This window comes from Argiope bruennichi, chromosome 1 (genome assembly GCF_947563725.1).
Source record: "Argiope bruennichi chromosome 1, qqArgBrue1.1, whole genome shotgun sequence".
In the NCBI taxonomy this organism is placed as follows: domain Eukaryota; kingdom Metazoa; phylum Arthropoda; class Arachnida; order Araneae; family Araneidae; genus Argiope; species Argiope bruennichi.
The window spans coordinates 145,480,246-145,624,424 of record NC_079151.1 but is presented as its reverse complement, the minus strand read 5'-3'; the positions used below and the strand labels follow the sequence as shown (position 1 = coordinate 145,624,424).

Below are 144,179 nucleotides of genomic sequence, written 5' to 3'. Positions count from 1 at the left end.
GTCGTACCACCGATAGTGCTGCTTAAAACACCTGCCTCTACGCCATTATGAAACGTCTGCTGTCATAAACCAAACAACGCTTATTCTTGGAAATAAAGAAGAGTTGTTACTTGCGTTTCTTAATAATAGCTTTGAGGCATGTTGGAGTGAGACAGCATGACTGCCCTTCAAGAGAATTGATTTTTTATGCCACTGATGTCGATCGTTATGTGTTTCAAAATTTCCAAGAACAGCAGCGAATGTTTTGATGTAGTCTGTCAAACTGACAAAACCACCTGACCTTGGGTGGGATTTTACCTTGCCTGCTGAAGTTTAAAGGGTATCACTCATTTCTTTTCAGTAGTGGGCATTTTAAATCAATGCTAGCGATGCATTTCTATCAATGTTGGAATTTCATTTTTTAAAAAGTTTTTTAGAGCATATTTTTCAATAAAAATGTTCTCTAAAGGAATTCCAATTTCGTTCTTATTTATTTCCCAAAATTATGCCCTAAAATTTAAATCGCTTCATTTGATAATGACTGTGATTATATTGTTGCATTTTTTTTTTGTATGGAGGATTGTGAATTATTATTTTGATATAATCCTTCTGAAAATTAAATATAATTCTTGAGCGCAATTTACATTTAAGAAAGATAATTCAGAAAAAAATGTTGTAATTTTTATAGGCAAATATATATAGGGGGAATTTTGCGATTTAAAGGGATTTCACGCTTCTACAAAATATTTATTTAAAAAATAAGATTGAAATCCACGATTTGTGAATATTTTTAATGTTTCATTAGATATCAGACATATAGTCTTATATAGTGACTTAGAATCCAGTCAATTTTGGATGAAATGAAATAATTCTAATTAAATTCAAAAATTCGATCAAACAAACACAGTTCTACAAAATTTCATCTAGTTTTACAAAAAAAAAAAAAAAAAAAACCGAGTTTCAGTTTGTAACAAGTTCTATCAAACTGAAAGAAACTCCAGGTTCTTTTAATTTATCTAGGTTACATAGGTTCTTTACTTATCTACCCAGGTTCTTTTAATCTCTGGGATATCTAAGGGATTTCTTAAAGATTGCATTCGATAAAATTCATTCAATTAAATGAAAACAAGTTGATTTATAACTTCCGTTGCAAATCCGAACCTTTAATTTCTTTTCACATACTTAAAGCCAAAATGCCCTTATTTTTGTGAGTTCCTAATTATAATCTATCTCTGCCCGTTTTTCTTTATTTAAGTCTGAAGTAAAGGTGATCAGATTTTTCTGACATAGTGGCATTAATTCTTTTATTGCGAACGATATTTTCTGTCTCCCTTAACAGCAATTCCTTGCTTTCTTTCTTCATAAAAATTGAAATTAAAGTTAAATTCATTATCGTTATGCGTGAAATGCACGAAATTCTCTGAATCGTGCAGAATTTCGTACACAATAATCCATTGCTCATTGCAAAGAAAATTGAAATGCTAACACATTGAATCCTAAGTAAATGCTTATTAATAAAGCAACTTCTAAAAATGTGCAATTGGATCCAGTCCTGTTAATAAGATCTGAAAAATTTTAATATCAGATAAATCCAAATTTTCTATAGATGTACAAGTAGTGATTTTTTAACGTCTTTTACTACAAACAAAACGAACAAACGCAGTCCTGCGCAAGCGTTTGGGTTAATATGAAGATCAAATCATCGCGTTCAGTATAGTCAAGTATTAAAGTGACCTCACCACGATGCAAATCTAATCCCCAACCCCTCCACGAAAGGAGTACGCCCACTCATTGATACGAGCGGCTGTTCTGCATTACGTCATTGTTTTACCCATCAGGGAAGTAAAACCCTGCTTATTATTCATAACGTCTCAACTCTATATTTGAGATGCCCCCCTCCCTCAATGAGATTCTCTTGCTAGGAAAGGAAAATTCTCGCTTTTATTCTCATCGAAACTCTTTTTGTTTAAGTCATCTAGAGATATTTTTCATATTTTATGTACTTCGTCTGCATTTTGTAATCTTCATCACAAAATTACGTTTTCAAATACAAAACAGATAAGATTTTTTACATTATGTTAGAAAATACCAGCAATAACATTTCAGAATTTTGTTTTCAATTTCATCGTTGGATATTCCTTTCAGAACTTAAAAACTTTCACAAATTTTATCTAAAAGAAAAAAAGGCTTCCTTTCATAAAAATCACTGAAGAATACGCAGATAATCGCAATGATATTGCATTTTTAATTCCTGCCATTATTCAGCTTCAGGATGTAAGATCATATGGCTCGATCACATACTAAGGATTCGATCAACCGTAAAATAGTTGGCAATAAGCATGTGTCATCTGCTATTTTAAGCTGACGATTCAAACTTATCAAAATATTTCAAATCAATTTGTTTCGGAAAGTAATACTTCTGAAGAAGCATGATTGCTCATGGGAATCTAACTTTAAAGCAAACAACAATATTTCTCAAATGATAAATAAGACGAGAAATTTTGTTATCAAATTATAAAACTTACATGGATTAATTTAGTCAGATGATTTTTATTAAAGACTTAATTGTAATAAATGTTTTGATAGTACTGACCCATTTCCAAGGGCAGTAAAAAAATCCCCAAACTGTTCGCAGTTTCTTTTTACGATTTTTTTATGTTGGCGATTTGGCGAAAATAATTTAACTGCCGCCAACGTCCCTCGGAATATAATAGTTCTTTACAGTATCCGAGGATCATAAAAAAATTGCCAAATTGTTGGCGAATTTTTTTACGATTTTTTTTTGTTTGTTTGTTGTTGTTGATTTAACGAAAATAATTTATCTGTAGCCAGGCGCCCTCGGAAACGGAAAAGTAATTTGATTACTTTTAAATGCAATTAAAATTAATCTAATTAGGTACAATTTATCATCTAATTAGTTGGACTTTTTTCTTTAACAAATGCATAAAAGTAGATCATATTATCCTGGAAGGAAATGTCACATAAAATCAAAAAATCTCAAACATTATAAATTTTTAAAAATTAGTTTTTTTTATTTTTTATTTTCAAACTAAGATTATTTATTTCCATTATTTTACTAAAGAATTTATATAACTAGAAAATTTCTCACATGATTTCAAATTCCTCTTTAAAAAGTTCATCGCAATTTGTATCATTTTATTAGAAAGTTATGAAGATTTATAGTATTTAGATCAGTTTTGTTACGATCTGTCAATGACCCATTTTAAAGCATCATTATAGCCGTGTTGGGACAGACATAATCGTATTCAGTCACTATCGGATGACAGGAGTGACATTTGCGTGGATATCTTCTTATCCAAACTTCCACGCAGTTTGGAAATGACATTGGACCTTCGATACCAGATTTAGCATTTCAAGGTCAAATCGGATTCTGAATGCGAATCTTCCCAGCTCTGAAATCTTATCATTAAGTTGAAAAGGACACCAATCCATTTTAGAATATATATATACGAGATAAAAGAATTTGTGATAAAAGGTTTTACAATTGACATTTGTTTACAAGGGAAATTTTATGCAAATCCTTTTCTTTTGTAAACTTTCTATCGTGTCTCAGAATTAAGTATCAATTATTATTGATGAACTAGTGATTTTGTTGAATTCTGGTCTTACTTTCTTCCAGCTGATAACTTCCTCTCAATCAAATGGATTTTTAAACTTCTATACTCTTTGACTTATTCGCCGCTGAATCTGAGCAGTGTATTACTTGTATCCCTAACTCTATGTCACCTGAATTAAATTATTGACTGAAAAATGAAGCAACCTAATAAACTGTTACTTAATCTTGTAAAGTTTATAAAGTTGGCTTTTTCTTTTATATTTTTCTTTAAAATATACAAGTATGATATCAAAGGAATATTTTATGAAATTTGTAAACAAAATAGCCTTATCCTAGGGTCAGAAAGACGTGAGGAATATTACCTTTTTTTAATTCTTGAATTAAATCCAGGAAATCATTAAAATATCGAAATTTAATTTTTGATGATGGCAGTTTAGTCGTACTAAATTCCTTTGATGAAAACTTAGAATGGCGTTTTAAGAAGTTAAGTACAAAATGTTGAAAATTCTTCAACACAAATTTTATGATTTTCTAGATTGGACTGTTTAAATTTAAATTTTTATTTTATCACAGAATTAATTAATTTCAAAATTCTTTTGTTTTTGTAGAGCAATAGCATTATGCTGTTATGGCTTTAAGTAAGTAACATTTATACATAATTGTTATAGTTGCAAACACAGACAGATTAAAAAAAAAGTTTAAAATATGTTTAATTCAATTTTATTGAAAAAATTAGGATGGAATTTATATTATTTCCAGCAATTAGTAGTTATTATCCAATAAAAGCCATTATATTAACCAAAGAATCAGTATACACATTTTGTAAATAATTTTTAAATTTTTGGATCCTAAGGAGATCTAATTGTTTAAAGACTTTTGTAATGCAAACAACATATGCTATTTAAACGTTCTCGGAATTAACTTAAAGTATAGTTTGGACTAATTACCTCCATCTCTCCCAGATTCTTCATGATAAGAAAATTGTTTGGCATCTAAAACATACCAACATAATTTGTTACAGAACCCTCGTTTCATGGTAACAGTTAACATCAATCCAGGTACAAAATTTCCCCTAGCTCTCTTCAACATTGTTAGGGTAAAACCGCAATGATGGTAAATAGGTTCGTTCTTGGAAATGGAGGGTAGAACTTCTCAAGAATTGGGCCCCATTGCTTATTCTTAGAAAAAGAAACAAATAAACAGAAAACAGCTGGTGCTTTTCTCTATTTTTTTTTCTGATCTCTTTGATGGAACTTTATATTAAGGCTGGGCTGTGTTGGGCTTTGTAAGCTATGTTCCATAGTTTATCAGCAATGAAAAATGGACTATTTGGGAAGGTATAATTTGTATTTTATGTTTATCATGATTAATATTGATGAGATTAACTGAAAGGAATTTGAAAGGGGTATCTATGATTAAAAAAAAAAACTCTCTGAAAACTAGCAAAAGAATTTTATCTTTCCCGCTTCTTTTTTTTTAAAAATTGTTTAATCTGATCTTCAAATGCTGTTAATTATATGTTTTTTCCACTCACTATAAATTCTATTTCTAAGAATCTAGATGCAATTCTGTGTATAAAGTTTATTGAAATAGCAAAACAAGTTTATTTTTTATATTGTAATATCTTGATCCAGACCGATTAAATAGAGAACAAAACAATTATTTTATTTACAGCCTTATATATGTACAAAAAACAACTTGTTCTCACCTAGGTTAATATTATTTACAGAAATCATATAACAGTTGAAAGTTTAATCACAAAATAGTTCCTCGATTAAATAGGAGAATCACCAAAAAAAAAAAAAAAGTTAACAGGCTGTTAGCTCTAAACGTCTATTCCAGGGGCCTCTCTCTCCATAAATTCACTGATCTTTATCGGGTGGATCTTAATACAGAAACATGAATCACACGGAGCTTCTCAAAAAATCAGGAACAACTTCTCCGGACACCGACGTCTATCCAAATTCCAATTTGAAGTCTCTCACTGTTGTTCTTTTCTCTTCTGACTAAAAAAAATACCGCATTTTATTACCGTCAGATATCCACCTCTGATTTTCTCATTAGTGAACATGAGTTTCCCTGTCACCCAATAACTGCTCAGCATTGCTTGCTCAATGGTATCCTCTCGCTCGTGGGAGTGTCTGTTAAGGATCCATCTTTGTAGCTGACCTTTCTCGAGCACATGTTAAATATAATCGATTCACATCTAACACCGGCAGAAGTCCACCTGAGTTCGGCTTAATGACAACAGTTGCTAATGATTGATCGTTTCTTAATGATTTAGGGAGTCTCTTCATAAGGGAAAAAAGTTTAACATCTGGATGTTTTGACATTCTTCGCCCTTGAAGACATGATGTGGCTTTTTAAAACGACAAAACACACATCTGTGTCCCTCACCTGGATATAACAAATCCCCAGATACAATGAGTCTACTAGTGAAAAGATCCAAAATTGGCGGTCCGATGCACTTAACTATGTGTGGGAAAACGGGTGACGTTTCATCTGGTCGGAATGCCAATTACCATGTGAGGAAAAAGGGGAAACGTTACAATATCAAGGATACAAAAAATTATTTTTTGTAAGAACCTGTTCACAAGAACAATATTTTCAATTAGGCACAGATCTTGGCGTATGCACACAAAATAAGTGCTGTTTCATTTGCCGGTCTAAATTAATATATAAAAATAATACGAATTAAACATACAATATTAATACAAAAAAGCTTTTAAAATACTAATTTTAAGAACCTTTTGAAATATATTGCCATTGCGAGTTCACATGCAAAGAGAACTCGCTGAAATGATGCATCTTATCATCGGTGATGTAGGTCATTTGGCATCGATAATATAATAATTGTTACACTAAAGGGAGTTAAGTATCCACTCTGCTTTTACAAGACAGTTCCTGATTCATTCAAGTTGATTCCGAAATCAAGAGTCCTGGCATATAAATAACATACAATATATTAAAAGATGTTTAAAGGACAACATTTTCTATGAAGAAGTATTGAATCGAGATCGAAATTCTCCTGATAAAACGATAGTGTAAACAATATTGAATTCAAAATGAATTTAGCATTCATTTCTAAAAGAAATATTTTTACTTCAGGTGGAAACTGGCACGCCAGAAATGAAAATGAATTGAAGATATTATTTATATATTTTTTTTTTCTCTTCAGCAGTAGCGTTTAAAAATATTTTTAAATGAAATAAAAACTTATTATGTAATAAATAAAGAGTAAATAAACATCGACAGTTTATTTTTATATTATAAAAGATCAAATTATTTGGCCTGATTCTACAGTATTAACATTCGTTTGAATAGAAGAACATCCTACATTACGCTTGAACAGAAATTTGATCAAATGGATCATCAACTCTTTTTTTTTTTTTCAGTTTCCGACATTAACAGAACCGGTACGTAATTCAAAATTATTACATCTAAGCCTAAAATTGAATTACAACCAGTTTCTCTTTGCTCTATGTGTCATATAGGTTCCAGTTCCGTGTTGAACCAAGGTTGCCTATGCCCACTTCATTTCTCTTTGGAACAATTGAGAATAATTTAAAAGTCAATAAATTAATAATTGATAAGAACAGAAAAAGCTTCTGAAGCTTCTTTTCAATCCCTAATGGGACGACTCTAACCGCGTTTATGCAGAGTAGAATTATCTTAAATCAAATACCAGAATTTTTGTCAAATGGACCTAATTTACTAACATCCTGTTTTTAAAATGTAAGAAGAGTAGTTATAATCAAGTATATTGTAATTTAGAGCAGTAGTCACATGACAATTAAAATGGTAATGCACTATCAAAACTTAATCACCACAGTGAAAACTTAGAAGACAGTTTAAACATGTAATGTGAAAAATACGCGACAGACATTTAATAAAATGACGAAATTTGGCCACGAAGACAGTGGGTGCTTCTTCGATGCTATGGTGATGAAAGATGACCGAGTGGCTTACTACGGTTTCAATTTTTTTTTTTTTTATGTGCATGAATAAATGAAGTTTCAAACAATTTTATTGTATTTCACTAAATATCATAAATTATCAATATTTAAAAAAACAACCAAAAACTTACTTTTATGGATCTTTACACATTTAAATATAATTATATAATAAAATTCTTTCTAAATAAAGTGCTTTTTTTTCCTTTTAGATTAAAACTTTTATATATTAGTTTTTGCTTATTTGTTTATTTTTCATATTTTTGATTACTTTTCAAATTTCAATTTTTTTTGTTTTAATTACTATCATTTTACTAAATTTCAATTTGAATAATGTAAAAAGTCAAATAAATATCTAAAATTACTTATCGTTTCTATTTTATTAAGTTGGAGTTTCCTAAAAAATTTTTTAAATATAGTTTTATATGAAACGGTTTATATTTTAATTTTTAAAAGCTTAAATTTTTGTGATGTTATTTCATGATGGAAAAGTAAACATTTAAGAATAATGGGAATTTGGATTTGATTTAAAAATAACATATTTATTTGCACAATTTTCTATGTGCAAATAAAAAAAATTATCTTTAAAAACATCTTTTAAAACTTTAAAAACATAAGAAAGACATATGTTCAGAAAAACGTAAGATCTTTTAAAAACATAAGAAAAAAATTTACTATATGTACATAAATAAAATTTTGTCGCATTTTGTGTTTGTATATAAAAGGTTGAAACTCTCTATAAAAATGAAAAAAAAAAAAAAAAAAAAAAAAAAATGCTACTTGAAGAAGAAAATTGAAAACATTTTGTAAAAGTTTATGAAAGAATAATAATAATAATAATTAATTGGTTAGAATATAAGTGTAGATTTATATAATGCTTTCTTTTAGTGTTTGTTTTTTGAGAAAACTAAAGTTTCACTTTAAACTCTTCATGAAAGTTTTTAACAAACTTTTAGAAACTCAAATATTTACTTTTATTGAAGACTCTTTTTAAGAATGCATGTAAGCAGATATTTTAGAAATAAAAATATTGTTCCATTTTGTCAACTCTTTTATCTGATTTCAAATATTAATATTAAAATAACTCCGAACGATTTTTTTTCTAATGAAAGTTTTGAAAATTCGGGTCAAAATTTATTTGAAATTTCAGAAGCAAAAATGCTGCCTAACATGTGCTATAAATAAATGTAATTAATTTTTCAACCTATTTAGGAAGTTAAATCATTATAAATTTCAATTCAAAGAAATGATTTAAAGAAATAAGAAGAATAGTTATAGATTCCTTAAAAGAAATTTATAACTTTCAATTCTACTATTTAAATTTCTATTCTCCATTTATTTTTTGATTAACCATTACAAAAATATGATGATTTCAATCAAAAGTATGCTTTTTATAATTTAGGAATCGTTTGTAAAACACTCTTTCTTTTCAGATATAGATACTCCTTCATGTAATCTTTAGGCAACTAACCCTGTATTTTTTCTTATGTGTATAAGTATAAAAATGCTACCATTTAAAGTAATTTTGCATAAATAATTTTTAAAAATAGGCACATTTCACTACATTTTAACGTACGATATAAAAACTTCTTTTATATAATTAGAAAAAAGATATTGTAAATAAAGTGAAGCAATTATTATTATTAGTAGTAGTAATAATATAAAGATAACAATAATACCTTGCTATATCCTTAATAGTTATGCATAAAATGTAAAATTGGCATGAATTAAATTGTTAGTAACTGTAAAATTGTTTTTCTTTTTTTTTGTTCAAAAGTCTTTTTTTTCATAATTTAAAATTATTTTGGAAAAATAAGTTCATTTGTTACAAACCTGAACATAACTATAATAAAGATTTACACTCTTTTCTGCGATTTCCTTCATAATTTTTATATAATTTTTTCTCATTTTTTTTATGTAATATTAACCATATATAATTTCTGAAATCCGTAAATTTGATTTCATAATGATATATGATGGTTTCTTAACCCTTATGTTCATTTTGTATAGTATACTATACATACAACTTTATAAAAATATACTACCACTATAAAATAATTTTTAACTTAGTTTTATTAAACGATTTTTATTACACGATTTCATAAACGATTTATTTATTTATTTTTTGATGTTTTTTATAGCGTAAAGAAGTTACCTATATACATTTTTTTTTTGCTTTTCTTCAAAAAGGCAATCTTGCAACGATAAGGGTTAATAACAAAATTATTCTTAATATATTACTGAATTGAAGAGACTGGAAAAATTTCCTGATTCTGAAACATAATGATTCTTAAAACTTAAATTTTTGAATTTTTAAAATTTTTTTAATGATATTAAATAAAATTTGGCGCTTTGAAATAAATTAAGTTGTAGAGATATTTTAGATCAGGAATTATTTTAATAAATTAATCTCTCTTTTACTTCAGCTTCTTTCATTTTTCCTTTATAAATGCATTCTAAATAATGATATAAAATTCAGATAGAACTTAGACAATTAATATATTGGCAACAATTATACAATTTAGACAATTAATATATTGTCATAGTTTTATTAGACCACATATAGAACCACACATACTGTTTTTCGCTTTTGAGCTAAAATGAATGCATTCAACAATTTATATATACAAGATCACTTAAATTTATTATTTATTTTAAAGTCGTGTTATAATCCTTTATTTCATTAGACTTGTTTCAAGTTTAGAAAGAAGGAAATTTCTTTAAAAAATTTTATTGAACAAATCTTTATTTACTTCTCTATTTGAAATTTTGAACACTTGTGCATTATACATGAAAAAAATAATAATCCTAGTTATTATTAGAGTAAATTTTCATTTGATCGATCCATTTCAATCGATGTTGGCTTATACAAAGGGAACTACATCATTGCGAATTTCAGAAAAAAGTTGATCGCACTATTTTTGATCGTTAACTGAAGATTTAAAACTTCAGAGTAGAATGCAATTAAAAGAAAGATTCTACTTTTTATAGTATTCAAACAAAAATGTACTTTTAAAAATGTTTCTTACTCTAGTTCTTTTTTCATGTAAATCTATTTTAGAACTTTTCTAGTATAATATCAAGACATTTATAGTTTTCAAATGGCAACAAAATTTAAAAAGAAAGAAGAACAAAAAAAGAAACGCAATTTATGACTATCACGCATTAATTTCTAATATCATTGTTGCTAAAAGAAAGATTTTTAATATTACTACATTTAGCTGAGTTTTTTTCAGACTTTTTAACTTGGATTTTTCTTGACTTCACTACTAAATAAAAACTTTTTACGATAATTATTTAAATAAATTTATCGATTAACTGATAATAACGTTCTGGTATCAAAATAGTTTATTGCCATCAAACACCCACAAGTGTACAAGATTTGAACAGTCTATTTCTTATAAATAGATTTTAAATATTTCAATATATCCAGTAATGAAATTGCATTTTATTGCAATTTTTCCCGCGATTAAAATTCCAATAAGAAGAATCATGTGTATGTTATGATTGATGTAACTATTCAGTTAATTATACTGATCAGTTAATTACCATTGTTATTAATTATAATCGATTATTCACTTTGATTATAACACACAAATGATTGTTCTATTAAAAATATTTATTGCAATAGAAGTTATTTTATTATTATGCAATAGAAGTTATTTATTGCAATAGAAGTTATTTTATTATTATGCAATAGAAGTTATTTATTGCAATAGAAGTTATTTATTGCAATAGAAGTTATTTTATTATTATGCAATAGAAGTTATTTATTGCAATAGAAGTTCTATTATTATTATAATAATCAATATTATTATAATAAATATTTATTCTTATATTTATTATGCTTAATCTTTTAAATTTTTGAATTTTTAAATCTTCAAAATATATTCAGACTAATAACTAATAACTTGTTTTATTAAGCATAATATTAGAATTGAAATAAAATTTATTAAAAATAAGATTTTTCTGTGGTATTTTAAGACTAAAGAATGTAGTTAACATTATTTTGATCCAAGATTCGGTAATGTATCGTTTGAGAGAGAACCCCAAAAAAATATTGCGAAAAAAATTTTTTAAAGAGAAATTGATAAAAAATTTACTGGATAAAATAGTACAGGAATGAAGAAAGAACTGTTCCTAAATTATATGTGAGCTATGTCTTTGTATTCTTATAGGAGCATGGAAATACAATTTCGAGAAATTGTACAAAATGTATCCAATTTCAGAGCAATTTTTCAAAAATTAAAAATAAATTTACAGTAATGTTATCTTTATCACATTTCTCCTAGCACACATGAACATTTGAAACAACACACAAAAAAACAACCCAACCGACACAGGAAACGAGCCGTCAATATTGAAGATCTATGTTATTACTCGACATGTGGCAAGAATATCCTAACTATGGCCTCTAATCCCATTACAAAAATGGTCTAAAATGTCTCACAGTGGAAAAAAAAATCTTGTTTTATGTGCTGGACTTTCATTTATAACTACTATTAAGCTCAGCGCAACACTTCATGACTAGAAGATAACGAGATTTATTGGCAATATTTTTGAGATGTTGCCGCCTACAAGGAAGGTGCTATGAAACGAGTTTCTTAATTTTGAGAAAAGTATCAGGCTTTTTTTTTTTTTTTTTTTTTTTTCAACTGAAACTGCTTTGATACTTGCTGCTCCTCCAAAATTGTGATGCCCAAGAATCTGTCTGCAGTGAAAAAACAAAGCAAGGAATTGGAAATAGCAAGAACAATAAATTACACTTTCATCAACAATGATTACAAGAGTAAACATTGGGAAGTAACTCGCTGAAATATATCAGGTTGGATGTATATTCCTCAAGTGAATTTAGCAAATTTTCTGAATTGTCGAGGATCTCAGTTTATGGTTTGAGCCATAGCTTTTCTAGTCAATACGGTTTGACTAGAATAACTACAATGGTTTAATCTCCACTAGTAATAAAAGCGAATGGATATGTATAAAATGTCGCAGCACACAGCAGATCAATAATTATGGAACTATTAAGACTATCTGGCGCATATTTTAAAGGGTGGCAGTAACTATCCGAGAGATACGTTTTCAAAATTGTTATTAATTTAAAATTATGAGAATTTTTGATAATTTTACACCTTTATTTCCGAAAATATTATTGAATAAAATGTTTTTTCAACTATTTTAAGTTTCAAAGTTATTATTATATGTTGAGATATCAATTTAACTTTCCTCTGATTAGAATTTTTCTCTGATTTTTCATATATTTTCAAAAATATTCAATTGTGCTTTACAAGAATAATTTTTATTGTTCTAATGAAATTCAGTTTGTTTTCAATATAAATGCAAGTATTTAATCATACTTTCTCCAAAAATTTTTGAAACCTATTTATTTGTTTGCATATCTGTGGGAAATTTTTTTCCCATTTTATTTAAATAAAAGGACGTAAATTGAATAATATGTTTGAAACAAAAATCTCTGAAGATATATAAATTATAAAACAATTCACAAGATTTCGATCATTCTTCTATTTACTTTTCATGATCAAGTTCCAATTCCAAACCAGTTATTCGATGAAATCACTTCCCGTCTCAGGTAAAAGATTAAATATATATATATATAAGAGGCCAGAGAGTTAACACAGAACAACGAACAGAACAAGCAAAAAACTTCTAAAATATTTCTAGTTAAATGTCTATCAATATTTGAAACTCAATAATACTTTGCCGGATAAAACATTAAAGTAATGAGCATAAAAAATTTACGACGAGTAAAATTTAAAGTTGAATTAATTTATGGAAAGCATTTCTAAAAAATCTACACGTAGCCCTTCAGTCAATAATCTTCGTATGATTGAATTTATTATTCTTGCAAAGCCAATGGGAGAAAATGCCCAAAACACTGCAAACGAAAAACAGTAGCTACTTTTGAAAGTTTAATAATAATAATAATAATAATAAAATCCCGCATCTCTGATTGTCAGAAAAAGGTTACTCACTCAAAAATACTTTATTACAAAGAAAAGAGCAATTACTTTTAATTTAATTTTGGTAATTACTTTTAAATTAGATAAAATCTAATCCATTTTTGAGTATTCCATTTTATTCGATTTCTTTTAGGAAACTATTGCAAAACTTCATAGAAATGCCAATTGCAATGATTTTCTTTATGTGGATTTGGAAAAATTTCTGCAGATGTTTACTTTTCATGATCGCGGAACACAAAACCACATTTATTTTTTTTACAAGTTTATTGAATGGAATCTTTTGTTCGGATTCCAGAAAACTCCGTAAAGTACACTTGATATGCCAATGCAATAGATTATGCATTTTGATGCCATGTGTAATGAAATATGAAAAGAATTAAGAGCAATTCCGACAGTATAGCGTTGCCGTAAGCGAACAACTTTCCAATATTCAGCTGGAGTTTGTGGTCTTGTTGTTCCTTATGGCACTGGTCATAGAAAAGCCTGTTGGCGAAGCCAGTGATTTTAAGCCGACTTTAAGCGTCGCTTGTTTCAGTAGCTCCATCTAGGATTAGGAGTACGTTTTAACTACCTTTGCGCCACAGCCCTTTACGCTGGGGTTGTCTTCGTTCAAACATTTCATTCACAGATCGTAACTTAGCCCCGAATCAGAGATCTCTGATCCAGTACCCCTATTGATACTATCTCGATTTGGAGGACTTTGTGGCTACGACAGATTTATGCGTGCACCAGACATAATGTAGAGTCTTCGGCCGGCGGGATTCGAACTCACAAAACAAGGGATGCGAATCCAATGCCCTACGAACCAGGCTATCCTCCTCGCGTGATTCGTGATCATTGCAAAAACTCGAGATAGAAATTGACTACAACATGAAAATTGCATACTGCATGAAAGTAATTCGTCCGAGTCGAGCCAAATGTTCATTTCATTAATCTTGTATATGTTGCCCTATCGAAACTAGTCATTGTAATGTTTTTTCGAAATGTTAATCTAATTTAAGTGTGTGTCCCGTGAATGAATTACTTTCTTTTCAAGTATTGCATTTCATTTTTTTACACGACTTTGTTTCCATGATCAATAATCAAGATGAATGCAATCACGAAAAAAATGAAAATGATGTCTGGAGATATCTGGCATTATACGCAGATGCAGGTAATACACCTGAACTGGCACTACACATCTTCAAGCAGGCTTAGTTCCTTACGTAAAAATATAATCGATTTGTTTCGATTGTTTGTTATAATCGATTTGTTAATTGAAGTGCTATATTCATTTCTAAATGCCAATTCAAATGTTTCTTTAAAGTTAAGAGTTGACATTAACTCAGTTCCTAATTCGTAATTGTTATTGTTCATTTTTTAATAAAAAATTTCGGAAAATTAAAGAAGATCGGGTGAACCAAAATTTCAGATTCCTTAAACTTGGGCTACTGAATTCTAATGTATAACTGATGAAACGATAGCTAGAATTATTTTTAATTGGATTTTAATCCCATAGGGATTTGTTGCAGGCAAGATGAATATATTAATCGCGTTCGTATAAGTCATCATCAAAAGGAGTAAAATTTAAGCATTAAAAAAGAAAGAGGGAAAAAATAATGCTGCATAAATTGCAGTGATAGCTTTAAAAATAAAGTATATTTGAAATTTTTTTCAAATAGTATAAGCGATTTTTATGAATGTTTTATTCCTTTGAGATATTAGCAAAGCTGTTTTGCTTTTGTGAAATTGTGTCTGCATTTTGTACTCACACTTAAAATTTATATGAGTCTGCGTTTCAAAGAGAAGACTTATATCTTTAATAACGCTTAGAATTTATTTTTTAAAAATTAAAATTCGGACATAAGAAGAATTATATTAGTTATTTTACATATAGTTATTATTTTTGCTACTTGAGAGTATTCAAAATTGCTTCTTAATGATATGAAAGAAGAAAATTTTTTCTTTTTATTGCAATGTATAATTTTATTCAGAGATTTGTTAGAAAGTTTAAATCAGATGTTTATATATTATGAAATAGAAACGAACTTTTAAGAAGAATGAATATATTTATAATTTACTAAATCCTTCAACTTTTAAGTTCGATTTCTTCTTTAAGACACACATTGGAAGCCTTCTTAGATATTATACATTCCTGTCGGTTATTTTTGATGAAGATGAGTGCAACTGCATGACATTTTATGGATCATTAAATAATCTTTGGCATCAAAGGAAAAGCTGAAAATAAAATTTATTTCTGAAGTATAACTAAGCCTCTTATGGTTCAAAGAACCAATCATTTGCTTTCTGTTTTGTCACTGGATTGGAAAAAAAGTTCTTGCTTCTGGGTTTTATTTCAATTTTTAGAACGTTTCACACATACTTTAATACAGAATATCCATCAAAATTAAAACCATTGATGCTGAACAGTACGATGGAACGATTTTTGCTCTTTTAAAAATTATCAATGTCTTAACAGTTTTCAGAAAATAAGTCTTTAGTTTCGAGTAAGAAATAATAAAAACAGCAAAAAATGATTTGAAACATAGTACCAGTTATTATTATACAGAATTTTTTGCTCTTTATGCTGAAACATAATATTTTCTTATTGAATATTAAATTTGAGTTGCATTAATTACGGAAAACATTATATATGTAATTTTTTTGTTAATTAGTGAAAAAAGACTGCATTTCCATCAATTTTATTGAAATTAGATGATTAAAATTCTTTAAATGCAAAAAGCTTTTAATGGTGTTTAAATATTTTATTACTCAGACGAAATAATATTTTAAATAATCTCGAAAAAATCTTGAAAGTTAAAAATTTTTAAAGAAAATAAATAGTAAATGGAAGAGGAAATAGCTAAAAAATTCTTCTGACGTTAAATTTGTTCTCGGTCTCTCACGCACACAAAGATGTACACATGCCTTTTCCAATATCAACAAACGGATCGGGAAATACCCCTAAAAACGTGTAAGTAAAAGAAGAGAAAACTGAAAAAAGTCCAGACGATAGTAAATATAGGAAAAGGATCTCACTCTTGAGACCTCCCCCCCCCCCTGTCTTTTAATCTTTACCTTTCTCTCGCGATTTCTCCTCTCTTTCCTTTTTTCCAATTTCGCTGACAGTGACCTCATCCTTCGGCAAACTGCCAACCGATATGCAAGGCGAAACAAAGACGAGGGAAACCTCTTGAACTTTCAGAAAGACCAAAAGCTCTTGTCCCGTCATATACGGAGCACACAAGAACAAAATAAACACAGACTTCTTTTTTCTCTTTTGTTTAGTGAAAAGTGGAAAGAGGCTGAGAGTCGTTTCTTTTTTGATCATCTATCGAAAAATAAGGGGGTGATTTTTTTAACTTATTGGCATGCTTTAAATTATAAAATAATCATATAATGTTATTACAAAGTTATGCTGTAATTATAATTTAATTTTTCATTACAAAGTTTTTATGGATGCAAATTGCGTAAATGTTCATATTGTCTTGCATTGTTCTTTACGACAGATGCATATACTGCCACATCACATCGTCAATCAAAAATTATGCTCTGCCAGGCTGCGTCGCATAAGTTGTTATGGCATGTTATGAATCCCGTATCTTATTTGGAATTTTTAACATGTTGTGAATCATGTGTCGTATAAGTAAATGTTATTAAATGTTTTAAATAAAGTATTAAACATAGATATTGAACCTCATGGTAAATAATACAATATATTATATATTGTTAAGAAAGCAAAATGAACATTTATTATTTAATCAGTCAGCTCAAACGATCAATGATTCGTCGAGAATACTGGTTATATTTGATGTCAGATAAATTATTTAGAAATAACTTCATGAATTCATCAAATAGTCAGTCATTTCAAGACGTGTTATCTTAATTGTCTTACTTAAATTCCGTTTATTATGTGTATGAAATTTCCTTATCGAGATCAATATCATGATATCATAGTACTATTAAAAAAGTAAATTCCAGTGCGTTTATCTTCTAACTTGAGAGGTATACTGTAATTTAACTTTTTTATTTGTCTTGTGAACTGAAGAGATCTAAACAGAATCCTTCTTCTTTAATTTTCAACAATGAAATAAAATCATGCAATTATATGCGAGTTTTCGTTGTAATCAAGAAAATTGTTTTAATTTCAGGGCAATAATATAGTCTATCGTTAAAAATTAATTAATTTTTTTTTAATTTTCAAAAATTAGGAATAATTTGCAAGTTTATTAAATTGGTATTATTAAAAAGACATTTTTTTAAATATTGAAATGGTATGAACAGTATAAATTTCATCTTTGTGCAATAATATTTACTAAAATTATCGCAGTATTTCTTTTAACTTTCAATTAAAATTTCGAAAAAGCCGTTTCGAGGTGCACATTCTCATATTCCAAAACATATATGTGCCAATTCTGGTTTTATTGTTTGGTTACATAGCTCTTTATTTTTACATCTCCATATTCATGTAACTGCAAAATGAAGTTATAGATTTTCTTTTTCTTTACTCAAATATCGTACGAATTGCACTTTTTAAGCGTATTAACAGGAAGGAATAAAGCATTGCTGAAAAATATTAATTTTATCTAGTCGAAGAGCTAATTTTCCTTTTCAATAATCACTCAGCAGATGAGTGTATTCTCTCTTCTACAGTATAATCCCATTTTCAACTTTTATATTTCTATCTGAAAAAGAAGGTTAGTTGGTTGATTATAATTTAATGGTGCAAGAATAGAATGTAGCCAGAGGAATGGAGTATGACTGAAGAGGAAATGACGAATGGGTTACTTCACTGGCAATTAAAAGAAAAAGTATGTTTTATCTTCCAATGATTGAGAAGATAGAGAATACATTTTTCTTTAAGTTACCATAGTTCCTGTTTCTAAAGGATATCTTGAAATGTCATCCTTCTTAATGCATTAAAAACTATCTAGATGCTTCTTTTTTTCAAGAAGATTCATAATATTACAGATCATTCCTTCTCGTTGTTCTTATTCATTATTATAATAAAACAGAATTTGGCAAAATTAAATTCAAAGGTATCGTATACCTACTACATAAATTTTGGTCAATTCTTATTTTAAGAATAAAATAATCACGTTCTGTAAATCTATAATTTTCAGTTCAAAATTTTAAATAGTGAAACCCGAGATTAAATATCGGCCATCCATTTTCTATATGTCTCTGCAAAATTTTCAAAGTAATGAAGAATAAACGTTTTCTAAAATCTGCACTGGTGTTTCAAAAGTACAAGAAGTTCCCATATCTGGACTAATGAGCGGATGGTTAAAAAAGAAAGAGTTCTCTGTATACTCATTTCCATGCTATTGAAAACACCGATTTTATAAGAAAGTCAATTCTCATTCATATTTACTTACCTATTAATATGTTCTAGTAAATTATAAATGCTTATTTTGTATTGCCCTGTATGTTTTAAAGAAAGAAATTTATTTAAGGAAAGGAATCTCAAGAATAAATATATTGTACACTTTTTAAGATAAATTTTATAATGTTTAACTTAATGATAGGAGATCTAAAACCATTTGAGATTTCCAATATCAATATTATCAATTTTAAAACAAACAAAACAATAACATTAAACGTATATATAATTCTTACGGAAATTATTTAAACTTATTTTGCTGTTTTTTGACAAATGATCGCTTTCATGTAAAAAAAAAAAAAAAAAAATTATAAACTTAACAGTTGTAATAAAATTTTTGTTGCTTGTAGCAGGCAACTGATTATCACACTTAAGAAAATTAAAGTAATTCTCATTGTCTTACTCGGAATTATTTGGTTTTCTAAACCGGAGCTGCTATTCTATTGCACATTACAATTGAATACATTTCACTTTTGGAGCAATGTTCATGTTGCCCATTTCATAGTACTGCTTTCAACAAACTCTCTGCTTTCACCTGTACTGAATATTATAAAATATTGTACATTAATATGCCCAATAAAATAATTTGTCAATATATTCAATATATATATATATATATATATATATATATATATATATATATATATATATATATATATATATATATATATATATATATATATATATATATATATATATAACGTACGGAGCGTGGAAGCATGATAATTTCTTATTGTCGAATGCGAACAGTTAAAAGCAAATAAACCATCATACAAGTTTCAGACCTCTTCATTGAACGTTTATAAATCCGCATTGAATTCTCTGCTTCACTTACCTAATTAATGAGGTGCTTTGTCTTCTCACCATAAAGTATATTCAGTCAAAAAAAAAAAAAAAAAAAAAAAAACAAGATACGGAAGAAATAAAGAAGAAAATGAAGAAAGGAAAGAAGAAATAAAATAAATATATAATATAAAAGAAATAGAATATATAGAATATAAAAGAAATCAAGAAATGGATTTCAAACATAAAATTTAATCTAGCTGAAAAATTGGTTTAATCGTCTCCAAAAAAGTAATCATTCTGACTTGCCTACGGAAATTGATGTTCAAAACAACTATCTTCCAAAAATAATATATATATTTGTTTAAGGTTCAAAAAATTACCATTTTAATTCTAATAATTTTATTTCGTTCAATGTTTTCTTTAATTTTAAAAATATTTTTAACTCATTAGTAATAATAATAATATTTTTAACTCAAATTATGCGTAACGCTTCTAAATGCTATGATGAAATCCGAACTCAACCAACAAAACATTCAAGCATCTACTTTTACCATTCATTAACTCCATAAAAGGATTTTCACTTCCGTTTTTATTTCGTAATGTATACACTTTTTAAACAGCAGTAAATTGATCCAATTGAATTCACGTTTTTCATTTGTATCAAACAACAAGGTCACACATTTTAAACTGTAAATGTTTACATTTATCACATAATACTAAAGAAAAGATTTCACTATACAAGTTTGTTAATTCAATTGAATTGGTGTTTTTCAGTCGTATCAAGTAACAAGATGAAATTGTTGTTTTTTAATGCACTCCATATTAATAATTTAACAACCTAAAAATACCTGTTATCTTGGCGAATGAACTGGTCGTAAAAGATAGCTGTTATATTGATTAAGTGAAGACTTTTTATTTCAAGATTGCAATAAACTGGCTACAGAAATTCGCAATAATATTTTTAGATGTAAACAGCATTTTAGTTATCCAATTGGATAATAATTTAGGTATTATTCTGATATCCTTAGTTTTGAGAGCATTCTTATAGTTTGTTTGTTTACCTATAATAAAGATGAATGTATGCGTGTGTTTTTGTATATTGTTGCTTAATAGAGCTATACTTTTTTATACATATCTACCAAATTTACCATATATTGACTTTGCAAGATCGGAATATGAGCTTCGGAACGATTTCTTTGAAACTTTACCTGAGATTGAAATTATTTAGCATAAAGTTAAAATGTGGAGTTTTCTGCGAAATCTCCTCAAAATACTATAGTACAAAATCTATTTATGCGTTTTCTTAAAATTAAAATATATATCTCTTTTCAATAAGAATTATTATTTTGCCATATTTCTTTCACAATTTTGAATCCATTTTTTTTTTTAAAAAAATATTACAGGCATATTTAGAACAAAATATTTCACCCAAAATGAAAACAAAATTAAATTTATGCAAGTGCATTATGTTTAGAAGGGGAAAAAATCAAACTTTTATCAGCTTGGAGCCATCATGCTGAAAAATGTTCAGATGATGATGATGTTGTATCCGCGTTACCACGGAAAGAGGGTGCAGTAGCTTATGAGGGTAAAGACTCCTGAGCAACCAGGGCAGAAGTCTGACTTCTAGCTCATATGAAGATGAAACACACACATTCGCTTACACAACCCCCTTTTTACAGGGGGTCACATTCACACACCTCACAGATAGCACACAGATGAAGAACAACCATGCGCAAACCGGTATTCGACCCAGGACGCCCAGATTACCAAATGTTCAGGTGAAAAGATCAAGTTAACTTTCATTGCTAAGTAAACCTAGAAAAGTGTAATTCTTCCTAAGTATCTGTAAAAAAATAAAATGACTATGAAAAATGAGTGCAAAAAACGGGTTCTGATATTTTACAAATATCGGTAATTCATATTCTGTTTTGTTGAAGGAAAACATGGTCTATTATTGCACAGGATATTGGGGCTATATCTAATTGCGGCCTAACAATTAATTTCTAAACCACTAGTAATAGGCATACACAATTAATAAGAAGAGGGCTCTGAAGCAACTAATTATATTACATGTTGTTTAAATTTGTAACTGTTCTGAGGGATTAATTATTACACAGACCCTTAGTCCTATGAGTCTACTTAAAAATTTTCTTCGGGCTAACAAAAAAAAGTTTCACTCTTGTGCAACAAAAACTGATTTGTGGTGAAAATCATTTTATAATGAACCGCAGAAATTTTTATCGAATAATATTTAAAATTTAATAATAATTTTATAATCTTTAAAAAGTATAAAAAATACTCCACAATTCTCAGACTTCAATGATGAACGATTTCTTTTCTTCCGTTCTTATATTTTTAAAAAAACATGCTTGGTTTAAGCAAAAAAAGTTTTTGCATTAATTTAAGTTTAAACATTTCTGTTTCAAATTGTTTTAAATTTTAGAGGAGATGACAGAAAATTATGGGAATGCATAGCACAATTAACAGAACGGTGTAAAGCTTCTATTAATGTATGAATTATGTGAAATTCAAAATTTGGGAAATTCAGACTTTTTTGTTTAAAAAATATCAAGACAAAATTAAATTAAGTATTGAATTGAAAATTTTAGCAATCATTAATCCCGTTGAACCGGCTGGTCTCTAAAAGGAGCTAGTTATAAATATATTTCTTTATCGTCATTTAATGAGTCTTCAGATTCAAGTATATAAAACTATCTGAAGTTGATAAGCTAGAGGTACAGGAGGACGGATGAGCATCGTTTACTTTCATTATAAAACCTGCACAGAAAATAAGAGTTGAGCATTTCTATTTCCACTGAAAATATTAGGAATTTTTCACTCTTGCATCACATAGCTTTTTTTTTCTTCTACAGTTGAATTGTTTTCGCACCATTAAACATGTTTTCACAAATTATTGACAATGTGTTCAATTATATGTTTCATGAACTAACGCTTTTAAGTGAATTCAGATGTGTTTACCGAGTTTAAATACATAAACAAATAAATAATTAAAACTTCTTTTCCTTCAGGTGACATTTTTCTTTTCTCTGATTGCGACTCATTAAAATTAAGTTATTCTTAAGTCATCATGTTCTTTTATTAGGTGCTTGCATGTATTTTAATTAGAGACATCTATTGGTAAACATGCGAAGTATCTACATAAACGATGACGGTTTTGGGTTTTACCAATTCACTATTACTTTATTGTTACCATTTTGAAAGTTTTCCATTTAGTATTACTGAATTATTCGGTGCATAAAGACCACAATCATGAAATGCTCCAAACTGCATTTTCGACCATTCATTGCTTTTTTTTTTGTTTGATTTGAAGAAATATGCTGCCGAAGCTTATCGGACACTTTTAGAAACTTATGGTGATGCTGTTCCGTCATATCCCGATTGTCGGTTTTGGTTTCAACGATTTAAGAGAGGCGATTTCGATGTCAATGACAAAGAACAGCCTGGAGGACCAAAAAAAAAATTCGAAGACAATCATTTGCAAGATTTATTACACGAAAATGAGAAAAAATTGTAGGAAATGATGGAAAATATTTTGATTGATAGATATTGTTCCAATTTTTCTCAATAAATGCCTTTTTAAAGTGCAAAAAATGATCAAAATGCATGCAAGCACCTAATATATCTCGAGCATTACATCTTAGAATAGAAACAGTACAATTTGAGTAATATTTTAATTTCAAAATGCAACATATATTTACAAAGAATAATGAAATAATATACTGAAAAAATTAATGAATGAATGAAATATGAATATGGCAATTGAGAAATTAAGATTTATTTATTCCCTTAGCAACTGAAAATGTATAGAACTTTTATAAAAATGTGCTCTAAAATAGCATATTAATTATGAAACTTTTGAATGCTTAAGTTACGTGTTTTTGCAAGTATGTTATCTGGTCTGTTGTGTATATAGCTCATTGATTAAAAAAAAAAAATCTATGTTTATGAGAAATTTATATTGCAATAATTAGTTGTATGACCCTGATGTTTTCATCGCCCAAAGATTATATTCTAATCTAATACCTTAATAATATTTTTCAGAAAACACTTTTTTGGTTGCTTTGTAAATCTCTCTGTGACAGCGTAACACTATATCCTCCCAAGCATCACTAAATAGTTGAACGGTCACTTTGACCCACCAATCACGTTTCATTATTGTTGTTTTTATCCAAATACGTCGTCAGTCACGCTATTCGAGGAGACGTTCATATCTTTCAGCGATAAGGTTTCATTTAGCCTTAACAATCCTCACGTTCACTTGAGGAGTGTTAAGCCATTCCGACGCAGCTTCTAGCACGCTTATCTGGCTCGTGCATGTCTGTACGCTGCTAAGCTAATGACACGAATTGTAATCCGAATACAATTGTGAATGTTGCCGGGTTTGGGGCACAGTAGGTGAACAAACCATCAGTTTTTTTTTGCTGAGCACGCCCAAGCACTCGCATAATAAATGATCCTATCACGATGTTTGGCTACTTGATATTCATGATCCAGTCTTCTGATGAATCTCAGATGTCGGGCCGACTAACGGTTGAAGCCGGTACTTAATATTTCAAACGAGAATTTGTCTAAAAAGGAAAAAATAAATGCATTATTTCTTAGAATTGAACTCAAGGTTAAAGTTAAAAAGAGTAGTTAGGATTTGAAATTTCTCAGTTTTTTTTAATAGTAAAAGCAACTAACTGAGCTAAGTAAAAGTTTAACAGTGAACATAAACTAATTTATCATGATTTCAGTGTCAGAAAATTCTAAGGTGAAGGAATCATAATGTTGACTATTAGGTTATTATGTATGCAATTTTTCATCTAACGGTCATTAGTTGAAAAATTGCATATCCTTATTTTTTTCCAGACATTTTTATAAAGTTTTTATTTTCTTACTTTCATATCTATATAAACCAATTTACCTATTTTAGATAGAAACTGAGCTTCATTGCAAGAAAACATTGCATCAGGATTTAAATATCAAACTGGGCCAGAATCATGTCTACAAAGTTAAATCACGAGGAAAGCACGTCATATCTAACACGATAAATTTAAGTTAATCAAGAAGGAAAATATTTAGTTGAACTACCTCACTAAACTAGATAAAAAAAATTTTTTTAATTAGTGATCTGAAATCGTCATGCAGTAAACTACTCGAAAACTTCACAGATCCCATTTAGTTTCTTCAACATTTATACGAACTCTTCAATATTTATACAATAACTATGTGAAATAACTATGTTTATTAAAACCTGAGAATTATTTTTGTAGGCAAATTACTTATGAACAAAAGAGTTTCAACAAAATATCGAATAATTTTTTTATATAATTTGATTTTTAGGTACAATAAAATTGTGTTATTTATTTTTATTTGTAAATCGAATCTTTTTATATGGATATTTGGTCGAAACTTGGGTGGTGAAGCTTCTGCTGTTGTAAAAGAAAAATATGAAAGGCCCTAACATTGATTAATTAAAAAAAAAATATTTGCACTAAGATTAACCGGGATCAGAAAAAATTTCATAGTGCTTTTATTTATATTTATTGTAAAATATTTAGTAATAAATATTAATTCGATTTGAAGCATTTCATAAAAATATGCTGAAAAATTATTTCATGTTGTATTTCTCATTTTATCAGTGTATAAACTTTCCGGATTTATTTATTTATTTATTATTATTAGTTTTTGGGTTAACAACAAAATGTGGACAAATGATTTAGAAATTCTTTTCGGTGAAAAAAAAAAAACGAACAAAAATGTGGGAAATATAGAGGTTCAAATGAAAAGTTAAGAATTTATTATTTATACTTGAAAACTATTAACGATGCTGTTGACATTGCATTTGTAATCACTGACAAATTTTATGCGATTGCTGAAGTCTCCAGTTGCTTAAATAATTTAGTAGAATAATTAAAATAAAAGAAACTTTCTTTTACGACGGTGAATGAAAGACACACAGCTGTTATGTAAAAATACGTAATAGACATTGGAGGTTGTCCTGGAAAGAATGTTTCGATATAACGAAATAATTATCTTCTCGCTGAATTACAATTTTTTTCTTTTGCTTTCTTTTAATTGCCATATATAAGATAATAATAAATAAATAAAAACGTGTGGATAGAACACGTGACATTAGATACAGGTACCGCTTTGTGTCTTTCAATCAAAATTCGTACGAAATCGGGATCTTGATTAATAATGTTTTTTAATGAAAAAAAAAACGTATTTTTTTCTAAGTTTGTGATCTTTTGAGAAAGTAGCATAATTTTATACTTGGCTGAGCATCACGCGCGGGAGAAAGAAATAGCGCACAGCGAAAAAGCTTTGTTTTGTCTCTGCCGAAACCAAACAGTGAAAAATGATTTTACTATCAAAAACTTTCGAAAATATTAAATGCTTACTAAAAAAGAATTCGATATTTCCCTGAATTCATTTCTGTGTATTTTAGTTAGTTCCACTGACCTATCTATAAGCAACAGAATGGCATAATTAAACTTGTTTTTATTGTGAATGAAAATCAGAATTTTGTTATGGTTAGAATTGCGTATGGTTAAATCAAGTTAAAATAAAGCATATAGATGTTTAAATTCTAAGTTCACTTGAAAAAGTTTGTACTTTATATACTATTTTATATTCACATGAAAGTGTAGAATACGCATGACAAATGAAAATTTTTCGAGATCAAATATTCTGAAAATCGGCGATCTAATACTAATCAGAAAGCATAAAATATTTTTCTTCTCTTTGCATTCAAAAATAATTAATTCTGTTTAGAATTTAGATATATCATTTAATCCAATTAAATTCATTTGTAAAATATAAGCCTTCTCCTTCTGCAATATTTAATAAAACGCCAACTCAAATTATTAAGTTTTTTTATGTAATTTTACATTGATATTTTGATTAATGTATTTACATAAATGAACTGAAATTGAACTCCAATATTTTTCTGAACTGCAAAACTTTTCCTTTATTTTATGAGAAAATCACCATGAAACATTTCTGTACTCTCACGTTCTGATTTCCATAGCATTATGTACAATACACGTTTAGATACAATACTAAAAGGGTATTTTCTTAAATGGCATTTCATTTCAATTTTCATGCGAGATATTTTGGTCATAAATGGCAGGTTCCGTAATTTTTTTCATGAAAAAATACCAAAAAAAAAAAAACCTTTTGACTAAAACTTTTTTAAATGTTATTCTCTTCTGTCTCCAATTTTTGAAACTTTTTCTTGATTACACACACACACACACACACACACACACACACACACACACACACACACACACACACACACAAAAAAAAAAAAAAAAAAAAAAAAAGCTTATGAAGAATTAAATAAAATATTTTTAGCAACTAAAAGTTTTTAAAAATACAAAAATGAATTTTCATTTTGTTTATTCTCAAAGAGCACTTTTATTCATATGAAAATTTTGGCAATATTTTTAACATTGTATGCCTGATTGACAGATTTTTTCTCTCCTGAAAATACCTTCTAAATACTCTTCCATAAAACCTTTTCTAGCACCTTCTCATTTATCAATACCAATCTATCCATCATAAAATTACGTAATATAACACAACCGTTCAAAGTTTCTTGCATTTTAAATTTTCTTTTGCAAGTTCTAAGAAACGATTGCTAATTTTAATGGATCTGCTGAAATTGGGAGTTGATACAAATCTTATCCTAACTCTTAGAATGATGGCCGGTGTAGGTTTATTCTTTGTAGCTGAAACTAATTGCAATTATTTAAAGAATATTATTTCATATCTTTTTCAAGTCACATCATTTTACCTGACCACATTTTAGTAAGACTTTTTTGAAACTTTTCAACAGAAATATAATTTTCAATATCATCCTACAATTTCAATATCATTTTGAAATATTATTTTTATTCTATATCGCAGCTCACTTCGCGAGAGCACTAATGAAGTTGCAGAACTGTGTTTCACTATATTCAGGTTTATATGAAAGATATTTTTGTTTTCATAGTAAACGATGCCTAAATAGAGAGAGAGAGAGAGAAAAGAGAACTGTTATTGAAGCCGCAGCACTAAACAACATATGCTAATCACTGGGAATATCAGAAATTAGCACTTTTCGAATTACTTCCTTTCTTTTTCATTATTTTTTTCTCAGATAAAAGAAAGAACTTTAATATTGAAGAATTCTTTTATTGACATAGTATTTAAACATTATTTTTTGTTGTAAGTCAATTTTTATTCAGTGAAATGCGAAGAGAACATAATATTAGAGTTTTTTTTTTTCTATCAGGGCATTTGCGCTAAATAAAAATAGATTCAGCAGGTATTAAAATCCATTTATTTAATTTTGCTATAATACATAAAATTTCATTATATAAATTTAAATACAGAGATTTTATGCAATTAGTAATAAAATGCAACTTTTTAAAATAACCTTTACTGCAGTGTTTGCAACTGAATTGAGGTTCCATTACTGCTATTGATCTTGGAATTAATAACAAAGAAGTAATCTCAAAAATATTCAATAAAATAACATCTCGTATTATTTACTTAATTAAACACAAACAAATTTAAGACAAATGACCTTTTTCAATTAGCAAAGACGTTACGGGCAAATGCTCCTCAGTCTCAACAGTTTTCTTCCATTTCCTCAAAAAAAATTGCTGAGACCGACTCGGCATGCTGTCCAACCCGGAGGATCACCCTATCGTGTCACGTGACCATCCTACCCCATCCACTTAGCGCACGAGGAAAAGAAGGAACTTCAGAAAGTGAAAGCGAACTTTCTTGAAGCGCTTTCAATCCCGAGCCGTCGTCGGTGGAGGACCCTAGCCGCCCTGTCTTCTTCCTTTCGTTACCTTGGAAACGGACATGCCGGGAGCTTGACGTCAGGTGAGGGATTCTCTTCAGTAAAAGTTTCCAAATCATAAATAAAATATACAACCTTGCTTTATGAGAATTCTGCTTTTAATGTCTGCGCAAAATCGTATTTGTTGAGACATGAAACACAATGAAGAAATTGTTTTTGCGGTGTTTAAGAATCTTGTGTTGAAAAATATTTCGTCGTTAAGGCTCTCAAAGTATTAAAATTATGAAAACATAAAAAAATGTACTTAAAATTTGGATAAGGAATGATTTAATATCGTTATTATTTGCAAATAAAAAGAAATTGGAGGAAATTTCTCAAGGTTTTTAAAAGGAAAACATGCCTGTGCTAGATAGTGTAACCTTTATGTAATTAAGATAAGTTTGTTTTCTCTCCTTGCAATTGATGGTTTAAAAATTTGCCTTTCGAAGTAAAATTTATTCCACTCAAGCATTTGAAAGGTGCATTAATAGAATCATTTCTATATTTATTTGTATATAAAACCCTTTCTCTCTTAATAAAATAATATTTCATGTTTGTACATAACATTTTAATTATATCTTTATTTGCTAATATTTATATATATATATATATATATATATATATATATATATATATATATATATATATATATATATATATATATATATATATATATATATATATATATATATATATATATATATTCTCTGTCTGATGAGTGATTTTTTTCAAAAACCTGCATGCCATTTTTACGGTACAAGTTGCTACTAAATTTTCTTTTTGCTTCTATGCTAATACTGTTGTTCCTGTCTAATCGTGTAAACCATTCTTAATTATTTAAAAATGCGTGCTGCATGTTTTAATTTTAAATATGAATAATCGACCAAAATTTACAGCATTAGCGTGTTGGTGGTTTAATCTTTTATGGCAGAACATTTATAGATCATTTTTTGGAGTATCCACTAAAGTTATCAAAAAAGGAATATTATTGAAATATATATATACACAAGGAATTTCTTCTAGTTCTATGCTCAATTCTTACCGTAAAGCGATCGTTTGACTTGAAAAAGCAGCTATTATATCTAATTTGAAATAGCAAAAATAGAGAATTTAAATGAATGTTATCAACTGAAAAAAATAATTTGATAATAGTTATTGTAGTTGATATTATAATTATCTGTAATGTCTCATATGCAATGATTTGTATATATATTTTATGCAATCTTTTTTATCAACGCTGTAAATTTTAATCATAAATATTTCCATAACATTTCATTATAAATCAGGTATTTTCAGAAATATTGTTGCATTTAGTTAATTGTTATCTTCTGATTCATAGCTGTATATGCACTCAAATTCGATTTAAAAAAATCGAGCTCTTGAGTCTGAAAAAATATCGTCATTGCAATGGAGCCTTGATTGACGATATAAATTATTTGTGTCATCATTAATTATGAAATTGACTTTAATACTAATTGATAAAAAGCAAACTTCCTATATTTCTGAAAATAAGTTTTTGGAAATTCGAATTTTTAATAACTCTCTCTTACACTTCCTTTTATAGTAGATAATGTGAATTTTGTTTCGAAAAATGCACCATCTCAACTTCTGAACAACGCATAATTGAAGAAGATTAAACATTGCTTTAAGCGCATTGCCGATTCATAGACTTACAGTCAATTTAAATATGAATCGTTTTGTGTTAGCGAAAAGGCTTAGAGAATTTTTCGAATATTTAAACAAAGTTTTCTTCCTCTTTTCCTTTGATTGAAGTTTATAATATTTTAAGACAGAAATTATTTTTGTCTTCAAATTAAATTAGTGTAAATAAATTTGGGAAACTATACTAGTAAATATTTTGAGAATTTGAAAATAAAATTTATTCATTCATGTACAAAATATTCTGTTATTTAAATGGACATGCACTTTGTCTTTTAATTGTTAGATTTTTTATTATTAAATAATTTAATTTGCTTAGATGTAATATTCAAAATAAGTTTGGAGATTTAATAATAAAGGAACTTATGATGAAAATTTCTAAAATTTCTAATTATGTTTTCTTTTAGATAACACATTACAATTTTTAGAGTTTTTAAATTTCTAATCTGATAAAAAATAAAATCAAATTAATTCCGGAGCAAGATAAGGCACAAACAGAAGAATCACGAGCACTTCAATTTCCATTAAAAGAAATATGTGCAAAAAATTAATTTACAGCAGAAAATGCCGATTTGCATACTAATTTATGTTCGGTGATATTTGGATAATTAACGCTTTCTTATGTGAAAACATTTATTCTGTTTTTTTTTTTTTTTTGAATTCAGCAAGTGAAGAATAATAAAATTGCATATGTTTATTAATTTATTTTATATTATAGATTATTGCATATAGGAAATTAAGGGATTATGCATCGTTTATAGATATATAACCCATTTATTTCCTACATGCAGTAAAATATTAGTTTGAAAACAATAAAATATTAATTACTTAAATTCGGACTTTCATTTTACTTTTATCCTCTTAATAACAATCTGCTGCAAGTTTTAGATCATTTTAATTTCTGGTTAACCAATGTCAAACATGTCTATATATAGATAGAAAAGGAAGAAACACTGTTCTTTTCTCCTACATTTCTCACCTTCTACTTTTCTAACCATTAGAACGCGAATGCGGCAAGAGTTATTCATTTTTTTTTATATCTTTCTTATCTCTATACATTGAAATCCTTTAGAACACTAATTTAAGAAGCACACACTCTACATTAGAGCTGTCACCATCGAGAATAATGAATCATTTAAACGCTGACTCCTTCGATAATGAAAGCAAAGCGTAGGTAGACAAGCTAATCCAGCACTGCATCAATTGAAAACCGAAATAAAAAATGTACAAATGTTTGTTCAGTGAGGCTGTTATTACTAAATCTGAACCCATGTTAAATATAGATAGGGGATGGGTTACCTCAGAAACGTGGATGAGATGCTTCGGGCATGGTAGTTGATTTTCGTGGCTCTTATGGGTGCAGAAATGGTGTGAGGTAAGCTACCACCTCACTAAGTACTCAACCGTAGTTACCACCAATGCTATTGCAGTATTCCGATCATTTATATAAATGCGAATGCTTTAGCTTTTGTGTTTATACTCAGCACTTACATGGAATTTTTGTGCGCTCCATAAAAGTACTGTCTCTCAGAAAAAGCAAGTATGGCCTCCTGTGGATCCATTGGGCATGCATAGTAACAAGTTCGTTTGATCTTTAATCACCCTTCAGTTGTCTGTTCATGTTATTTCTCTTTTATAAAAGGATAATTTTTTTATTTATATTATATATAGCGCTTTCTGAGCGGAAACTCGGAAAGTACAGGGAGTCATGGAATAACCCACCCCTTATCTATATTTAACATGGGTTCATCTAATAATTAATTAGAGAATGATGTAATATGGAAAAAATCTACAGAAAATAAAAAAAATCCTACGAAAAAGTAAATAAAAAATTTTTGTGTGGAAATTTGTTTCAAAATTTATTATTTTTCGATTTATTGTTTATTTATATACTTTTTTATATTTTGTCTAACTAACTAGGGACTAATTCCTCTATTTTATCCTTTAATAAATGCGAATTAAAAGATAAATTCGTTGTTACATTTACTGCCAAGCCATTGCCAAACTTCTATTATTTTGCCTACATTATAAATCAGAGAATAGAAGGCTAATTTAAATTGCTTTATGAGAATTATGAAATTTGTCATTAATCTTGAGTCAATTGTTGAACTCATTTTTGTGAAGTACGTGATCACTGCTGTATAGTCTCTAATGCAAAGCACGATTTTTTAAAATTTTACATATTTTTTTATATTAAAGGTCATTACACTTACATCTTATTCTGAAATTGTTTGCATAAGAATACTGAAACCAAACAGAATCCATCACGTTTTTCGCTTGAAAAGATTTGCTAAAATTACATTTTCCACAAATTGTTTCGTTACCGTCGGCTTCGGTATTCCCCCCTTTGAAAAATTCAGTCTATATACCTATATTTCCCAAAATTCGTTTTAAAATGTCAGATAACTGATTTATATCTTTATATTAGATGATGGATAAAGTTTTAGAAAACGATCTTTGCAAGGATCTCGAAGATAATAAATTTTTTTTTTCAATTCTTTGAAATAAGAATTCCCGAAATTCACTTTAACTCTCTTGGTGGTTGTGAATTTTCAAATTTCTATTCCACAAATTTTATTTAAAACTTTCCTAGGAACACAATACTCATTTTTATGGAAAATAAATTATTCTTTATAAAAAAATAATTATTTTAAAGTTTTAAAAATAAAATTTTGGTAAAAAAATAACATAAAAGTTTCTGATCGTGAAACATAAATCTCACGTTTCATTTATTATATCGTTGATGTATATAAAAAGTACTTTTTTAATAATTAATTAATTTCATAATTAATAATTAATTTTTAATAAATAATTTTGATAATTTTTAATAAATTACTCAGAAATATTATAATAAAAGAATGTGATGTGAATATTTTTCATATGATAGAATGTAGTGATCTGAATATTTCTCTTTTGATATAATATACTATTGTGGCATTATAAAGTTCAAAAACTAAATTTTATTCTACCAAAAATATTTTGATGAGTTTTAATTTTTTTAAAAATTGGATCGGATTTTAATGTAAAGAAACTCTTTTTTTTTCGGAGAAATTTATCTAGTTTATGTTCTTAAACAATTATAGCATTTTTCATATTATTTCATGTGGAATTTTTTACAATTATTTTATTATGCCAAATCTAAGCCTTCTTCGGTCCTTCGATTTATGTATAAATTTTCGAGGCATTTGTATTTTCTATCAATATGCGATGATAGAATAGTGCCTTTTGTCAAAATGTAAATAATTCATATTTGTTATATGAGATGGGAAAGGCAAGAGTGTCTGTTAATTAAAAGAAATTAAAGCAATCGAAAAGAAAACACTTTGTATAATTAAAATCACATGAAAATTTCTGAAGATATACATGAAAAAAGGTATTTATAGTGCACTGAAGAATGATCTCCGAGCATGTTTCGTGTGATTAAAATCACGTTAACGACTGGTTGCGAAGTTTGCAAGAACAGCAATAAGTGAAGAATCCGACAGTGAAAGCCACACGAGTCTTCATCAGGATTCTTATCACTATCTGAGGAATCTCAGAAGGGGAAAAAAAAATGTATTAGGAAATACTTGGAGACAGGTCATCCACAGAAAAAGTGTTCCTATTCTGGTACCGGTTCGACGAGCTAACCGTCTACCACCAATCCTAATAGTTCTAAATTGACTCTTTAATAATGGGATATTTTTACATGGTTAACATAGGTGGTTGAACAGAAAGAAAAAATGAACATGCGAGAAAGGAGTCAGTAAAGAAAAATATGTAGGAAAATTCGTTTGGCATGTAATTGGCACTTGGATTCACTTTTTGAAAACCTTGGCCTTCTAAGTGGCGTTGCTTCATGCTAAGTCAAGGACAGCTACTTTGCATAATTGAGTCTTGTCGATTCTTTACTTTTATTTTACATTCTAGTTATAGCTGCCGGGATTGAATGACGAAGCATTAGACGGTGCTTGGTTTTTCTTTAAAAAAAAAGTAGTCTAATGAACTTGGTTTACTTTTTTTCATTACTCCTTTAGTTTAAGTGTATCCCCACTACTTTCTGAAAAAAGTGTTGAAAATATTTGGATTTCTTTATTTTATGATGATAATTTTTGATGAAGAATCATAGAGAGCGTGCGCATTTCATTTCCATACCTTGTAATATTTCAATAGTGAAAACTGAACGACTTTAAACTATTATTTTTCACAAAAGATTTAAGAATAGAATTTAGTTATAATATTGTCACTTTTTGAAGATACACCAGCGGTAATGATTTTTCCCAAAACGTTATCGCATACTCTCTCATAAAGGTGTTATTCCAGAGAGCACCTTGCAGGATACTGGCGTACAATAGTTACAAAATATTAACCTTTTGCGTGAAGATAACACTTTTACTGAATCTATCATGTGATCCTTGGCGATTTAACTCTGGTATGTGATTAACAGTATATGAAAATGTTTTAGACGCATTTCTCTCAACCGATTGAAACGAAAATTTGACACAAATTACATTTGTAAACACAAAATCCTATACTAAATATAATATATTTATGTCATTGTGTTTTTGAGTTATCGCCTTTACATGTTTCTGAAAATACACACTGACAGACGATCCTTTGAAGATTCCTTGTTGAATTGGCTCAAACTTTGCTAATTGTTTATACTATAGATGTTAAGTCCGTGTGTCGAATTTCAGCCATCTAGCTCTTTTTGTTTTGTAGTCTTCGTGTTAACTTATATTTGTACAGCCAGACTACATCTGAAAGGATTTTGCTTAAAAGTTAAAAGAAATCTACGAATTGGGCGCAAAGACCATATACCAAATTTCATCCGTCTAGCTCAAAGCGTTTTTGAGTTATCTTTGTCATAGGTAGGCAAATAAACAGACCCTTTTTAAAAATGTGCTTTTCGATCTCATAGATTAATGTGAAGACTCGTCAAGATCTCGAAATCGAATTTTTTGATGATTACAATACATTCTCTATATTTCATATTCGAGAAAGTAACAAGGATTTCTTTTGAATCATGGATATCAGTTATTAAGAGAGACAAATAAGACTGCAACCTTCCTTTCAAGCTTTTGGATCGTATTAATGGAGAGACATTTAACCCTTCTTTTTGGATATTGTGTGTATCAGGTTCTTTGGAATGAGGTTCCAAACTTGGAGCTCTTAGGTCCTGAAGCACGACTCGACCCTCAGACTACTGCGGTAACAATTAATATTGACCTGATATGGATATCTTTTTATCTCAACTTTGCTTATCGTTTTTATAACAATCTAATCATGATTTGAAATTGTTTGGATTTCCTTGTGTATAGAGTGAGCGTCAAAAATTGTTTGCATTAAGGCACATCCTGGAATATTTTATGGCGTGGTTATTGAACATATAGTTATTATAAAAGCAAAAATTCTAATTGAAAAATAAATGAATTGAAATAAAAACAAAAATATCCATGATGAACATATCAATATTTTTCTTTTAAGGCATTCCGAAAATTCTTTTTTTTAAAAAAAATCAAATAATTTATTTATAATACTTCCTTTTGTTTCAATGATTAAATGCAAGTCAAGATAATTATTTTAAATATTTTTATGAAAGTGAAGTCAAAGCGGAAGTTTTCCAGGATTGAAGATATTTTGTTTCTAACATGGCTGTGGCTTTTAATGGAAAGATTTTGCGTTTATTCTTTAAAAGCATCAGAAGACATGAACATATAGAGTGCTTGGTTGTCAGTGATACGAATAAAATGCTGAAGCTAACCTTTTAGTTCTTGACCTTCTTTAGAAAACTTTTACATGAGCTAAACGAAATTAAGGTGTACAAGATGTGTTATTTCGTATTTCCGGATTACTTTAGATATAGACACTTGAGAACCTCGTCACTGGCACCTTTTAGAAACTCGATTTATAAGTGATTTAATTGGGATTTTTTTGCGCAGGGGCGCTATGTATTAACAATCATAAAAACACTTATGTAAAAAAATCAATGATAAGTTTCCCTAACTGTTTTTTAGATTGTTGTTGTAAAACTGTTTTCCTTTTTATGATGATTCCTTTGATAACCAAAATTTCTGGATTTCTTAAAAAGTGAATAACTGGATACAATATTACATCCTCTAATTTCTTTAGTCTATTCTATAGATAAAATAATTAGCATTTTAAATTTTAAAAGATCAATTAACCAATGGAATTGAAGAAAAATATTAAACATCGTCACATATATTTTTCTTTGTAATCTATGTATGTAAAAAAGTATTACATTTTAATAAATTAAATGACATTAATACACAACGTTTTAAAAATTCGCTTGAAAATAGTGCTGAGTTCACTAGTGTGATGTAGATGCAGAATGATCCAAAAGTGTTTTGCGATTTCTCAATATTGTATACTTTGCAACTTACGATGTTTATTACTTTTAGTCCTAAATTCTACTTCAAACACCAACTAAAGTTATTATTTGAAGGAATTAGTTTCACTCAAATAGCTTCTTCCATTGATTAAATGTATCCATTTAACATTCTATTTTGTACAAATACAGAAATATCAAAGCAGATATGTCTGGTAAATATAGCTCAATGGATTAAATTTCTGATTTTTAGGTTCTCCTTTCTTTTTTTTAGGAATCTAACATTACTTACCTCAGAAAAGAAAACCTGCGATGAAGAATTATTATGAGATTAGTAAAATATATATATATAATTATATCTTTTTTTAAAAGGAAGAAAAATAACGAGACGTATCTCGTTCAAATCTCAGGAGTTTGAAAGATTCTGAAATCCTCTTAAAATGCAACGACAAATCTGAAAAAGAATCATATGCAAATATACTATGAAAATCAAGTAAATGCAAATGTAAACTTTATCTTATCTTAAGATTCTGTAAAACAAAACATGTAAAAAATAATTTCTGATAGTCATGAAAAATCAATAAATAGGTCAAAATTATTGCTTAAATGCAAAAAAGAATTATTCAGAATTCGAATTGAGTTTGATTTAATTTAGTAAGTTTTGCCGCCATTCACTTTTTTTATTACAATGTCAACAAAATGATAATCCCAAATATTTTCGATATTTGCTTAGGTGGCCTAGAAATTCTGAGACAGTAATAAAATTCAATAATTTTTTTCATTAATTTTACTTTTTTTCAGGTTTAAAAATTTGGAACCTGGGAAATTTTCTAAAGAATGACTAACTGTTGAATTTAAAGTTAAACTGTCGGCACTTCCATTTTTAAAAATGGGTGGTTTTATTATATTTTCAAAAATCTAGCATATTGTAAACATTTTTATACTAGCAGTGAAATTTACTTTATTAATCAAAATTCTTTTCTCACTTTATATCATATTGTTAAACTATTATTATATAACATATTGTCTTATCCGTTCTTACTACGGAATCGAATGTTTAATGGGTATAATTAGTTCCTGGATTTGTGTTGTATGAAATTGTGAGAGTGAAAATAATTGCTAAAAATAATAACTGTTTTTCGCGTTTGGAGCAGAAATTCCATACAACTGAATATTAAAAAGTAGTGGACATCGAAACCAAAATTTTAAATGTTGACAAATAACAAAAACTTTTCTGTTATTCTATAGGGGCATGGATAGAATAATCTTTGTAAGTTGGTTGTTTTGAAGCTGTTTTACTTATGGTACAAATTAGGTTCTTTTTATGTTAATTACGTAAAAACTATTAGACATCTTAATGTAAAAAAATGTTTTCTTTTGTAATGCAAAAAGTGTTCTTTTGTTGCACTTGTATCATTTGTCATGTTTAGTTACCTCTTTTAGTTTAACAGTCAGTCTCTCTGTATAGGAACTATTCAAAATCATTAGCTGTTTTTTAATTAAAAAAATAAGGAAATGGAGCTAACCAACCATTGTAAAACTTGTTAATTTTCAAAATCACCAAAAAATACATTGAAAGACTAGTATACAGTATTATATTGCACATTAGTTTGTGAAAGATGTAAATCGGTATAGAATTATTGCTTAATGGAAAATCATGCGCACTATATAAAAGCATGTTCTCTCTTTTTCCACCGAATCTGCCCTGTAGTAACGACAACGACCTCCGTACAGGTTAGGCAAAAATTTGTTCATGAATTAATAAATTTTACAACTTCCTTATGTGTTCAATTTCGTTTATTACCAGACTTAATAACGAATTAAAAAGATAAACTTTTACGAATGGTCAACTAGATCCGAGACGTAAATTAATAAAGAACTATATTCTTGTTGACGTGCGTTAATTTTATCTTTCTTCTAATGCTCTTTTACTGCTGAGATTATTTCTAACAACTGAACTCATTCAACTCTGCTCTTGTACACATCGGGTCATGCTTCCAGCGAGGTCACTTTTCAACATGCGTTTTGAGAAATTTATTGTTTTTGCTATTTAAATTTTTTTCGTAATCTCTTTGGCTGCTGCTGTTATAAAAATCTCCACTTTTTATTTAAACTATATCATCTCACCCCCACACCCTTTTGTGTAATGGAACGTCTCAGAGAAAGCAAAACAGCAGACGACAAGCCCACATTTTCTTCCTATCTTGTTGGTGTATTACGTAAACTATTTTTATTTCGTTATGTTCTTTATTCCTTTTTCTGAGCAGGCATTTTTAATGTTTAGGAGCCTTGTCTTTTATACACAGAATTTTTATAGCCTTTTACGCTCTAGAGGGTAGGTTCAGTTGTTCTTGAGGAGGTGATTGTTTTATTACAAATCCATTTCGGTTATAGCTAGCGTAAAATGTCGAATTTTATTTTATACTCAAATGGGGTTGTTGTTCTGGAGATAGGTCGTTTTGTTTTGATATAGAGAATGGAAGTTGGGGAAAAAGTAAACTGCACAGTTTGTGAACTTTTACTTCGAAGTGTGAATGATCTTTCGCTAGATAAGAATTCTTTTAGATGGAAAATAGAATAGTGAGTTTTGAAATCTAAATAAATATTCACATTTTCAACTCATACTACGCCACGCAGGCAGTGTGTCCTTTTTAATTTAATTTATTATCATTGGGTAAAGTTTATTTAAACAATAATTTCTTTTAAAAGTATATATTTATATAAAAATCTCTTCCATGTTGTCTTTTCATTGAAATCTTATTTATTTATCGAAAACCTTGCAATTTATGATAAGTAATAAGAATTTGCAGTTAATATAGTTATTGAAATCATTTTGCAGAAGAAAATTTCAAAGTTCATGTTATCTGAAATTCCCATGTCGATCAAAAAGCAAAGGAAACACAGGGATGTTTTAGAAGAATTTGTAAAGTCAGGGGTATTTTGTCTTTTTCTCAAAGAGCGTGTGAAATGTCGGCGTTTAGCCGATTCTGCAATTTTATAAAGCTGCCCTTGAATTAATTCAGTAGAGAAAGTATAATTGGATCAGGAAATAAGAGAATATTTTAAAATGAAGTTACTATGGGCTAAATTAAGATAAAGCTTTGGAAATTAATTAAATTGAAATTAGAGTTTAAAATATCATTATATATATATATATATATATATATATATATATATATATATATATATATATATATATATATATATATATATATATATATATATATATATATATATATATATGGACATTGCGTTTTGTAGATTTCTAACAAATGTTACCAAAATCCCCTCTGAGGGATTCAGTCTGTCTGCCCAGCTTTCTGAGTACATGTCAACATAATAAGTGCAAAACAAACAGAGCTAGATAAATAAAACTTGGTGCATAGATTTAACATTTGAAATAAGTTTTAAACCAAATCCATTCAAGAACTGACCTCTGTTGTTCTGTACTTTTGCATGCATGAAAACCCCATAAGCCCATATATATATAACGAAGCACATGAATCTCATTTGCAAAAGTCTGAAATTAGATATCCGAGTACTCGAGACATTCACCGTTTTGCCTAGGTTCACAGTTTTATGCCGAGGGAAGGGGAGTTTGCGAGAAAGTTTCGAAAACACAACTCCTGTTGGCTTTTAACTTCATGTTGGCTTCAATATTACCAATTTTTCTAATAGAAAATATTCTATTTAATGATCGATTTACAAATAAAATCAGTTAATTAAGCGGGTGTTATGCACCACTCCAATGAATATAGGTTGTTAATGATTACTTTTTAGAAATCGTTAAAAGTGAATTAAATTATGCATTGCTTAATCCATGTGAGAAGCTACTTGTTTTGAAGCTAGAAGTCATAACAAATTGAAATAATATTTTTACTTGAAATCGTCCTTGTCAGGAAGAGAAGGGTTCAAGTTCATCTGCTTTTAGCAGATTGGCAAGCCTCTTACTCTGAACTGGAATTTTCTCCTTTGATTTTGCTGTTTCCAGAAAACATTGTTCATAAACGTCAGAAATCACTGAAACTTTCCTTCAGAAAACCTTTTTTTACTTTTGGAAACTGTCTCTGGACAGATGAGCTTGCGCAGTCAACTTGACAGAACTTTCCGCTTTCTCTTCTTGATATTGTTTAACTTTTCACAATCCTTTTCTTTATTTCTTTTGGAAACTTCTCGTTTCCGTTTTCACTTTGAAATTTCTCTAAAATATAAATATGCTCTCTTCAAAAGTAATTTGCTATATATTTACGGGGTTAACATAAATGAATGACTGGATATTAAACATATGTGTTTTCAAAGCTATTACACTTAATGTCATCAGGGATATATGGAAATAAAGAAAATCATGTTGTTAGTTGCAAATGTTCCATGTGCAAACGTTACGTCGTATGCCGCATTTCTAATGTTAAGTCATTTATTTCCAAAAGCATTTTGAGTTTTTACGCTATCATTTGCTAAATGCAGCATTAATGAATATTTTTAAGTTCATTGACTTAAAAATATTCATTACTGGCATTCATCGGCAGTAGAAAATTCTGAAAATGAATTTTGATGTAATACTATTAAAAGGAATCGTAATATGAGGGATGTTGGAAACTATGTGATAAAAGATAAATCAGTGTTACCTGCTCGTCTAATCCAGTGTTGTGGCAGCATCTCATTTGCAAATATCCAAACTCCAACGGGTTGTGGCCCATCGTCTTGAAAGATAAAATCTGTATTATCTTCACGAAGTTCGGAGAATAATCATATTTCCAACTGATTCAGGTAATTGCCTCCTGTTTTGAGATGTTGAAAACAAAAATTTTGAAATTTTTCCTTTCTTTCATGTTTTTATAATTATATTATGTGTAAGAGTTTTAGAAATATAAAATTTCAAAATCCGGCCAATCTTTTACTTGTACTGTAGGTTCAAACCCAATGATGAATTTTTTTCACATTTCATTAAATAGGCATATTGGAATATTTTTCTATATTGCATGCATGCTTTTCGTTTTAAAGATACTGTAAAGTTAGTGGCTACTGTGAAATTACTGTAGAATTTTCAATTTGATTTTGATTAATACATGGTTTTAACTCAGTCAGGTGTCCTCACGTTTGAGTAAACCTAAATTTTATAGAGTAGGGGCACATTTTTATATGGCATTTAATTCATATAGCCATGGAGCAGTATGTCGTATTTTATTCATAATAGCCTTACTAGGTTCGTTCAAAATAGTGCGTTATTTAGACCAATTAGGTTAAATAATTTTCATATGATATTATAGCAATTTATTATATCATAATTGCTTATATTTTATCTACACTGGTTTCAATGAAGCTATAATTGTTGTTTGTTGTTTTAAATAATGGTTATTTAAATAATAGTCTTAGTAAATCATTGTCATTAGGTATTCTTTTAAATAATAGTTGTTATTAAGTATTCTTTGATTGTGTATCAAAAATTCTCTGCATGTCAAATATTATATAAAAATCCTAATGATTATTATTTAAGCAATAGTTTCGTTTTGTAAAAAAAGTTATTCGCATATAAGTATTCATCTAAATAAGTTTCACTGATATTTATAATTTTTGCAGTCTCACAGCCTATCTTGAAAGTCTATCTTGAAAGCGAAATATGCTACAATTTTCCTGTCTGACTAGATGTTTTCGCTTTATTTATGCGTTCGAAGGAAATTTTAATATTTAAGATGGAGGATTTCTGATCTTTTAATACGATGGATTTCCGCCTTTAAGAAATCTTCTGAACTACTGCATTTGATCTTGCATCTTTGTCTATTTGCTAGCATTGTACAAGGTGAGGCATAAAATCTCGGACAAAGTTATTGTACCATAGAATAGTAATTGACTAATTTCTTTTTAATTTGTGTATTCATTTCTTTTTGTCTATCGCTTTACTCATAAAATATTTTGATATATCTCTTAATTTACGCGTTTTTTGGATTTTTTTTTACAATGTCAAGTAAAAGATCTGCTATATTAGAGTAGTTTAAGTATGGAAAACGATAATATGAAATCGTTCCTTTGCCTAATGTGCCTCCAACAAATAGTGTTTGATGCAATCTGCCTTTCAAATATCTTGGCAATGATGGCCGATGTCCAAGAAGTTGACAAAAACGTCAGTGAGCATTTAAAACAATCGAAAACCATCGAAAAGTGAGTTCTGAGAGTTTCCATAAGAATAACCGCTCATGAAATGGGAATAAATGACGGATGAGTGTGGCTAATGGGAAAAACATAACTTGGATAGAAGCCTTACAAGTTCCATAAAGTTTGACTTCTCACTGAAGGAAACAAACGTGCGTCTTCAAAGATGCGGAAAACATTTGAGACCGGCCTCGAGTCAGAGCTAGGGGGAAGTTCCTTTTCACTGATGAGAAGATCTTTAAAGTCGAACAAACTCATAGCTCACAGAACAATAAGATCTGGTCTGTAGACGCTTCAAGCACCTCAGCAATTGTCGAACATCGCCAACATCTGGGGGAGGGGGATTTGATTAAGCGGCAAAACAACTCTGGTGTTTTTGGATGAGGACGTTAAAATTCAAAAAGTGTATCAGCAGGACATTCTAGAAGCTGTTGTACTTCTGTGGATCAGAAAGCACTTCACAATGTAAACTGGAAGCTTTAACAAGACTCTGCTCCAGCTCACAAGGCCAAAAAGACACAAGAATGGCGCAAGGTGCATCTTTCGGAAGTGATACTATCTGGAGAATGGCCCCCTACCCATCAGATATTCATCTCATGGATTACAGTGTACTGTCCATTTTGGAGTCTAAGGCTTTCACTAAACCACACAAAAATTTGAACTCCCTAGAACAATAATTTCGATGGGGATGGGATAGATTAAAAGTAGAAGATATGCGGCCCGTTGCTGAAAATTTCAATAAGCGTTTGAGCCTCCGCACCGAGGTAAAAGGCGGTCACTCTGAAACCAATTAAATTTGTTTATTAGTAAAAGCTACTTTTAATGATATTTGCAGTATCTTGTTAATTTATTTATTTTTACTAAAGTTTTATTTTTTTAAAATGTTTGTCCGGGTTTTTTTTTGCCGCACCCTGTAAAAGGGGAGAGGATTTCTTGCTAGAATATATAGAAAAAGGAGTAAGCATCTTCAGAAAAGTGTTGAAAACAAATGAGTTTTATTTATAAACAATGAAATAATTAGCCTTCGTAAGCAGACGAATGACCTGGGGAGGTCTTTCGAGCTTTTCTCATGTCTACAGAATAAAAAAAAATCGATTTACTTTTGCGCGTGGAAAGTTTATTACTTTGCATCGCCCTCTGCATTCAAATATAACTCTCTACTGGAGATGCGATTTGGGGTTTTGATAACACAGTGTTATCTTCTCGTGGCCCGTCCCCTTTGAGAGTGAGAAAAGAAAGGTTCTTTTATGCGCAGAGAAAGCATCTATTATCTGTGAAATATTAAAGGGTCTCCTTGCATTATGCGAGGCATTTACGGAAGTTAACATTTTTTTCAAGAGTAAACGCGAAAGGGTTTTGCTTCTGCTGAATACTTTTTTCATACTGAGTTATTCACGAAAGTGTGAATACTGTTTTCGTTGCTAGTTCTGCAGCGAGTCGCTTCTTACCTTTTCCCGAGTTCATTCAAACAAGATCTTTATGCTTCCTTAGGAAATGCTTTATGCATGGTTCGTATGAAAGGAATGCCAAGTTCAAAACAATCAGCCAAGTTAACCGCTTTTAATTTCTTTGCGATTCTTTGGCAGTTGAAATAAAAATGAATAAAAAATAAAAGTAGTTGGGTTTAAATAACATTTAATAAAAGTGTGCTTTCAATTTTAACGATCTAACATGATATTAAATAAATAGTTATAAGCAATAAGTCCAATGAGTTTTTATTATTTATCTGGAGTTCGTATAAGAACCTTTGCTCTTTCAAAATTCTTAAAATAAGAAAGAAAAATATATTGAACATAATTTGATTGAATTTATATTTTGACGTTACTATCATACATTTTAAATCTTCGGGGTATTGCACTGGAGAATTCGAACAAGTTATAACAAATTTAAATTATTCAAGTGATTTCAATTGTTGAGAAAAATAAATTTTCATTCCGAATAATGTAAGCATCATTTTATATAAATTATGACTGTTGTTTGCCGTTTTCAACTTAAAAAAAAAATAACAGGCCAGTGTGCAGTAAAAGGCAGAAATTTCTCAAGTGTTATTTTCATATAAACTTTAAATATGTTTTTTTATACGGCATGCTTACAATATATTATAGATATAAGCAACAACCACTAGAGCTAATAAAATACATTTTAAGCAGTTTCTCTTTTCGAGTAATGCATAAAAAAATCTACCATTAATAATATAAAATTATATTTCTGAATAAACTAATCAAAAATTATATAAAAAGCTAAATTTTTTCAAAATACATTTTATCCATTGTTAAAGAAAATTCTGAAATGAAACAATACCTTTTACTCACTAAAAGAAAAAAATTATTTATTTTTTGGTGCTAAATAAAAGTATATAACAAGCTTTAATTTTTAAAATACATTTTATCCATTAGGTAAAAAAATGAAACAAACAAAAACCAAAATGAAACAAAACGCTTTTACTCTCTCTCACACACACACACATAAAAAAAGATTTGTTTTTGTGCACTGATAAGTCGGTTCTTTGTGCATATTAAGGATTTTTCTGAAATTTATTATCGATGCTCGAGTTCTTGTCACGCCACACCAAACTTAATTTCTCTACGTGAGTTACTCAACATGTCTTTGTTGTGAGTAATCTCTTTTGCAACTAATTTTGTGGTTTCGTGGCACATAACCCGAGGAAGATTCCTTTGAATGTTCAATCAACCATTTTGTTTTCCTCCAGGCCAGAAGCCTAGTTCTTCTTTTCTGATCTGTGATCTTCACTCATGTAAATGAGTCGGTTCCTCTTGTGACGTCACTCAGGGGAGGCTTCCCGTCGAGTACAATTTTGCGATCCAAGCTTTATTGCTTTAATCAAGCCAAAAAAGAAAAAAAAAAAAAAAGAAAAAAAAAAAGAAAGAAAGAAAGAGCGAATGGGCACAGTTCGTGTCTCCTTTTCCAATTTTGTATCTCTTTTGAAAGCGTTTATAATGAATGAGCCGAATAGAAGAAGGTATTTTAATCTAAATATTTCATATCGATGCACTTTTTTTTTTCTTAGAAAAGAAAGTTATTGAAATGTTAAAAAATTTGACCTCGAGATTTTGATGAATTGGATTCTATATCTCTCTTACACTGAGATTCAATTTTAGGACTAAGCCTGTCTTTTTGATGAATACGGGAAATCAAAAATTAAAAGAGCCAAATGATGCAAAATTGGCTTACGATCGTGAATCGAAAATTGCATATTTCTGGCGATTTTCGAAAGAAAAGTTTCAAATGGAATTTGTCTATTTTCTTATGTCCTTACTGGTATATTTACTCTCTTAATGTAAAAAAGTTAACGTACATTTAATGTATTTTATACATTTTTAATATTTCACAATTTAATATATCATGTTTATTTCTATTCTTTTTTTCTGTACCAATATGCATTTTCTCTAGAGGGCTCGATGTTGTTTTCAAGTGTCCAGTGTCATCAAATGTCGTCTCTTCCTTCGATCTAGATGGGCTTGCTCTTCAGCAGCCCCAAGTTTCCCGCAAGGCCTTTGGCTAGGTCGGGGTATTGCTTGCATTATTATGTCCTTACTGGCGTGATAGATAATAAAAATCAAAAATACCTGAATGAATGGAATTTTTTACGCCGTTTATGGTTAGAATTGAAGATCTCTAAGAAATTTTGGACCAAATGCACATTTTGGTTAACTATTTGTCGGTCTGCTTATTCCTATATGAATGACTTAAAGAGCAAATTGATAAATAAATAAATTAAATAATATAAAACAGTTGGTAATAATAGTAATAATAATAAATCATCTTGGTATATAGAAAACTCCATTTACGCCATTTTCTCGACATTACCATAAGATCTTGTAATCTTTAGGTTCATTTCTTATCCAATTGTATTGAAATTCATACAGTTAAAAAGGTTGAAATTCTTGACTCTCATAATTTGAACAGTAGTAAGCAGACATTAAAATAAAATTATATTGTACATACATTAATTTATTTCTTGAAAGTAAATGATATGAAATTAAATTTTTTATGTTTGTAAATCCCATTCAAATACCTTGTGACTGATGACAGTTTTCTAAAATCCGCAGATAATGAATTTATATGTTGATTTAATTAGGAATCGCAAATATGTAGCGTATGATTATACTTAAGAAAAACAGTTTTTCTTCCTTCAATTGGAATTATAAAAAAAATAAAGGATGGCGTCCATTTTAAAAGTACAGAATCACTATCGAATTAACAATCTGATGAAAATAAAAGAAAAAAATATCCAGTATTTATTTAAGGCCTTATTCTCTGTCTTCAGGCAAAAATGTATCCTACGTTGAAATTTCATAATAGCACAAGGGGTTTTATTTCTTAAGCGTTTAAATGAATCATCTTAAGTTAAATGAAAGCCCTTTTTTAAAATTTTAAGACTAACTCTTGTTCAAATCAAATATCCTAGTGTTGCGAGTTGTGTTTCATTTGAAAAATGAACGGATGATTGCAGATACTACAATATTCAGTCATATACCCAATTTAAGAGTCAATCGAAATTTATGTTTAATGAGAACATTGGGTTCATTGTTGCCTATATCAGCTTATTGCTAGCTATTATTTTTGAAGTTATGATTTTAAAATCGCTGCATCTGGTGAATATGAGAATAATTTGTGAAATTCATTCGGTCGTCAATAATGTTGTCTCTCACAAAAAAGCATTTGCATGGGATGGAATACAAATTGCAGGAATCTGACGATGGAAATTCCCTGTTTGTCGCTTATCACTTCCACGCCATTTCCTGCTCAAATCAGCGTCAAAAAGACGATCGAAGTGGATCACGAATAGTTACAGACGACGTAATGAGGTCAAGTTGTGAACATTTTCTCTTTCTGTTGGAGGCCGTGAAGAGTTTCTTGGAAAAAACAAGGTGAAAATGATCATTACCGAAGAGCTGTTAGAGGTCACTAGCAATAACAAAGAAAGATAGATGAGAAATTATGCCGCCGAAATTTACCAAATTATTGAACCGTTACTCTGCTCCTCCTTTGAACAAAATTTGATTCTTTCGTAGGTCTTTGGAATCTTTCTTTTTCTTTCTCTTTTCTTTCTTTCCTTTTTCGTCGACGGCCTGGGTGTCGGAAAACCAAAGAAAAATGGTAGTTTCGTGCGAACACTTTGTGCTTATGCTTTGACACCTTGCAATTAGGTAGCGGTTACTGTTAAATCGTCTTTTATAATCGGTCGCTCTTACAGATTTCGGGTGCCTTTTGTTCTATGATGGGAAGCTGTGCTGGTGGGCTCCTGCCTTACTTTATCTTGCTTATTCTTTTTATTTTGCTTCGTGCGTAAATTGCTGAGGGGTTACGGAAAAATAACAGTGATTTTAAATAAGGAAATTGATTTACTTTTGTGTTTTGACGAATTGGAAAACAAAGGGGATGATCGCATTGTGACTTTAATTTAGTTTCTTTGGTTTGTAAATTAAGGTGTTTGTCTTTATTTTCTGATATTAGTTTGTTGAATTCATGTGAATCTGTATAATTATTAAATGAGAGAATCTTTGGCCAATGCTGCAATACTACAGTTTTGTTAGAAAGAGGAATACGATATTGCTTTTCATATTTGTATTGGCATTCGTTGGTAGAATTGTCCATGAATATTCAACCAAAGCATGGGAAAACATATTAAATTAGTTTTATTTCTTTATTCTGCTGAGTAAGCTGCACTTGTGTAGTTAAGGAGATTTTTACCCGCGTTATTTACTTTTTTTATTTACAAGTGAAGGCAATTTGCTTTTAAATCAGAAGAAGAATTGTATAATTCTGTATTGTTGCTATTTGCTATAACAACATCATGAAAATTATAAACATTTTTTTTATCAAACCATTTACAGTACACTCCCGAGTATCCGGCCTAATGTGGCGGAAGGACAGGCCGAATGACAAAAAAGCCGGAATTCTATGAACTCATTTATTTGCCCACCAATACCAGAAGACAAAGTTTTTATACCAAAACTCTCACTGTTATAATGCGCATTTTCTCACTTTTTATTGAGTACTAACCCTCCATTTATCTGAAGCCATAGAATGAGAACGCGTCAGCGGCCAAGTGAAACCCAGAAGTATTTACCGGTAACATGTCGAGTTAAAACAGAAAGCTTTCTAATGTTAGTTTATATATGTTTATATACTGCACTGCACAAGTAAAAGTAAAGAAAAAGTAAATTAAATGGTATAAATCCCCAGAAAAATTTACGAATCCTTTACGTACTGAGCAATTTAATCAGGAACAGCGGCACAGTTGAGTCCGTTCCACATTGACGAAGCTATGAGCAACGAGCAGAACGCGGCTCTTTTCCTTTTACAACTTGTATTTTGCAATGACACGTAGGAGGATTGTAGCAGACGTCCGCTTCCAGTGACTTGGCTCTATTGTCAATGCAATGACTTGCCTTCCTCATTTAATTACGATAAAGTAAACTAGGTCGAATAGTACGGAAGCCGGATAGTAGCGAACCGGATACCGGATTCTACAACTTACGCTTGTATTGTACATATAAAATATGTTGCAGTTTGCAGGTCCTTTAAACGATGTTTTGTGGAAGTTTTGAAAAGAAATTGCAGTTTAAAGTGTACTATTTCCTCTTCGTCATTTAATAAAAACGATGTGGTTAGTTTCAAACTAGCTGTTATGTTACTTCAAAGCTATAAGATAACCTAAACGAAGGAGTTCATTAGTTATCAACGCCGTTTGCAATCATGATTCCACATAAACTTCTTAAAATGATGGTTCGAATTAAGATGCAACTTTTTGTCATGATATAAAGTTGCTGAAGAGATAATGCGCAAAATACCTTTGATTACCATTAAGTATCCTCCAAATTATCAGAAAATATGAGATACTAGTCCTTTTGGCATGAAAATACAAGTAAATAAACTAGCAAAGTAAAAAAAAAATAATAGTAGTGAATAAAATGCCTCCTATTGATTTAATACAAAAAAAAATGCAATCAGTGCTAGTTCAAAGATTCAAAATAGAACGAATTTTCAGTTATCGAGTTTTAAACATGCATTAAAACTAATAAATCTTGTACCACATTTATTCCAAGAGTGCAATTATCTGCAATTTGCTTGCATTTGTTCTATTGAAAACGTCAATGCTTGAAAATGAAGAATCGCAGACTATCTCGGTTACTCCTGATGCATGTAATTGGAAAAGTAATTTCAGCGTATTACTGCTATCTCTGGGAGTAATCTACATTGAATATACTTTGAATAAAGTCGTCGCGTGTGAGACAAATTATTTCTGCATTTATTACTGCACACATGTCTGCAATTTAATTGAACTTCTAAAGCTGTGTAGAATGTATTAAAACTATTGATGAACATATATTATACAAAAATAAGTTTAAAATTTCTAATGAATTTATCACCATATATATGATATTTAAAAATTCTTTCAATAATCAATAATCGGATGTTATGAAGTTGATTAATAGTCACAATTATTATCTGAGATTTTAATAAATTGTTTTGTACGAAGGTAAATTAAAGGAAAAAAAATATAAAAAGACAAAATGTGATGCAAAAATATTCAAGCAGATAAAATTAAATTACATTTTTAGATTTTTTTAAAAAAGTTTTTCGAAATGACTCTTAAGCATATTAATATAATGTGTATTATGAATGAAAATCTTGAGTAAAAACCTTAAAGACAAAACTTTAAAGTGTTGAGCTATAATTTTTAATAAAAATATTATTCTTCTGTTCGGTTTATTTAGTGAAATGTGTCCGATTATCAACTTATTCATATGTGCATTATTTTGAATTCTTTATATGAGTATCAAAAGTAAATAAATAAAGAGTTTGTGAAAGTTTAAAAAAATAATTTAGCAATCCCTAAAATTTATTTTCAAAGATCTCTTCTGTTTTCTTTTTATATGAATAATTATTTGTTTAATAAACTTCACAAACCCATCGTTATTTCAATGCATCAAACAAAAGATTTCCTTTCTATCAGTCAATTTGTTTGTATTCAATGCGGAATAATGTTTGGGTTGAGAATTGTGCTTAAGAGCGTGAATACAAATGATGCTTGCGGTTTGTTTTACAAGTTCATAAAAGTAAACAAAATGCTAAGCAATTGCTTCCCGAAAAGATAATTATAATTAATTAAGATTTGTGACCTGAAAGTCGTTTTTAGTAAATATTTGTTCTGAGAAATGACTGACTAAATGACTATTTTTCCATCTTTCTGTATAGCTATCATTTCTAAATATGCAAAAGATTTGGAAAAAATATTGAAATAATTGAGAAGGAATCTTATTTCCTGTATTATTATTAGAAATTCAAACCAGAAAAACTATTACTACCCTCAAAATGAAAAAAAAAAATATTGCCCCTGGTCAAAATATAGTTTTCCCAAAATAATTTACTTTACTCTTTTTACTTTCTCGTATACTAAGTATCTATAAAGAAAGCATTATAATCATCAAAAAAATTCGAAATCAAGATTTTGACGATCTCCGTATTTCATTCATCTCTGAAATGATGTCCGTCTTTCGCCTTTTTTCTGTGAACACGGTAAGCAGATGCTAGACGTAAATCAAATGTTGTAGAAACTGCATTCAAAGAGAGTCTGTCTGTTCAGCTGTTCGAATATATGTGACCACGAAAACTGCAAAACTTAAGGATAAATAACAACTGGTAGACAGGTTGAGCATCCAAAATGTATCTGCATATAAAATTTTGAAACAAATCTAATGGGAGAAGGGGGGGGGGGGGTCTGGCCAACTGTCTGTCTGTTCTTTCTACCTGCAAGTAAAGAAATAATTCAAGAACGCAACAGCTAAATGAAATCTGGTTCAAAATTTAAGCAGCTAAATACTTGTACATAAGGCATCTTTAATTCCCATTTCTATCTCATTGTCTTAATGCTACTTGCAAAAATGTCACTGTATACCTATTGACGTAATGAGTGTTAGTAGAGGGAAGGGTACCAATGTCTGACGGCCAGTCTTGGGAAGAACTATCTATCATTTTGCGCGTGTGTTTTACATTTTTAAAGCTAGAAATTGACGAATAAAATCGAGCAGTCAGGAACGAAAAATTGATTTTATGCCTTTATGCCATTTACCTTTGTTTCCCATTATTAAAACGGTTAAATGTAGTAATCGTTACAGTAACGTATGGATTCTTAGTATTTTATACATGTTACATTTTCATATCGTTGATGTGCAGACGAAATTGGCTTATCTAAAAGAAAGGAAACATGAATTATTAGACTCTTATTGTTTCAAAATGTCTTGTATGTAATAGGGAAAAATCACGCATATAACGTGGGTTGTGCATAAATTGATATACACAGTTCTTATCTATTGCAAATATGTCTTTTTAAAAGAATAAGAGGAATCAGATCATTTTTCCTTTTCTTTTATTTGATTTCTGTGTGCTACATACAGATGATATACTGATATGCATGTAGTTTCAAAAGATAATTTTTTTTTTTTTTTTTTTTAAATTTCGAAATCCAGTTTTCCAGCTCTGGTGCAGTCAGAGAAATTGTCATTATAATAAAATTTTTTGACTAAATAGCGTTATATAATAACGTTTCTGTAAATAGATGTGGCTTTACGATTTTCATTTTAAATATAATTAAGGGCATTATGTTAAAATTGTATTAATTGAAATCATTCGCGTTTTACTCTAAGCCTTGCTTTTAAACTGTGGGGTATTTGTAGAACGATCTTATATAATAATTTTAGGGTTCCAACCATTTTAACTGCATTTTCTTCCAGATTCTTCAGCATTATTCAATATTTTTATGTAAATATTGTTAAAAAATATAGATTATAGAACTAAATTATCATAATTAGTTAAAATGATAATTACTATTTTAAAATATAGCGATTTAAAAACCAGTTTAAAATATGTTTAATTTGTTAATCTTCGTTAACATTTAACTGTAAATTTTCCTTATATATTCAAATTTTCTTCAACGTAAAAAGTTTTATAGGGATATGAGTATTGAAAAACAAATGGTTCTTAGCATCAGTCTTGGGAAGGGGTGAGGGAAATTTTTAGTGCATTGTTATCTAAAACCAAATGCCATGAGACGGCGAAAAATATACCCTGCTACTCTATTTGTTTTAGTGATATAGTATGTAATAAAACTAAATGACATCCAACCTACTTCATAATGTTGTCATCCTAATTCACAACTAAAGCTTACAAGAAAGAAATAGCATTTGGTGCATGTATTTTTCCTTTCCTTCATGAGAATGGGTCGTAAAAAATGACATAAACGCACTAAGGTCCCATCAAATATTGGCACCATCTAAACTTTGGTTACCCTTCGCTATTTCATTGGCGGTTTGTGTCAGTAATTGAGTTCATCCCTTCATCTACAACATAAGGGCATTCCTTCGAAAATCCTCAAATTCTTCTCTTTCCGAGTCTGTTTCCTACTCCAAGGTCAACAAACGTCACATCACCATGGCCAAGGCGAGATGAGCCAAGGTAAAGAAGAGCTTTTGCAACGGCAAGTGCATAAAGGCGTCCATAAAAAGCAATAACGCCTCATTGCGAGGCGTCCATGCGCAAATAATTATGTATATTTCGGGGTGCGAAACCTGTGATCTGCTCCCAAAAGTGTGGAAGGAAGAAAAGGGAAGCGGCAATTTGAAGAGATGAATTGTGGCTTCGCGGAAAACTAATGACTTCGGGTTACTGCGTAATAGTGGACACAACGGGCAGGAAGTTGGATTACTTTCGCGCTTTGGAGAAGGGGAGCTTTGTGGAGAAGTATTGGTTGAGTTTCGTTAATATAAAGAAAAGATAGTCTGCAGGTGTCTGGAAAAAGGAAATTTAGAAGGTGATAATTGAATTTTGCGAGAAAGGTTCAATATATTCTGGCTTCAGGACGTTTGGGGAGTTACCGTCTTCCTTGAGAAATCAGAAATTAAAGTGTCTGGTTAATTTTCAGGCTAACTGAATCTTTTTGCTTAATTAATCGTTACATAAATTTAATTAATATTTTTTATTCGAAATTTACCTCTAATTTTGCAATAAGTATTATCTGTCTATTTTGTTTATTTATTCAGTAGTGAGAATAGTATGTATTTTATGATTATTTATGAAAGTTGTTTTTATAAGGGGAAAATACAATAAAATAAGGGATTTCTTTTTTTCGCTGACAGATGCACTGTGCTAGCTAAAGTTTTATTCCTTAGGATAACTGACGTCACGGTTATGACTAACATTCATGATGGTTAGCAAGTAGATTGCACGTATGTACAAAATGCTGCTTTGAAACATTCTCACCTTATCTGGTACATTATAGCCCAAGAATGTTTCGAAATGTATGTTTTGTGGTAAAATGTTTGTAGGATTAAATTTTGTTCATTTATGATATTATCCTCGGGCAAAGCAACCGAAAGCAACACATAATTTAAATGTATTTACAATTTTTTTAATAATCAAGATTCAAAATTGTTTTCGCTGTGGTTAATTATATCCTAAATTTTTAAGTGAATTTATCTCAAGTGCTCTGAAAACATTTGTTGCTTTCTTCCGAGACAAATTTTTGAAAATATAAATAAATGCTTTAATAAAATTAGGAATAATAATTTCTTTAAAAAAAAATGCAGAGAATTTCGTGCATTAGCTTTATCATGAAAGAGTAATATGATCATTTTTTTCTATGCCGTAGATCAATGAAAATCGTGGTGAAAGCTGCCTTCTATTTTTTTCCCCCACTTTCTGTTTAGATGTAGGCTTATAGCTGAATGCAAATAATTCATTCAATTCTCTCTTGAGCATTTTAACTACTCTTTCTTAAAACTGAATTGCAACATCCCGCAATAAAATTTAATTATAATTAATTCATATTCACCCAATTAGGGAGTAAACGAGTAAAAATCAATTTCAAATAAAGTTTAATTCATCGTCTAATAAGGAAGTGCGCGCATTAAATTCTCTTTCCGACTTTGACACTGTGTATTCTTTGATTTGTCGCAGCGCACTTAAAATCATGTGAGCATGATATACTTCATTATCTATACTTTAAAAATTAATATTATTAGTTTCATTAAAGATACTTTTAACATTTGTCTCTGAAATCCTCAGTCTATGAGATGGAAGAAAATACGGTGAAATTAACTGTTTTAATTTTAATTAAAGACATTTTTTTGGGTCATTCCTTTTGTAAAATATTGTTTTTTGAAGCCTTTAAAATAATCTGAGATTTTAGTAATTGCGTCATTCTTAGAAGATTATACTAAACTTCAGCAAGATCAAGTTCAATGGACTTCTCAACTCTTCCAGGAATGGTTTAAATAAATAGTTTCTAGTTTAAAATAAGCTTTTTGCGTTGCGACATCCGAAACATTGAACTTGAGACGAAAAATGATACAAAAAAGAAAAAAAAATAATAACACAAGCGACGTAAAAGGCTTTGCCAAATGATAGAAAGAACTGCAAGTGAAAAGAAATCACTTGATTTACTAAGACAGATTGAAGGACAGAACAGCTAGGGTGGGTGGGGTTTTATATTCAAGCCCAGCATGTGGTGACGGTTGGAAAGTCGTTACAAAATAACCAGATTGAATAGTAGATTTGGAAATGCTGTCGTGGAGGAGGTCTTACTATCCGAGGAAAAAGCTGCAAAATAAATGGATAAAATTTTCTTCAGACAAAGCAAACAAAGCTAGAAAGATAAACATCCGAGGAAAATTCACTCTTTTCTAGAACTGCAGCCTTCCCAACACAGAAAAATGCCCTCACTCGTCATACCGGAAGGCTTTCAGTTAAAGATAAAGCAATCTAGAGAAAACAGTTTTCCTTCAAAAATTGTATACTGTTGAGCAAAGAAATGTTATGATAACACTTCCTCTAATCTTATTTCACATCGTATAATAGTGGCTTAAAAGCATTCAATTTCCTAATATTCTAGTAATGACTATGCTTTATTTTTTAAAATAAAGTTATCATTCAGTTTCTAGTCGAAAGTGAAGAAAGAAATCTCTTCTATAAATCGATAATAGAATAAACCTAAAATCTTAACATTTATCCTATTACATTATAATAGCTGAATGCGTAATATCATCATTATTTTACAATTATTAAGAATATTCAATGGTTTCTAGATTAGAAACTATATAGATTCTAGAAATGAAAGCTACCATAATACATACATCGAATAATATTGAGAAAAACTCTAACTTTGTTTGTTTCTATGCCGGGTATAACTTTATGATTTAGTTTAACCGCAAGTAAAATTGAAAATAAAACACGCAACAAACTTATTGACATAATATGGTAATTAATAAACTGTATCTCCCATAACAAATTTGTCAGAAATCGTCCGTAATTTTTTTTTTCAATATAGAAAAAAATTTGGAAATGAGGAAGTGTTTTTCTTACTAACTCAAAACGATTCCATCATTATCTTGTTTCTAATGCAATACGAACTCCTATTAATGTTTCTATATTTGAGAGATGGAGCATGGAATTTTCGAATTTGAAGTTCTTAATCTCTGAACACAACAAATGAGATGAGTATTAACATTACTTAGTAAAGAGGCATTGAGATTATTAGTAAATAGTTGTGCATTTTATGAAGCTCATTATCAGTTAACTTGATCGGTAATATAAATTATTAATAATATTTTTAGAGAGAGAGAGAGAGAAAGAACAGAAAAAGTCTTAAGTTTATATAAAAAGTTTTCAGCAAACCCAATCCAGGATCATGCCGATACGGTAAAGCAAAAATTTAGACTTCGTATGAAGGAAAGGTGATGAGTTAGTTTTCTTGGCATTCTTCGGAAGCATGAGCTCATTATCTCTAACGGCAATGGTGTCGCTTCTACCCAATTTGTCAAAGAATCTTGCTTATAAATTTTTGTGGAAGTCTTTTAATGTCGTAAGGCTGAGGCATTCGCAAATGTCATTATTTATGCCAAACCATGGCAGGTTATTCATTTGCCGAACAGAAAGATTTTGCAGTCCTTTTAGTGCTGCAATGAGGGGTTTTGTAACTTGAGCTGCATGAAAAATGAAAATTTATGCAGACTAAAAAAGTCAAGTTCATGATCCACAATGAATGTATTTATGATTTCAGCAAACATAATAGCAGTATCAAGCAACATTTTAAAATTTCTGATTATACTTGGTTTTTAGAATTCCTAATTATGCATAATAATGTGTAAAAATCCACAACATTCGACACTGAATGATTATTAGATGTTTTGCATTGATTTGAAGAAGAATTTTTTTTTGTTTTCTTCAATTATTTTCACAAATATAGAATCCATATTTTACTGCAAGCAACTGGAAGTAAAATGTCCATTGCTGCTTACGTTTAAAAATTAAATTTCTGTAAAAATGAATGGCATGAGTATTCCCAATTTAACAGGAAAAAACATTAGAATTCGGATTTTTTTTTTTTTTTTTTTACTTTTAATGCCAGATAAAAAGCATTCAAAAATCGGCATATGAAGTTATTTCCGTGCGTGTAAGAACTTCTTCAATCAATTAATTATTTTCACTTATAAAAGAAAATAAGCCTTTTTGTGGGAATTATTGATATTTATCTTTGATTATTCTTTAAAATATTTTCTGCTATCTAGACATCATCCAAATTAAGAAAACAAGCGGGGAAGAAATGTTTTATTTACATCTTGGATAGAAAAATATATACTATGAAAATGATTTATTTATCTTAATGATTAGTGTTTAGTTAATTTAAAGTTCTATTTGTGATAAAATATCCTATATGTGGTAAAATATTCTATTTGCGATTTTAAATTTTAATACTTAGTAACCAAAGTATAAAATGACGAAATTCGATCTAAAAAAAGAAAGAAAAAATCTGTTTATTCCTTAAGGAGTGGTAATTTAACTAAAAAAAGTATTTTAAACTTATTGCGCGAAGTATGACATACAGGTAGAAAAATTGATAAGCATCATAATTTATGAATCATCGCCCTCCAAAACCCCCGTCTGTTGCTTTGATGAATAAGATTTAAAAGATTCGAGACGTCTCATTGAGGAAGAGAGTAATTTATAAATACCCACAAAGAAATTGAGTCCAGTTGAATTAGCTTAAAAGACAAGAACATTAGACGTAAATTCCTTAATGAAGATTTACGTTCCCCATTCAGCGGATTCGAATGCCACACTCCAATCACGTATCTGTCCTCCGCTGCGAGCTGTTCCACGTCGTTTCATCTGAAATAACCGACCACTCATGTCATTCGAGAGCTTATTTGAACTCAAAAAAATCGGAAAGACATAAATTAAACAATAAATTAACGGAAAGTCGGATTGTGAAGCCCAGACTTGCTTTTTGCAGACTGGTTAAATGTCTGGATTGCTGCGGATTTATGCGTCTTTGTTCAAAGGAAGATCGCTTACACTTTTAATTTAAATTATGATAGCTTTTATGCATGATGTTAAATGGTTTTGTTCATGTTAAACGTTTCTCATGATATAAAAAAATAAGAATTTTTTTTAGAGTTGAAACATTGTATGCTTGTAACGCAGCCTCGTCACGTAATAGAATTCTGAGAAGTCGCTTGCGCTATAAATGTTTCTTCAAAGAGATATTGAATAAGTGGGTAACAAATTATTTTATAAAGTATTGACCTTCTTACAAATTATTTTTATCTAGTAAAGTCAGATAAGTTATTCATTAAAAATGAAAAAAAATATTTGATAATGAATCTTAATCAAAAACAAACTGTAAGAGAATTTGTAAATTTTGAACAATGCAGTTTTTCATCTTTATTTAAACGTTTTTAGCTGTGTTTTTATATTTTTTTCATAGACATTCATTATAAGTCATTGATATATATTTCTTATTTTTTTTATCCTTCAAATATATAGAATCATTTTACTATTCCAACTTTCTTGGTTAAAGTTTCTTATATTTTTAAGATATTTTCATTAGATATTATTTACTGACTTTTTCTCGTCGGGAACAAATTGAAAGAGACATATAGAATTTAGAAATATTTGAAAGAAATGTTATAAGTTAATCTATATTTTGGATTATTTTTTTTATGTTTCAAGTATTTAAAAGTATTTGTTTTCAAATTTTCTTAGTATATATTCGTTATTTAATAAAAAAAATCACAATACTTTTTTCCAGTTATTTTAAAAGCTTATATTTATTCATTTTTATACAAAAAAATATTAAAAATATACGAATATATTAAAAAAATTAATCACTTTTTTGCTGTTATTCAGTTAAATTGCTTTTTAAATTCTTCAGAGAGACGAAAACTTTTATGTGCATTGTGGCATATCCTTTATTGAAGATATAATATAGCTTATTTTGGCATTAAAAATAATATACTATTATTCTAAATAAAAGTTTTGAACTTATTATGTTATTAAATACTTCAATACAAATGAGTTCATAGATAATCATAATATTTTGCTTATGTGGTATTTCTTACAATGTAAATACCAATGGCGGTGTAATTGTGCGTTTCTTGCCATCATCCGTTCAAAGATGTAAATGAGGTTACAAATTTTAATTTTTTACATCTTCCAATGTTTTGATCATAACATTTATTCGGAACTTGAGAATCGTGGTCTTTTTAAGAAAATTCTCCGTCCGAGGAAAAAGACAGAGTGAGCGTGACCAAGAGGGTTTAGAGCTCGTTGCGGATGTGCTGGAATATCATATTTCAGCAGGTAATTTGACACCTAGACAGTCAAAAAACTGTCAACGGATCATAGTGGAGCAACTACGAAATTACCTTCTCACTCGACGGGTAGTTTTGAATTCTTGCAATTACAAATTATGGGCATGCTCTGTACGTGTTTAAACTGAACGAAACAGATACTATCTAATCAATTTCATGGTACTCTTCGCTTATTCTGCTGTAAATGGTGCAATTCATTTATATTCGGGAACTTTTCCAATTTTGTATTAAATATTATAGTAAGGAGACGAGATGCTTTTTGTAAGAAGTGCGCGCGTTAATGTCTCCTCTTGCCTTTTCGTGTTTTGTGGGAAATGTGATCATTAAGGAAATGCTCCCGAAAACATATGTCCTCCTGCTTCCACTGCACGGATCCTAATAATCTTCATTCCACCACAATGTTGGTATTTTGATGTTTAATTTTCTTTTAAAACACTGGCAATGAATATTCAGTAAGAAAAGAATTACTTTGACCATGTAGATTAGAACTGATGTTCCAGAAGCAAACTTTTAAGAATTCAACTTCTGGTACACCCATGTTTGTTCAGACTGTGGCACGCGTTTGAGGCACATCCGCCTGGGGAGAGCCCATTTGCGCAAGAACTTGACAACCTGCCCTTTGCCGTCTACATCCTCCCCGCCATTAGGAAAACGGTCTCGGAAACACTGGGTGTCCAATTTTATGGCCTTACCTGCTTAAATCATGATCGAGAAGTGTTAAGTAGACTCTACAAATTCCCTTCCCATTTTGAAAACAGTCCGGAACACCCGCGTAGAGTCTGCGTGCTTTGGGATATCCTGCAAAGCTACTGATGTAATATTTTGGTTTGCTGTAGAAATATATTGGATTCCCCCATATATTCCCACATTCCGTATATTGCTGAATCACCGGCTTATAGTATATTTGACGACCCTTTCAGTACATTTGACGTTTTAGAAAGTCACGCATTTTATTTAGTATTTAAGTCTCAATTATTTTGTAATGTCAGTTGCATTGAATTATCATATTTTTATGTAGCAATATATAGCATGAATAATATCAAATAAATTAATTGTTGTATAAAATTTACTGCTTTTACACGCCCAAAAATCTAAATAATTTTCAAGTGAAATTTAAAAAAAAATAAATATGTACCCAAAGGGTTAATTCAAAATTATTTATTATACAAAATTATTTTCTACATAGAATAATTCTAATAAAAAGTTTGAATGAATGATTTTTTTTCAAATAAATAAATAATTCTAAAACACTTTTAAAATCAAAAACAAATCACATCCTGTCAATACATTTTTGAAAATAATAAAAACTTATACATAAATATAGTACTTATATTCCATTAATACGAGATTAACATAAATACAATAAAAATTTGAATAATTCAAAATTTCGAATAAAGGAAAATTGCATTTATAAATGACTCTTGTAACAGAAACCAATAGTTTTTGAGCAACAAAGCAAGAAGGATTTATTTTCATTAGTTAATAGTTTTCATTCTGGGTTGGATTGGACTTTCTATGGAAGACTTAACATCCGATCCCCTTATTATTACAGTGTTTTTGGCAGTCATCAACATACTGGGGCTGATATGACATATGTCAGATATGTTGAGAATAAGCAGCAACAACAACAGTTAATAGTTTTAATAAGAAATATAATCTAGTAAATAAACATTATGCGATTATAATAAATTATATATAACAAAATTTCAAAATAAATACCATAATTCATTTTTAATGGGTTGAAAGGTCTTTTTTTAATGGAAAAGGTTTTTATCCCTAATATCTACTGAATAATTTGTTCGCGATTAAAATCTAGAAATGAACAGAGTGCTTAGCTTTGAAAAATTATTTTACATGTATTATTATTTACGGGCCATTTTTTTCACCACTGGTCATTTTCCGTTTCTCCATTTGAGCCAAGGAATCACCTGTAGTTATTTTTTTTATATCTGCTGTTTTTAACACTGTGGGCTCACGTGGCATATTTTACATGTAATTTGTATATGCCAGTCGATTATTTGGTCACAAGACGCATCGTAATTTGATTCATATCGGCAGACAAATTGTTTTCTAGGCTTAAATGTTTATGCAAAATTTAGAGAGAAAATAATTGTTTTACTGCCTTTACTTATTTTATTTATTGAGCAAAAAACAGAAGCAAGTGTGAAATAAATAAAAAGTCATTTTGATCTGTTCTTATTGATTTTATTATAATGAAGGTAAGAATGAATTTTGCACTTGGTTTCACAGAAATAAAATATAGCTACAGTTTAAACTAACTCGTCACTTGAATTTATTATTTTATGTTTTATACAATTAATAAAGTTTATATTCATAGCAAAACATTATTTTATATTGCTTTGTAACATAAAATAATACTAAAATACATAAATTAATATGAGCTAACTAGTACAAACATGAAATGAATATTAGTATCTTACATATCTAATGAAATGTGTTAATTTTTACCGCAATTTTCGAGCAAATGCAACTTTTTGAAGCTGTCTATAGAGGAATGAAGGATAAAGTGCTTCGCTCACCAACCACAGGTTCCAATTTTCTGCGATTTATAAAATTGATCAGATGGCATTTTGGACATTAAATTAATCGGATTCTAATGAAGTTGTACCATCGGCTTCGTCTTTCGAGTTTAAATTCGAAAATATCAATACTGGGCAAAACGTCTCTATCTTCCAGAGTCATTTGCCGGAATAGTCGGGAAAGAGTCAGTTTGACCATCATTTCCCGGAATAGTCTGGTTGGTAGGGCGTTGGATTCGCATCCCTTGGGCTTCGAACCCCGCCGGCGAAGACCCCCCCCCTTGTACATGGTGGCTGCTGCACTTATAAATCTATAGTAGCCACAAAGTTGTCCAAGTCGAGACAGTAAAACTGGGGGTACTGGATCAGAGGTGATCGTTCTCTAATTCAGGTCAAATTATAATCTGGGGATGAGTGAATGAAATGCATGAATGAAGTTCGCCCCGTGAAAAGGACTTTGACGCACTCCTGGCCCTAGATGATGCTACTAAAACAAGAGACTCTAAAATCATGCTTTAAATCGCTGACCTCGTCAGATGGCTTGTCTATTGCAAGTGCCATAAGCAACAATAATAATCAAAGGGCCATTTAAAAATGTTCTTTTCTCTTTAATACCAGAAAGAGAACGGGTACCATTAGTAAAATACCCTTTAGCCATTATATTTCACAATCTGTAAATAAAGAAAAAATTAAAATTTGCCAACAGATGACCATTTTGTCCTAAACTAAAAGAATACTTGATAAATCCACTTGATCATTAATGGTGGAAAAATCCAGACATAAAGTAAAATTCAAGTGCCTAAATCAATGAGACGATAATCATAAAACTCTATTTGAAAAGATTTCGGGAAAAAAACAAAACTTTGTCTCACAAGTTATAATTATGCAATTAGTTCAAAGCAGCACTTGTCGTGATAATTAAAAAAAATAATTGAGAAAAGTCATTTTTTAAAGATTTTTTTTTTGTTTTGGCTTCAAAATGATCAAAATAAATCCGAATTTTAAACTGTTTTTTAACATTATAGATATTTACTTCGAAGAAATATCCGAATTAAATACAGACATATTAATTCGAATTTTAGGTGAAGAAGCGTTCTTAAAAGCAAATTTAAAACATTTGAATTAGTCTTTGACAGTATTCGGACTGTGTTTTGGTTTTAATTATTTCAAATAGAGATTCAAATTGAATAAAATTGTTGTGATGAAATGATGGGATATAACATAGTGTGAAATTGAGACCTTTGGTATTGATTCCGCGTTATAAATGGTCAAAGGAGTATTGGCATTTTAAATACAACTTCTATTCTTAACTATCTCCTTGACTAAACTCAAAAGTGGTTTATTCAGTTCCAAAGATTGAACACAAAATATTAGTTTATTATTTGCCATTTATTAACTTATATTTTTCGAAATAAATTCCGAATCTTATTTTGTTTTCTTAAGGGATTCCTAAAAGTTAGAGATATCTATAAACTCAAGTAATGCTTTTTTAAGATTCAGTTTTATTGTGATATGGAATATAAGCAAAAAGTGTAACCCAACAACCACGGCATGATTGATTTACTTTCTTCCATTAACCATGAAAACTGTTTTAAAAATTCCATCAAGGTAATATTTTACTATCTCTTCGACAAAGCCATTGTGTTTTGACGCAAAGCTATCGAGGAATGCAATACATCAATTTAATAACTCTATATATTTCGCACATCAGATGCGAATCATAAATATATTTATCAAATTCACTAAGTTGATTTTTGAGAAAATAAAACCAGAATTTACTATTACAAGTTCTGATAAACATTTGAATTGTTTGTTCTTCCTGTTTGTCATTGAATTCCTTGAGATATTTTATAAAAATTTTCTGATTTCGTACTTTTTGGCAAAAAGATTAATATTTAATATTTCCTTCATAATTTTTTGTTATTATTTTCAAAATATATAAGCCACAAAAAAATACTGATGTTTTTCAAAGTAATATAAAGAAGGAAAAAAAATCTTCGTCTTTTTTAAAACTTAAATGAAAACTATTGTTTTACATTCATTTTCTATTGTCACTGTGGGTTTAACTGAAGTCGAAAGATAATAAAAGAAATCAAACAATTTCCGTTATTTTTTTGCAGCAAAAAGAAAATTTACCCTTATAGTGAGAATCAATTCAAAACCATTTTGTGCTCAGGATGTTTAGAAATTGAATATCTATATTATACTATTAATTTATGTGCTAAATTTCGGCTAGAGAAACAGTTGATAATTTTTCTGTGTCTACAATTTGGTGCATAGCAGATTAATTTAATATACAAATATTTTTAAAAAGATAAATTAAATTTTTTCCCTGAAATATTACAAAAAAATTACTAGTGAAAACTGGTAGTCTGGTTTCTAGTTGTTTTGCGTAGTACTTTGATGTCTCGTCGCCAGTAATATGTGCAATAGATAACAAAACTGGTGCGGCGAAATTGCTATATATCACATGTCAGCATGAAATCACTTCATAAAATTTCAAGCTATGAAAATTGTGATGAGTGTTCATTGCAAAATACTGTAATGGAAAATCAATCATGCCTTTGCATCCATTTATATGTACAAAAGTACAACAAACGTACGTGGAACAGGATTCTCTCTTATTATTATTGTCGAATAGGATTTATACAAAAACCGACTTTTTTGAAAAACCGGTTGTGGAATTCCATATTTCTAAAAAACCGGTTTTAGCCGGTTTTCGAATGTTTGTCAAAAACAAAAATAGAATATGGAAAAATATTTAATTTATATAAAATAACGAAAAACGAAATCAATGTCAAAGTCAAAACATATATATATATATATATATATATATATATATATATATATATATATATATATATATATATATATATATATATATATATATATATATAAATTAAGAATTACATATACATATTATTTACACAAAATAACGAAAACTCAAACAAAATTTCAAATAATATTTATATTATTTTCCCTAATTTTCAATTTTCCTAAGAAAATAGGATCTTAAAAAACATAAAATATCTACTGAACGGTGGCTAAGTCTTGTTCTTATTTTCGACACATCATATAAAATTGAAAATACTCTTTCACTAGCTACTTAGTTTGGTTTTATAGTTTTCATGGTATCAAATAACAAATCGAAGTTTTTTGTTCTTTTATTCGTTGACTCAAATAATAAAAAACCAGCTTTCAGCGTCTTTGGATTTTCTCCAGGTTTTCAAGTTTTTCTTCAGGGTCTTCACGAAACTTTTGAAAAAAAAAAAAGCATCACTCTGATGAGTAGTTTCCTCGATTTGCTCTTCATCAGAATTGATTTCCACATAAGAATTCGGAAATATTCTAAACAGTATCTTTCCAGATAACTCAATAATTTCGGTTTTTGAAGCTAAAAAAAGTACACTGGATTTCTCCGCTGAACTAGAAATGTACAAATACAGCAAAAGAGTTGTTAATTCTACTTTTTTCTTGAATTCGTTTGCCTAAAGCATATACTTATTTCAGTGTTTAAATTTTTTCGTTCATTTAACTGAAATTTAGATACACCTTTTCTTGTTAATAAATTGGATCTCGTAACCTTCAGCTGCTAGACGAATCGGTCTCAACCGATTAAATTCAAAATATTTGTTTGTTTATTTATTTATTTGAAGAAGAGAAATATCCAGGCTTTCAGGAAAACCGTTTTTTTTTTTTTTTTTTTTTTTTTTTTTAATTTATAAACCGGTTTTCAAATGTGACAAATATACTTTTAAAAACTGTTTTTTTTAAACCGGGTTTGAAAAAACGTCAAACCCTATTGTCGAAGGACAACAGTAAAATATATACATAGCACCTACGACTGCATCTTTGAACATCTTTACAGCTGCAATGAATTCAGCAATTCGCTTAGCTATTTAATGAAGCTGTAGATGAAAGATGAACTAGAAATGCTCTGAGTATGTTCGCCGTGTCACCAAAATGTGCATTCAGTCAGAGAAAAAGTGATGTAAAAGAAATCAAGAAATAAGTCAGAAAGGTTAATCGAATACGGAGATAGGTTTAACCTTCGCTTCATCTCTATGACTTGATTACGGAAAGGAATTTTCATATTTTCCAGAGCAATTATCTTACAAAAATTGACTTTGTATTATTTTAAAATTCAAAAAAAAATTCTTAATGATATCAATTTCATTTCCGCATAATTTCTAATTAAGTTTTAATGATACTTTTTTATTTAAATTTTATACGCAATTAATTTGATACAATGGATTTAAATATTATAATAAAATATTGTTGACTATACATCTAAAAAGTCAATTGCGTGCTTTTCCCAATTAATAATGAATTACTAATCCCGTTAGAAAATTAGTCTTTTTACAATTTAATAAGAAGACGTATTTTATTTCGGAATGGATTTCTTAAACATACATAGTTTTCTATGTAATTCATAGAAGGCTATGTGTTTATGAAATCCATAATTTTTTTATAAGATTATAACGAACCATAAATGATTTCATTTTGGATTAAAAGTTAAAAATTACTATAATTCGTTTAACAATTAAAATAATCAACCACATTAAGAAATTCAAAATGTTCTATTTTAATAAAACACTATCTAAAATTTCTATTTTTTTATTATAATTGCTGATAATAAATAATCAAAATTTACAAAAGAAAGGAAATTTTCGATAACAGTAATAAAGTTTTTTAATCATGCATAATGCTAGTAACTGATAATTTTTAACGATTTAAGTGACATCAAATTTAAAAATCTTGAATACGTAACACCGGTTCTATTTTGCTTTTTTTAAAAAGAAGCGTGACTCTGCTCTCGGATTCTTGAACTTCTGTATTTCCCTACCTCAGCATGAGGTGGTATTCAATCTGTCTGTCTTTCCAAGACAAATAAATCCTGCATGAGATTCTTGAATCAATGACCCCGATTGACGCACCTTAGGTTTAAAAAAAAGCTGTTTAAATTCTTTCGTGTCTACAGTTTTTTTGGATTTGGATGCATTTGGACCTTAATTTTAAATTTAAATTAATTAATTTTAAATTCAATTAATTAAGTAATTTTAAAGTTGCTTAAATAATTAGTTGTAAATTTAATTAATTAATTTTAAATATAAGAAAAATTTAGGAAATTAAAAATATTTATTTATAACTTTTTTATCACTTATTCGAAAATCTCTAAAAAGTTGAGTTAAAAAAATGGGATATGTATGATTTTCAATTATGTGTTATTTATTTGTAACTGGTTTATATGAATTTCATCATTAATATGTTTATTTTCAACATATATTTTTCTGGAAGGCCTTGAGAATAATGTAATTATTCAAGTTTGCAATGGGTAAATTTTATTCAAAAATACCTTATTATTATATTACTCATATTTTAATTAATTTTATTTAAACTATCTGCGTTTGGTGCAAATGGTGAGGTTAAAACTTTAATCATCTTCAATTGTAATTGATGTTAAAATTAAAAATTCTAATTAAATGATACAACCTTTCTTATTCTCAAAACAATATAATTTTCATAATTTTTTACTGTAAATCAATGTAACGTTTCATGAATAACGAAGAATTGCATTACAAAAATGATAAGCTCTATAACAAAACTCTTGATAATGTCTTGTTCACCATTCAGCATTTTACTTATACATGACTCACGGTATCTGAAGATAAAGCTTTTTTATTTATTTCTGTAACTATTAGAAGGTAATTCAGCCTGGAGTATTTTTATAATTATTTTTCTTTTGTTGAATTGAATATTTAATTCTTCAGAACGCAATTACAAGGGGTGTTCAAATGAAAAAGTACGAAACGATATTGTGGGTGTAAATGAAGTCTGCATTCAAAGTATAAATCATGGGTCTGAGCACACTGATCTCATTGATTAACCAGCGCAAGGATTGCTTAATACCAGAATTCATATGGCCGTGACGAGACCCAGTCCTTCACAGTGTCCTTGAGTTCGCCGTCAAAGTTGAAGCGCTTCCGTTTCAGATGTTTTTTCAGGGACCAAACACATGAAAATCGCAGGGCGACATGTCTGGGCTAAAGGGTGGATGGTCGAGCTGCTCCCACTTGAACTTGGTCAGTTCCACGTGTGGAACTGGCCAAGGTAACTGGCGCCATGCGCATTATCATGGAGCAGAACCACACCCTCCATGATTAGCCCCGGTATTTTGTTCTTGATGAACCCGCTTAGTCTTCGGAGTGCCTCACAGTACATCGGAGTTAATGGTTCTTTTATGTTCGAAGAATTCAACAAGTAGTGGACATTGGACGTCGAAAAAGACGGCAAGCAACATCTTATCTGCTGACGCCACGGCTTTGCACTTTTTAGGGGGAGGTAACGACGTATGCTTCCATTGCATGCTATCTCGCTTTGTCTCTGATTCGTTGTGATGGCACCTGCTGTCATCACCTGTGACGATCTGCTCCAGGAAAGCGGGATCTTCATGATACCGAAATAGATGTTGAAGTGCTGGCCTCATACGCTGTTCTTTGTGCTGACCGGTCAACTACTCCGGAACCCACTGCGCGCACACCTTCCGATAACGCAACCTGTCATGAACAATTATCCATAAAGTTCAACGCTGACATCCACTTTCACAGCCAACATTCGCAATGTGACACGCCGATCACTTCTAAATAGGTCATTTATCTTGTAGATGAGATTAGCCGTGTTTCCTGCCCTGGTCTCGGATCCTCAACCAAACTCTCACGGCTTTCACGGAAACGGGAACTCCATTTTCTCACTGACTTGTCTGACACACAGTCTTCCCCGTACACAGTGACCATCCGGCGATGAATAGCAGCCGGTGTAACACCTTCCGCTTTCAGAAATCGGATAACGTCATGCTGCTCCTCAATCGTCGAATTTTGCAATATGAACGCCATTTTGTCTTCACATGCACTTCCACGTCAAATGGACGGCGCTCTTTATAAGAGTCTCCGCTCTCTCCTGCTCATGCGGGCGCCCTCGATCTACGCCGGTAAAGCCGGTTTATAAGAGCCTCTAATCTACGCCGGAGACTCCAATCGCATTCGTAGATATCTCGCTACGATCTCTCATAGCGGCATAGGCAAATATGTTAAGAGTTATGTCGTTACAACGTTTCGTACCTTTTCATTTGAAACCTCTTGATGCATAAGTATTTTTTTATTTTAAATAAGTAAGTGACATATTAAACTGTAATGATAAGAATGTATTATATTTTGATTAAAATACGACATATTGTTTGCTGCATTTTGATTTGAATGTGGCTATACTTGACTATTTAGAAAAAAATATGTTGTTTCAAAGAAATAAATATAGTATATATTAAACTATCAAAAGTAAAACAAAAAAATTCTACTTTTAATTTAATAATTTTTGTTTGTTATAGTGATGGACAGCGAAATAATGTTCTTAATCAGAAATTGAAATATTTTCAAATTTAATCATACATCTGACTTTCATTGCAGATGTATTGCTGATCTATCAAAGCTGATTCTCTCTTAAAGATCATTAAAGGAAGTTATTAGTGTTAAATATTTTCAAACTTAACCCCCAATTAGGCTGGTGATATTATTCAGTGAATCTAGAGGATTGCGTAGGAATTTCGCGAGCATGGTGTTTGCCCATCAAACAAAATTTACGGCGAAACGAAAAAATGCATTGACAAATGTCGCCTCTCGTAATAAAACTGTTTAGCAATACCATTTAACTTTGTCTGTATATTAATAGCAAATTATTGATGCTTAAAATGTAAATTAATGAATAAAGTTTTTTTCTTTTCTTTTTTTTTCTTTTTTGTGCATTTTGTGAAAAAAAACCCACCAAATATTTATGCAAAATTTGTATTTATATTGCGGTGTGACTTTGCACGCACCTGTAATAGCCGTATCATTTTTTCATTTTTTTAAGGAAAGCCCTTGTGATATTCTGTCTAAATTTTTATCTGCAATTCCTTGTATTCTTTTCACATAGCTAGTTAATAGCTAGCTAGTTAGTCACATAGCTAGTTAACATTCCAATAGCTAGTTAAATAATAATAGACTGATATCTACGCTGTTATCAAAAATAAAAGAAAATGTATTATTTAATTATTAGCAGATATTTTAAAGTGTTTCGGAGTTTCAAAAATTCCTTTATGTCGTTGAATATGGAATTTAGCAAAGTAGAATACAAACAGTACAATATAAGCACATTCATGGATTGAGAAACAATTCCTTGAAAGGAATATTCTATCTAACTTCCAGGACATATTTTGACGAATGTCTAAATTTCAGATTTTTCCAAGAAAATAATGATTTTATCGAAGAGAATAATGATAAGACCAATAATGATAGATAACCAAGAGAATAATAATTTCAAAGAATTCGAAAAACGAATCGATATTGATCCGGCATATTCCAGCATATCAGAAACAAGTGTTCGCAACGTATTTCACCTCGAGGCCCATTCCGAAGTGAAGTGACCTCGAAACACATAGACCGGCTATGAAACTGAAAAATCCATCCAAGTGTTTTGTTCTTTCTTATTCCACTTTTCATGTGCGGGAAAAAAATTGGTTTGTTTCTAAATGCAAAGAATTACGGTTAATGTTTATACAAGTATCAAGTTGCTTGAATGAAAGGAGAAGTATCCTGCAGCGAGCTGTAATCTTGGGAAGAAAACTCTTTGAAAATATTTGAAAGAATAATAGATTCGTGCTTTCTTTGTTTTCTTTATCTGATATGACTTTCGTTTCTACATACACGTAATGGTTTTTCCCGGCGATTTTATTGCTCTTCTTCCCTTTTCTTCTTCTTCTTCTTTTAACATTTATGCACGCACCTGCAAACATGCAGTGTTGGATATAAATATAACGCCCACGTTCTGTCAGAAGCTTTGTGAATTAAAGTGTATCACAATAATATTTAATGAAATATTTTTGTGTAATCTAATACTATAACAGTGTAATACTTTTGACAGTAAAATTATGTATTTTTAGGTCACAAGAGAGAATATTTTTATCATTTCGAAGACTAACAAAATACCCTTAATCTTTCATTTACTTTCTTGTATGCATAAAAATGTATTGTAATGAGTAAAAAAAACTCGACCTCTAAAAAACGAGACAGATTTATTTTTCTGAATCTTAGAAAGCAATTTTGAAAATTACATTTTTGTATGCATCTCTGTGATTGTTATTTTATAAAATCGCGATTATCTATAAGGATTAAATTTGACATGGGGCCTTTACAATAAAATCACAGATTGGTTGCAAATTTGGTTCAAATCAGTTACCGGAAAGAATATTATTTTTTAAAAATTCCTTCACGACGTTTTGAAACCAAAGCGAGCCTTATTTACGAAATTTTAAATGCGCACTGGCACTAACGTTCAATAAAAGTACTATTTTTTACTTTTAATGATTATATCTAACGGTTTGTTTCCTTTCAAGCCCAAAGAAAATATTATTTGCATTTTTTTGTTGTCTTTATTATTACGCTTGATGCCATTTCGGCTAATGGAAACATTAAGCTATTTTTTTTGTGTGTGTGTACACGTATTGTGGTTAAAATTTAAAATAAGTTTTTAAAACTGTTTTAGCATACAAACTGAAAGACTAAGTGAAAAGTATATCCTAGACTCTCTCTCTGTTTATATATAAATTTATTCAATGAATATACACACATGCATATATAAATATAAATATACAAAAGTTATTTCCTGAAAAAAAATATAGTTAAAGAATGCAAAATCTAAGTAGTAAATTGGAAGTGGACGATAATATATATATATATATATATATATATATATATTATCGTCCACTTCCAATTTACTACTTAGATTTTGCATTCTTTACTTTTAATATATATATATATATATATATATATATATATATATGCGTGCGTGTGTGTGTGTGTGTGTAACGATATCTCTTGACTTAATGAAAATCGTAATTAATTTCCTAGTTTATTTTTCTAAAATTAGCCCATACTACTTTATTATAGATTTTTTTATTTCCTGATTCAAATCCCAACGTAATCTTATGTCTAAAGATATGTTGCTGAGGGATACATGAAATTTAAATTATGCATAAGAGATTTAATTAAAATTAAACACAATTAATTGCATTCCCAGAAATCAGTTGGTAGCCAAAGGTAGTTAATTTATAAATATAAGGTGCATATTTCAAAGTCTATAAGTCGCTTTAGAATATATAACATAATTGACAAAAGAAATATCTTCATCTGAAAGGAGTAAGTTCAAAAAAGGAGTAAGTTGAGTAACATGTACGCAACAGATTTTCAGAAAAAAACAACAAACTTGTTACCAATTCCTTGCTGAAAAGAATTTCGACGTGGTATTTTGTCATATATCATGCAAAAAATAATTGAGGAACAATTTACCTTTACGATATTCAACTTATCATGTCATAAAAGCTCCCGCCTATCGATGCACACCCCTAAACATGAAAGAGACGAAAGTTAATGGACAAATAATAACAATGTGTCACCCCAAAGATGTTGAATCTCACCAACGAGCAACACATGAAGGATATTTCCCGAGGCTGATGGGCAAATGTCTGAAATTTCGGGCAAATCACACCACTAATGATAGGTGCACTATTCATTGGGTAATGCATATTCCTAAGGAAGTTGCTTTCTGTACATAGAGAGCCAGGACCAAACCCTAAATGAAACGAAAAACTAGTCGATGCAAGTTATGTTCGGGAAAGGACGGAAGACACTCGGAGCAAATCTACATCTGTTTGAACGTTTGAAAATTGCTATCGTTATGTCAAAATAGGGTGGACATTTGCTATCAAATTGTTCCTTCTTAAGAGACTATTTAATCATCTTTCATCACTGCGGCTTATTTATTTTTAGGAAAGAGGTATTCACCTTTCAGAGATAGTTTAGTGGAACGAGGCGTGGCGTTCATGTTCTTAGAAAAGGAATTCTCTCTTTTTCACATCAGAAATGAATATGTGAAGTGATGGTTATTATCACGTTAAAGATATATTTGAATATATTTTTAACGTGCAAAGAATAAAGAAAGTGAAGAGATGTGATATTTTTTTTTGATTCACAGAATTAGCAAAAAAAGTAAATTGAAAGAAAGTTTAAGTAATATTTTTTTTTGATTCTCAGATTATACTTTAATGCATTATATTGATACCAGAGTTTGATGTCCGTTGACTTAGAATTATAAGGTATTTAGTGTAGTTTCTAGCTATATATAGATACATTCAAATAAAATTTTATAATTCTGAACATCTATAAGCATTTTTAACTTAAATTCTGGTTTTAAATTATTTTACAGGCAACAATATTGAAATTGTTTATTTTGAAGTTACTAATGTATTGTGAAAGCTGTTTGCTAAGGGGAAAATAAAAAAAATATTAGCAATAAATGTTTTCTAGGTCAAGTTGCATAAAGCTTTAAATAAAAGCAATATATAAGCTATAAATAAGAAATTAATAAAAATATTTGCTTATCAGATCTAACTTTATATGTATAAAAGTTCTTTTGTTTTAAAATTTCTTTGGGACAATAAATAAACAAAATTTCTCATGTTCGAATTATCAAATAAAAGTTCGAATGTTAAAATTATCAAATAAACCAGTAATAAATTATAATAAACGTTAAATTTAATTTATATTTACTTATACCTTTATGCATGAACTTAAAATGAGCTTCGTTTAAAAAAAGCAGTATTCACATTTTAAATTGATTTTTATATTTAAAAAGTCAATTCACTGAAAATGTAACTAAAGTTTATGTTTAATATGCAGTTTATTATGAAAACAATCTTGAATGTGTGGAATGTTTTTCATGCTTTGGAAGAGATATAAGATTTTTTTTCTAAAATGTACTGAAAATAAGTTTCTGTTCATCTCTAAATTAATTTTATCAATCTCCATTCTCATGAACCATTCTTAAGTAAAGGGTTTCTTGGATTGACGGAAAAAACTTGGTGTATATGCTTTTAATAAGTATGGAATCATGTATTTCAAAATAACAAATTCAAGCAAACTTTGTCATGAAACTATATCAGATACAGAATTGTAGATTTTTTTTCTCTATTAAACCAGATTCTTATGCATGGTATGAATCTGTTATGAGAGTTGCAGCTTCTCTTTGTTTGATTGAAAGTGAAGTTTTCGATTTATTATTCTACCATGTGAAATATTATTTAGACTTATAAAAGTAAGGCTTAACTACAACATATGAAATCATTTTATTGCTAATAATAATTTTTTTTTTTGTATTTTTTATGATTATTTTTCAAAATTTCATGTCATGTGTTTGAGTTGAACTATGCATTTGAAGATAAACTAGAAAGCAATTAGCAAAATGGAATTTTCTACTATGTAACATCTATATCATTTGTGAGCAAGCATAAAAATGGAAAGTTTTACCAACTTAGAAAAAGAGTTGAAAGTTGATTGATCTTAGAAAGCAATTTGTCATACGAAATGTAATCTGCACATTTCAGATGGTATGCAACATGCAACATATATAATGGAATGTTGAGTAAAATTGGTGAGTCGTCCGAGTTCCATGATCTCATTACGTCGTCTTTTTATTGGATGAAAAAAGATTAGCCTAAAAAAGATAGCCTAAAGCCTGAGTGTTATGTAATAACATCTCAGCAAAACAGTACCATTTACTAACTCTAATTACAAGTTTTTGGCCGTTTCTTTTTATTCTAATATTCGCGTGCTGGTCAGTTGATGTTCTTAGGGTCAAACGCTTGTGAGTGGATATTAAACATTGCGTGTAGAGATTTTACCCTCATCCTTCTCCATGATATAACGATAGTAATTGATGAGGTGACAGAACTTGCTGTTGGACATGTTTCAGAGTATTAGGCACTTTATCATTACGCTTTTAAGGTTCCAAATATAACTCACATTTCTTTTATAAGGGCTTTGATGATCAGAAAAAGACAAATGATACTGCATATTTTTTAATAATATATAAATAAATGATTTCTGTATTTTCAATGCTTATTACTTTCCAAATAACCTAAATTTCGTACAAGAAATTGTGCATATAAGTAATGTAAATGATAGTGCAAAGAAATATAATTATTTTCGACAATAATGTTATAAGCTATTATTCATATAAAGTAAGTGACAATTCAGTACGTGAAAAGCTATGAGCTACTATACACACAATGACTGGCATGATATTTGCTTCTAAAATTCTTAACGTTATAAAATTTTAATTAAATTAGAATCACTGATAAAATTTCATTGCACTGAATATGATTTAGAAGTGCATAAAAAAAGTGCAATTTATTTACATGTAAGACTTATTAACATAATATAATGATGCATCGCTTAACTTTAATTTTAGAACCTACTTGAGCTACTGAAGATTATAATTTAAATTTACTTTGTACAGTAAAATACCTCATTGATAATGTAAAATACTATTAATAACTAGTATATTTATTCTTGATTTACCTAACCGTTCTATTAAAGTAGATATTTTAATTTAGAGTTTGTATTTTGTTGCAATTTACTACTAACTATAAGTTTATTTTTTGCTTTACAGGCATACAAAAGAAAGCGTGCTGAGTGTGAAGAAAGATACTCCTAAGGAGTACAAACGCAGTAGCAGTGTTGCTACTAGCAACACCGCCCTTGATGTCCAATGGCTAATAGGACTAACAACCCCAGCATCATCGCATCAACACCATTATGGACTCAAAATATCACCCATATCATTCCAGGAACTTCATTCGTCAACTGTTCCCTCATCACTGATGGCCTCCATCGCAGAAAAGAATCATGGGTCATACCGTTAGTTGTACTTTGCACTATAAACATCACTGCCATATTATTATTCGAAGCATACGTGCTTTATAAATCTTGTGGAAGCCGACGGCATCTGTTTCTGGGACAGATTCTACTTCTTGGACTTTTCCTTAGTTCATTACTAGGGTTTGCCTTCGTGCCCACCCCTAATTGGTTCACATGTGCTGTCATCAGAGCTGGAGTTGGCATCGCTTACGTTCTCATATTTGCTACTCTTCTTGTGAAATGTGTCTTCCTCTTAAGTTTGCACGTTGGTGTGTATCTGAGTGCTGCTTACCAAGGCCTGCTTCTTTTCTTTGCTGTCACTGTTCAGCTGGTCATTGCTGTGCAATGGCTCATCTACCGTCCAGAATCCTTGGTAATAGTGAACCAATTCACATGCACTACAATATGCGCTACTACGATACTGGACACAGTCGCTTCCTTGGCATATAATATGCTACTTATAGTTGGTGTTGCCTTGTTGGCTATTCGAGCAAGAACTGTACCGGAGAATCATCGTGAGTCCCTCTACATCGGAGTCGCTATTGGCTTAACTATACCCCTTTGGGTAGCATGGATTGTAATATCCAGTGTATCATCAACTGAGCACCATGATCCCTGCCTTGCTTTCGGTGTAGTCGTGACGGCCAGCATTGTGTTTCTGGTGATGTTCCTGCCAAAAGGTCGTCAACTGGCATCCATGGGCCGAGGAGGTCCCTACACTGACGACGGATTCTCTTCTGTGAACCAGTCCATCTACACACCATCTTTTTTGCATCTGAAGCCGCCAATCATGCCGTTTGTGAAGCAGGGTACTCTCGTCAAACCTCTTACATCCACATTTCCAACTCATCCAGGTAATTTAAAGCAAAATACATTGGAAATATTACTAAGTAATATACACTGGCAATTAAGAAATATATATTGGTAAACTTATTATACTTAAATAATTTATACTCTTACAATCGAACTGAAAAATTTAATTTAATTTAACATTTAATATTAGAAGGGAAGAAGAATAAACCATCACATGTTTTAAATTGTATCGAATAAGAAGCTAAAGTTTTTTTTTTTTTTGCAATTTTTTTTAAGTACATTAATAATTTAAATTCATTCATTCATGAATAAAATTTGTAATTCGATTCCATTCGCTTTTTAAATTTATTTTTCAATACGTATGAAAATTCTCATAAGATCTTTAATATATTTTAAATATTCTAATAAGTTGTTATGAATAGATGTTACTGAATTATATTCATAATGAAGGTAGTAAGAAAAAAATTATCTCTCTCTTATAATTTCATTAAAGTATATTATATCATTTTGAAGCTCAACTTTTTTTTAAAAAAATTCGAAATTACTTTTAAACTAATGCAATTTATTAAAACAAATATTACTGATTATATCAAAGAGAAATTTCATAACCAAGTGCTCAGTGACTTTTGAAAATTATATAAAAGTAAAATCGTAGAATAAAAGAAAAAAAACCTGTTATAATAAGACAAATAATTGTAAGTAAATTGGGAAATATTTTTTTAAAAAAGCTTTTTTAAAAAGCAAATTCTTTACATTGTTTGAATGTTTATTTGTGAAATGAAAACCACAAGTAATTAAATAAGGATTTCACAAATCAGTTTACTTCAAGTGTAAATGTATTCTTTTTTAAAAATTTTTCTTTCTACTTTATAATTCAGCATATATTTCATTACCACTAATTACCACATTATCAGTGGTAAATATAATTTTTTGCCGCTGATAGAATTCATTCCCATCTTGAAAAATCTTATTGCATGAAATTCAACTTAATAACATGCTTGTTAAATCCACGTAAAATAGATACCACGTGAATGTTGTCCTTGAACAAAATTGCGTCTGAAAGCGCATTGTTTGTTTTTCTGACCATTTCGAGACTTTGACTGAAGAATAGAAATGGTACGTACTGACCATCACAAAACCTGACATCACAGAGGGTGCATCAATCAAAATTAGAAGACCGCTCCTATCTGTTTAGCTTATTTATATCATCCATTTTGACATAATACTATCATTTGCATGGAACCATCTCGCATACTTATTTTCCCTCACCTGCTAGGGCCCAAAAAGAAGACCAGGAAATTGGATCTCTGTTTTCTCTAGTACTTTTTTTATATTTAACTGTTAGGAATGCACTGACCTCTTTCGCTCTGAGGTGAACTTGTAAAATCGAATCTTTCTGCATGAACAGTCGCCAATTGCATTAACAATTGCTCGTCTCCAATTGTTCTTTTATGCTTACTTTTTGCTTTCACTTTCTCCTTAAAGAAAGTTATCAGTTACCGAGAAATAATCAAGTTCTTAAATAATTAAAAAAAGTTCTAACTTAATTAAAAAAGGCATTAAATCAAAAGGAATCTTGAGAGATCTCAGTAAGAATCTAATAAAAAGTTCTTTCCTCAGATTTCTCCATTGAAATTTTATAAATTTTTGAGTATCAAATCAAAATGATTTTGAGCATAAGAACATTTTTCCTGATTAGGAATAACATAAAATTAAATTTAATAATTGGAATTCATTAATTATCATAGTATCAGAATCCAGAATATTACCTAAAAGATCATTCTCAACTGTGACTTTGGGCTGCGGTGACCTGGTGGTAGGTCTCGGTTTCGGAAGCGGAGAGTTTCAAGTTCGAGACCCGTTTCCTCTGAAGAACTGTCATGCAAGTAAGTCTGGTGCACGTTAAATCCGTTGCGGCCAAACGCTCTCCTCTTGGTGTGATGAGGAAGTTTGGAGAGGGGGTGCTAGATCAGATGTTGCGCTCGATCTGACTGTGGTTTAAAATTACGATATCCACCCCAAAATAGCCCCAAAGTTGCTTTAAAATGGGACATTAATATAACTCAGCTCAACTGTTATTGAAAATTTAGTCCGGATATTAAAAGAACTTTATGCACAAATATAGAATCAGAACTTATCATAAACTGATAAAAGAAATGCAAAAAAAAAAAAAAAAAAAACATAAATAAATAAAGACCTTTTGAAAATGAAGTTATCTAATCTTGTAAAGTTTTCTATATTCCTATACATACTGCCTTTATCCTACTTTTATTATTAAAAACGATCCCATTTTTATATTAATGCATTGGCTTACATGCAAGAAAAACATTGCGGCAAATGAACATAATAGAGTTACAATATACTAACACTTAAACAGTTGGAAATTTATTTTTTTTGGAAAGAGAGAGATTTATAGAATCGTTAAATATAGAATCGTTAGATATATATTATGAAAATCTTGCAAGCATAAAATGCAGCCTTACTCTCGAAGGATTTTACAAATAACTTTAATTTTAAAAATAATATCTTAAATAATTACTTCATTTACGAATGCATGGTTTAATTTATTTCTGCATAGCATTTATTTATTCTTTATTGGTTATCATCATATATTTACTTCTTTAACAAAATAAACTCTGATTACTTGTTCTTTTAATTTTATGTAGTATGAAAAGTGTTAAAAGGATTTCCATTTATTTTTATCGTCAAAAATTGGTCATTTTTTTAAAAAATGGCAAAATTGCGCTCATCCATTTTGCGCTCCCTGATTAAGAGCAATTTGAGATATTTTCCTTCTTAACTCGTAAACAGCATATATCTAATTCCAGAGTTTTGACTTCAAATATCATTGTTATTAGTAGCAATATTACTATTACTACGATGTTTTCAGATAGTTCTAACAATTGTTTAAATCATTGGGAGCCTTCATATCCACCCCTTGCCAGAGAGCTTCCTCTAATTTGCATCCAGTCTCGTAATCATTACCCTAATAGCTATCATTACATATAAGCTGGTAAAACAAAATGGACGCACATGTCATTTATAGCGTGATTTGATCTCAGGAGTAATGTTGAGATCGAGCATCTTCTGTTTATATATGTAGACTTGCTCCAGGCATCGCTGTGTAAGCGCAAGTGTATGCGTATGAGCTGCGAAGCGTTTTATGCTTTTTAGCAAAACAGACTGACATTCGAAAAATATCTCAGCTATTTGTTTGAAGCCAAGGAACGATAAGGAATGTCATAGTTTTTTTTTTCAGAATAATGATTTTACAAAACGTGAAAAGTGTAAATTTATTGAAAATTTACCTCAAGATAAAAGAACTATTTAAATATCATACCTGCTTTAATTAGTATTTGCAGTATTTACTGTCGATAATTGAAAAATATAATAAATAGTTATAAAAACAATTGTTATATACATAAATATTTATATCAAAATCTTCTCTTTTAAAAATCATTTTATATACATATCTAATGGATTTCTATTAGATATAAAAAAGAAGGTCTGAAAATTATCTATGTAGCCATATGCCCACAGATGTGAAAATTGAAACTGATTTAAGGCCATCCCCATTTATTTAAGCACATGGTAAGTGATGTTATGTTTTTAAATGCTTCGTTTGATAAAATTATGTTCTCATTTGAGTTTTATTGAAAAAATATAGATGAAATTCTAGATATAATAGTAATAATCTAAATATAGATGATAGAAAAAAAATTACATTCCAAAATTCTATTCATTTCTTAAACACGTAATATGATGCTTAAATTTGGATCTTTATATTTAGGCATTATTATTTACAGAAAATAATAAAATTGTAAACTAAATTTATCTAAATAATAGGGGGATAGAGAAGCCCATTTGATGATTACTTTTGGTATTTTTGTTGTCTGAATGCAAATTTTAACCCTAGGGTTCTGAAATCCAATCACTGAGATGAAATTTTCTTAAATATTCTGAGATGAAATATAGATCGCAAATTTTAAAATTTTTATCACTGATGCCAAAATTTATCACGCGTAAAATTCTAGTATATTTCATGTTTTAGACGGTTTCCTTTTTATACTTTTTGTTGCTTCCTTAAAAAAGAGATAATGTGAATTTGGATTAGGCTAGGGCTGAAAACAATGTTAAAATACTTTTCAATATAGAACGGGTACATACAGTACAAATATTTTGTTGTCAGAAATTTAAGAAAGTAAAGCCTTCTGCTTATAATTTAACTAAGAGTAGAAGGACTTCTGATGATATTTAGGACAAATTTCTACATTTTTTTATATACTGTAAATATATATGTATATATATACAAATGTATAAATGGTTAATTTTCAAGGAAGTGTCTGAATAGTTTAGTATTCATGGAATTGACCTTTTTAGCAAACATGCCATTGCGGTATTTTATTACTGAAGCGATTTCTCAGTCTTTAACATATTTCTATTAATTTTTAATATAAGATTTTATTATTTGATACACATTCTAATCGAAGGGGAAAAGTATCATTGTAATTCTGACATTAGACAGAAAAGAGAAACATTGTTATAATTCTGATATTAAAGGTAGTTTCAGATATCATAAAAACAATATTATTAAGGATTTACTAGGAATAATATGTTTTTAAAATATGATGGATTGGCATGATTAAATGGATAGGTTTTTTGAGTATAATCAGATGCAGTTAAAATGTATTTATGACTTTCTGAGACCATCATAAAAAATAAAACAGAACGGTAAACTATCTGCTGAAAGGTTAATTAAAAGATATTTTTAATTTATTTTCAACGAATTTTTTTCCTGAAATTATTGAGATTTTAAGTTTATTTTATTATTATTACGTTTATTATTCCTCAGCAGTTTTTTTTACCGATAGCTCTTAGGTAACTTTTGTAATCAAGTTTTCAAAATTTTCTGAAATATTAAATTTTTGGTTAACCCTTAACTGGGGACGTGCGGTCTGTGAGACCGCTAGCGATGGATTTTCTGTCACCCCTATTCTATTTTTAGTTCAATTGAATGGATTGACCCTTTAGCTTCCTGTTTTGTGACCTTCAATACACGTGCACTTTTCCAACCGATTTCGGCAGATGTTTTTAAAAATAATTCAGTTATTTCTTCGGGCGCGGTCTCTAAGACCGCATCTCCCTGTTAGTGTCCCAGTGATAAACAAGGCTTAGCAGATGGCGCTTAAGCTTGGGGCCCGAAATATCATCCAATTTACTGATCCTATAATGAAGCAGTGCTCCAGACACTTTTAAATGAAGCAGAAAGGGATTTTAGTGATAAGGATAATTGTGCAGAAGAGCTTTTCGATGAAACTTCGCTTTGAATTGATTTTGATATGTATGTTCAAACATAATCAATTTTTCTAGTGATAATGTATTTTGAAAAATTTATAAAAATACGTTAATATATCAAGAGATATATATACAGAATTTATAGGTTGATTTTTATACTAAACCTGTATGTTCAAAAAGCCCTAGAAAACCGTGCTATGAAAATCACACAAGCCGATAAAAAAAAGGGCAATTTTACCCGTTGTCATTTTTTATATTTTATATAATTGATGAATTTTACATTATATTGGCTTCTATATACCTCCATATACTGAAAAATAAACATGATTTAAAAAGTAAAAAGTAATATGCTTTTTCAAGAATATTATATATTGTAACATGTAATTTGTGAAGAAAATGTATGTTCCAACGCATTTACTTTTTTCAATGACAATGTATTTTGAAAAATTTCTAAAACCTATCTATATATCAAGAAAAATATCTGCAAAATATATTGGCAGTTTTTCATAATAATACATTCATTAGAAAATTTAATTTGAGTCTAAATGAAATGCGGTCTCGTAGACCGCACCTCCCCAGTTAAGTCCTAAAATTTCACCTCCCCAGTTAAGGGTTAATTAAATTATGTTTAGTAATAGTAATGTCTAAATTAGAATCCGTTTATTTTAGCAATCCGTAAGTTGGTTTCTAATGTCATTCCACGTCAAGGTTATTCCTTAATTATGAATCGTGCTGTAAGATTAAAGCACTAATGGGGGGGGGGAGTTATTTAATAGCAGTTATGTAATGTTTAGCATAATTATTTCCTTTGACATACGCTGTCTAATAAATGCATTCCGAATTTTATGCATTCTAAACAAATAAAACTATGAAATTTAGAAATCAATTAACAATATCATAATTAATGAAATAATTTAAAATATCACTTCAGGAAATTCCTCTCCATGTTGTTGCGACTTATGGCACTTTACAAGCCAGCTCAGTCGTTTGTCAGCGATTTAAGGCGAGTGAGCGTCTCTTTTTTTTTCAGGAGCGCCAACTAGGGCCAAGAGTACGACCTAGCTACATCATGCGTCACATTCGTTTGCACAACCCCTTTTTGCAGAGGGGCACATTCACACACCTCACAGATAAAACTTAGAAAAAGAAAAGCAACCACGTCCGAACCGAAACTCGAACCCAGAGCGCCCAGATCACGCGCTACCCCTATGTCAGGATGCCGGCATTACTCTTCATTATTATATTAATATAAATATAATCTCCATTATTCATTATATAAATTTCTTTTCCATTATTATTTGCTGCAAATCACAGAAATAGGAAAGAACCTACTTTAAGAATAAGGCTAATATAAGAGCTTTAGTGAGATCCTATTGTAAGAATAATACACGGGTTAAGTGGATCATTTTCATGGAGTGCCTACACCTCATTTATAAATTGTACAATTTGCTCAAAGGACTTCATAAATTTCCAGCAGGTGTCATTGTCCTCCAAAGGATTTTAACCTCCTCCGTGCCCAGTTCTCCCCTTTTGCTAACAAGGAAGTGATTTAAGCACACACCTTTAATTCTCACTCTCCCAATTGTTTCCAAGACTGGATTGTACAACGTAATTGGGATAGAAAAATACATTTCGGCCATCGCCGCCGCGGCGCTTGCTGAGTGCCGTCATTTAAATGGCCCCTTTTTGTCATTCCTAAGAAAAGTAGAGAGGGTTGCTGAGAAAATAGTCTGAGGTTTTTGTTTTGTAGGATGATTGCAAATAATCATAAAAGAAAATCATTCTCAAAAATTGACTTATTTCTTTTTCCCTTTATATTATGACTATTCTATGTTATAGATGTGTTACTCGTTATTCAGTTAAATTAGTGTCATTTCAACCAGAATGATTTTTTTTTTTTTTTTTTTATGCAAGTATAAGCAGAGTATGTATTTCGTTTTATAATGACAAGTGTTTTCATTCATAAGTTTTTGATCCATTGTATAAAATTTTATTTAGTAGGAAACCGAATAAACATTCTTTTTCCTTGAGTCACATGGCTTTTTATGAATCGCAAGATGAGACGATGAAACAGAAGCTTGCGTAGGACAAGAGAAAATGTAATTTCATATCTTCGTAATTACCCCTTCCAGGAGTTGATCAAGAGCAAAAGCTTTTCTAGAAAGTTCTTTATTCTGTCTAAGCAAATTAAGACTATAAAATCTTATAGAAAGTAGACTAAAAAAGTTACCGATTTAAGAGAAAATCCTACAAATATTACATTTCGATAATTTTACATCTCTATGCTCATAATCTGGACACATCTTTGCATTTTGTCTACATACGAGTAAATTTTACCAGAGGCATTCAATAAACAGATTCTTGACATAAAATAAATTTGAGTTTAAGATATATAATGGATATAAATTGATCTGACGAATATCTAATTGATTAAAAATGCACCGAACTTTTTACAAGTTGAATAAATATCGTCAAACCATTCATCAGCGTAAGAAAATTTCAAATTCATTTAAAAATTGGGCAACGAGCAATGAATTGCCATTTCTTACAAAGTGATGCTTCGCTTGTTTTTATTCACAAAAACTGATTTGTTACAAGTTTTAATCAAATTTTTAGAATTATTTTTCCCACGTGCGTCCTTTTTTTAGATCAGCTCTCACACAGTTAATTTATTTTATATCTTGTTTATAAAATCTGAAAAAATGTGATAATTTTTTTTTAAATTTTAATTTTAGAGATAGCTGTTTCGCATATAAGAATTTTATAGCTGTTTATATTCAAGAATTTACAAACAGCAAACATTTTAATGCTGGGTGTATGACAAATGAATGCTATCGAGATTTTAGTAGCTATCATGTTTTTTGAATGGTAAATTTTTTCTTGCCCTTTTTCTTAACTTTTTTCTTTTTATAATAGTTCTGTGTATTCCACTTCTTACCAAAATACAAAAATACTATAGCTTTCCTATTGACATCATTGTCATTTTTCATTTTTCAATTTCTTTCAATTGATTAAGTAAATGATTTATTAAGTAATTTATTTATAACATTTTACAACTGAATAATTTGGGCAAAGGAGTTTTTAATTGCGCAATTATGTTTTCCGTTAATTAATTTTTCCCCGTTATTTATTTTTATTTATGAATATTATTTTTCTTGGATATTTTTTGCATTTATTAATTAGTTTAAATTAATTTTTACTTATTTAAAAATATTTAATTATTATTAGTTTAATTATACTAGTTTAATTTCATTGCATTCATTCATTTTCAGTTAATTAATTTTATTTATGAATAAACTAAAAATAAAATTATTACATTATTTTTCTGGTAAATTTTTTGCATTTATTAATAAATTTTATATAACTTTTAATGAAAAATGAAATAAAAAATCGTTGTTCAAAATTTCCGAATGAATGAATAAGTTATGGTTGATATTCTATCATTTCTGAATTCAAAATTAAATTTTTTTTGTTAAATTTCTATAATATACAGCGTTCAGAATTTCATTTTCTTAACAAATAATTCAATGATTGCAGAAGTAGTTCGTAAAGTGATTTTATTTATCACACATTCGTCCAAACAAATATACGTATGCTTCGGAGTTATTAAATAAGTCGTACTGTGGTGCTCCTACCAACTTTCTCACTTTCGTTTGCAGCAGCCAGAGAAATGAATCAGCTTTCACGAGTGCGAAAAGAAGAAAGGTTAATGGGGAAACCTTTATAAATCATTATAAGACAAGTGGATGTGGCAACATCACGTTGTACTTATCTGACACAATGATCGATGGGATTGGAGCACCTAGTCGGCTGGTTACTGACCCGATAGTTGTTGCTGATGGGACCCGTAATAATCTATCCCACATCATAAATTGTGCTGCAATTCAATGTCATTCGAGTTCCACTTCGGGCGAGCTTTTCGAAAGACTTCTTATCTTCTTTCTACCAGAGAATGAAGACATTGATCTTCGTTGCAGTTAAAATTTCCTGGCAAGCTTGCGTTTTGTGTAAGTTCTCGAATCGCATCAGATGACAACAGGTGGTGATTGTTGTTCTTTCATCAGCATTTAATACTTTCAACACCTACTCGACGTCTTTCATGTCTTTGAGTAATGAGATTCATTACGTTTGTGTATCATGATGAAGCGGTTTTGATATTGTCTCTAAATTTCGTATAGTATGGTATACTCTATTCTTTTTTTCAAATAAATTTTTAATTTGTATATTTATTAAAAATTATAGATTAAATTAGGCAATTAATTCTTGGATATCCAATATGCGGACAAGAAAATCGCTCAGTATTCATTGAATGTCATAAATTTTTATGAGAGGGGGGGGGCAGGATTGGACAATGATTTTGCAATTCCTCACAGAAAGCTATTATTTTAACCATTAATTTAAAATTAAAACATTTTCAAAGCTAAGAAGCATTTCATAACGAAAAATTAAACAGCAAATTAAAACGAATAAAAGTTTGGAAGGAATAAGTATTTAAATAAAATTTTGCTTTTATCAAACATTAATTAAATTTTGCATTTCATTCGCATGTTTATATTGTATTTCATTTGCATGGGTAATTAATGAATTTCAAATGAATTATTTAATTTTTCTTATTAAAAACCAAAATAATTTAATAAAAATAATTTTGTGCTTTTTATTTATTTATTAATTTAACTTGATGCGATTTTTCATATACTGAATATTATATATTAGTATTTTTGATAACTGAATTTTAAAATGTTACAGAAATATTTTTGAATGTTGTCGACTAAAATTCTTGAAGCAAATATTAATTCTAGAGTATTCATGCTTTAAAAAAATTAAAGAAAGGTTAAACTTTCTTCAAATACAATAGTTTAGTTAAAAAATAAAATTTGAAAATAAAGGAACAAATTTTTAATTGACTGAAATCTTTTATGTAAATATATATATATATATATATATATATATATATATATATATATATATATATATATATATATATATATATATATATATATATATATACATTTAACCAAAGAGTATTTGTTTCTAATAAACATATAAACTTGAGTTATTAAAAGGCATTAAAGAGTAATAAAATTATTAAATCAGTATATAAGTAGTTAAATCAGGAGTCTGGCATCAGTTAAAATAATCTATATAGTGAAAAATACTTTTAAAAAAGTAAAAAAAAAAAAAACGTAAATTTTTTTTCAACTTAATTTGTTAAATCTAAAGATTTTATTTATTTAATTTAATAATTTTAAAATGCATGAAAACTGAAAACGATTTTTATTTAAAGCCTAATTGAAAGCAATATATTTTTTACTGATTTATTCAATTGCAAAATTCAAATTAACAACAATAACTACACACAATTGAAACAATAACTAAAACAACTACAATTGCAACAATAACTAGACACAAATCCGTCAGAATAAAACATTTTCATGCCATTTTCCCCTTCTCCTTTTTTCCAAAAAATCGCAAGTATAAGCTCAGCAAAGACTCGGAGGACCTCACATTATCACTCATATCTCTTTGCATTATTCCTCTGATCCAACTCTTCAGAGAAGTACAAATGTTGCTGAATAAACACGTTTTCGAAATCACAATCGTGCAGGAATTGATAAGCTGTTTTGCACCTTCTGAGCAGCCATAAACATTATCCTTCCTGTCTATAGGGAACGGAAGCTTATCTTCAGTTCGATAATCATCAAGAAAAAACCATTGGTAAATAATACCCCAATGACCATCTCTATCGGGAAGAAAATAAAGAGGATTACATTTTACTGAACGTGTAAAGTGAGTATTAATAGTTGTAACTGGCTCATTCTCTGTTCAAGCATCCTTTACATTGGCCTTTTTTCTTTCCTTTGCATTCATTTATAAGTTCACTCTTGGAATCATGTCACGTTGCTTCCAGTTCAGCACCATTATGCATTGAAATTAGTTTACCTGCCTTTTTTATTTTTGTGTATCCTTTAATGTCTTAAAGGGCTGTTGTCAATATTATTATACTTTATTCGGCCCTTATATGATATGCTGTCAATTGCCTTTATGTGTTTGCTGCGGGTGTGTTAAGTGCCTTGTTTTCCGGCTGGTAAGTCTTATTTATGTTTTTCTTTCGCTGAAAGCTCAAGCTTATTAGAATAGCAATGAGTTTCGTGAAACTTTCACTGTAAAGTGAGTTGTTTGTTTTTCTTGACGACTAAATATTTTTCTGGCATTGATAACAAAACCAATGTTTAACAAATGAATATTTCAATAAGTTAATAATGTCTTCTGTGTTGGCTGAAGGAAAACACAAAATAACGAAGTATTTGTTTTTTGCTCTAGCGGCATGGGTTCTAGGATTGGATTCGACACAATTTGCTTATAAGAATTGTTTTTTTTATCTTTGAAAATTGCCAGCTTTTATTACTTAGATTCTTTTGCATTTTCTTTGTTTATAAGTCTAAATGTATAATTTGGTTTACATTTAATAATTTACCATAGTTTGAACAAAAGAAATTGCTCCGAGCAAGCTAGAAGACAAAGGCCCTTGTTATCTAAGTTATTATTTTCAAATTTCTTTCTAAACAAAAAACATTATAATATGGCATATTGAAACAGCCACAGATAATTATAAAAGTTTAAAATATATTATTGGAATAGAATGGTATGTTAAGAGAACTGATGATAGATTCATGTTGCTATAACAATGATCTTTTTTAAATACAATATGCTCTTAATAATTTTCCTATTGTCTGATGTAGTTTATCAGACAAGATGATATACAGATTAACAAAAATTTCAAACCAACAAGATTCTTTTCGAAAAATGCATCTAAATAATAAAATTTACGTTTATTACACAAAATAGGCAAAATTGTACAGAAAATTTTCTATCTGTAATAAATATTATAAAATATAAATAAAAAAGAGAAAAAAAAGCCCAAGAAACTTCTGAAGTTTTGTAAAGTTTGTCATTTTATATGATGTTGCCAGTAAATATGTCTACAATTTATTTTTATTTAGTTTGTATCGAGTTATTAAACTTTAATTTATATGCATTTACACAATTCAAAGTAAGGAAAGTAAGTATGCTTAGAATTTTTATTGTAATTTTTTTTTTCAAAATTGGCAATGCAGATCATCTTAAAAGATTTACTACCTTAAATAAATCTTAAGGTAGTAACTCTTTTAAGAAAAAATGAAAATCAGAAAATCACTTTTCAGCTCTTACTTTTCAAATTATTGCAAACACCAAAACTCTTTCATACGAAATTTATATTATGTATTAAAAGTATAAGGTACATTATGTAATATTTATGTTCGCTTTAATAAGACGCTTATTTGTTTTATCTGTCTTCATTCATAAGGAAGATATGGGAAAACGAAAATTTCAAGCCCTCACCCTTTTTAAGATGCTGCCTTTGAATTCCTCTAAGATTTTTATTCTCCATACAACAAATCCCAGACTGTTTAAAATCCTATCAAAATTACCCTAGTTATTGTCTTTGTTTTGGAGGCCATGTTCGTTGAAGATATGCAGAAAATTTCTCCTTGTCAAATAAAGTCACTGCAATAGGTACTCTCCTTATAAAGAGTGTAAGGCTATTTTAATAGATAGGTTTGTGATATTTTTACAGCTATATATATATATATATATATATATATATATATATATATATATATTGAACTTTTTACATTATATAGAAAAAAATTATACTGATTTGGCTATAATAATTGTTAATATAAAACATCGAAAGAGGTTTTTTTTAGTTGAGCATGTTTTCTCGTGTTTTCATGTGAAAAAGTTAAATATTACTCAGAATTGCAGATAGCGTGAGATGTATCTTGTTATTTCGAGATACATCTACATGCATTATTAATTAGATATATACATTATTAATTCTAAATAATTTTATAATAATATTCATATACCTGAAAATAAATTAAATAGAAGGGAACTGAAAATATTAAGAATGACGTTGTCCTTATATGATAAATATAATCATCATCTGATATAAAAAGGTTAGTAATTCCGGTAGTTTTAAATTGTAATTAAATACTATTAATTGAAAAATATCATTTCACATTTTTTTTAATTATTTGCCAGTTTCTGTAATATCTATAGATAAAAAAAAATCTTTCTGAAGTATTCAGTCGCATTTCTTATGTGCAGTTTTCTGATGCGATATTGAACCTCCTGATATTTCACTAATAGTAAAAAAATATGATGAATCGTAATAGTAATTCCTTTCAAAAACCTCTAATAAACTCACATAAACTTTTAAAATATTATTAAGATAACTTTCGAGTTATGTCATTCTATAAAGGCTCGCTAGATGAATACAAGGGCTACACGAGTTTATGTAACATAGGATTAAATAACTCCATTATTTCAATAATACCATGCTTCATCGAGTGAGGACTCTAGAAAAAGACTTCAAAGAGAGGTCAGTGCAAAAAGTGTTTCATTTCGATTACTACTATGCTTGATATTCTAAAGAAACTCAAAAGTCTACAATATTTTACAATATTGTGAATACTGATCAATGTCACACAATATTGTACAGTATTTGTGTGCTACTAGGGATATAATTTCAAAAATTTTAAATAGAGGATATAGTTTGTCTTTTTTCCCTATCAAAAGTTTGTCCAGAATTGTATATTTAATGTGATGTGATTTTTTTTTCTGTAAATAGACAGTAGCTGTGGTAAGAATACAAACTTTTTGCAACTAAAAAATAATTTTATTGCAGTACCCAATAACTGTCCAAACACTTTCTAATGAAAGAGCGAAGAACTGTAATTACTCTTCAATTCTTCTTGACAACATAGCATAAATACCATTTAAGCAACTTTTTGAGGGCTGTAATTTATTCTCAATTGAAAGATGGCTTCAATTGTTTATTTTTCAATCGCTTCAAACTGGGAGTTGTGTTGAAAGTTAAGGATGGGAATTTGCGGAAATAATTTCGCTCATTTAAAACGTTTCCGAACAATTAATTAACCTCACATCGTTATTTTTCATTTTTGTTTCACAATGGCCAGACGACCTTTAATTGGGGGGTACGTAATCCACTTTGAGGCATTCCTCTGGCTTCAGCGAGAGGATAACTTGAAGAGAAAAAACTGTGTTTGCCCGGGGTTACAATACGAAATGATGTAAGTGATAAATAAATTGGTTCGTTATTCTCACCACGTGGGAAGAAAGGCAAGAGTAATAAAAAGATCATGAACTGGTTTTCATCATTAATGCACTTTATTCTTCGAGGTACTACGTTAATGCTTGTAGTAAAATTCATTCATGTATGGAGTATGGATCCAATTGTCTCTGCCTTAATTGGGAGAACATGATAACAAGGGCTTTCGAATAATTTTATTTACGGTGTTGTTGATAGCTTTAAGCTTAGGATCATCTTTCATGATACAGTTTTCAATTCGATAAGGAACAAGAGAAAATGAACAAATATCAATGAAATTCGCTGAAGAATTTTTGTAATGGAAGTTTGATTTGCAAATGCCAGATGGAAATATGCTGCACCCCCCAAAAAAGTTAATATTAATATTATGTCTTGTTTCCGAATAATAGAGCTTTAAAAATTCGACACATTGAATTAAAATAAAAGGAGAATTTATAAAAACTTTAACAATAAATCCCATATTGTTTTATCACATAATTCTAAATGTATATTTCTAAGAATCGTTAAGAAGTTCTTTACATAAAATTTAGAAAGAGAGGGCCGCAGTGGCTTAGTGGTGATGTCTCGGCTTCGGAACCGGGCGGTTTCAGGTTCGAAACTCCATTCGAGAGTAACGAGATCAATGTTAACTAGTCTAGTGCCAGTTAAATTCTGTCAGAGCTAAACGTCTTTCCGCTGGTGTGATGTGAAGAAGCTTGGAGAAGGGGGTGGCAGCTCTGATGTCATTCTCATTATTTGACAGCGGTCTGACTCAAAATAGTCCTAGTGATGCTATAAAACGTGAAATTGTACGGACGGAAATATAGAACTAAACTGAAACTACAGAGAGAAGCATTGATAGGATATTAGACTCTCAATCTTCATATTTCACATTAACAATAAGTAATAAATCCTTTGAGAAGATGTATCCTTTAAGCAGTCTTTCAAGGTAAAAAATATATTTGGATGGCTTCATATATATATATATATATATGTGTGTGTTTAGTATCATACTATTTTTTTTATATTTCAAGTTATAAGAGAAACACATTAAAGGTAAGTTTGGAAAAACGTGCAGAATGAAATGATTTTTCTCCACCAGAAAGATAGTTGAAGAATATTCTCATCCTTATGTTACAAAAAAATTTATTAGATTTGTGCTAATACCATTAGTTTTTCATGAATTCGATTTACTACTTTTCATTACTTTTATTTCGAATGCAAGACATTTCAATTTGATAATTGAAAAAAATTTCTCCTCTTTTTGTTAAGAACTGAAGAAATTATTTTTCTTATGGAGCATCTTACTTTTATAAATATAAAAAATGATTATATGAACAGATTGATACTGATATTTGTAAAAATATATATATATTTTTGACCGTAGGACATATGTAGAGCACGAAGCATAAGAAGAACTTTATTCCACATTTCTTTCAATTCCTTAGCTGCTAAGTACCCAACCACAGAATATAAGAAATAAAGAATGAAATTAAATAATTATTTCTTTTTCCCTTTCTCATTCAAAAAATGCTGCTGTTAATTCATGTCTCTTTTTTGAAATTATTTGGGTTTTAAATAACTTTCATAAAAACGGGTCCACTTGCAGCAAAACCAGTTGAATATTCATTTCGTAAAGCGATATGCTGAACATAAAGAGGATAATTGTTGGGAAAATATGGAAAATAACTTCTTTATATGACGGATATTTAATAGTAATGAATCTAATTATTGATGATTTTATATTTGAAAATTAATGCATAAGAATTTTATTTTGATACGTCCAAAATATGTTTTTATATATTTTATCAAATTATATGTAATCAGTAATATAAAATTGATGATAGAAAAACAACGCAGCATCGAATAACTTCGTGAAATCGAATTCATTTTTTACAATTATCGATATTGACAATATCGATTTCATTCATTTCACTGCATTTTCTGGATCTGATTTTTTAAAGGATGAATGAATTATTTGTGTATTTTGAGTAAATGATAAATCTCAGAGAAATAAATGCAGAAAAAGGAATGTTAAGTTTAAAATGTTTACATGATTGTTATTGTAATAATTTATCTACTTTTAAACGTTACGATTTTACTCTCTCAATTCGTAATGCAAATAACGCCTCATAATAATAGTTACATTTGTTTTATCTGATTAAAAAAATAAAATTCTTATTCCTACAATAAATTAATGTGAGCCATTTAGTATCAAACTGGCAACATTTTCTCATCATCATCCGTTGTTAATTTTATATTTATTTATTTGTGGGGGGGGGGGTGAGGTCAAACCAGAAATTTTTATCTAACACTAGACTTCAGCTTCAAACTAACAATATCAGGGAAATTATTAATATTCTAATCAACAAAATAAAATGACCACGTGATGCCTACCTATGTGAAAAATGAATAGTAGAATTTATCAAAAGATATTTTTAATTAAATCTACGAAATCATTTTTAAGGAAATTTCTTAATTTTAGAGAATGAGTAGATATCAGAGATGTAAAGTAAAGAAAAAATAGTGGAAAATTCTTCACATGTAATATCTGTCCCAATGAATCAGACGTAATATTTGTGCATCTTTAATTAGTATTTCTCCCTATGACATTAATTAAACATAAGTTAAATGCCCCAGAGAATGACCGAATACAAGCCACAGATTGCACTCTATATTTTGAAGTATGGGCAAGAATATATTATAGCAGAACCGCAAGAATGCGTTGCGCTATTGCGTCCGGTCCTTCATGGTGTCTTACACATGTATTATTGCTCCGGATTGAGGCAATAGTTGAAAAATAAAATATATATGAAGGAAGTCAGATAGACGGTCGATAAAGTTTGTCGTTTCGTAAATGCTAGTAGCACCAGGAATGAATTAAAAAAGTATTTATCTTTGTCTCCATTTTTATTTCAAAATTCCAGAAATTCGCGGCATAAATTATACATAACATATGAATTTCAAATTTAAATTTGATAAACCGCAATTGTTTGAAAAATTTAATGTTCTGTGGAAAGATTAAAAAAAAAAATATGCTGAAGTATTCGAATTATATCAGCCGATTTTGTTTTTATAAAAAAATAAAATTTTATATTTCTAAGAACTTAAAAATCAATCAATAATTGAACTAAAATAGTTCAATTAATAAAATATAATAATATTTCAAAAAACGCAAATTACAATATTTTAGATTTTTCGAAATCTGCCAGTAAAATGGATTGAATAGCATATATTTTGCATGGAATATTTTGTATGTTGTTGCATGAACTTGCAGAGCAAAGTTCCCCAACACAAAAATCCTATTTCATTAGAACAGAGATGGGAAGACTTTTTTAGGGTACTGGCTACTTCTAATGCTTTCAAGGTGTTGTGGTCCATCCCGTAGTGTAAGTGTGGTGAGCTAAAAAAAAAGGTCTACAATATTTATTATAACTTAATAATAACTATGGAATATGTACTTACCTGCATAACCACAAACATGATAATAATAGCCACGAGTATGATAATATCAAACGATCCATTTAATATCAAGCAATTCAAAGTACATTAAAATATAAATCATTTTCATCTAAAGTTTGTTCCTGTAGTTATAGTTAGTAGAAGATTTAGTCCGCCAATCTTGCATATCTTGGTTCTATGCGAAACTTGTATGTCTTTAATTGCGGAAATAATTTTATCTTTTTTCTTGAATGAATTGACTAATGAATCTATTTCTAGAAGCCATCGATTCATTATTGAAGTTCTTACTGAAAGCGGTCCCTTCAAAATGGCTTGGCGATTCCATCGGTCGATCGCGATCGACTTAATGCCCACCCCTGCATTAGAACAAGAGTGAAAAAAAAAATCAACTTCAAATTTCATTCTTTGCAAAAAGGAAACAAACCAAATTCAAGTTAAATAAAAAAAATATTTAAAAATATGTAAGAGCTCTTTTGTTTCATGTTTAGCACCTTAAATAAGGGGTTACGGCTTGACAAACTTCGTGCCAGAACTCTTGTCATACTTAATGGAGTAAGCAACAAGAAATACCACGAAAGCGGATATAATAAATCACCGGAATGCCAGGTCCACATTTTACTGGTTTATAAAAAAAAAATATTCTTTTGATCTTTCTGCAGCATTTCATCTCCAATAAAAATCAGGCAAGCATCTATCCAAGCAGAAAATATGCAAATTTTACAAGAAAATAAAAAACAAGGGCATTTTACTCCCACTTCCATTGCTTGTAGCAAAACTCTTAAAACATTTTAGCTTCATCGTAAATACTGAAGTGTGACCTCACCTAGCAGGATGAGATAATCTCGTACAATCAACCTGATACAGATCTTTTCTGAAAGGTTTCATTGTTACGAAGGAAATTCCATGTTTTGCTTAGACGAAGCTGATAATGTGGCATTTTAAAAGAATTCAACCGAATAAAATAAGACATTTTCATGTTTTGAAACGTTTTTATCTTTGCTTTGTCTGTTTTTATTCGTTAATTGCATAAATGATATAAATTGCTTTTAAATTATGGATTTCCTTTGAAGTTATTTGTGATAATCATTTATTCAAGTAATACAGTTCTAGAGATTTTTTTTCCCTTATTTATGTTTATAAAATTGAAATTGATTGAGAATGAAAGGGCAAAGCACCTTGAAATGAGTGGAAATAATAAGATACATTAATAATAAGCATATTTCTTCCTGTAAACATAATACTGTGTATTTTTTATTGATTATATTTAAAATTTATCATACTTAAAAATAATCGCATCTATTTCATTTCAGTTGTCATAAATCTTCATATATATTCTTGACATCCAATTTATATGGAAGTATTTAAATACTATAATTATAAATTTTAAAAAATAACTGTAAACAAGTGTATTAATTTTTTAAATTGAAAATGTTGCTTTTTTTCTTACATTTTTAAATGCATTGTATATGTTTTGGGGAGTAATAAAACATTTTGATTGCACGGAAATTAAAGTATGAAAAGAAGTAAATGGGAATAGTAAAAAGATTGAAATATTCTGTCTATGGGAATCTGAAAATAATTTATATTCAGTAAGAATGGGAAATAATATGAAATGTCTAAATTATATGAATTGCGGTGTTTCGGTGTTAAGCACTTGACTCTGGAAATCTCGCTATTCTCAAAGATCCATTGTACATGTAAATCAAACGTCTATTTTACTCTAGAAGGGGAAGTTTAAAGGCAATTACTAGATCAGTTCACTCCTTCGTCATCTGACCACAGTTCAAAAGTTTGAAGTTCGTACCGTCGTCCCATGGAGTGCTCCAAAATGGGCTGTTATAACAGTGAAACTTAACTTATGAAAATTTCACATTCTCAGTCAGTTATATGTTTTATATGATAGTGTCATAAATGTTAATATTACAAATGTTTCAATGGAAAGAGTTTTTTAAAATTTAATTTAATTAATTTAGTTTTTTATTAAAAAAATTTTAAATTCGTTAAGATACGGAATTTCTACTTCGAATATTTTTTTAAATTTTTCTGAAAGAAAAAAAAAAAGAAATGATTTTTTTATTTTAGTTTTTTTAAGAAAAATATAATTATATCACAATAATATCAGCTTTTATACTACTAAAAATAATAAGTAATCTCATTATTTAAGTTTGAACTCATACTGAGCAGTTAGTTTCAATATAAAATTGAGAAGTTATAAATGTATCAACATAAATTAAGCAAGGCGATTGCATTCTACCCCTTCCCTAAAAAAATCATGAATGAAATGAATTATTTTGATAATGATCACTTGGACTTTAGAAAAATAAGTTAGCTTAAGTTTTATTATATAGCTCATTCATTTCCATTACAGGCATAGCTTCAATCTTAATTTCCCATAAAGAACTAAACCTCTCTCTCTTTTTTTTTCTGTGCAGCAACGTCTGAAAAGCGAAGGGCGATTATTAAAGCATTATCTCTTTGAGTTGTAATTAAGATTTGAATTCTTTGGTGTTGGCTTAAAGGCTGAGGGTGGTACCGAATCAGGGGCGTACGAGGGATATTATTGATGATGTAGAGGTCCTTAAGGGGGCCTAAAGGATGGGGAAAGGTCAAAAGGCGGGAAACCATACAAATGACTTAATAAATCATGTTGAGAAAGAGATCGTGGGAAGCACCAGATGGCAGTTATTATGCAGAGAGCTAGTTAACGAGAGAGAAAGAAGAGTTTGGATTTCAAATAAGTATGCTTAGAGTTAAATGATTTAATTTTGAACAGATATTGCTTGTTAGATTACTGTTCTTATTAATCATATATGGATCGGGACAATTATACTTTAATTTTCAAAATAACAAAAAGGAAACACAGATCACAGAAATCAAATTATGTAAATTATGGAAAATTATTTGAATTTATAAAGCTTTAATAAAATATAATAATAATAGCTGAAATCTCTTTCTTCAATTCAGATTTATTTTGCTGTATTTGTGGCATATATCCCGTATGCTGTTATTATAATGCCAAGAAAATAATTCAGAAATCACTTTAATTTACAAAAAATGAAATAAACCATAATGCAGAAGAGAATTTGTCCCATTTGCCCTTTCACCTTGCTCAAAATTATGTCCAATTTTTTTTTTTTTTTGAAAAAAGTTGTTTATTATTTATTTCGGAATGTATAGAATGTATTATACACAAATTAAACTCGTGGGTTGTACATTGTATATTAAATATAATTATAAAAGTCAACAATTCTTAGTAGTGCCTTGGACACAAATTCGAAATTATTAAATACTGCTGAATTGGACGGGTTGTACTTTTTTGCAAATGAAGTAAGTGGTCCTGATTATTTCCATTAATTATAACCATTTCCTCTCAATTTTTCATTGTTGACACAAGTAATAAAAGTTCCTATCTGTAATGAACTTGCTGAAGAAACAATAAAAAAAAATCCTGAATAAATTGAATTGAAAATTTGGAAATTACATATACATACGTTAAAAGATGCATAATCAGCTGCCTAAACCCAATTTTTTCAAATTTGACTTCATCCCTTTTTTTAATTTGGAGGAAATGTTGAAATACGACAAATAAAGTTGGCAGGAGGAGTGTTTTTGTATCTAAACATTATTAATTTAATATTTATTTATTTATAATTTTAAATCTATATAATAAATTTTATATAATAAATATATATAATAATATTTATACAACAAATATTTTATCTAATAATAGATAAACATATATAAATAGATTTTAATAATTGATTTATAAAAACAAATTACTATTTTCCCAATAATTTTTTTTTCCATGCGGTCGGGCAACTACTAACTTGACTTCTCTGCTGAGAGTTAATTTCAAAATTTGCACTGTTTCTTATAGCGAAAGGTGAAAGACGAGTTCTTAGTCAGGGTGCCCCAAAGCGGGTGAAATTGATAATCATATGCAAGGGGATTACTTTCCTGGGGTCATTGAAATATCCACTGCAGGCCTACTCCCCGTCTTTTAGCTCATTTTTTCCCCCATTCTTATTATTTCTTCCCAAGAAAGGGCCTCAATTTAAAACACGGATCTGGAATTGAGAGAAACATTGTTTAAACTTTATTTTTTTTATTCTTTTGTTACCTTCCCATCTTCTTTTGGGTTCGTGCTTTATCTTTTGCACGTTTCAGCCGGCTCAATTTAGTAGCTGCAATCAAAAGAATTTCAGTTTCGTAAGACGTGTGCATGAGAAAAACGAATATTCTATTCCATTCCATTCTTAGGAAAAGGTGCTTTTTTCTTTCTTTCTTCTTTTTGTTGCAGCCGCTGTATCTCCTCCACACGTTGTTGGACTGGTAAAGAATAGTCGTTTGTGAAGTCTTTTGCAACAGTCTGAGATGGTTTTCATTAAATCACGGTTTATGTAATATTATGACACACGTTAAGCAATTCCAAAGCCCCAGGTAGCTGCCCCTATCGAAGCGAGCGAAGAATCTTTATGGGAAATTGATGGTTTGAATATTAGATATTCAGAGATAATGAATGCTTTAAAAATAATTCTTATAAGGTATTCGCTTAGAATGAAATAATGACTACTTCTAAAATTGCTTTTAAGCTTCGGTTTAGTATCAGATCCATGATTTATTTTACTCAAGATTTAGGTCCATAAATCTATATTTCGATATTTTCGTATAAAAAAAATGCCTGAAAGGTATTTAAATTAACTTTCTCAATTTTGTTTTTTATGAAATTGGTTGTAGCCACTGTTTTCTGAATTGACGAATAATGGCATTCTAAGCTTTTTCTATTAGTAAGAATAATAGTGAAACAAAAATTAATAGGTTTCGATTCATGCTCTAAAGCTGTTTATAAACTTTGATAAGAGTTTTGATAAATAGCTTTTTTAATATGAAGTTTTGCAAAGACTTTTAGATTAGCTGTCCAGTATTTCCCATCATCTTTATAGAATGTGTTTTGTTTTAATACAAAAATCATTACAGGAGAGTTAATTACAGTTTTTCGTTTGAAATGAAAAATGGATAACAACTAGTTAAAATAATAAGAATACAGCGGGACATTTTAAATTAGTAAGTCTTTCGTCTCTTTGCTGCTTAAAATTGAAATCTACGAAATGATATGGTTATTCAAAAAAAAAAAAAAAAACTGTAGAAATCTGCCCATTTTGAAATACAAATTTACTTTTATATGAACTTAAACTTAACTATTCGTTGTCCAAAAGCATTGAAATAATATTTTTTCTACAAAATGGGATTATTTTTAATATTAATGATATCTTCAATGTTGAAAATATTTTCTAGGAAAATCTATTGTCTTGACATGCAACAATAAATAACTTTAAAGAAGACAACGACATATTGATTATATAAAATTATAAAGATTTCAAAGTTGAAAGGGTAAAATGTTGGTTGTTTTAATTTTAGTTAATTAATATTAAATCTAAGTCATTAATTATGCTTTCTTGTATCGCCATTTTACCGTGCATTTATTTATTGCAATTTTTAAAATACATCGGGTTTTTCTGCAAATATCTGACATGTTTTCTATACTTATATTCTAAGTTTCCCTTTTTATCAATATTGTCAGTTCCATCTTTTAAAAATAACATTTTGCTCAAAAGCTTTAAAGCACTTGTGTTTCAATTTCTTTCGAATTTCTTATAATTACTTTTAGGAGTGCTAGGTTCTCATTCAATCTTTTTTAATTAAGGAAAGAATGGTCTTTACTTCAAATTGATCTGACACCAATGGGCTTTAAGCTACGGCGATCTGTGCAACCTCTTAATATAGTCAGCCTTTTGAAATATTTCTTAATCGATGTATAAACCAGTGAGAGTCATCTGCCCCAAACTTTCTAGTATACTCGTTTATAAAGCTGGACTTTTTTTTTTGCTGAGCCGATTAAAATCAAAATTTGACACAAAAATACAATTGCAGTCACAACATTACATACCAAATTTGACAAACTTAAATTATAGAGCTTATTTGGCTTTGAAAGTACGGATTGACAAATGGTCAATCCCTTGTTGCTATCTATTTAGCGAATTTTATCAATCCAACTCTCTTCCTTTTGTAGTCAGAGTATTAAATGATAGCAGACAGAGCTTCCTCATATTGAATTTTGCTTAAAAATTGGAAAGAAATCTATAAATACCATTTGCCAAATTTCATTCTTCCTGCTTAAAGCGATTTGGAATTATTTTTGACATACGAACGGACAGATACACATACAAGTAATTCCAAAAATGCATTTTTTGAACTTAGAGAAGTCTATAACATGGAGATTTATCAAAATCTTGAGTTCGAATCTTTTGACAATTACAATACTTTCTCTACACTTCGGTACGAAAAAGTTAAAAAGCTTGCATTCGAAACTAGGGAGGTTATGAATGTGCATTGGAGGTAGCGGAGAACAGTTTGGAATACTGGGCAAAAGGTACTATGTGATTATTATTTGTTTCCCTTCTTTTTTTTTATCAAGTTTCGTATTGAAACAATACTGAGAATTGCCTATAATGGGAGAAATTAAACTTTTTACTAAGTTCATAATTGAATAGAGAAATCCTTTAAAAACGTGCTTTAAATATTATTTTTCTCACGTGCACAATGGAAACATTGAACAAATATTGAATAAAAAAGTTAATTTTTAATTTTCACGTTTATTTATATGTTGCCACTTAGAGGGGAAGTATAAATGCAGGTGTTTGTCTGTACTACCACAATTCAAAATAAAGCTTTGATTACCAAAATGTCGTTATCAAAATTACAGGAATTACTTTCTTACGTTATAAGATCAAATATCAAATTAAAATTACAAATTAGCGTTAATTACCTAATATTAAATTTAAAAATAAATTAAATATCAAATTATGAATGAAAAGATATTCTGATTATTTAAGCTAATTTTTATTAATTCAATTGAAAGCATCGACGTAGCTCATATTTGTAACAAGTTTTGGCAACATTTTTATAAGACACCCTTATGCAAAGCTTATCAGAAAAATCTAGAAATTCCTTCGATTTTTAATAGCTCGATGATTTTTGTTCTTTGTCTAACATAATAAAGAAAGCAATCAAATTTCTAGAATCGTTTAATATCTTATTAACAAATGCTATGATTGAAAAATTTCATTTGCTAAGAGTTCAATATTCTTGACGCTGATTGGCACATGCGTTCCTTCCATCATATATTGCTCGAAGAGGAAGTCTCCTTTAAACCATTTTTTCTTCCGTTTGATTAATGTCAGTTCATCGACACAAAAGGTAAATTCTCCTTGTCACTTTCGCTTCCTACTCCCATTCCTTCAAATCGGCAGACACGCTCGACAGCGACTGATGTGACAGATATCCCCCGTGGGTTAATCTGGTGATATGGCATCACGAACCGAGCAGTCAGAAGTGAAGTGAACTCATCTCATCGTCTGTGGCATTTCATAACTATGACTCCTACGCTGGAGCTATTATGCGAAAGAAGAAAGTTTCCAGATTATAAAGGATTAATGAAACTTCTCCAGTTAGTTGGTGGGAAGTGTTTACAAAAAAACTCATGAGTGACATTAAGTGTAATCCGATTACATATTTTATGCATAAATGGGAGATGGTAATTTGTATGACAGCATATTTACTAATTCTTTCCCGTTTGAATAACATATTTCTCATAAATAAAGTTTAAAATTCTTTCCAGTCAAACATCCAGCCATTAAACGTCTTAAATTCTCTCAGTGAAGAGTAAAATGAAATCTCGTCATTTTATTCATCAAGTTAAAATGCCATTTTTGAATAATGACTTTCACTTTAATAATGTTTACGCATGTATTGTCGTTATAATCTTGAAAAAGAATCTCTATTTTTCTCAAGCATTTTGAAATTAATCTTCAAGTAATATAATTAAAGATTTTTTTCCCAAAATATTTTACGTAATAGATTTGAGAATTTTAAATGTGTTATTCTGTATTGGAGTGACTTTCAAGTAAATTTCATCTTCTTTTTTAAATGCCATGTTTGAATAATGGTTTTCACTTTAATAATATTTGCGCGTATATTGTCGTCACAATCTCGAAAAATAATATCTGTTTTCTCAAGCATTTTGAAATTAATCTTCAAGTAATATAATATTTTTTTTACAAAATAATTTATTTAATAGATTCGGGAATTTTAAATTTGTTATTCTTTACTTGAGTGACTTTGAATTTTTTTTTCTTTTTTTATCCCAATAGATAAATAGATAATACTCACTTATCGTATGAAATATATGCTATTTTTACCAATCAGAGATTGGGCTCAATCTTGGTTTGCATAACAAATAAGCAGGGAATTTACAAAAATTATAATTTTTTTTCTATTAAAATATGAACTTATCTGAATTCTTCTAACCTTAAGTGATGGGATTCGCAAGATATTGGCTCAACTTCAATGTCTTCATAGAAATGAGTTCTTATGAAATCATAAAAACCAATATTGATAATGATATAGAAAAATATCAAATCTCACTGAATACTGTTTTGACAAAATTATTTATAAAAAATTAATAATTTATAGAAACCTATTCAATTTTATTGTTTCGAAAGGAAAATTTACATTATTGAAATAAGAAGCAGAATAATTTGACAAAACGCTAGTTATACATTATTTGTTGAGCCTGTCATTATGTTCATTGTTATAATGCCTTGCAAAGAGTGCAGAAGGAAAAGTCTTAACATTTCTATTTTTTTTAACAAGATGCATTGTTAATCTATTAATAATAAGTTATTCAAACCTCAAAAATTGTGATGTTTTTATAGCGAAATATTGCAAAGCACATTCTATTTTATACCGAAGGGGGTTTGCGGTACTTGTGGAATTTCCTAGCCCCTCCCCCCGATGGCAGTGAATCTAATAACAAGATGATACAATCGAAGGAAATTATTATTTACAGAACAGCATGAGATCTGTGATGGAATGAATTGTCGAATGCTTTTAGGTTTCATCAGCTGCATTTGCTCGGATGGATGAAAGCATCTCCCGATTGTAAAATTTCCCTACTTGTTTGGAAATGGTTAATTTACTTAGTTTAAAAGAGCGAATCCATTGTTACACTTTACTAACTTTATCTAAACTCCCACTTACACTATCGAAATTGCCCTTGAACGTTTGGAAAACATAGATTAATCTCTTTTTTATATATATATATTTAGATAAAATTCGAACTTTCATTGAGGCCAAGTTCAGGGATGGTATCAGTGTCTCTTTCCTTTTGTTTCCTAAGAGACTTTCTTTAATATGTAAAACCATAATCTGCTTACCAGTCATAATTCAATTTATTTTCTCTCGGTTACTTCCTCATTGTATGTATCTACCGCATGCTGGCGGCTTTCTTTAAGCACCTGAATAGAAAACTTGTAAAAGGCAGTGATGCGGTTACAGTGATTCTTATCAGAAAATGTGTGTATCAGATCGGTAGTGGAAAAAGTAGCTTCTTGATGATTTCGATCGGATGGGAAGTGCTTGTATGTCAATCGAAACTCCCACGTTGTTTCCATTGACCTTCTGTTTTGTATTTTTCGTTTGGATGCATTTCAAATTCGTTAAGAAAAATAGTTAAATTTAAATTTAAAAAAAAGCCTAATGATAAGTGAAATTCCATTGTCAATATGTTATTATTTGACTATCTAAATTAGTTTCTTCATTCAAATTTTATCTTTTTTTCTAGTAGGTTAAAATACATGCAGCATGACTCTCCCAATCACTAAAATACATTATTTCGAGTAGAAATGTTTTTGAACAGTATAACGGGTTTTTCTTAATAATCATTTTAGCATAGGTTGCTCCAATTTCTTTTTCTATTTCGATATTTTCGAATTTTCAATATATATATATATATATATTTTATTGCTATCAGATCCTTTAGTTTTATTTATATTCTTTTCGGTGCCATTTTTAAAAAGTAAGTTTTTAAATATAATAAATAAAAAAAATAACCTTTCTGAAAATTTGTTGCTGATTAATTTTTTTTAAACAAATGTAAATTTTATTTATTAAATTGTTTGCAAACACCCCATATATGTAAAGAGTTATCATTTTTTATATGAATTAAATCATTCATAGACTTATCATTCGGCAAAAAAAAAATCGCTAAGTGTAATTTATAAGAGGGACTTTTAATTTTATCAAAACGATATCACATTCCCGAAAAATTCTAATTTAAGGTATACAAGATGGCTAAGTGATTGAGTTAGCATATCTGTTAATTATGAGTATTTCACAATCAGTTTTAATAAATCGATAAATGAACTAAAACAATATTAAAGATACATTATAAAAAATTTTGTAGTGAAAAGAAAAACAGGAAAAAATCCATTTAAATGATATTTTTCAAAAGTGAGGCCTCTTAGAGGTAACACAATAACTATTTCATAAAGCTCAAGTAAAACAAACAAACAAAAAACATTCTGATCAAACTATTTTGAATGTATAACTTCTTCTTTCAAAGTTTTTATACAACAGTATAGGAATTGAATCGGTTTTTCATTGTTGAAGATCACATCCGTAAAAAAATTATACATTTTCCAAGCATACATATCAATTTTTAAGAATAAAAATACCTTATGTGATTGAAAGTGTAGATGCGATATTAAACAATTTTTTTCCCGTTTCTTAGCATATGTATTTAAGATGGCATCCAATGAGCTCTGATTGTTATTTCATTAAAAGGGTTAATTAAAAATCATTCTGTTAATTTTTTTCACTTTTATGAAATGCTTTCAGTAGTCTTATTTTATATTTTAAACATTTGAGTTTTAAATCCTTTTTAAAAATTTATTTATTCTTAATCTGATATTGTTTGGATTTCCATATTTTTGTGATATTTTTAAATGAGTAAATTAAACGTAAAACGAAATTACCCATAGTTTTAATTATTGCTTTTTAATAATTTTGATTACTATTTTGCCATTGGAAGTATGTATTTCTATTCGTGAGTATGAAATCTTGACTTTAATCAAAAACGAATTTAATCAATAGTTTATTTAATTAATTTAAAAATTTATTTAATCTTAATCTGATATTGTTTGGATTTCCATATTTTTAAATCGGATTAAAGTAATTTAAATTATAATTTCAGCAAATATCGATGGAAAAACTTTAAGATTACTTAGCGAAGAAATATGAATTTATCTCTGTTTTATCCGCAAATTTTAATTCAATACTCTTATAATGTCAAAATTTTAATGTATTTAAAAGTGATAAAATGAAAATGGCCCCAAAGCATTTTCGCTTTTTATTTTTTACTCTTTATTGTTAGAAACCCGTTCCCACAACATGAGAAGAAGGTTTTTGGATGCCTTTTTTTTAAAAAAATTCATCTGATATTTTAATGTTAAAAATATTTTTATACACAATATAATAATACACTCTAATTGCTTGAAATTTTTTCTTTCATTAAAATCAGAATATCTTTTCTAATAAACAATAGACTGCACAGGTCGCAACATCTCTACAGAGAACCAGTACAATGCCTCTATTTCATGGATAATTGTATCCATTACTAATTATAACTATTAAAAAATATCCATTTAATTCATTGTTACCAAACTTTCAATAAAACCTCTTATGCTTCTTGGTATTTGTAAACAGAATTTCTAAACTGCTTAGCAGATTGGATTTTCTTAGCATAAAAATACGTTCAATTTTTCTTCACATAGATACTTCTGGTTTAACAGTTTGCTGAGAGCGTCATCCCCATTACATTATATATATATATATATATATATATATATATATATATATATATATATATATATATATATATATATATATATATATATTAAAAAGATTGGGATACAGTGCAGATTCTATTTTAATGATTTTTTTTCAAATTGTTTTATCCTAAGAATGAATTTTCTGTTTTGAAAATAAGAAAGCGATGATGCTTCATGGACACCATACTCGCTGCGTTTCCCCAGTCCACCCTAATCTGGGCTCTTTGACCCCTACCACCAACGGACGGTAGGGAAATCCGAAGGAAGGCACTTAAGTATTGTTTTAACAAGTCTTTCGAGTGCTTACTTCCGGCAATTCTTGGATGAACCTCGGACTGATGGGTTGCACGTTTGGTTGAACGACCCCTACTTCGAAATGGACGGAATATTGGATTGACAGAAAAAAGAAATCATTAGGTTTGCAACTCGCTTGACACGCGTCTGGAGAAGGTTAGTTTAAGGTTGTTATTGTTCTGTTCGTGCAATGATATAATTCGAATCGTATTACGACTGTTTTGGTGTGTTATTTCTCATTTGGATGATCATTTTCTTTGGTAATAAAAAAGTAGTGCGATTTGTTTTCTGTACGTACTGCTCGTTGGGTGGTTTTACTAATTTATGTAATAACCTTCTTTGAACCTGTGGGAGTGGTCTAACCGAAACTTTCTCGCTTACTCTCTAATAAAGACGAATCTATATTTTAGACGCATTATCTCAAAAAAAGATTGAAACCAAAATTTAACACAGAAATACAATTACAGTCACTAAATCACTTACCAAATTTGATATATTTAACTTAACCCGTTTTTGAGTTATCGCATTTATATGCTTCTGAAATTATAAGAGCGAGTCTTGCAACCCCTTATTGGATTTGACTCAAAATTTGATTGCATTAACTTATATTCGAACAGTTAGACATATATACTTTTTCAGAATGGATGTTTTTGGAAAAAAATTGACAGGCAGTTGTTTTTCAAAATAAAAAGTTTTTTTGAGGGGGGGGGGGGTGAACAAAGGAAGGTCTAAAACTTGGAAGATATAGAGTTCAAATTTTTTGACGATTATAATATGTTCTCTAAACTTTGTATATGATAAAGTAAAAAGATAAATTGTTTGAGAGAAAACTTTCAGGGGATAGATTTCCATGATTTGATTAAAAGCTGGGATATTATTTTATTTAAGAAAGTTTTAAGAAAATAAAACAAAGTTCTTTAAAATTATTTATAATTATTTTTTTCGAAATGATATATGCCATTATCCTTATATAAATTATATAATGATAATATCATTATATAATGATATATGCCTTTATCATATATGTAAATTAATTTCTTAAAATTATTTAACTGGATGGCTTTATTGCATAAATTAAAAATTCCTTTAATTATTTAAACTAAATCATACATTAGATACTAAATGTTTGGTAACAGAAAGCATGTCAATAGTTTGTATCATTCTTATTAATTTTTTAAAAATTTGGTTTATTTTTTTCTGCTCTCCAATGCTGTCAGCACTGCGGAAACACAGATGTGTTTGGTGAATGCTTATTTCAAGCATTAAATGCAACATGTTTTCAAGTATGTTTTGCTGTTAATGGATTTTTAAAAAATGTATTTTCTAGTATTCCAAACCGAAAATGAAATATGAACCGTAAAAGAACCTTAAAAAGACTGATATCCGAAAAGAAATAAACTGCCTCAGTTTATCCGGATTTTCAGAGCCAGATGTTCACTGATTAAAAATTATATCAAATTAGAGTCTTAGAAATGGATATCATGTTATAAACAATTTATTATCCTTTTGATATATAAAAATTATATTTGCTCTATTTTTATGCATATTAATTTTCATTTTAAAAACTTTGATGGTATTGTTGACACTAAAACCGCTAATTTTTTATCAGGACATAGAAATTTGAGAAAGTCATTCAAAAAAACATCGCTTGCCACTGTTTTTATTCACAATCATTAAGCATTTGTAACTTGTAAATATCTTGTTTTACTTATAGAAAAACATTTCCACCTTTGAAGAATTCGATTGCATAATCATCTTCAGAAAATACTCAATTATACTTCTAATACTCAGTTCTAAACTATTTTCTTTTAGAAGAGTTATTTGCCCAATAATCAAAAAAAAAAAAAAAAAAAATTAAGCAGTTTGAATTTTTTAAAATTAAAATTGTGTATTTAAAAAAATTGAAACAAATATGCTTTTACTGCCAAGATTTAAAAATTTAGTTTCTGATAAATTTAAATTATTGGTGTTAATGAAGTCGTTTAGACAATTGTGTATCGCATTGGAATTCAGAATCAGAGTTAAGGTATCCGATTTTTGCCTGCTGTGGATCATCTGAAATGATTGGTTGCAAAGTGGTAATCATGAGTAACATTTCTCCTCTGATTAAATAACATACGTAGAAATAAATGGTGCATGTAGGTAAATGGAATCACATTAATTATATAAAACATTTCTACTAATGGATAAAAATCCATTATTTTTGATTAATTGATGACCACTGTCATTCTTATTGACTGATGCTTTTGATCATGAATAAGATTTAAAAAAAGAATAATTGTTCTAATAGTCTATTTAAGCCCATAATAACACATGCAACGTTTTCTATACTTGAGTTTAATGGTCCTGACTACAATTTAATTGAATGTTATCGTTATTCACGTTTTTAATTTAAGTTATTGCTATGATTATTTTAGGGTGTTTCAAAACAATTTTCCAATCTTTTGCATTTAAGCTTAGAACACGGAAAGAAAAAAAATAATTTCATTCAATCTTTTTCTTATGGTTCCTTTGTAAATGGATTCTGTATATAAAATGTTTACCAAAATGAGTTTCATGTACTATCTTGCCATAATTTTGAACTATTTTCTTTTTATTACAATTATTAAACACAATGCCGACAAGAAATAAATCTATGAATTAAATTTCCCGACACTGTGAAAAAACTCAATAACAATGATGGTAAGTATATGGTATTTAATATTCAAAATTCCACTTCAAAAACTTAATTATGAAAATTACAGTCAGCTGCATGGGAAATTACTCAGGGGATGGTTATTTATACATTTTTTTATGGAAAAGTAAATCGACTGAAAATAGAACGTTGCATAACAGATTTATTCCTTTGCATATTTATATGAATTGTTTTTATGTTCATGCTAATTGAATAAAACACGATTTTCCCCCAAAAAACCTAAATTATATGAAAATGGAAAATAAACTTTGTTTTTTTTAAAAAAAGGGCTGTTAACTACATTTTTTCCAAACTACGTTTCCATTTTACTGAACTGAACATTTCCTAATTAACAATTGAGAATTCGTTTAACATGTATATTCGAAAGAAAAATATTTATGCAAACTTGTTGGAATAAAAATAAAAACGTGCTTTTTTAGAACAATATACATTATGTATAAGCAGTAAATAAATGCTAACATTTTTAATACTTTTAAATAATACTTCTTTTAAATAATACATACGTCAATACTTCTTTAAAGTAAAAATATAATAAATTGTATGTGTTCATTTAATATTTTCGAAACAAAAATGTAAAATTTGGTTATCAGCTGTTAGAACGAATGCTTATTGTATCCTGTGCTGCTTTCATTTATTTTCTGTGCTGTGTTTTCTGAGTTCATTGTTATTCTCTAGAGCGCGCAGGTTTCTCTGTCCGTCCTCCTTACAAGTTTGACTTGTGCAGTCGAACTGGGCGGGGCATTGCACTTGACCCTTATTAAGGAGGTGCAAAGGTCAGACGGTGCAGTCCACAAATTTTAAACTTTATTCGCCTGTTTATTGTTCGGTCAACAAGAAGGGCCATTCTTCAGAAGTGTGGATGCGCAGAATAAGTAAAGGCCTACAAATCTGGTGAGATTTATAATTTTGCTCGAAGAATGGAGTGAGAGTAATATCTTTCCAATGCATCCAATTCTATAATCTACATAGTATGAGAGCAAACCACGTCTGTGTGAAAATTTAGGAGAGGAAATTCGTATTTCCTAACATTGTGAGTCTTTGTGGATTTCGAATTCTGTATGCTAGATGTATTTCATGTTTCTAATCAAGAATTGTTAAAAGGCAACCAAATTCTGTAACTTGTAAATGCTTGAAACACTTGTATGCATATATGAATTTCAGAAATTATGAACACAGGACTCAAACTTAAATCTTGCAGAACAATTATTAAGATTTCGAAAATTTTGCAGAACATGCATTAGTCAAATTAGTCTTTATTTTAGATGAAAATGTTATGAAAACTCTCTAATTTTTGACAGTTTATTTACGATAAAAATTAATTAAAATACATTAATTTTTTATGTTCATAAATTGATTAAACATTATGAAAATTCTCTTATTTTTGCTGATTTATTTACGATTAAAATGAATTTAAAATTATGCTTATTTATTACATCCATGAATTAATTGAATTAAAATGATAGTAATTGAGCCATATCCCATGAATCAAGGCTTCCGGCAGACGAAAGATTCTGCAATTTAAAATAGGCACAGAAATGAGAAAAAAAGAAAAAAAAGCAGTGAAGTTCTGGTCGTTATCTAAAATGTTGTCGGCATTAATTGCAAACTGAATATCTGTTCAATGATTTCATTAAAATAATAGCTTAAAGTCACTGATTTTCTTTTCAAGTATGTAAAATATGCAGTATAGATTTTATGCAAGAACAAAAGTTTTATAAAATTTACAGGCTATGCATTTCTGAGCGTTTTAAATACAGATTTTAGACTTAGACTAAATAATTAGAATTATATGCATATTCAACATAATTGTCCGTTTAATTCTTTGTATTTGATTGAACTCTTGCATTTTTTAATAATTATGATCAACTTTTTTTTTTTTTAATTTTGGGTAAAATGTTATAAAATTCGTTCATTACAGATTCAGTTTATTCAAATACTACATCATACATTCAGATTTTTTTAATCCAATATTTTGTTATAAAATATTTGATTCTCAGTTCTGAAAAGTGCTTGCGAAACAGAAGATGTTGAGAAAAAATTGTTTATTATAAATAAATCAAAAATTGAAGATTTTAAATTTAATTATTGTTAATTTTTTTTTTCGTATTGGTAGTATCTAAAAATAATATTATAAGCCTTAGATGTTAAACAACGCATGGAGATAATACAATATACGGGGAAATTTGTCAATATATATGCTAATTTTGTCATCTTGAAAATTAATCTAATTAACAGAATAAAACTCAGCGAATAAGCAGAAATAAATTTCGTTGTAAACTAAAACTTCCGGAATATCATTCAAAATTATATGTATTTACAACATAGAATGAAAATTTTTAAATATTAAAATTCAAAATATAAAAATGTGGCAAAAATTATATAGTTAAAATAATCTGCTGGAAAAAGCATAATCTGAAGGAGGTACATAATTTATACAAAAAGGATCCGGCATATTACATTTACAAATCAGTTGAAAGATTATTTTCTTTATTTTTAGCTTTCTTATTTATCTTTATTATTTCTTATTTTAGTATAATACGAAATCTGTATTTGCACTTGCAATAATTATTAATATATATATATATATATATATATATATATATATATATATATATATATATATATATATATATATTGATTTCTTTTTTCGACGTTTTACTGCTTTTATTTCCTTTTTCCTTTTAATGTTAACGAAAAAAAAAAAAAAAAGAAAAAAGAAAGAAACTAGTGGAAGCAATTATGTTTCGGCAGATTTATTTTCCCCCTTCTAAATATATTCTGAATAGCTATTTCTAAAAGCTCGCATGTGTTTAAATGCAAGGAAATCCCTGAAACACATTACGTAATGTTACAAAGTGCAATAAATTCAAAGAGCACATCCTTGAACTGCGTAATTAATGCCGACAACAGAGCACTGTAAACACTGTTTTAGCGACAGGCGGTCTCTGTGCTTGCTTTCTCCTGCCTTGTCTTCACTTACTTACCCACCGCGATTTATTCCCCAGTAGTACTTGTTCTCTGAGAACGTTCCTTTTGGCTCTGAGGAACCAGGGCGCGATTCTCTGCTTAGTGAAAATGAGATTCGTGCAGCTGCACTGAAGAGATTTTCTTAACTTCAAACCGGAATACTTGTTGAAAGGATGGAAGCAGGATGTAAATATATGATATCCAAAATGTAAACAATAAAAAGTGATAATTCAGACTCTATACTATCATATACATAAAATCATATACATAAAAAAAGAAAACTAAGGAGAAATAAATCTGTATTTTCTGTTGAATATTATTTTTAATTTTAGGTTTCATCTTCCACATTCGCTGTATTATTCGTACGTCGCTTCGTAAAACGAAGTAAATCTTGTTGATAAGTAATTAGTGCAAAGTTACGAAGCTTGCTTTGTCATCACGGGGATTTCCCCAATTGACCTTTTCTTCCGCAAAATAAAGATTTCAAAGATAATGTTGCAGATATTACCCAAGATTCCAAAGTGTCTTTTTCTAATCTTCCACCTACTGCAAACGTGTTCCTATCGAAGTTATCGATTACAAGGACAATGTTCTTAACAATTTTCCTGTAGTGTGTTTTACTTATGGCAATAAACTCAACCACCGTGTTGGACTTGCTTTTGTTGTGTTTCAAGACGCAACCGAAATGGAACACTTTATGTTTAGAATTCCTGATGAGTGAGTGTAGTGTGTTCCAAGCAGAATTGCTGTGCCTCAGTAACTCGCTCAAATGGATCGTGAACTACTGTACTCTGTAATCCAGGTCCTTATTTGTACTGATTCTTTTTCATCCTTATTTTTGCTTAGTAATATTTTTTCCAGCAACAACATTGTAATGAATTTTCACATCACTCTTTACGAACTTAAAGCAAGAGGAGTTAGTGTCTGTTTTTCACATGTCTGAGGACATACTGGAATTTTAGGGAATGAAAGAGCCGATTGGCTTGCAAAGCAAGCTACAAAGCTAAACATCATTGATCCTTTGAGTTTCCCCAAATCTCACATTCGCAATGAGAAGCTCAAAAAGACCATTCTCTTATGAAATGAGCTGTACCAGGATTCGTCAACTGCCTCTTTAACTAAATTATTTTTTCCCACAATTTATCAAAGGTTAAATAACAAGCATTTCTTCAGCGATTTTCACATAACAAAATTTCTTACTGACTACGGTAATTTCAATTACTATCTCAAGAAATTTGGATTATCGGACACTGCTCTATGCTCTTGCAGAGTGGGTGGAGTTCAAAACGTCGAACACTTGCTTTTTGACTGCTCCAAACTTACTGAAGGGGGAATTTTATTGTGGATCTCGATGCCTGTAATATTAAGTTTCCACCTCCGCTTTATGTTTTGGTAGTCCACAAAATGGCTTTTTCTCATTCTGTAAATTTATTGCCTTTACTGCTTTAATTTTTAATTAGTCTTGTTGCTATTTTTTTCTTTTGTTTTTATCCTTATTTTTCTGTTTTTTTCTATGTATGTAGTTGTTTCTACCCACTTCTGTAAGCTTTGTTCTGTACTTTGTGGTGCACAAGTATTGACTTATTATTAATAAAAAAGAAGTAATTAGTGCAAAAAATTTACTCTACAAATGAAAAGAAAACGCATGCTTATTCCGAAAGAATTGATCTTAAAACGTTGTTAAAAAAACTTTAATCCAAAATTTAAAAAAAATGGCTTAGTTTGGCTCACGAAAAATTAATAATTGATTGATATTTTTGTAAAAAAGTAAATCAACGGACTTACAAATATGGAGCTTTTCTGCTTCTAAAATCTTAAATGTGTACGTAGACTTCCTGTAATCATAAAAGGTTGTATTGTTAACTTTGTAGTATTAAATAAGACTGAAAGATATCAAAACATCTCTTTATTCTTCTCAAAAACCAACTAATTTTAAACAGCTGTTGCCAACTGGGCAACTAAAATATTGTATGTAATCTCGTTCCCAACATCCTTCTCACCTTGGTCGAGGGGGAAGACGAGAAAGATCGGGTGGGTTACTTTTCAACTATCAATTCTCAGTTCGCAGGATCTTATCTTCCCATCGAGTTCCTGATGTAGGTCCATCATTACTACGCCACTTGGTTTCTTCATTTTCGATTTTCTTTCTCAGTTTGTGTACTAGCAAAATCATTCAGTTTCGTCGACAGTTCCGTAATGGCGTGCGAAGTGTTGTTCGTTTACGTTTAAGTAAATCAAGCTTTTCTTGACACGGTTGGCATCATAATTCGGGTTCGTGTCGAAAATTTAAATGAATAAGTTTAGTATGATTTGCCTTAGTATTTTTTCGGTACCGAAATGTTTACTTTGTAGGTATTAAATTAGACTGAAAGGTATCAAAACATCTCGTTATTGTTCTCAAGAATAAATTAATTTTAAATAAATATTGTCAACTAAAATATTATGTGTAATCTCGCTCCCAACAGGTATTCAAATAAATCTGAATGACCAGAACACCATGAGAGAGTATTGGCGGAAACTATGGTTAAGTCCTAAGGGCTATTACCGATCAGGGTACAATTCCTCCCGTAGGAAACACGTTTTGTTATTGTTAAAGAGTAGCCAACCCCACATCATTTCTGTACCCACTAGGTTAGTGAGAACCAATCACTTTGCAAAAGCTTTTTTTTTTCCAATTTGAAGTGCCACCCTAGAAAGGACTTCCTTTTGTAAAAAATATTTCAAAAGGATTTTTTTGTTGGCTAATGATTTTTTCCAGCTATATTTCGAGTAATCTGAGATTCAATACTACTCAATTCCTCATATTATTATGTCGACAATAGTCTAGTTGTATAAATTCAAAATAACTGCTTACTGTTTTTATAATTACTAATCAAGTACAATCGAAATCATAAAGCTTTTAACTGTCGCGTACTTTTCAGCAAATGTAATTCGAAGATTATGTATCTTTGAGTTAATGAATAACCTCTGCATGAATAACTTCAATAAAACTTGTGCAGAACGGCAAGTTTTTAATATTCTTTGATACTTAAAAATTAAGAAGACTTTTCAGAAAATAATTTTCAAACAAAAAAAATGTGTTGTCTTTTTTTGTTATTAATTATTTCTTTATAAGTTAAAAACGGAACAGTTCAGAGCATTTATTTCGAATTCGCAACAAATACGGGATGTTTTCATCAATCCGGAGCAAATATTTCGAAAACCAGTATATTCTCCAATATCAGATACCTGGGCAGTTGAATTTCCTTTTTTTTTAAATCTGAATTTTTACGATTGTTTGATGATAAGACGACTTTTGCATGGGCATATCATATGAGCAAAACAAAAGCACTCTTGCAATGATATTTTAAATACGAGGCTTACTTCGTATTAAATCAATTGATAATAAAATCTATATAAAAGATATGAAAAAAATTTCAACAACTGAAGTGTATGAGGACATTTGATGATATTTCTTCAGCAATTTAATTGTGATATCAATGATTAATGTTTTTAAGGCAAAACAATAAAAATATATTACTTCTACAATATCTCATGTCATGCTTAGCTATCCATGTAGTCCTGAAAATAACCGTTTGTTTTAAATGTTGTTAACCTTTTGCTTTTTCTAACATTTCATTGAATTTCAAAGCTTAATATTATATAAGCCACCTTCAGTAACCAGCTACCCCTCTCCTCATCTGTAGAAACTAAAGACACATTTCCCCAGCCACAAACAGAGCACCGACTTCGGCAAATTTTATTTCATATGAAATTAATGCTTCCAATTATCATATGAAGTTCAAATGATTTTCTTATCAAGTTAATAATGTCCTTTTTCTTTTCAGACCATTCTTCTTTTCAGTCCTTTTTGCTTTTTTCTCCTCATGTCCATTTCTGAGAAATATTCAAATGCATTGCTTTACTATATATTCTCTGTCCGCAAAAATCTAATAAATTTAAGTGCACCGATTTTGATAAATTTGATCTTAGATGCATCATCAAAGGGAGTCTGCTCCATCACAATCAAAATTATTGAATAGAAATATTATAGATTGTAGTAGTATCATCTTATACATTAGAATTATATATGTAACCAATCTAAAGCAAGAAATATTTTGAAAACGAAACTAAATGGAAACGAAACGAAATAGTTTCGGAATCGCAACTAAAAATTATTTCTAATTATTTCTAAATATTTTCAAACTAAAACCAAAAAAGGAACAGAAAAAACTTCATAGTATTTAGAGAGCGCAAATGCAGCTACTTCTAAAACACAGATGAATTGAAATAAAAGTATTAAAATCAAATTAATAGGAAAAAAATAAAAAATAAAAAGAGAATCCGGCCTGAAGACTTTTTCAAGGGTCACCCTCAGGCAGGGATTCAAAAAAAGGGATTTTTTCTGTGAGGGAATGCAGACAAGAAAGTCTAATAATAATTCCTCGTGACTCGAAAATCCCCTGAAATTAGGCCTAAGATATATACCATTTTAACAAAAAGGACAATACAAAACAACAAATTAGAAGAAAATAACCACTAATAAGTAAAAATACAATAACAAAATAACAATAAGCACTTAAAACACTTAAACCATTAAAGGAAAACAAAAAGGAAAGAAACACCAGCAGCAGGCAGGGAAATTTTAAACTATCGATTGTGATTCCCGCTTTTTAAAAACACAAAGCTAACGTATTAAAGGTAAATAATAATTGTAGTCTCCCAGAGCCATCTATTGAGTGATCTAATGTGCAAGGGAAGTTCTATTTTTATTTTAGGTAAAGGATTAATCCCAAACGATACCTTGTTTAATTAAAAAGTTACATTACTGTAATTTTTAGGAAATTCATTTTTAATTAAATTTTTAATGAGTTTATTTGATGCATCAATATAGGAACTTTTTGTTATTGCAAACCCTTTTGATCCTGTTAACTTGTGAGAAAATTAGATTTTTGAAAATTTTAGAGTTTAGATTGGAATGATAGTTACATAGTTTTGTAATTTTAAATTTGAATTCATATTTTTTATAGTAGATACCAACTATTGTCTTATCATTAGCAATTTCGATTTTTAAATCCATAAAGGTAGCCTCAAGTTGATTTTTATTTGTTTCTGTTAGAATTAAATCTTTTGGATAGCAATTAGTAACAATATTAGTATTGTCGAAGTTTATCGAAATTAGGTCATCAATATGCCTCCACCTGTTTATTAAATTATATTTAATTATTTTTTCTCGTAATAATGTAGGAAAATATTAGCTAAAGCACTTGAGAAAGCTCTTCCCTTTGGAATGCCCTTAACTTGTTTATAAAAATTAATACCATTAAAAACGTAATTTTCAGTTTTTAAAATTACATAACTCTAGCCAGTTATTTTTAGGAATGACATTTTCATTTAAATATTCGTCGTATATAAAAGTGCAGACCTTTATTAATTTTTCATGAGGTAGATTGATGCATAAATTTTCGAAATCATAAGTATCAAGTTTATTAATGTTGTTATCTTTAAGAAAATCCAGTATTTCTTTGTTACTAGAAATAATAAAGTTGTCTTCATCTTTTATTTTGTTCAGGATAATTTTTTAAGTATTTAAAGAAATGTTTACCCGTATAGTAATTATAACTGGCAGTGCTACAAGTCACGAATCTGAATTTTAATGCCGGATTCTTTTTTTATTTGGTTTTTTTGATTTTCCTATTAACTTGATTTTAATACTTTTAGAATTATATATAATATTTTTAAATATTGATATTCCAAAATAAAATTTACAGAGTGCTCTTATTTCAAACAACTGGACTGATTTCGCTAATGTTGCTTTTCAGCCTGTCAGTAGTATCTATCATTATTATGAAGTTATAATTTAAAAGGGCTCTTTTTTTTTCTTTAATTTCATGTATTTTATCAAAAATATGAAAAAAAATCAAAATTCATCGACTTGATTATATTAATGCTATTAATATGAGCGACGAAACCGATCAGTATTAATAAGATAATAATTTATACCGGTCGACTTTAATGAACGATATCACAACCAGATTTTAATAAAAGTACATTTACAATAATATAAATAAATGTTGTCCCATTAATGATGAGGATTCTTACTGCATTGTTATATTTTAACGTGGCAAAATTGTCATATTGGTGAGATTATTCCTATTGTTGAGACTGAGGGCAATGTCAAAGTTTTATTTTTCGATATCTCTTGAAATGGAAAGAAGGGGATGAATGACCTTGAAGGCTTACTGTGGAGTCATGAACATTCATATTAAGTAAATTTTTTTGAAAAAGTACAAGGGTTGTGATTGGGAATTCTGTCAAGGCCAAAGTATCTCCGTAGAAATTTTACAGCTAAGTAATGCATTTTTCCCAAAAACGATGAATGATGACTGCCAGGCGGCTGCTAATGTTGTATCTAAGAAACATGAGCTTTCGTAGTACTTTTTGAAATCTGTGCAGATGTTGGAGCTGAAGAACTCTATCGAAGGAATTTCCCCATAGAAAATGTACAGTGACGTTTTCCCCCCTCTTTATTTCGCGAAGAAATGAAGGACAGTGGAGGGCACATGACCCTTGATGGCACATATAGGGAACTCGTGACCTTTCACATGAAACGAAAATTTTGGGCATCGGTGCAGTTATTGAGGCTGGATCATGGGATCTCTACATATGTACAGTGAAATTTTAATTTTCATTTACTCTCAAAAATAGAAATTTATAGGAAGCAAGTGTTCCTTTATGATATATTTAAGAGTTATGGGTATTTATATGAAAGAAAACCTTTTGCAAATGATTCAGTGGTTCGGGTTGGTAAATTTTGTAGTTGATTTTTCCCATAGAGAATGCATTTTGATGCTATGTTTTCTGTTTATTTCTTTCTAAAATGGAAGATGAAAAAGGACAGGTGACCTTCGATGACATATCAAAAGGTGATAAGCTTTCATATGAAACTATAACAGGTTGATTGTGGCTGTGCAATAATTTACTGTAATTACTGTAATCGATCTTATCTTTTATTTTAAAAAACAACAACATAGACATTGAATAATTAACATGAAAAGTTGACCAACATCACAAATCTCACTCATATCTCTTGGTATTTCATGTTTGAAAATAAATGAAAGACTAAATAATCTAGAATGGAAATGCGCTAACCTTCACGGTATCATTTTAATATGCAATTTTAACATTATAGGGAAGTTTAAAATGTTATCACTATATTTGGGAAATAAGAGTTAACAATACCTGCAAGACATTCGCCTACAAGATTTAATTTAATTAGAAATTCTTGCTCAATGGTCATGTGCAATGTTATTATATTATTTTCTTTCTGAAAGTTTCAATAAAAATTGAAAAATCGGAGTTCTTTGTTTCTGTTGATTGAGTTAAAAATTAAGTTAAAGAATGTGGATGACCAAAATTTTTCTTTTAAAATTTGGTGTATGATCTTTTAAAGGTCATTATTATTTGAAGGTAATTCGTAAAAATATATAAATATGTAATCACAAACAAAATAAAGTCGTGGGCACAGTCGTGGCTTGCTTGAATTTCATCAATTATCTCCAACCATGAATCTTATTACGCTGCATGTTTCTAAAATTCCACCTCTTCTTTTCTTCTAGGATAAGAATCTCCTCATTTCTCTTTCCATAACTATCGAAAATGACACCAACGAAGTGTTAAAACGTCTAATTTGATTTCTGCATGGCACCTACAATTTCCCGTCTTGAGAATAAATTACAGCTCTAAACAGACGAATTTCTACGAATCACGCTGTCTTTTCTACAACTATATTTTCTAACCATGGAATATACCTATTAAGTAAACGGTTCCTTCATGCACTATTAGGGAGACACTTTGCAGTTGCTACTCCCACAAAAGATTAAGCGGTTCTTAATTTCCAAGTTTTTAAAAGCAGTATTTTAGGAGACTTTAGGAGTAGACGGATATTACGCACTGATACCCTGCACTTTTTATAACAATAACAGTAATAAAGGTAACAAACTCCTTCATGTCGGACCACAAGGTCGCATCTGCGGATGGTAAAGGTCCTCGGTAAAATTAAAGTTCCCTATAGAGCACTGCGATTCAACCAAGCCTCTTCATCTAGAACAATGGTGTGCTAACTGTTCTTGAAGGTTATCGCTAAGATGGATATATGGGTTTGGCTGTAATGGCGCCGTTAACAGCGCTTGCAAGCGTGCTTTTCTTTTCTTTCTTTTTTTTTCTTCCTTCTTTTTCTTATGACTGAAAGCTAAAGAACTGCTTCCATGTTTTTTACCAGGAAGCGAGGGTGGCTCGGAGTGATTCCTCTGCTTTTGCAGGGTCATAGTTGTTTTGGTTTTTCAGGGTGAAGTTTTGCCGGATAATCCTTCGGATCGTGACAGTACATGAAATGGAAAAACAGAAAACATCGATTCGAGCCAGACTGGAAGAATTCGTGAAAGCGGATGTTTTTTAACCCATTATTTATTCATTTTTCAAAAAAAAAAAAAAAAAAATAGCGTAGACTTAATAATTTATCAACCACACAATCTGCAAAGCACATTCCATTTGAAATAATATTTCTCAGAAAATTTCCTTTAAAGAATAATAACGCCTGTTGGTAAAAGCTAAACAACTATTTCCGGGTCTTATTTACTTTATTTATATTAAAACTCCATTTCAGTGTCTGACTCGAAAATGTTTTCCGACTATAGACCATATGCATACAGTAGGTGCTCAATAATATTGCTTCAAATTTTGAATTTTCTGCCGCTGACTCCGCAACTCTAATATTAAAATGATATGGCTTGTTCCTATTGTGAGAACTTTGATTTTCATTTCATTACAAAATAATCCAATAAAACGATTTATTTTTGTTGCTTTTAACATACTAGCGAGCTCGAATATCTGATTTCCATTCTCATTTTGATGTAGAATATGAATGGCAGAATATTCAAATTAATAAAATAATTCTATATGTTTTGTATAGAAGTATGTATGCATTTTGAAGTAATGACGGTTTGATTGAGCACTTTCCTTTTATTTTGTCAACTCCATCATTTGGTTTTAGAGCTTATTTAATATTTTATTGCACGATACTACAACACATTACGGTTTTACATCTCCATTGCAGACGCAGTAAATTTAAAAGTTAAATTGGGGAGTTTTATTTGATATGGTAATGGTCCATGAAATGATTCCATTTAACTTATAAGAAAATCAATACAAAAACAGAAGGAATTGAACTATTGGTATGAATAGAAACTACACGATTGGTCTAAGTAAATGATCCGATTCTTCATTTTTCTTTATGAAGGAAATTATATCATAGTTCTTCATCATTTCTTCCTCTAATTCTATAAGAAAGAAAAGAATATGGTAAGTCAGAAGATTATAACATTAGGAAATAAATTACATCATATTATAAATTTCAGTATTTACATTCCTAAAATTTCTCGTCTTGGCACTTTTGTATTATAAAAATATCTAGAGCCTCAAGAAATGAGCAAATCCATTGATTTCTAAGTAATGCTATGCATTTTATAATAAAATGACGACTTAATTCTTTATTTTTATATATATATATTATATATCTTTAAGAAATAGCATATTTTATTATCGAGCACGAAATCCAATAGTAACATAGTATCTAGCATAGTGAATAGCGTTGCAAACTCGTCTTTACCCTATTGAAAAAAAATGCAGAATTTTCCAACAATTTTGAATAAAATATATCATTTTTTTCATAAGAGAAAATACAAAATGCATTAAAACATTTTAGGCTTTTACTGAAATTTAGAAATTTTGCCTGAAATTAATTTTTGACAATTTTTTTCTTTCTTAGTTTGTTATACATGTAGAATATGGCCACTCTTGTTTACATTTATCATTAAAATTTTTTTCTGCACGAAGAACATTTAGGCGGTAAAAAAAACTCACAGTTAATTATCAAGATAAATTATTTTCCAATTTCTTTTTAACTCTACAGTTCTTTTTAACGAGGAAAATTCAGAGGTGGAAACATTACCTATCAGTCAGTACAAATATAATTGTTAAGGATAGATTAATCTGAAAAGAAAAAAAAACTTAAAATAATAAAGTAATTTTAAAATACAGTTAATAATTTTTTTGAGGTTTTAGTACAACATTACACTTTTTCTAAAAATCAAGAGCGTCTGATTATTATATCTAGGAAATTTATTTTTTTGATGTAAAAGAAAATAAAACTAATATTATTAAGAACAGACAAGGGTCAAAATCCTTAAAATAAATATATATACAAATAAAAACCTGTTCATTTGGAAGATTTTAAATGCATTTTCAACTGATTATTATAATAATAGTAAGCCTCAGGGCAGGTCGGAATTACCATTTAATGATTTATTTCAGATAATAGGTAATATCTAATAATTTATATCACATAATAGGTAATTTAGAATTCATTAATGAAAATGAAGAGATAAAAGAAGCACATATAAGAATATTGTTTTTCATCTTCATGCGATTGTGGAACTTAAAAGGCAAAAACAGCCCATACAAGTTGGCTAGAAATAAGGCTCAATTTTAGCGATTACGAGCAAATTTTATGTCTATTTATTTATTCTTTTTTTGAAATCCCATCTTTTGACCTCATCACTTGAAATTCTTTGACTCGGTCATCACGATGTTTAGGGACAAATAAAAAATAAGACTGAATATGAAGCAAGAAAAATTCGAAAACGCGAATTTCCCTCGTCATTTCTTTGTTTCCTTAAACGATGGGTAGATTGAGCATCAAAATAAGACCTTATTATCATTCTTTCGAATCCCCCCATGGCCGTGTGAGCCACGAATCTGAGATAAAAATTTCTGAGAAACATTTAGGCTTGTGAAAGTAGACGTGACATGATATTTGGCCTCATCTATTTTCACCCTTTCACCCAAACATCACTCCATGCTTTGATATGCAAATAATAAAACGCTTCTTTACAAAAAAAAGTTTAATAATACTTGAAAGCAATGATTTTTATATTATGTCTGTATATTAGTATGATTTGCATGTCTTCCATAATAGCCATATTCCACATTCATTTCTAACAATTGAAAAAAAAATCTAAAATTGGTTTGTTTTATTGAAAAAGTTTTGTCATTGCCAGATGGTCATACAAAATTTACATTTCAGCATTTATCCATGCAATGGGATATTCTTTCATTATATAATTATATTCCGATTTCGTTTATGATTAACGATGTGCCGATATACTTGTTTGTGTGGCTTTTTCTGAAGATGTCATCTCGCAAGATAAATTATTAAGGCATTCAAATACCGTTGATATTGAGAAATGTTTCTTGTGATTAAGTTTAGATATAATTTGAAGACCATTTAATTAGATTTTTAATAAATCTTAACTCACTTTCTAAAATTTCTAGGTGATATAAATTATTTTGTAATTATTTTAAAAAAATGGTCATTTAAAGAATTTTTTTATGATAGATTAAAGATTCAAACTAAGAGCTACTTTAAGTAGAATTGTTTTTCACCTATACAGGAAGCCGTACTATGAAAGAACTGAGAGAATACTGCATATACAGATAATATGAGAGTACTGCAAATACAGATAACCTGTGTAACTAAGCGGCGATTTTTCAATCGATTTGGTTTTTAATCAAGCTTTCTAGCTGAAGCAAAAGTAAATAGCACGAAACATAGTCATTTGCCAGTATAATTTACATCATTTCTCCTCTTATGGAATCCTAAAAGCATTACTTAATAATCAATTTATTCAGTAAAATAATCTGAAATTCTGGCGTATAGTTGAATTTATTGAATAAATAATCAATCTCATTTCATTCATGTAATTGAAATGTATAGTTTCCTTTGAAATATTTAAATTATAAATCACTTTGAACAGTTCAGTAATATGAATTTAGGAACAAAAGAACTTGAATGAATGACTCAGTTTTGAATCACACATTTTGTTTAGTGTTTTCATATATTTAAAATGTCTTTACAATATTTTCTGAATTTAAAACATGCGTCACGATACCTCAGCTTCTGAAAATATCCTGCTGTTGACAACGCTTATTTTTAGGAATAAAATAAATTTATTAAGGCAGAAAACTTTGCAAGCGTAAATTCGTGACACCACCCAGCGAGAAATCCTGTTGGAATCTCCGCTCCTACGCCTATTTTTATTTTGAAATTTAATGATCTTCCTCATTAGTGACAAGGATTATGCGTTTGCTTCCTCCTTTTTATTATATCGGTGCTTTAATCTGGTCGGCTTTATCCCGATTCCGATTGAGTTGGTTGACCTTTGATGCCACCCCGTATCTTAACGTTTCAGATCTGATTTCATTGTCATTTCTGTATGGAAAAAATTCAGAGCCTTTCTTATGTAGCAATTAAAAGACTAGATGCTTATAATTTTTATGGAAATACAAAAAAAAAAAGATTAAAAGTACATTTTTTTAAATAAATTTCAACTCCTTTTTACAAATTTCAGTAGTCATTTATATAGTTTTATTTCTTTATGCATAGATGATTCTCAGTATTTTAAAAAAATAAATGTTATTTCAAAGATCTTTTTGAATTATTTTATATAATTGTTTCGTTAAATTGGCTACACATTTTGTATTTGTTTGGAAATTTGAAAATTTTATGAATAATACAAAAATTATGTCGTTAATCATTTTTGAACTGGATTAAGATAACATAATTACGGAAATGGAATAAAAAATAATATATTATTTTTGTAATTATAACATTAAGGAATATAATTTCAAAAATTAAGAAGCCGATAATTTTGTTTAAAAGGAAAATATTTTACCAATTAAAAACAATCATCTGATCGTTTGCTTGAATTGATCAATTTAAATGTCTGATTTGGTTTGGTTTGATGGAGTTTATTGGCGCAAGAACCATTTGCGGCAAGAACCATTTCCGAAAGTGAGTGTTAATCTTAATTTAAAAGTTTATTTCGAAATTGCGTCATTTTCCAGGACCTGTCAACCTGTAAAGTCTATTAAAATTTGTAGAATGGTAAAACACAATCTAAAAGTTATTTAAGAATCATATCAAAAAATAAAAGTCAGTCATTTTTAAGAAAGTAAAAAAAATGTAGATGGGTAACTTTATGAACGTTGCCTTTTCAGTTGAGGCGGGGTTGGTTATATTAACGTCCCGTTTGAAACAACACTTGGGCTATTTTGGGACGGACCTCGTCATTTTGAACCACGGTCAGATGACGAGGACGACACCTGAGCTGGCACCCCTCTCTCCACACCAGCCGGAGGACTTTTGGTCATGACGGATTAAACGTGCAACAGACCCCCTTACACGATGGTTCTTCGGTGGAATCGGGTTACGAACCTGAAACCCTCCGGTTCCGAAGCCGAGACCTTACCACCAAGCCACCGCGGCTCAGTTGAGGTGGGAAGAATGAAAGCAGTGAATGCGTTCATTATTAAATCATGGACATTCTATTAAAATGTGAAGAACCGTCGTAGGACACTGACATACTGTACATCGGGTTGAAGATGAAGGATTAGGATTCATTTATATATATTATCCTAAACACATAGAGCTTTAGACTTGTAAAAAAGATTATTAAGAAATGAGAAGAAGAATCCGTGAAGAAAAATCCGTGTTGGTATTCAATACCGCAGTGCGAAATAAATATATCGTATTTTATAAACCTATTCACCATTGGCGGATTCTTCCATTTTTATTACTTCTTTAGTCGCGATCCATTTACACCTGAATGGTCCTACTGTTTGTTTTGGATGCAAAACTCGTCCTGTTTTTGTTTTCTTTGCAACTGTAACTTTCGCAATTAGAAAGTGAATGAGTATTTCGTTAGAAACATTCAATTGTAATTCATCAAAAAATGGCAGTAGATGTAAGTTCCTTGCTTATCAATTAGATAGCGCGTCTACACGGATGATTCTGTCTTTGAAGCGATATTTTAGCTGCAGTAGTATTCTTTCATTTCTTCTGTAATCCTTCTTTGCGTTCTCATCTCATGCCTGCCCAAGTTATGCTCAGCTCAAATTGTTGTCAAATGCGATTACTTAGAGTTAAAATCAGCAAACATTGGTTATTGTGGCTGTTAAACGGTCCTTTAATTGGATATCCGGTAAGCAACTCCAAAATTGAAAACCGATTTTATTATTATGGCGCTAATAAATAATAAAAAATATTACGAGTCTACAGGTCACACAATGTCATATCAATAAGATCCTTTCTTAAACATAGCTTATGTCAGATTTAAAACAAGTTTTTTTTATGGGATTTCCAAACGAAAAATAAAGACTGATAGCTACAAATCGAATTTTAATCTAAAAACAATCTTACTTATATATCTATAAACTTGATACGCTAAAAATATATATTGGTATTTTTTTACTATTTTGAAACTATTAAAATATTAACTAATATAGAATAAATAAATTTTCATTAAACATTTTTTTTGATGATTTGAAAAATACTTTAATTTTTAAAAACCTATTTATGTCAATAATACCTTAGAGAATATATATTATAAGGAGGTTTTTTTTTTTTGCTTTTTTTTTGCTTTTGCTTTTGACAATAGTACATGCTATTGTCTCTTACATATAACCATAATTTCTCATACTGTGATAATATTTCTAAAGGCAGAAAAGACAAAACATAACGGGGTGAAATAAAAAATTGCAATAGAAAGTTTTTTTCCTAAATTTTTAATTATTTTCGCAAGAGTTCAATGAAAGAATCTTGTGCTTTATTCCTATATTATCCATACGAGCTCCATGCAGTTCCAGACATGTGATGGTATTTGTCTTAATTTGAATCTAAATTTATAAGCCTCAGCTTCATGAAACAAGTTCAAAAGTTACACTGAAATTGTGTTACCCTGAATTGTTGACTTTCGATAAGAATAAATGCTAGATCTGAACTGAGTTAATGCAAAATTATTTCAATGCCGCTTTCATTTGTTTTCGACTTTGAACCGAAGGTATTAAAAAACGAATGACATGTAAATCAAAAACATACTTCATAAATTTTAAAATCATATGAATTAAATTTATCTAATCTTCTAGCATTAATAATAAACGCTTTTTTTGCTGATAACATAAATGGGGAACTGACAAGTTGGAGTATTAAAAAATAAAAAGATGAATCAAAGACTATATTAGGGGAAAAGGAAACTAGGGTCATCTATAGTGATTAAAACTGTAAATTCCTTTGAATTTTTGAGATAAGATTAGTTAACAACTTATCAAAAACCTATGGCTATTTTGAGAAGTATGAGATATCTAATTATTTGATACTATTGAAATTACGACCCTACCCTTAATGAAAATAATAGATATTCAAAGAAATCATGACACTATCCATCTTGATCGAAAATTTTTGACTATATTCTATGTAAAATAATTAAAGATTTATTTCAAAATCTATTTTTACTTTTAAAAAATTATGATCACATTTTTTATTGAGAAATTGATAGTATGTCTATTATTTTGTAAGCAAAGAAAAAAAATGGGAAAATTTGGTAAATTGTATTTAAAATGATTTGCAAACGAAATATTTATTTTATATACAACTCAAGACTAGAAATGTATAACTATGATATGTAGTCACTTTGACTTATGATTTTATTTTATTTCCTTATATTCATTTTTTTTTAATTTTAATTCGATAACACATCCTATATTTGGGACATTTTTTTTTCGTTATTTGAATTCATGTAAGAGCATAAAAAACATTTGAAATACTTAAACGTGATCAAAAGATTATTATATTTTTAAATCAGTTGCTGCTTTGACAGATTACAGATGTTAAATATCAAATAAATCTTGCACTAATCATCAAGAATTCTGTCATTCGATGCACGAATCAGATACGCCACTGTATTCGAAGGACTAATTGCATTGTCAAAGAATCAAATTTTTGACTGCTCCGGATTATTCATGATGTATGGGCACTTCACTCCAACATGTGGTACAAATCAGCTTTTACCATCTTTGCATTCTGATTGTTTAAAATCCATCATAAAATTAAATACGGAGGTCTCAATCAAGCGTTGAGAATGAGAACTGTCATTTTATCGACATATCTCATACTATTTACAAATAAGCTTGGTAGACATTCGATCATTGATACTACTCAACCTGTTGGAGAAAACTTTTTTTCCCGAGCCTGTTTGTTCCAATCATCCTCGCATGGATGATCACCATTACTTATCAATTTTTCTTATCATATTTCACTCCAGAATCGATCTTCCTTAATAGAAACATATCATTTGTCATTTTCGGCTACCGGGTTAGAGAGCAGATGGCAGCCCACACGTCTTGTTTATGGAAAATAACTTTACGTCAGTGGGTAATTTATTGAACCGAGCTATCTAATTGAGCATCTACAATTACACGCCATTATCGGAGCATTATCTTTCGTCATTAAGTTGCTCAGTGAAAGGAAGAACTTTGGGAGATCTCTTGCAAAGAATACCCCACGATGTTTAAATTGTATCTGGAACAAAGGATTGTGGTAGATCCAGAGTGATAGGGAGTCTTCTCTCTTTCATTAGCAGCTGCTGGAATTAAAAATCATCTACATGCACGCAAGGTTTAAATGGATTACAGAAATTTCATCTCATTTTTTTCTGTTTTCATAGAGAAATATTTTTTAGCAGTGCATATTTTGATGGATACTATTTTTTCTGTAAATGAAGGAGAAGATTAGCCAATGATCTTCGGTTTCATAGAGAAATATTGTTCAAAAATGCATATTTTGACGGATCTATTCTTTTCTATAAATGAAGGAAAACACTGACCGATGATCTTCATTTTTATAGAGATATACTATCTAATAATGCATATTTTGATGATTCATTTTTTTTATAAATGAAGAAGATTAGCCTAAATTCCTCATTTTTATTCTAAGCAGTTTAGATGAAAGCAAATTGTGTACTATTATGACTGCATAATGATCATAAATAGATAAAAAAGATATTAATGAAATAACAATTGAATGACTTCAGGAGTTATAGAATACCGATTTGATTTTTTAACCATTTTTTTATCCATTGAGTTGATTTATGCAAAGGTTGCTATTATTGTTCATTTTCTATTTTAATAGAGAAATATCATTTAATAATATATAATATGATGGATTTTTTCTTAATACATAAATGACGGAGAAGATTGGCTGATGATCTTCATTTTTATTCTACGTAATTTAGATAAAAGCAAAAAGTGTACTATTATGACTCCATAATTAATATGAATAGATAAAAGAAACTTTACCTAAATGACAGGTGATGGATTTCAAGAGTCATAAAAAACCTATTTAATTTCTTTAGAGATTTTTTTTATAAATTTATGCAAAATTTACATTTGCTGCTCGTTGTCAGACACACACACACACACACAAAAAAATGCACTTTATCGTTTTTTACATAACCTAGTATTTCTCTTTAAGCAAACAATGTTTTAAATCTTAAATTTAATAACTTTTACTTTCTAATCAAAATGAGTAAATAATATAATGCATGCTAAATATTACAGCATGTCATGCGCAATACTTATAAGTAATTGCTTGGCATTTTTAAAATGATTATCCATTTTTTTATTTGCATCATGATTAATTCTTGAATACCTCAAATTTCTAAAAGTATATTTTGAAATCTGTAAATTTAATATTCTTTTCCGCGTTCCGCTTCAATCAGACTCACGATGAAAGAATATAGAAGCTTCTAAGGCAATTCCAAATATTTATTTGGTCATCGTCTTGCATGGTTGATTCCGAAAGTAAACGTGGATATATTTTCCCCATACTTAACCAGTTGGTGAAACATTGACCTTCATGTAGAGGAAAAGTGTCGAGAAAAATGAAAATTAGTTTTCTACGGTCTACATAACAATCCTCGAGGCAGCTTTCAATTCTACAAGATCTATGCAATTGGCAAATACTTTTTTTATACTTTTGGGTGATACAAATAACTGTTTGTATCTTTTTAAAATAAATTTTTAGAAATATATTTAATAGATATTTAAAAATGATTTCTGTATTTGCAGTGCCGGAACAGTTTTCTGTATAAGGAGTTATGTCATGAATTTCCTGCTTCGTTAAATCTGTAAATTTATTCCTTTTTTTTTTTTTTTTTTCATTTTCATCTTAAATGATTCATTCCTTTATAACCTGTAATTGAAATTTATTAAATTTTATAGTCAAAAATAATTACTTATTGATTAATAAGTAGATATCATTTGATAAGAAATTTATTACATTTGATTTAAAATTTGCCATCATCAAATATTTTACATGGAACAATTATACAGACAATGTATACGAGATAATTCTTACAATATAGCTTTTAACAGTGGAAGCAATGTCTGAATTATTTTCTTGGTTGGTCATTCTGAATGATACGCTAAATTATTTCTTTGTATTTTCCATTGTAATTGTCCTTCTCTCTTGCTTTTTGAGAAAAGAAGGTATTCGCACTTATTAGCAGAACAAAAAATGAAAGAAAGAAATAATTTATAATTTGCTCAATACATTAACCATTATTCTCCAAACTTTATGTATTCGCTGGTCTTTATTGAAAAATAGAAATAATCCTTATTTAAGTTCCAGTAAAATATGGTTATTTCTTTGAGTTTCCTATTATAGATGTGTTGAACAGGTATGTCGAAATGAAAATGATATAAATTCATGTTTTAAGCATTTCTTCGTTCGATGCTGAACCTCAAAGCTTTAATTTTGAATCAATTTTTCTTGCTCGTCTCTGCACTTCAGTTTGTCATTTACCCTTTCCATGTTTGCCTTACATCAAAAACGGATTTCTTTTGTTGCTTTCGATTAAATTTCTCATAAATTGTAAAAAAATCTTTTGTAGATTATACGGAATTACAGAATTAATTTTACATCCCATACTTATCTAAGTGTTCTAGTGCCTTAAAGCTATATGTTAAAAAGAAATATAACTTATAATAAATGCACAATTAAAAAAAACATTTTTATAAACTGGCTATAATACTTTCTTAAAGTTTGAAGCTCCGTTTTACGGCGTTAAATTTAAAATGGTCCACTCTTAATGATTATAACATTGTAAATGAAATGATTAAACTATTGAATTAATCTACATTTTTAACAACTAATTCCGATATTTCAAAATATTTTTTATTAAAAAAAATGAAAAACTTATGAAGCTTCTAAGCCTTCTTTGCATAGGTTTTTTTTTCTCTTTTTTGTGAAATAAATCATGCTCTAGTTTAAAGGAAAAATGTCTAAAAAAATCCTAGTACAAGCATATCATATAAAATAATTTTTAAAAAGCATGATGGAAATATCCATCATCGTGCAAATTTACATGTTAAGCTCAGTACAAAATCTTCAATGTCCCTCTTTTGCAAATTTCTCCACTCATTATCAATTTTATTAGTAAAAAAAAAAAAAAATCACAGATTAGTCATAAAAAATATTTTGTTTCTTCCAACCACAACAAACAGCGGAATGACAAGTTCAAACCCGCTATAATGATTGTGCACATTCGACTTATTACGCAATAGTCGTGAAAAAAAGTTGCCAGCAACAATCAATTTACATTACATCTATTTTAAGTACAATTTTGTGTTCACTGAACGTTACGATGAAAATTTCCATCATCATGTACAGAAGAACCAAAACTCCCGGCAAAATCTGAAAGGTAATATGCAGATCTAAATTGTTAAGATCACTTATCTTAGAATATTATATGCGTATTACAGTATGACTCGTATATAAATTATTCACATAAATATATTATACAACCTTTATGTTTCAAATTAAAAAAAAAGAATGATGGAATGTTTTATTTATTCCATCATTTAAATTCATTCTTTGTCGAAAAATTTGAATTTCTTTAAAATAACGACAATCTGTTTTCTTTGCAGTGGAGCGGAACTATTTCGTGCCTCCTCTCCAACATGCCTCCAGGCTGTGGCGCTACGGTCACCACCCAGCGACTCTTCAACTTCCACCACCCCTCCATCCATCCTCCGAGGACATCTACCTGTCCAGCGACAGATATTTATTCGGACCACCAGGAATGAAGCTTTACCGATCCCCGCTCTATTGAAGGCACTGCCAAAAGGTAAAGATCCTTCTAATCCGATTGGACCTGTCCACGGTCCTTTATAGCGGAAAACTTGCGGCTAAAAGTATTTACTGACTGGTCAGAGGTCGAGGAATTGTCCTTTGTTTTATACATTAAAAAAAAAAAGGGTTTTTTTTTCTTTTTTTTTTCCATTTGCCATTTTTAAGCTATGTATGAAGGAGAATTGCAGATTTCCATACGAGCATAAATTGATGCTGCAAAGTGAATGACGAATTGTAAATAATGGAATTCGATCTTCTTTTTTGTTTGTTTATTTTAATATACATTAGACTTAGAATTTCGGGAAACATATTGAACTTTACCGAAAAAAATAAAAGTATTTCGGAATTAAATTGTTTTATCCATAAAAAAAGAAGCTAATCTTTTGACAGGAATATTTTTTTTTTTTTTTTTTGTATCCTCTATTTTGAAGCTATGCATGTAGAAGGATTGCTATACGAGCATATAAATTAATTAATGACGCAAGGTGAATGACGAATTATAAATCATGGTAACTATAGTTCAATCTTCTTTTATGTTTTTTTTTTTTATTTTAATATATATCAGACTTAGAATTTCGGTAAATATACTTTTATATTAATGATTTACCAAGAGTTAGGAATTGTCATTTAGCAATTTTTGCAAATGATACCGCTATTCTTACACAGCATAAGGATTCACAAATAGTCATTACACAACTACTACAGTTCATGACTCTTTTATAGTGCTGGCTCATTGGCTGGAAAATAAAAAGTCAACCCAAATAAATGCGCGTGCCTCCTATTTACTAAAAAAACTGGTAATACCCGATTTAGCCCTCATCCAAATTTTCGACTAGTCCGTCCCCTTTGTAAATAAGTACAAATGCTTAGGGTTAGTTTTCGACACCAAATTAAGCGTTAATAGTCATATTAAAGCGACCCTCACCAAAGCTACGATTGTGAGTGTTAAATTCAACAGCTTAAGTGCTTCAAGGAGTAAGCTTTTGATTAGGCCCGAGCTTCTACAAAGCTATTTTAAAACAAGTGTTGATGCATGGCTCCCAAATTTGGGGGAGTAGGAGCAATTCCGCCCCAAACCTTAAGAAGTTGCAAGATTTCCGAAATAAACATCTGATGATCTGGAAAATACTTCATGATAATCTCCAAATAGAATCTTTTTCGGAATTTATTGAAAGAACATTAACTAAGTTCTTCAAAATATTAGCCCAAATTCATAACGAGTTTCTGCAAATGTCAGCATATGATCCGGCTGTGCCCAGGTCTAGAAAAATACCTAGGCACAATTAATGCGTTTATTTTAATAGGCAATTCTTACGTTAATTTTCCGTTTGTAAAAAGACTGAGAATTAACTAACTCTATAAATCTGATGGATTAAAATCTCACAAAATTATTCCTGTTTCGGTCTTAGATAACTACAATGAATTACAAGAATAAATTTTTTTTTCTTCAAAAATAACAAATTAAAATAGTTAATTCAGTCCCCATAGTAAAAGGCACGTGCAACGTATTCCATTAAAGTTATCTTTCCCCAATAAAAAATCGAAACATTATTTTATATTATTAAATATATCATAAAATATTCATTTAACAATTATGCCAAATTTCATGACACTAAAGCTTTATACGCTAGTCTAAACTAATTTCAATTAACTTTAATCTTTTCCTAAACTTACAAATTTTAATTTACTATTCCAAATTATGACGTGGAGGCCCTAGTGATCACTTTGTGACACTACGGAACTCAGAAACGTCACGACGCTGTCGTTGCCGTTCGGTAAACTTATTGAACGTAATAGAGGAATAAAATTATTTTACAATTAAAAAAAAAGGATGAAACGCAAAGTGATAAAATAAATATTTGTAATAGTTTAAATATAACAAAATTTTTTATTCATTTTTTAAAAAATTTAAACAATAATTATTTAAAAGTAAAGATACTGTTTTTATATGAACACATCTAATTACAGATGCAATAGCAAAGATTCATCAAATAATAAATATTGAATTAAATTTTGATTCATATCTGTTTTCACACGTTACCTGATTTAGTGTCTTTGAAAATACTTTGAGTATTAAGGAAATTTCCGGTTATTTTGAAAATAAACAGCATGAAAATATTAATTTGACTCCTTCACATACAATGACAAGTCTGACTTGCGCATTGAATTATTGAATTTTTAATTTTAAACCTGCATTTAAGTATTAAATAATTTCAAAATACAAAATTCCCATAAAATCGCTCAGTATCTGAAATACCTTTTATTATAGGAATTAAAATAATGATAATTATCACAAATAGAACATATAATCCAATTAGGAAGTTAAATAAATTTGTATGTCAAGGGCAAATATCAATTATCTTTCTTCTGTGCAAATCTTATTTTTATTTAAGAAGGAACATCTGCTTGATTTTCAATCAGCATTTATTTTAATTTATTTGCAAGTTGTTTAAAGAAACTTTCACATTTTTACATAAGTACTAATAGCTTTGTTTTTCGCTAAATAAGTTACATTTAAAATCAATTGTGTTAAGTCTGTGCTCGAATATGTAATAAATTCAAAAGTTAATAACAATAAATTATCATAAATAGCCATAGTGCATTTTTAAATGCCCGTAATACGATTTCTTCAAATCGTTTCTATTTTAAGCTAATTCAATTTTATCATTGCCTGCAAATTAATTTGATTTTTATGTTGTGATTTCGGTCACAAAGCTAAGATAATTTTAATGATATAACATAAAGCAGCATTTCAAATTTTGAACAAGAAATGATTTCTGTCCTCTCGTTTTAAAGTGTAATTATGTGCAGGACAACAACAACAAAAAAATGATGGTAAACTTGTTTTGTGAGAAATATTTAAATTCACTTTTATGAAACAAAATGTTGACACTTTTTTAAAATAATGCGATGTAATTTTAAACAAATGTTCTTCGGCAGAAATGTTCATTTTGCTAATAAACATTGTATTTTTTATAAACAGTTTTAAAAGAGAAACTGCACCAGAAAATCGTAAGTGTTTCAAGTGCATATATTAGCCAAATGTTTCAGTTACAAAGCTCTTATGTATTGTTTCATGAATAATTCATTTAGTTTACTGTAAAAAAAACATTAAGAAAAATATAAATAACAGAAAAAAATTGAGTGACAGAAGATAAAACAAAATAACAATGTATTCATACTCACAAGAATAATCAAGCACAATCAATTTTGTATGTAGAACAATTAAATTTTTCGCATAAATGAAGAATAAAACATTGCATGATTTTTTAAAGTAAATATTATAAACAAAACATCTGATTTATACTATTCCAATTATCTACAAAATAATAATAAATAAATAACATAAAATAACAGTAGCCGGTACGAAGAAAGAGATGTTTGGATTCATACTTCTTTATCAATAGGCTTTTAAATTGCTTTATAATATCAACAATTCCTTACTAGCATTCACACTGAAAAGAAAATTCCACAGCGATTGTTGTGAAAAACTGAAAGTTATGCATAAATTGTGGCTGTATTTTGTTTTCATTGTTGATATAATTTTGTTGTTATAAACCACATGATAATTTACATAATTTCATTCTTCTCTTACAGCTTCATCATTGGCTGTTTTTTCATTTTTGCCAGCAATACCACTGTTATTTCTTTGCATGCGCCGTTGCATCATTATATTTTATTGAACTTTTCAATAAATTCAATTGTGAATTGTTATCAAGGTATTCTTTCATTATTAACTACTGCTCTTATCAGGGAAGTACATTCTTTCAATGTCGCTATGTATTACTTGAACATATTATTATAATCAAATAACTCAACATGAAGTAGTAGTACGTTCTTGATTGAGTTTTTATCATATCTAATATAATTTTGATTTGCCAATTCAACTGCTCTAAAAATTACATTCAATGTTTTTACGTTGAGATTAAATATGTATTTTCGATCAATATGTATTAATGGGTATTAATTATAATAGAATCATAAAAAATACATAGGCTGTAATTATTAAAATAAATTACATAAATTGGGATTAGTTGCAAATAAAATAAAACTTTAAAATGTTCAAAAATATCAGTTTCTGTGAAAAAAATTAAGAGTTTTGAATTAGCAAAAACATTAGTTAAACAAGTTTTCAGTTAGAATTCTATAGTTCGAATAGGAACGTAATTCTTCCGGCAATTTTATGTAATTTCCATTTAACTGCAAATAATTATTATCTTCAGGAAGCCAGAATTCTCATTTCGAATTTTAGAGAAAAAAAATCCTAAATTAGATATATTTCAGCTCTTAAAAGCTAAATAGGGATGTTATTATTTGGAGGAGGAAATTTAAAACTATTGAAAACTAATATTTCGACTAGTTGGTTGTAGAAGTAATTTTAGAACGTTCAAATAATAATTACTTTCTTATTTATTAATTCATAATTACTTACCTTTAATAATTAGTTTCTTATTTATTATAGAAATTAGAAATGCAGGACACCTTTTTTAACATGATATGGATCAAATTATTATTTGCTGCGAAAAACATTTAAAAATTTTAAGTAAAAATAAAGTTGAAATTCTTTATGTTTTTAATTATTTACTTATTCCATTTGATAGTTATTTATAATTAGTATTAAATTACACGTAAAAGAATTAAAAAAAGAATCAAGATACAGTTTATTATATGTATTCGTATTCAATTTGTATCCAGATTATTTTAATATCTAGACTGATGAAATCTCAATCCAAATTAATTACTTGTAGTTGTTTAATTACCCTGCGTTTATCACAGTTTGGCCAAATTTGGATCATGAGCCCAGAATCCAGAATCAGACAAATCAAATCCCATATTAAAAGCAAATGACAAATGCCTCCAGGGTGTTGAGAAGGTTTTGAAAAAAAAATGCAGTTTTGTAGCCTTGTATCCATCAGAAATTCCATAAATTTTAAATGTTGATAAAGAATATATCTTTCAGTTAATTAGAAAACTTTCAATAACGAAAACCGTCGAAACGAAACGAAAAATCTTAATAGGAAAGCAGAACTAATTTTGATGTTTTGATCTTCGAGTTCATAGCCACAATTCTATAAATTTAAAAAAAAAAATTGTATAAAAATATTCTACAAATAGCATTATATGTGTGTGTGTATATTCAATAGTTGCTCTGAACTAATTTTCAAGTAAATATAAAATAAATAGTGTGGAATGCCATGTAAAATAAATGAAATTTTTTTTGTTTATCTATACCTTTAGAAGATCTATAATCACTGAGAAATAAATAAAAATGGTTTAAACCTACGCATAATTTTTGAAAATATTGTAGTACTAAATTATATATTAATGCAATAAAAAAACTTATGAGTATGCATTCCAAAATTTAATCATAGGAGCTCCTAGTAATTATACTTTTAAAAATTAATTTATGAGTTTCCAACATTTCCAGACTGCATATATTATATATTTTCGTAATCGATTAATGTATCTTCTATTTTAGGAACTAAAGTTGAAAATTCTATTTTTTGAAGGTACAAACCTTCCTAGATACTTTAAAAATTAAAATACTCATCACGAAGAAGCACGTGCACTCTGAGTTGAAAATTACTGCTTCAAATAATATTGAAAAAGATCTTTGAACATGAGAAAGCCTTTATAACTTTACATATGGACATAAAAACAAAACTGACGAACAATATAAAATAAAATAATAATGAGTGTATAATAATTATTTAGTATAATAAAAGATCATATATATTTGTTAAGGATATAAAAATAAGAATATATCGTAGGTCAAAATGTTAAATCAGAAGCGATGCTATTCGTCTGCAGTGCTTTAAAAAAATAAAACTGGATGCTTCGATTGGATGATATATAATCTTTATAAAACAAATATATAGACAATCAGTAAATTTATTTAGATAATTTACAAATTATTCATATTTGTTTCAATTTATAGGCTGAAATATTTACTATGTTTAAAATATATCGCTCTATTACTAACTTTTCTTTTGTTTTTGTATTTTTTTTTCTAAAACAGATATACAATTTTCCTTGCATCACTTGTTCTGTTGGTTCATTCAAAAATGTTGCATTCCCCAATTTAAACAGCATACAATGAAATTTATTTAGATAATTTACAAATTATTCATATTTGTTTCAATTTATAGGCTGAAATATTTACTATGTTTAAAATATATCGCTCTATTACTAACTTTTCTTTTGTTTTTGTATTTTTTTTTCTAAAACAGATATACAATTTTCCCTGCATCACTTGTTCTGTTGGTTCATTCAAAAATGTTGCATTCCCCAATTTAAACAGCATACAATGAAATTTATTTAGATAATTTACAAATTATTCATATTTGTTTCAATTTATAGGCTGAAATATTTACTATGTTTAAAATATATCGCTCTATTACTAACTTTTCTTTTGTTTTTGTATTTTTTTTTCTAAAACAGATATACAATTTTCTTTGCATCACTTGTTCTGTTGGTCCATTCAAAAATATTGCATTCCCCAATTTAAACAGCATGCAATGGGCAAAATTTAGAAATAATTTTGGAAATTAATTCCAAACTTACAAAATATATATGCTCTTTCGGCGAAAACAAATTTTAATGTGAATCAACCTTGAATTATAACGAACTCGACGTTTTGCAGAATTAGAAGTAATATATTTCAAATTTTAATCATTTCGATGTTGCTGATTATCTGTGCTAACGTTTTTACATGAAAGGTGATGAGAAATGATGAACACATATATTTTCGCATTTTTTAAATTAGCTGCGTATTTTATTATTAATCCTGAAACTAGATTATTAACAAATTTCTTATTTGAATTTTAAATTTAAGAAAAATTAATCAAAACTTTAAATCTATGAACATTTGTTAGTATAATTAAAATCAAAATGGATTTTTTTTTATATTCCTAATACTTATTTACATATATTGTATACATTTTTAAAAAAGAAAAAAAATGCTTGATTAATGTTAAAATGGACTGCGTTGCTACAAAAATTCAAAATTGTATCAGTCGGAGAATGGTAAATCTACCATTTTAGAGTGCTTTTGATCTAATACACATTTGACCTAAGCAGTGAAAGGATTAAAATGAGATTTTCAAAAATATTTTTTATTTGGTAATGAATCAGGTCTATTCAGTTGCTGAGCCTAGAAAATGGCGTCTATAATTGATAGTATGATTTCGTAAGAAACAATTATAGATTTTTAGAAATTTCAAAACTAAAATTTCAACATAAATTAGGCAAGAATTGTATTTCCTGCACTATTACAAATGTAATTTTTATTAATCACAAGAGTTTAAGCCTTTACAGAGGCCAAAAGATTATAAGAATACCCCTTCGACAATAAATCAAACTGTAACCTTAATCGTCACGATACCGAGCTTTATTTCATCACTGTCAGATCATCAAGCACAGGGAGCTACAGACCAAACATAATTTGTCTTCAGCCCATGTTCTGTTTCCAACTAGAAAGTTAACTAGTTTATTACTTAGAGATCGTGGTGTTATATTTGTTTAACAGCTTATTACACTGAGAAACACTTGGTGTTACCATCACGATTTGACTCCCTGGAGAGCAAAAATATACGAGCAATAAAATCAAACTTACAGTAATTTGACAGATTTGTGACTTTTTTCTTAACAAAATTATGGAAGATACACAAGAAGGCGGCAACGTCTTTACGTAAGATGCATCCCATTCGAGGTGTGCCAGGTTGTATCAGGAAGTCTCGTAAAAAATATGAAGAAGCCCCAAAAGCACCCCTTCATCACGAAATGTAAGAAAGGCCTCATATTTTGAAACTCTGCACGCTCTACCCAAAGGCAAGGCTGTTTAGGCCAAAATGAAGCATTTCTCACACACCCAAATTTATAACATACGGCCGTCTAAATATGGCGTGCAATTTTTACGAAGAGAAGTTCCGTGGATATTTCTCGGCCCATATCGTGTGTGGAATCTTTGATTTTTGATGATTTTGCGGATTGATGAGCTTCTGTGATGCTTTAAGTGTCCAGATTTATGTGCTATTTTTGATGCTGCTATAAATCGTCGGCGTTGTTCCTAAGGAAATTGAAAACAGGTGACTTTATCTGTACGAGTTCATCACGTTTTTTGATACGAGTGTGTTATTTTCTTAGATATAAATTTAAGATAATCGGATCAGAATAAAATGCAGAAACTTAAAGCAATAAACATTACAAAAATATTATCTTCAAAACAGACATGTCACGCTTTACAAGTAAACAGATTTCTTGCTAATTAAAAATAGGTTACAAAGATCAAGTACCACCTGCCCAGATCACATTACTTTTTTGTGTACAATAAAAGATATATTGTTCTTTATTTATTACTAGCCGCCTTTGGCGACCAGCCAGTTCGCCAATCTTAATGTTCGTTTAAATTTTAATAATTAAATAGGTTGAACCGGAGTTTAACCCCCTTCTTCGCCAAGTTGCGATAACGCTCCAAAGCTGCCAATTTTTATTATGCACTATAATTGAACATCTGCTCATTTGCTTTTGAACATTTCGCAAGGTCGTTGTTGGCGATTTTTAAAAATTGCTCCAAGCAGGAGGTTAAACTCCGGTCGTACCATTAAATATTTTACGCAATTCCAACTTTAATAGATTCTTCGGCAAAATATTTTAAAACTTCAAATTTTGATAGTCATATAATTCACTCATAATATTATAAGGGCCTTCAGTCATAGCCTGATATGTATCTATCTAATTTTCTGTTACCCCTCGTAGAAATTATGCTTTAAATTAAAGTGTAAATGATTAATCTGCAATTAATATAATAATATTTTTTACTGAAACAAAGCATTTTTTTAATACTATGATTACTGATGATAGAGTCACTGAGCGTTTAGACTTTATGGGCACTAAAGAATATCTTTCTTAATTTATGTAATATCTCAAGAATTTGTCAACAAAAATTTCTCAGATTCATCATGAACAGATCGATTCATTAACAATGTTTAATTTTAAATGCATCAAACACTAAAAAAATAAAATGAATCGTTTAAAATAATCGGTCGAAAACAGGTTTAAAAAAACTACTTAAAAAACGATGTACTTAAAACTATAAGCATATACAAAAAAGTATATAACTAACATAAATACAATTTAATTACAAAAGCATCCAATTAACCTAAAAATAATTTAAATCATTGAAAATAGGTTAAAAAAAACTACTTAAAAAACGATGTACTTAAAACTATAAGCATATACAAAAAAATATATAACTATCATAAATAGAATTTACTTAAAAAAGCATGCAACTAACCCAAAAATAATTTAAATCATCCGTTGGTTGCCATGTCAACAGTCAGAAAACAATGCGCATGCGTGAATTTTCTTCGCCAGTTACGTTAACGCAAGTGCGTGAATTTTTCTACGCCAGTTGGGGTAACGCTATGCAGATTATACATTTTTAATTTCCTTTATTCTGTGTTATTTTAATTCAAAAGTACTTCAGAATGAATGTGAAACATGGATTAATTAACAATGTTTAATTTTAAATGCATAAAACATTAAGAAAATAAACTGAATCGTTTGAAATAATCCGCCGAAAAATGTTAACCCTAGCCTCATTTCTGTTGGGAGAAAAAAATATTGAAGTCTTACTCATTTGGCGGTGGGGAAAATGGAAGATTTTTTTGGCGGAAAAGTTGGCGGTGGGGAAAATGGAAGATTTTTTTGGCGGGAAAGTTAGTTTTTAACTAATAATTAAAATTCTAATTAAAATTTCAAAAAAAGGGACCCCAGGTGCACATTCCCGACCTCTAAGGTATACATGTACCAAATTTGATAGCTGTATGTCAAATGACCTGACCTGTAGAGCGCCAACACACACACACACACACATTGAGCTTTATTATAAGTATAGATAATCTAATTTTTTTTATATAAGATAAAAAGTAAACTTCTTTTGCGCATATTGTATTGAATGAACTTTTCAAAATTAACTTTCTAAATGAAAAGTTTAAATTTTTTTTTTGTAAATTTGGAAATTTTAGCAGAAAAAATAATCCTTTAAAGGCCTTATTCATAATGATCTGGTTTAACCATTTCTTTTTGTATGTCTTTGTGATCTGGTTTTTCCATAACAAAAGCAATAGAAAGCCAATATGTACAGTAGCACAATTCGTTTAATAGTCTGTTTCAAAATATAATAACAATACGTGGGTAAAATAATGAAAACATTTCTTTTTGTATTTCGTTAGCTCTCCTTTGAATATATATATATATATATATATATATATATATATATATATATATATATATATATATATATATATATATATATGACTTTCCTTAGAGTGAAATAAAATGTGATTCTTCTTCTCTATTAAAGAATAAATTTATGTATCAACTGAAACGTCAGATATGAAGACTATCTCTTTAATTTCTTTAAGAAAGTAAATATTGAAAATATTATGATAATTATAATTTAAAGAACTTTAAATATATAATTATAAAGTAATTATAGATTCTTGTGTTCACATATTGGTAATGTCATTAAACATCGTATTAACATTTTCAAAAAATAATTCCTTAAATTCTGTTAGAACAATTCATTATATTTCCTCGACAGTAAACAGTTAGAAATAAAAGAATATTTAGTACATAAATGAATTATGTAAAGGACAATTTTTACTCTAACAGCGTTGTATAGAGTTATTTCAATTTTAATTTTGCTTGGCAAGATGTATGAATCCTTCAATGAGCATGTAAAAACATCGAAAAAAATTAAATTTTGATGTAGTTTTAGTTATATTTAATAATTTACTATTCTTTTGTTATTATTTTCCAAAATCATGAGTTAAAATGAATTTTTAAAAATGGAATTGGTCTAAAAGTTGAAAATATGAAAATATATCTGTATGTTTTTTAATAGTAGGCAGGAAGCAATTAAAGTAAAATCTAAAGTTACATACTTTTTAAAAAATTCTATATACTGAAAAGAACAACTGCTCTTAGAAATTCAATCAAAATTTGAGATGATTTTTTTTCTTTGATTTTGAAAACATGAAAAAAAGATTTTATTGAAATTTCAAATTACTTTTCAGTCTGAAAGCAGCAGATTTGATTTGAAGAAAACAATAAACTGCAAAAGTTTGAAATTACATGCATATAAAACACTTACTGTCATTAATAATCAAGTAATTTGCGACAACAACAACATAAAAAAATAGCAGTTTCAACTATAATTCAGCATCTATAACAAGCAGCTTCAACTATAAAACTAACTATTAATTTTCAATAACAGCCCAGGATAATATTAATTTTAATAAAGCTTAACAATATTTTATTTCAGTGATTTATTACAGGTCACTGATACCTGAATAATGAAATCAATGCTCGAGATATCAGACTAACTTGGTGGGCATCACTAAACATGCCATATAACTCTAATTACGCATATTTGCGCTGTAGCAAATACAATTTGTGCAATCTCTTCCCAAATAAAAACTACAAATATATTTGAGCATGAAATGGCCTGATTCATTTTATCTATGCAATCTTAATAACATATTTGGCTGGGAAAAAAGAAATCCATTATCTTTTGGATAGATGGCTGCAGTGATCGACATCTCGTAAAGTATCTATCAAACAATTTCAGACTTATGCTCTTTGGAAAGGTGACATTTCCCATTTAAAAATATTCTTTTGCTATTTTTTGTTTGGTCCATTCAGTTGCGAGTTACAGAGTGTTAAAAACGGAAGTCAGCAAAGGGAAAAATTTGGTACATTTTACAGTTTTTCTTTGATAACGGATAAAATGCAAGCTAGGGGGAACTGAAATTGCGAACGGAGTTTATGGTCCCGATACTGTAATAGCCAATTATGTGCAATTTTGGTTTTGTCAATTCCTCTCAGGTATTTTTGATGTTAAAGATGATGATGAACATGATGTATCAAATTTCCATCTGCGAAGCCTTGGCCAAACGGAATGAAATGGACCCATTTCTTAACCAAGTGGTGACTGGGGATGTGAAATGGGTCATATATGACAACATTGTGCGACAAAGATCGTGGACAAAGCGCGGTGAAGCAGCTCAAACGATGGCCA

The 144,179-nt window shown here is 29.2% G+C and overlaps 1 protein-coding gene across 1 annotated transcript; it reads left to right on the top strand.

Annotated features, from left to right (window-relative positions):
• The first annotated feature begins 28,415 nt into the window (after positions 1-28,415).
• On the top strand, positions 28,416-135,808 carry LOC129981466 (metabotropic glutamate receptor 2-like). Its single transcript, XM_056092316.1, has 4 exons — positions 28,416-28,530; positions 75,373-76,474; positions 131,890-132,089; positions 135,692-135,808. Exons 2-3 carry the CDS (start codon positions 75,472-75,474, stop codon positions 132,072-132,074), a joined length of 1,188 nt encoding a protein of 395 aa, XP_055948291.1. The 5' UTR covers positions 28,416-28,530; positions 75,373-75,471; the 3' UTR covers positions 132,075-132,089; positions 135,692-135,808.
• The last annotated feature ends 8,371 nt before the right edge of the window (positions 135,809-144,179 follow it).

Coding starts and splice junctions, on each gene's coding strand:
- LOC129981466 (XM_056092316.1), top strand. CDS start 75,472: ATGGCTAATAGGACTAACAACCCCAGCATCATCGCATCAACACCATTA. Junction 76,475..131,889: donor CACATTTCCAACTCATCCAG/GTAATTTAAAGC, acceptor TTTTCTTTGCAG/TGGAGCGGAACTATTTCGTG.